The 144,179-nt window shown below is 49.8% G+C and overlaps 1 protein-coding gene and 1 non-coding gene across 2 annotated transcripts; one reads left to right on the forward strand and one right to left on the reverse strand.

Moving 5' to 3' along the window:
• The first annotated feature begins 26,497 nt into the window (after positions 1–26,497).
• LOC149349116 (soma ferritin-like) lies at positions 26,498–57,232 on the forward strand. The gene is made up of 4 exons (XM_089578070.1): positions 26,498–26,641; positions 26,702–26,979; positions 27,038–27,166; positions 57,040–57,232. Exons 1-4 carry the CDS (start codon positions 26,596–26,598, stop codon positions 57,181–57,183), a joined length of 597 nt encoding a protein of 198 aa, XP_089434196.1. The 5' UTR covers positions 26,498–26,595; the 3' UTR covers positions 57,184–57,232.
• Positions 41,564–41,637, reverse strand: TRNAI-GAU (transfer RNA isoleucine (anticodon GAU)). Its single transcript has one exon. It is a non-coding gene; the product is annotated as a tRNA-Ile (tRNA).
• Positions 57,233–144,179: the final 86,947 nt, after the last annotated feature.

The following is a 144,179-nucleotide window of genomic DNA, read 5'->3' on the forward strand; positions in this document are numbered from 1 at the left end:
TAGTGGCAGCCATGTACAGGGGAGCGGCGATGCCGTTTCGCTCTTTAGCGCCAGCCACTAGCGGCAGCCTTGGGCAGGGAGACGGGGCGGTGCTGTTTCGCTCTTTTGTGCCCGCCGCTAGCGTCAGCCATGTGCAGGGAGAGGGGGTGGTGCTGTTTCGCTCCTTTGTAGCAGTCGCTAGTGGCAGCCATGTACAGGGGAGCGGCGATGCCGTTTCGCTCTTTAGCGCCAGCCACTAGCGGCAGCCTTGGGCAGGGAGACGGGGCGGTGCCGTTTCGCTCTTTTGTGCCCGCCGCTAGCGTCAGCCATGTGCAGGGAGAGGGGGTGGTGCTGTTTCGCTCCTTTGTAGCAGTCGCTAGTGGCAGCCATGTACAGGGGAGCGGCGATGCCGTTTCGCTCTTTAGCGCCAGCCACTAGCGGCAGCATTGGGCAGGGAGACGGGGCGGTGCTGTTTCGCTCCTTGGTGGCAGCCGCTAGCGGCAGCCATGTGCAGGGGAGGGGGTGGTGCTGTTTCGCTCTTTAGTACCAGCTGCTGGTGGCCGCCATGTGCAGGGAGAGGGGGCGGTGCTGTTTCGCTGCCTAGTAGCAGCCGCTACTGGCAGCCATGTGCAGGCAGTGGAGGCAGTGCTGTTTCGCTCCTTAGTGGCAGCCGCTACCGGCAGCCAAGCGCAGGGAGAACGGGCGGTGCCACTTCGCTCTTTAGTGCCAGCCGCTGGCGTCAGTCATGTGCAGGGAGAGGGGGTGGTGCTCTTTCGCTCGTTTGTGGCCCACTTGTGGCAGCCATGTGCAGGGAAATGGGCGGTGCCGTTTCGCTCTTTAGTGCCAGCCAATAGCGGCAGCCTTGTGCAGGGAGATGGGGCGGTGCTGTTTTGCTCCTTGATGGCAGCCGCTTGCGGCAGCCATGTGCAGGGAGAGGGGACGGTGCTGTTCCGCTCCTTGGTGGTAGCCGCTAGGGGAAGCCATATTCAGGGAGTGGGGGTGGTGCTGTTTCGCTCTTTAGTGGCAGCCACTACCGGCAGCCATGCGCAGGGAGAGGGGGCGGTGCTCTTTTGTTGTTTGGTGGCAGCCTCTAGCAGCAGCCATGCGCAGGGAGAGGGGGTGGTGCCGTTTCGCTCTTATGTGGCAGCCGCTACCAGCAGTCATGTGTATGGAGAGGGGCGGTGCCGTTTCGCTCTTTAGTAGCAGCTGTAGGGAGCGAAACTAAGGAGCGAAACAGCACCGCCCCTGTCCCTGCGCATGCCTGCCGCTAGCGACTGCCACTATAAGGAGCGAAACAGCACCGCCCCTCTCCCTGCACAAGGCTATCAGAAGCGGTTGCTACTAAAGAGCACCGCACCGCCCCCTCGCCCTGCACATGGCTGCCACTAGCGGCTCGCACTAAAGAGCGAAACGGCACCGCCTCCTTTCCCTTCGCGAGGCTGCCACTAACAGAGCGAAACGGCACTGCCCCCTATTCCTGCGCGTGGCTGCGGCTAGCCGCTGACACTAAAGAGCGAAACGGCACCGCCCCCTCTCCCTGTGTATGGATGCCGGTAGCGGCTGCCAATTAGAAGAGAAACTGGCCAGCCCCCTGTCCCTGCACATGGCTGCCAGTAGCGGCTGCCACTAAGAAGCGAGACAGCACCGCCCCCTCTCCCTACACATGGCTGCCGCTAGCGGCTGCCACCAAGGAGCGAAATAGCATTGCCCCCTATCCCTGCGCATTGGTGCCGGTAGCGGCTGCTACCAAGCAGGGAAACAGCACCACCCTCTAGCAGAACTTTTTGCTGGGCTAGTTGGTTCATTCTGACATTGGTGAAAACAGCGCGAAAGAAGAAGCCCGAAGGCGAAACGAGGAAGTGACAGGAAAGAGCGCTCTTTCCTGTCACTTCCTCGTTTCGCCTTCGGGCTTCTTCTTTCGCGCTGTTTTCACCAATGTCAGCACCACCCTCTCTCCCTGCACATGGCTGCCACTAGCAGCTGGTGCTAAAGAGCGAAACGGCACCGCCCCCACTGCCTGCACATGGCTGCCGCTAGCGGCTGTTTAGGGGGCGGTGCCGTTTCTCTCTTTAGTGCCAGCCATTAGCGGCAGCATTGTGCAAGGAGACGGGGCGGTGCTGTTTCGCCTCTTGGTGGCAGCCGCTAGCGGCAGCCATGCACAGTCAGAGGGGGCGGTGCTGTTTCGCTCCCGCACTTCAATAAAGCAGTTGTTGAAAGTTAGCGCTTGTCCCGCCCACGTCTCCACTTTGTTTTTTTTGCGCTCTAACTTCCTCATCATGAACTACCAACAGGCCCAAATTACTACTCTGCTGTTTCGCTCCTTTGTGGCAGCCAGTAGCTGCAGTCATGTGCCGGAAGAGGGGGCGGTGCTGTTTCGCTCCTTGTTGGCAGCCGCTAGCACCAGCCATGTGCAGGGAGAGGGGGCGGTGCCGTTTCGCTCTTTAGTGCCAGCTGTTACCAGCAGCCATGCGCAGAGAGAGGGGGCGGTGCCGTTTCACTTTTTAGTAACAGCCGCTACCGGCAGCCGCGCGCAGGGAGAGGGGGTGGTGCCGTTTCGCTCATTAGTGGCAGCCGCGCGCAAGGAGAGGGGGCGGTGCCGTTTCGCTCTTTAGTGGCAGCCGCTACCGGCAGCCATGTGCATGGAGAGGGGTCGGTGCCATTTCGCTTATAGCGTGCCATCGTAGTCCGGCCGCAGAAGACGACGACAGTTCCAGTACGCCTGCCAAGCACGCACAGACTGGATTTCGTGGCTGCTTAACTGGAAGGCCGGCGGCGCGCTGCTCCGTTCCCGCCTGGCTGAGCGCGTCCAGCCGGATATATTTGTGGAGACTCGACGACGACTGGTGTCTACGATTCATCTCCACAAATTTGGTGACTCCGGACTCCGCATCTTCGTTCTCTGCTCCTGCCCTGCGCTTGCTTCAGCCGCTTCGCTACGACTGCCCGGAGCTCGAGACCCCGCCTACCTTCCATCGTGTAAGCCCTGGCCATGGATCCCTCCACTCCTGTACCGTCTCCGTCCCCTCTCACGCTACCACCTCATGCGTCCGCTGTCTCCGCCCTCAAGCTCCCCGACTTCTGTTCATCGGACTCGGAACTTTGGTTCCTCACCATCGAGGCCTTGTTCCGCCGGCACCGCATCACGTCACAGGGGACCATGTTCGACCATGTCATTGGTGCGCTCACGCCTGCTACTGCTGCGGTTGTGCGCGACGCCCAGCGCTCTCCGCCTGCCGATCGCTCTTACGATCATCTTAAAGCGATGCTCATCCAGAGAACTGCTCAAACGGAGCCGCGTCGCCTGCAGCAGCTGCTTACCTCAGAAGAGCTCGGAGATCGCAAACCTACGAAGCTGTTGCGTCGCATGACCGCCGTGGCTGGAGACTTGGCTCCTTCACACGACAGCGCGCTCCTGCGGGAACTCTTCCTGCAGCGCCTGCCTCCGCAGGTGCGCATGATCCTGAGATGTGTCTTCGTCTCAGACCCTGGAATCCCTGGCTACGCTGGCGGATAAGATCATGGACGTCGGCTTTCCCTCCGTTGCAACACTTCATCGCCCTCCTGCCCCTCAGCTATCGAGCTCAGCTCCTGACGATTGCTATACCCGTCTCACTGCTACTCATGAGGAGCTAGCCCGGCAGGTGGCGCAGCTTACAGCTGAAGTTGCAGCCCTTCGTGCTCGCCGGCCGCATTCGTCGTCTCCAACCCGCCGTACCAGCACCAGTGCTTCTGGCAATCGTTCTCCGCCCTCGACGACCCTTTGCTGGTTCCACCGCCGATACGGCTCTCGCGCACGCCACTGCCGCCAGCCCTGCTCCTTCGCGGGAAACGGTCCGGCGGAACACTGAAGGCGACCGGTGTTCTCGGCCCGCGGTCCAGTCGCCTTTTCCACGTCACTGACCGTGTAACCAAAGTCCACTACCTCATCGACACTGGTGCCGTGATTTGTGTTCTTCCGCATACGTTGGCTGAGCGGCGCCGTCCATTAGATTCTCCTCCTGTACCGCAGTCAACGGATCCACCATACGGACATACGGCCAGAAGTCGATAACTCTTGACCTCGGACTCCGCCGTACCCTTCGCTGGGTATTTGTCATCGCGGACGTGCGCTCGCCAATCATCGGCTTCGATTTTCTATGGCACTACAGGCTCCTAGTTGACGTGCTGCAAAACCGCATACTGGATTCAGAAACAAGCCTAGTCGTCCAACGCGTGTCTTGCCGCTCTCCACCACTCCGGCTCCTCAAGGCGCACAGCACCGCTTCCGACCCTTGGTCCAGCATACTTGCCGAGTATCCAGATCTCTTCCGACCCCCGTCCCTCCAAGCTGTCGCTCACAACGTGACTCATCATATTGTGACGACTAGGCCTCCCGTGTTTGCTCGCTCTCGTCGCCTCCAACCGGATCACCTCGCGGTCGCCAAACAGGAATTTGAGCATATGCTAGAGCTTGGCTTCATCCGTCCCTCCTCCGGTCCTTGGGCGTCGCCCCTCCACATGGTGCCCAAAAAGACCGGCGACTGGCGGCCGTGCGGCGGTTACTGGGCCCTCAACAAGGCCACAGTCCCTGAACGCTACCCGATTCCCCATATCCAACATTTTACATCGGTTTTACATGGCTGCACAATCTTCAGCAAAGTCGATCTTGTGAAGGCATATCATCAGATTCCTGTGGAGCCATCGGATATCCCGAAGACCGCCATTATTACACCTTTTGGCATGTTTGAATATCTGAGGATGCCTTTCGATCTTCGAAATGCGGCCCAGACTTTTCAGCATTTCGTTGACCTAGTCCTACGCAGCTTGACGTGCTGCTTTGCCTATCTTGACGACATTCTCGTCTTCAGCCCTACGGCAGAGGCCCACAATCTCCACGTGCGTCAAGTGCTCGCAAGACTCAGCCGCTTTGGTCTTGTGGTCAACGGACCGAAAAGCGAGTTCGGCGTTGCAGAATTGGACTTTCTCGGCCATCGCGTTAACGCCCATGGCTTCGCCCCTTACCGGCCCGTCTCACGGCCATCAGTCAGTTACCCCGGCCCACCACCAACCGACAACTGCGCGAATTTCTTGGCCTCGCCAACTATTATCGGCGCTTCATTCCTCGCTGCGCTGCAATACTACAGCCTCTCCACGGCCTTCTCTTGGGTCACAGCAAGCCCACCGCTCTTGTTGCTTGGACCGATGCCGCTGACCGCGCATTCAGCGGCATCAAAGCAGCCATTGCCGGCGCGATGCTCCTGGTTCATCCTAAATGTGACGCGCCCACGTCCGTCATGGTTGACGCATCGGACACTGCTGTCGGCGCGGTCTTGCAACAGTTCGTCGCTGGTGTTTGGCAACCAATTGCCTTCTTTTCCAAGAAGCTTGCGCCCCCTGAACGCCGCTACAGCACCTTCGGCCGAGAGCTGCTAGCAATATATTCAGCCGTGAAGCACTTCCGACATTTTCTCGAGGGACGCACCTCTCATATCCTCACTGACCACAAACCTCATGTCCGCGGTGGCATCCAGCAGCACCTCCTACGCTGCTCGCGAAATCAGGCAGCTCGCCTACATTTCCGAATTTACCTGCGACATTCGTCATGTGAGCCGCAAGTCGAACATAGTTGCCGACGCTCTTTCTCGTGCTGAAGTCAATGTGACGGACAATGGACGGCCAATCATCGACTTCACGGCTATGGCTGCTGCTCAACGAGCCGATGCCGAGTTGCAACGGTTTCGCACGCGCGACATCTGTCTGGTGTTGGAGGACGTCTCGCTCCCTGTCTGCGCCATTCCCCTCGTTTGTGATACAACAACCAGTCGCCCTCGCCCCTACGTGACTCCACCATACCGACGAACCGTCTTTGATGCCCTCCATTCATTTCCCATCCTGGCATTCGCGCAACACAGCGCCTTGTCACGGCTCGCTATGTCTGGCCTCGCATCAACGTCGACGTTGGCCGTTGGTCGCGCACGTGCCTGAGCTGTCAGCAAAGCGAAGTGCATCGACACGCTGCGACGCCGCTTGGCACGTTCCCGTCTCCGGATGCCCGCTTCAGCCATCTGCACGTCGACGTTGTCGGGCCCCTTCCTCCCTGCTGGAACCACCGCTACCTGTTAACCTCCATTGACAGGTTCACGAGATGGCCTGAAGCGATGCCCCTTCTGGACATAACGGCGGAGTCGATCGCAAGAGCACTCATCAGACTGTGGATCAGCCGCTACGGTGTGCCTTGCGCCTTTACGACTGATCGTGGTCGTCAATTTGACTCCACCTTATTTGCCAACCTATCTCGGCTCCTCGGCGTCAATCACATTAAGACGACCTTTACCACCCGATTTTCAGAGGTGTGATTGAGCGTTTTCACCGGCAGTTGAAAGCTTCACTTATGGCGTCCGCTTTTCTTTCGCCATGGATTGAGCGCCTACCCTTCGTCCTGCTTGGTCTCCGCACTGCACTTCGCAGTGACTCTTCTACCTGTGCAGCAGAGCTAACGTTTGTCACTACTCTCCAAGTCTCTGGCGATTTCTTTGAGCCCTCGCCACCCACACCCGCTGACGTCTCAGATTACCCCTACCGCCTGCGTAGCGCTATGAGCACTGTCGTTCCACCACGTCTGCGCCAGTATTCTCGTCGTGTCCACGTCACCTCCGACTGTCAGCGGTGCACTCACGTCTTTGTTCGCCACGACGCTGTACGCCCGCCCTTAAAGCCACCATACGAGGGTCCCCACCAAATGCTCCGGCGTGACCCTAAGCACTTTCTCGCGCTCATCAACGGCTGGCAGGACAGAATCTCAGTTGACCGACTTAAACCTGCTCATCTTGACACCGACGTCATCGCAAACTGTGCCGCTGCATTCCCTCCCGACAGTGCCAGCCCTCGTCGCGTACGATTTGCGCCAAGGATATCCGCTTTTCGCCATTCACCCCTCGGTCATGGCTTCATTGCTAGAGGGGGAGGGCTATAGCGTGCCATCGTGGTCCGGCCGCAGAAGACGACAACAGTCCCAGTACCCCTGCCAAGCACGCGCAGACTGGATTTCATGGCTGCTTAACTGCAAGGCCGGCGGCGCGCTGCTCCGTTCCCGCCTGGCTGAGCGCGTCCAGCCGAATATATTTGTGGAGACCCGACGACGACTGGTGTCAACGATTCGTCTCCACACGCTGTATGGTGACAGCCGCTAGCGGCAGCCATGTGCAGGGAGAGGGGGCGGTGCTGTTTTGCTCTTTAGTGCCAGCCGCTAGTGGCAGCCATGTGCTGGGGAGGGGGTGGTGCTGTTTTGCTCTTTAGTGCCAGCCGCTAGTGGCAGCCATGTGACGGGGAGGGGGTGGTGCTGTTTTGCTCTTTAGTGGCAGCCGCTACTGGCAGCCATGTGCAGGGGAGGGGGTGGCGCTGTTTTGCTCTTTAGTGCCAGTCGCTAGTGGCAGCCATGTGCAGGGGAGGGGGTGGTGCTGTTTTGCTCTTTAGTGCCAGTCGTTAGTGGCAGCCATGTGCAGGGGAGGGGGTGGTGCTGTTTTGCTCTTTAGTGACAGCCGCTAGTGGCAGCCATGTGCAGGGGAGGGGTGGTGCTGTTGTGCTCTTTAGTGCCAGTCGGTAGTGGCAGCCATGTGCAGGGGAGGGGGTGGTGCTGTTTTGCTCTTTAGTGCCAGCCGCTAGTGGCCGCCATGTGCAGGGGAGGGGGTGGTGCTGTTTCGCTCTTTAGTGGCAGCCGCTACTGGCAGCCATGTGCAGGGGAGGGGGTGGTGCTGTTTTGCTCTTTAGTTCCAGTCGCTAGTGGCAGCCATGTGCAGGGGAGGGGGTGGTGCTGTTTTGCTCTTTAGTGCCAGTCGTTAGTGGCAGCCATGTGCAGGGGAGGGGGTGGTGCTGTCTTGCTCTTTAGTGGCAGCCGCTAGTGGCAGCCATGCAGCAGGGGAGGGGGTGGTGCTGTTTGGCTCTTTAGTGCCAGCCGCTAGTGGCAGCCATGTGCAGGGGAGGTGGTGGTGCTGTTTTGCTCTTTAGTTCCAGCCGCTAGTGGCAGCCATGTGCAGGGGAGGGGGTGGTGCTGTTTTGCTCTTTAGTGCCAGCCGCTAGTGGCAACCATGTGCACGGGGAGGGGGTGGTGCTATTTTGCTCTTTAGTGCCAGCCGCTAGTGGCAGCCATGTGCAGGGGAGGGGGTGGTGCTGTTTTGCTCTTTAGTGGCAACCGCTAGTGGCAGCCATGTGCAGGAGAAGGGAGGGTGCTGTTTTGCTCTTTAGTGCCAGCCAGTAGTGGCAGCCGTGTACAGGGGAGGGGGTGGTGCTGTCTTGCTCTTTAGTGTCAGCCGCTAGTGACAGCCATGTGCAGGGGAGGGGGTGGTGCTGTTTTGCTCTTTAGTGACAGCCATGTGCAGGGGAGGGTGTGGTGCTGTTTTGCTTTTTAGTGCCAGCCGCTAGTGGCAGCCATGTGGAGGGGAGGGGGTGGTGCTGTTTTGCTCTTTAGTGGCAGCCGCTAGTGGCAGCCATGTGCAGGGGAGGTGGTGGTGCTGTTTTGCTCCTTAGTGCTAGCCGCTAGTGGCAGCCATGTGCAGGGAGAGGGGGCTGTGCCGTTTCACTTTTTAGTGCCAGCCGTTAGTGGCAGCCATGTGCAGGGGTGGGGGCGCTGCTGTTTCGCTCTGTAGTGCTAGCCGCTACCGGCAGCCGTGCGGAGGGAGAAAGGGCGTGTGATATCGGATATCAGTTCGAGCACGTGCCTACGTAGGACCGTCTCGGCACATGCTATAATAGCAGAGGCGTTGTGGAATAAAACACATTCGTTCCTGCCCTCGTTCGTGCGTCGTGTCTTCTCTTGGCCACGTTAGAACAACTGGCGACGATGATGGGATGATGTCACGATTATGAAGCAAGCACCGGCGCAGCGCTGCAGCGAAACGGACGGCCAGCCCACGATAAGAAGGCAAGCGTTTCAAAATGGCAATCCCTGTAGCTTCGGAACGTTTAGGAAGCATGCCAGAGTTTAGCCCAAGAAGCGACGATATTAAGTCGTATTTCGAGAGGTTTGAGAATTTCGTGGCACTTAACGACATTCCGGAAAGAAGGAAGTTGAGCTTATTCTTGAACCTAGTAGGCAGTACAGTGTACGGGGAGCTCAAGAAATTCTAGTTCCTGACAGTCCTACTGACAAGACCTTCGCAGACATAAAGAAGGTACTTGAACAACACTTCAGTTCCGAGTACTCAGTAATAGCTGAACATTGCAAGTTCAACAAACGCACGTAGCAGGAAGGAGAATGAGTCAAGGAATTCATGAGGGAACTTAAACATCTGGCGCGTAATTGTGAGTTCAAGGCGTTTCTGAATGATGCTTTGAGGGATCGCCTGGTGGCAGGATTGCCCGACCAAGAGACTCAAAGGATATTGTTTGCAACGGAAGACTTAACCTTTGAAAAAGCTTGCAAGATTGAGCTCGAAAAAGAACTTGCTGCGAAGCAAACGAAGGAGCTGCATTGCCAGGCAGAATCGACGTAAATGTGGTTCGAGGAAGAGTGGAAACGAAAGCCAGGCTGTCAGGAAGAGGAAAAGGAAGGGTGCAAAATCGGGCAGTTTGTTATCGCTGTGGCAAAGGGCACGATTCAGACAAGTGCTGGTATCGCAACGCGAAGTGCCGCGCATGTGCAAAGACGGGACACCTTCAAACGATGTGCCAAGAGAGAAAAAGCCGTCCGGTGAACAACGCTGAAGCGACGGACGAAGAATGTGATGATTCTCAGGCATTTCACGTCGTGCTATGCGCGAATGATGGGAAGCGAGGCTACAAGGTTTCCGTGCAGATTGAAGGGAAGGCCATTCCTATGCTTTTGGATACGGGCGCAGCTGTCACGTTGATGCCTGAAAGAGTTTTCAAGCAATGGTTTCCGCAGATTAAATGCAAGCCAACCAAGGCAGTTTTAAAAACGTACAGAGGTGAGCCTGTAAAGCTGCGAGAAAAGGCGACCATGACCGTTGAGCATAACGGCTGCAAGGCTGAACTTCCACTGCATATAGTAGAGGACCAGGGCAAGGTTATGCCTACACTTCTAGGCCGTGATTGGCTTGAAAAGTTGCAACTTGACTGGAAAACCGTCAGTGCTGTCACAGAGAACACTGATGTCGATTTTCTGCGAAAGACATTTCCAGAAGTTTTTCGTACAACACCAGGAATAGTCCACAGTTTCGAAGCCAAAATAGCCATAGACCAGAATTGTACGCCTGTGTTCTGCAAAGCTCGGTCTGTGCCGTTCGCTACAAAAGAGGCAGTCAGCGAAGAACTTGGTAAGCTGGAAAGTCAAGGCATTTTAAGAAAAGTCGCCAGCAGCAAGTCGGCGACGCCCATTGTACTGGTTCCGAAGCGTGGTGGTGAAATCAGAATTTGCGGAGGCTACAAAGTAACAATCAATCCAGCACTCAAGACTGATTGTTACCCGCTCCCGCTTCCTGAGGATTTGTACTCAATGCTAGCCGGTGGTAAGGTGTTTTGTGTGCTGGACTTGTCCTCAGCGTGCAATCAAGTGCCTCTCAGTGAAGATTCCAAGCCACTGCTCACGATAAATGCACACCAGGGGTTGTACGAATTCCAATGGCTCCCATTTGGAATTAGGAGCGCACCAGCTTTATTTCAGGGCATGATGGATAAAGTACTAGAAGGAATTCCTAACGTCCGGTGCTATACAGACAACGTGATCATCACCGGCAACAGTACAGAAGATTGCTACACAACTGCCACAAAAGTTCTGAAAAGACTTAGCGACCACAACATAACGCTCGAAGTGGAAAAATGCAAGTTTTTTCGTGATTCAGTTGTCTACCTAGGGCACAAGGTTTCGAAGGAGGGCATCTATCTCACCGCTGAAAGATGAAAGCAGTACGAGACACCCCGGAGCCCAGCAACATCACAGGACTCAGGGCCTACTTGGGTCTTCTAAACTTCTATGGCAAGTTTTTGCCGAATTTGGCGACTGTGGTAGCTCCTCTTTATCAGCTTCTTCAAAACGACCACAAGTGGAAATGGACGGAACAGTGCAAGAAGACATTCGAAACAACTAAGAGAATGATTTTGAACAGTGAAGTGTTAGCCTTCTATGACGTCAAAGAGCCACTCGGACTTAGTTGCGATTCTTCCGCTTACGGCTTGGGAGCTGTGATTTTCCATGAAATGCCAGACAGAACGGAACGGCCTATCGCATTCGCGTCTCGCACTTTAACAAGCAGCGAGCGGAACTATGCTCAAGGGGAGAAAGAAGCGCTCGCGCTCATATTCGGTTTGCGACGGTTTCATCGTTACCTGTATGGGCGCAAGTTCAACTTATACACCGACCATCAGCCGCTTATTGGACTTCTTGGGCGTGATAAACCACTGCCGTCTTTAGCAGCTGCACGGATGCAGAGATGGGCACTGACGCTAACAGCATATCAGCACGATCTCAAGTTCAGGAACGGCAAGAAAATGGAAGTCGCTGATGCACTGTCACGGCTACCGCTGCCGACAGCCTCAGGCAACGATGAGCCGGAGTGTTTGGCTGTTTTTGACGCAACCCCGATGACAGCTAAAGAAGTCGTTCGGGAAACGAAGCGAGACCCCCTTCTAACACGCGTTTTAAGCTACGTTCTTTTGATTGGCCAGAGCGTTACTCTGAAGAGCTGCAACCGTTTTTCACACAGAAAGATGAACTGTCTGCTGAACAAGGGTGCGTAACTTGGAGCAATCGAGTGATTTTCCCGAAAACCCTGCAGGGACATGTGCTCTCTTTGCTGCACGAAGGACATCTAGGGATGACTCGTATGAAGATGTTGGCACGGGCATACGTGTGGTGGCCTTTCCTCGACAAAGACATAGAAGAAACCGTTCGGAATTGTCAAGTTTGTCAAAGCACTCGGCCAGCAAAGGCGGCCGGGCCTCTGCAACCATGGAGGTATCCAACAAAAGTTTGGGAAAGGATTCACGCTGACTACGCTATAAAAGACGGCGTCAATCTGCTAGTAGTGGTCGACGTATATTCTAAATGGATTGAGTGTTCGGCATGACATCGACGACTACCGCTAGAACATTGGAAAAACTGGACACTCTCTTCGCGGCCTACGGCTACCCCTAAGAAGTTGTTACCGACAACGGCCCGCAATTCACTTCGGATGAATTTCAAGAGTTCATGAGGCACAGGGGTATCAAACACACGAGGGCACCTCCGTATCATGCAGCTTCAAATGGAGCCGCAGAGAGACTCGTAAGAACGACGAAGGAAACGCTCCTAAAACAGGTTCTGCACGATGAAAATGAAAGAGTAAAGAGTACAGTACAAGACCGCCTGAATAAATTTCTTTTTTGTTATCGAAACACCCCACACTCGATGACTATGCGGACGCCTGCTGAAGTTTTCCTCAAGCGTCTGCCCCGAATTACTTTGTCTCTTCTCAAACCAAGTTTTGTAGGGGACATGGCGGAGCGTCAGAGACGAGACACGGAACAACGTAACCACCAAAGAGGATGCGCTGAATCCTTCTCCGTGAGCGATGCAGTCTACGTGAAAACTACACGTGGTGAGCCTGTATCGTGGCATGAAGGTACTCTTGAACAAGTTGTCAGCCCAGTCACGTACATGATTAGGGTTCAAGGCCGACTACAGTTCACTCACGTTGATCACCTGCGGACCAGAAAGACCAGCGTATGGACTGAAGCCACCAATCATACGACAGCACTAACCGGTCAGGAGAAAGATGGGGCGATTGGTCTAGTAGGTTCAGAGCCGCGATGGGTTTCCCAAGATTTGTCTTCTCAAGAGGTCTTTTCCAGGTCCCCGGATCGGGCAATCGAAGTGCAGAGCCAACCTTCTCCAAGGAAAGATCCAACTCGGGTGACCTCTTCAGAGCCAAGGGTGTCCGCCGACCAGCAGACCCCTCGGGCCCTGCTACCAAGACCACCACAGGACCCACAAGCAGTGGCAGGAGGAGGGCGTCCAGAGCGCGGCGAGACCAGATCTAACAGCACAGCACATGAGGAGCCTACCCCTACAGGAAATCAGTCATCAGCAGTAGCATTGCGACGAAGCGCACGTGCGCGAAACCCTCCCGAGAGGTACACTACAGAAGACTTCAGGAAGAAGAGATAGTAGTAATTCAAATGAATTTTGTTTCACTAAGAAGGGAAGAATGTGATATCGGTTATCAGTTCAAACACGTGCCTATGACGTAGAACCGTCTCGGCACATGCTATAAAAGCAGAGGCGTTGTGGAATAAAACACATTCGTTCCTGCCCTCGTTCGTGCGTCGTGTCTTCTCTTGGCCACGATAGAACAGGGCGGTGCTGTTTCGCTCATCAGTGGCAGCCTCTGTGCGCAGCCGTGCGCAGGCATAGGGGAGTGACGTTTCACTCCTGAGTGGCAGCCGCTATCAGCAGCCGTGCGCAGGCATAGGGGAGTGACGTTTAACTCCTGAGTGGCAGCCGCTATCAGCAGCCGTGCGCAGGAAAAGGGAGGGGGTGCTGTTTCTCTCCATAGTGGCTGCCGCACACAGGGAGAGGGGGCGGTGACGTTTTTGAAGCGAAAAGCTTCACTAGGCTCGTCAACACGGCGCTTCGCGTGGGCCACCCCTGGGTGCCGCCGCGGCGCGCCCTTCCTCCTTCTCGCCACCTCCTCCCTTCTCTTCCTCGCCACCTGTTTACCCTTCACCTTCTTGTCTCATAAGGCTCATTCTCCTTCACTGCCAGAACAAATTTCGATGATGTATTACGCAAGGGCGGTGCACCATACAGAACTCTGGGACCTGTCCAGGCTACTATCACCGACTGTCTGGCAGGGCTATCCAAGCCCCAGGCAGGACAGCGAAACCTGCTTTGCCACCTCCAATGGAAGGAGCGCTGGTCCATGGATCGGCATCCCGCAGGACTTCCCCTCATCGGTAGAGGTCTGAAACCCACACAGCCGCGAGTTCTCCACAGTACTCCATCGCCTCTGGCGAGGTGATGGAAGTAACCGCCAGCCCGCACGATTTGTAGTGGCGGAACAGCTCTCTTGAGCGCAAAAAAGACAGAGCCCTGAAAACGAGCCCAGACCATAAGCAAACCCCCTTACAGTGACATTGCACATATTTTAGGGTGAATGTGACCTGTAGCTTTATCTCTTCAGAAAACCAATCGTGATCCACAACACGTGAATATCCTGAAATATTATAAAACTTTAGACGCGATCGCGAGCAGACAAAGAGGCATCGCAATTGTCATTCAAAGCGGCGTCGCTCCTCGAGAAATCGAGTTCAAAACAAAACTTGAGGCGGTTCCCGTCAGCACCTCCACCTTCAAAACAGTTACAATCTGTTCTGCGTACCTTTCTCCACATTAAGCACTAACAGTTCATGATCTACTAGAATTGATAAATGAACTTCTAGCCATATCTGGTAGTTGGGTATTTTGACGCTCACTCCCCTTTTGGGGAAGTGAGCGCTGTGGCTCTAGCGGCCAAATAATTGAAGATTTTATCCTCACAAAAGAACGTACGCCTTTTAAATACGCAGAAAGGCCTCATACTGCTCCCCAACCTCAGGGAAAATGTGCTGTTGAGATTTGTCTTTTAGTTCACCGAATGTTTTTGCTAATTTTAATCGGATGACATCGACAGCCCATATGGCCGCGATCACTTCCCTGTACTAATCAGTTTAACATCTGTACTGGTAATCATCCCATCAAAACCGCGATGTTGGAAGCTTCAGTTTTCAGACTGGCAACTTCTTAGAGCAAAAGCCACATTAGAAAAAATGGCTGAGGCTTAGCTAAGGTTAAGCCTAGTCAGATGCGAAGCATATTGATGGCTAGGCTTGGTAATACATGGCTTTCCTTGGTTGACGTTCATCCCGCTCTTCATCGGTCTCTGTGGCACGCTGAAGCTTTCGCTTCTCGTTCAAATCAGCCCTGCTTCTAGGCGGCATCCCAACACCTGGCCGCCTCGTAAGTGCCCGGAGAGCGAGGCAAGCTCAGCTTTATACCGCTGCTGTAGCGTCACGTGGTCAGCTGCAGCGCCTCTGATGTGGAGCCTCCACCGCCGCGGCCGACCGCGCGAGCCGGCAGCCCAATCTCTCCTCTGCTGTGACGTCATGTTGTCACGTGGTCAGCCGCCGCGCCTCTGATGTGGAGCCTCCACCGCCGCGGCCGACCGCGCGAGCCGGCAGCCCATCTCTCCTCTGCTGTGACGTCATGTTGTCACGTGGTCAGCCGCCGCGCCTCTGATGTGGAGCCTCCACCGCCGCGGCCGACCGCGCGAGCCGGCAGCCCATCTCTCCTCTGCTGTGACGTCATGTTGTCACGTGGTGTCACGTGGTCACGCTAAAGGTCAATGGTAGCTCCACCGGCGCGCTCGACGGGCTGTAGTGTAGCTCTAGTAATATGCTTCGCATAAAAATAGTTTTAGAAAATCTTAGCATCGATCAGATAAATGAAAAGTTCACGAATTGTAACATAACTGCCGCACACTCAGCTGTTCCTCAGTGAGCTCAGCGCACACTCAGCTGTTCCTCCAAACCACAAAGTGTGGTGGACACAAGACCGCAAGGAAGCAAGAAAAAACAACAACAAAATAAAGCTTTGGGTAAATTCGCAAGTACCCGACACAGGAAACCTCGTCGTACATCGTAGGAGAAGCTCGGTACATCTGTTACAGCGCCGAGGAAGCCTCATGGCAGAGTTATGTTTCATCTATAAACAGTAAAATCACATCGCCATGTTACGTCATCTGTGTAGCCATAGAAGAAATAGTAGGTGAGAACAGCGCAAACAGTATTAGTTGCACAGCCTCGCCAAGTGTGCTTACAGCCCTTCACTCTGGAAAGGCAATCACTCCGCTGCTTGGCAACGTCATACACAACATAGTGCTCATTTTGACGCGAGATGTCGTCTAATAATGTATAATGTTGTTTCTTTTCGTCGTTCATTTTTTCGGTATTGTGTGCTGAGTTGCGTGTACCTCAAGGAGGTTTTCTTTTTGTCAAAGTGTATTTTACACCCACTCCTGCTTAAGGCTTTGCAATAAAGCCAGCAGTCTTCTGTAAATAAATAAATAAAAAATAACAGCCACAGCTCAAGGACAAAACATAACACTCTGCTGGATACCAAGTCCAGTCCGCATAAAAGGCAACGAAAGAGTAGATTTGTGCGCAGCTCAAACTCGTGGCAAGCAACTTAAAAATGTAAATATGCCCTACGAAGAGTGCATGAAATTAGTGCTTCTTAAAGAAGAAAAAATGGCATTCCACTTGTAACAACGAAATAAAGAACAAACTACACTTGATGAGGCCAGTTTTAGTTGAATGGAGGTCATGTGACCACCAGGAACGTTTGAAGGAAGTCATTATCTCCAGTCTCCGAATAAGCCCGGCTGCACACATCTTACACACAACTTTCTGTTGACGAAACAAGACAAACCAGTTTTCACATGTGGAAATGAACCTATAGTAACTCACATTTTATTTTCATGCTCGAAACTGGAAAGGCTCAGGAAAAAAGTGCTTTCCTCCGTTTTATAATCAATGCATCCCTTTTCATCCAGCGCTGCTTTTAGGTGATAATGAAATTGTGGACATGTCATGTGGTTTTAGATTTGTAACAGAAGCAGGTTTTCTTCAAAAAATGTAAATTATGACACAGTGTTTCGCCTGATGCACCGCAACCACTTTCTGATTTCTGAGAAAAAGGCTAAGGTTTTTATTTGGTTGGAAGCCTCGAGATCCTTGCCCAGGCAAGGATAGCCGCTGAGGCTACCTGACCTTCTTTAAAGCTTTGATCATTAACCATTTCTAAATTTCTTTTCCTCTGTTATTACTAATTAGTGCAAACTTTTTAGGTCCTCTACACTACCGATAACCTTACACATTTGAATGAAGTAGTAGTAGTAGAGCCCAAAATTACAAACCCGTCAGTCGAGCAGTGGGAGGAGCTTCTGTCCAGCTCCGACCCGCAAGATCAGCTTGCGCTGGTTGAGCGGGCCGAGGAGGCAGCAAGAACCAATGGGATAGGAACACCACCTGCTGCTCAAGACCCCAACCCTTAAACCCCGTCCCATTTTGCGGAATAAAGTTTTATACTACTACTACTGCACATCTGAATGAAATTCCGCAGAAAACTTTCTCTATGCCTTGCGCATGGCGCATGATGGACTTAGCTGCCTAAGTGCCATTAAACCAACATAACCCAACACACTGGTAGGAGCCGCCGCGGTGGCTCAGCGGTTATGGTGCTCGGCTGCTGACCCAAAAGACGCGGGTTCGATCCCGGCCGCGGCGGCTAGAATTTCTTTGGAGGAGAAATTCTAGAGGCCCGTGTACTGTGCGATGTCAGTGCACGTTAAAGAACCCCAGGTGGTCGAAATTTCCGGAGCCCTTCACTACGGCGTCTCTCATAGCCTCAGTCGCTTTGGGAGGTTAAACCCCATAAACCAAACCAAACCAAACACTGGTAGGGCCACGAGAATCGGCCGACGCCATTGGCTGGAAGGTGGTCCTTTGACGGGGAAAAGCCGCTGTGTTCTTAAGTTGTATCGGATTATAGTATTTTTCACCACGAAAGACGCGACAGAGCCGCAGCGGTGGCGGCGTCGACGAAAGGCTCACAAATGCAGACGGCCTTGACTCCATCCTACTTTACATGCAAGCGAAATGCTAGCGATTCCTGCCGCCACGGCGCAAAAACCTGTTTGGACGAGGTTCCAATAAGACGAAAAATTTTGCAGCGTAAGCTACACTACGCGGCTTGGAAGGAGCTTCGCGTGCCCTCTGCGTCGACCATACTGCGCATGCGCGGCAGCCGCGTGACGTCACGAGAGGCGCATCTGCGTCGCCCTCGCCGCTGCCGCGGCGCGCGCGCTTCTCTCCGACGCTCCGCCGGTCGGCGCATTCCAGAGGCGTGACGTCACAGTCTAGGCAGACGCGCCGGAGCCGCGTGCGCCTGCCGCTGTGTTTACGACTGCCGCGCGCTACTGCACATGCGCGAGGAGGGCGCACCGTGAGTATATAATGCCCGGGACATGCGGTTGATTCAGTGCGGAGCGCGGCTTCGGCCGCTTATCTGCTTTTTGAGCAGCGTCCGCTCCGGCGGACGCAGTTGTTGCTGCGACGCGCGTCTTTTCTTTCCTTTTTCTCTTTCCTCTGCTCTTTTAACTCTCCTCTATCTGCACGTGGCAGCGGTGGTGGCTTGGCTCGAGCCAGTAGCAGGCCCGTGCAATTTCCTTTTCATCCTTCTCTCAGTCACAACAACAACAACATTCAGTGCGTGTGTGGGTATCTGTTCTCGCTTCGGCGAGCGCGGCTTCGGCCGCTTATCTGTTTTTTGAGCCGCGTCCGTTCCGGCGGACGCAGTTGTTGCTGCGACGCGCGTCTTTTCTTTCCTTTTGTCTTTCCTCTGATCTTTTGACTCTCCTCTATCTGCACGAGGCAGCGGTGGTGGCTTGGCTCGAGCCAGTAGCAGGCCCGTGCAATTTCCTTTTCATCCTTCTCTCAGTCACAACAACAAAAACAACAACATTCAGTGCGCTCTACATGGAGGTTGAAGAGAGTCGAGCCGCTGCCAGTCGGCGGAGAAGACTGGAAAACCTCAATTCCTCAGGCCCCGAGGTTGTCGCTTGGCAGTTAGCCGCTTGCGCTACATATATCCTGGGATAGCAGAGCTAAGCCACTGCCAATTTTTTTTTTCGTTGCGACGCGCTGCTCAATCGCTCAACACTGTCCAAGGTAGATATACCATGGTAGCGAAGGCTCCATAGACGCCCATTGGTCCAAAAAATGGCGGCTCATGGGGCACCTCAGCGCCCCCATTTTGGGGGGCAACCTACGTATGAGTGACGTTGAATGACGTCACTCATACGTATGCTTTTGGCGCGAATTATAAAGTAGTCTTTTTATAGAACCCGCATTTTCGAACCGGCATCTCCTGAAGGTTGCCTTTCAGCGCGCACCAACCTTTACCAGTCAAATGTGCTCGAGTTCCTGCTAGTTATGGCCTTGTTAATGTGCAATTGGGAACCCAATGAATGTGACTGGCAAAGAAGGCAGCATAGAAAGGCAGCAACACTTCCAGACGTTAGCTAAGCATGCATGGTTCATAGTGGAAACCTTGGTGAAAATACTGGTGCTAGTACTTTTGAGTACAGCAAGGTATGATGCACAAAGCACAGGCTCAAGTGCACAGTTTGCAATACAGTGTACGGCAAATATGCTTTTCATATTCATGGTTTATTACAGCAACCAAACAAATACAGTGATAAAGCACACCAACAAAAAAATGCACGTCACCGGCCGCTCAAGCATTAGTTTTTTCAAGCTGGCTATTCATCTCAATGGTCACAGTGCAGACAGGAAAAAGCGCTGAAGTTCCACGAACGTTGCCAGGTAGGAAATTGAAAACTATAGAAAACAATGCTACGACAGCTTCCATTGAGGCAAAGATGACACGACATAAGTAGGCGCATCAACACATAGACCATGCAGCACACTGGCACTACCCTTCACATTTCATTTCTTCAACTGAAAAAATGTAGCAGCTATGTTTACACCTGCATGACAATATTAAAACAAGTTTTAGCAGCAACAAATCTGCTCAACGCTAGAGCATTGCACCGTATACATAGGGCCTGCGCACAGCCTCGAGAGCTCCTTCTTGTCGCTAGCCGAGGTAATTTGAAGCAATTCTAATAAAACTAAAATATACATGAAGGGCAGTTTAAAGTGAAGTGCAAGGACATTCAATACAGCCACTCCTTCCTCGAGTAGGCACAGCATCGAGACGCAGCCTTCCTGGCCGCAGGCACACAAACAGTTCGATGTGCTTGGAAGAAACCCTCAGGTCTCGCAGCTGGCACGGCGTCTTCTCCCGGCGGTTGCGGCAGAACTGCACCCACGTTTTGCACCTGGACATGATGCAGCTTCCACGTTATACAACTGAACCCAAATGAGCACCATACGAGGTCTGTTAGAAAAGTATCCGACTTTATTTCTTTTTGCGAACACCTGATGGATATGAAACAAGCACGCTTGCATCAGGCTGCCTTGAACCTTCATGCGCATGCACGAATTTTTTCCCGCCTGCCGATAGCGTCAGTCGCTGGGACGCAGCATTTGAGTGAGGCAGTGCGTAGTGCTCTCGTCGGTTTTTTATTTCAAGGAAAATGGCGCAGTGAAAGGAGCAGCGCTACTGCATCAAATTTTGCCATAAACTGGGCGACAGCCAAGTGGAAACCATTCGAAATATTAAGACGGCTTTCGGTGACGATGCTATGAGCAGAACACAGATTAAGCAGTGGTACAATTGATTTAAAGATGGCCGCACATCGGTGGAGAACGAGCCACGCTCCAATCGGCCATCAACACGCCGAAATGACCAGGTCATTGCCGAACATAACGCTATGGTGATGCGGGATCGTCGCGTGACTATCCGAGAAATTGAGGAAGAGGTGGACATGAGCAATTTCTCCGCACATTCCATTATCACTGAAGATTTGGCCATGAAGAGAGTTGCGGCGAAATTCGTGCCGAAGCTGCTCACGGTGGAGCAAAAGCAGCTTCGTGTTGAAGTCTCACAGGACATGCTGGATTCTGCAAACAGTGACCCCGACTTCATCAACATCATAATCACTGGTGACGAGTCTTGGGTGTACAGGTACGACCCGGAAACCAGATCCCAGTCGTCACAGGGGAAGAATTCCACGTCACCAAGACTTTAGAAGGCCCGCCAAGTGCGCAGCAATGTGAAAGTGATGCTGACTGCTTTCTTTGACACCCTCTGTGTGGCAGACCACGAGTACGCACTCCACAGGGTCAAACAATGACCAAAGAGTACTACAGGGATGTCCTCTGTTGCCTACGTGATGCTGTGCGGCGCAAGAACCCGGAGCTGAGGTCAACAGGAAATTGGCGCACCCATCGCGACAATGCTCGTGCACATTCCTCTCACTTGATTCAGATTTTTTGGCGAAAAACCAGACTCCTGTAGTTCAACAGACTCCTTACTGTCCTGATATGGCCCCTGCGATTTCTGGCTGGTTCCCAAAATCAAAAGGCCATTGAAAGGAGCGCGATTTCAGACAAGGAAGAACATTATGGCTGCAACGACAGCTGAGCTAAACTCCATTCCGAAAGGGGCCTTTTCGGAGTACTTCCCACAATGGCAGCACCGCTGGGAGAAGTGTGTGGAGTCCCAAGTAGAGTACTTTGAAGGTGACTAGGTTTGAAACGCTCCAATTATGCAAGTTTTTTTTCTACGGCCAAAGGTCGGATACTTTTCTAACAGACCTCGTATACTGCAAACGTCAATACGCCAAGATTCCTTTCACCTAAATGCAGTACGGTATAACTATGGCAGAAAATGCTCGCGCCAAGCCTCCGCGCCTCAGAGTGCGGTTACGCTGGCCTGATACCACGCGGCTAGCTGCTTTTCTATACTCAAAGAGTGACGAGAGCGATGCAGCAAAATGAGCTTAAAACTACATTGACGGTCATGTATACGTAGAACGGCAATAACTACTGCTGGGCGAATTCATTAAGGCACACTCAATGCGGCGCACATACACATGGTTGAGTTTTGATACTGTCAGTTGCGAGGGGATCCTCAAATTGGCTTCACAGTGCTGCAAAACCCATTAATGTCATGCTCAGAGCTGTTAGGCAGCGCAGTTGGTTTTAAATTGACCATGCGGCAAGTAGAGGGCACGTGGTTGCTCATGAGAGCCCGGTATGAATTTCACGTTGGTGACAGTCGGCTGCGCGAAACTAGCTATAAATAAGACAAATGATTTGTGTCTTTTGCACATCTTATGACTGCAAGTGCGTGCCCTGCAACTTATCAAAATATCCCGATAACATGAAGCCAAGTGCCTATGAAACGGTTACAGCTACGATAGGCGCGGAAAGCCCGACAAAAGCATATCTAGAGCAGGCGACAACGGCAAGAGCTCACCTGCGAAAGTCCAGAGGGAAGCGGTGTAGTCTTGGTAAGGCACCCACGGTACAACCCACGCTGTCAGAATGTGCCACGGAGCAAGGTTTCTTCACAAGCCGCAACCTCATCTTGGAATGCAGAGCTATGCGCTTGAAACGATGAGCGCGAAGCCTCGGGAAAAGGTTTCGCACTGGCCGTACACCGAAGGAAACGCTGCAGCGGTGCAGCGGGGTGCAGATCTTGCCAAACGGTGACAGAGAGGCGACGGGCAAGGATAACAAAAACTTCTTCAAGGGGCCATTTCGAGACCGGCGAGCTTAATTTGCACGCTTTCCAAGGCGCGCCATAGCAGGCAGCTGGAGATAAGATATCGCTTCGTAAGCTCCCGCAGCCACTGTGGCCGGGTACCGAAACGAGGCCTGCAAAGTCGCGCTGCAAATTCACCGCACACTCATCAGCAGAGGGCGCAACAAGAGCATTGCAAAAATTACAAAATTTGGCGTAATGTTTTACTGAAATAGTTTACCTATTTTATAAAACGTGGCATTAAAATATTCATTTCTTTTTGTTGTTTTATAGCATTTTTATTTGTGCTTTTCAATTTCAATATATAAGTGTTTCGGCCGCCCAAAGTGGCTGTGCTGCAGTCGCCCTGAACCGTTTTTGGGCCCAGCATAGGCCCAGCCTTCGCCACCATTCTACATCCACCTTGCACTGTCTGTCGCTTCTGGCTGTGAGCTAGCCTTTCTGCACCTGTCGGCGGACTGCTGGCCTGCACGTCTGCTTGGGTGCCATGCGAGAGCGTGCTGGTAGCGCCATTTTGCGGATCGAGTGCGAACTATAAGGCCCTGGCGTGATTCCCGCGGTCAGTCTTTGCCAAGTGTCCACTCTTTATCAAAAACAGTTCTGATAAGGCAGTTGGCACGGATACTCATTGGCACGGATACAAAGGAAAGCTGTCAGCTTCCACAGAAACTTAGGAATTAAAAAAATCGCCCTGGTCCGGGATTCGAAGAAATCTACGTATTATTACAACTTACCTGTGACAAATCTGCTTCACCGGGGACGATTTCCCTATGTATCTGACCAAAATTATTTTTTTATGGATGCGAACAGCGTTCCGGGGACAGGTGACCACCCCTTCTAGCAGGAGTCGACACATGGTAGAAAGTATGCGCCACCAGCATTTCTTGCGGCCGCTCGCACATACTGTTCGTTTCGTGCAGTGCATACAATTCCAGTGGTGTTTTTCTTTCATCATCCTAACTTTTTCTGGTGCATAATTGTACACATCTTTCATGTTGCCCAACCTGAACTACATGTGTCTGTTATCTGAATTACGCTTTTGCCTTTGTGTACGCCTGAGTGGTTGTGGTGCCCGGCTGCTGGCCCGAAAGACCGTGTTCGATCCGGACCGCGACGGTCGAATTTGGATGGAGGCGAAATGCTTGATGCCCGTGTACTGTGCCATATCAGTGCGCATTAAAGAACACCAGGTGTTCGAAATTACTGGAGCCCTTCACTGCGATATCCCTCCTAGCCTTAGTCGCTTCGGGACTTTAAGCCACGTAAACCATTTCTATTTCCGAGAACCGTGTCTTGAAAATCTGTTTTGCGTCATCCTCCGCATTAGGACACACACTCCGTCGAAAGGGCTTTTTGTCCGCGCACCTCACGGGGTTTGAATAAGCTGATTTGGTAATGCACGCCGACCATTCCTGGGAACGCCTGTGCTTCATTGATAAAGGCATCTCATAGGAGCACGCTGATGAATATCTACAGACGTAGCTATTGCACTTTGTGGGTTTCTACGTGGACACAGGCCACCACCCACCGCGGGTTCGAGCTTCGCGCGAGCCAAGGGCCCCGATCAGCCGTCACCACACACACACTGGGACACCGATGCGGTGCACTCAACCTCCGCTGGGAGGAGAGCGATTCGCCGCAAAGAAATAGGCCTCAAAGTTCACCAAGGAGACGTTTATTCACGACGTCCTCCAGCTGATACACACACACTCAATAGTCACTCCGTCCCGGGGGCGCGCGAGGAGCAAGGCTCCGCTGCGCGCACGAAGCGACTCGAGTAATGCGCGCCGCTAGCACGCCGCTGCAGGAGAATGTCCCCGCGGCAGTGCGGTGATGTCTCTCTCGTGTCGACCGTTGGGCCGGTTGCGAGAGAGAGTGGGCAATCAACGCAAGGGACGCCTATCGGAGGTCGCTGGACCCCGCTGGACAGGCTCGAGCCGCTGCAGGTCAGAGGACGCGTGCGGGCGAGCTCGAGTATGCACTGGTCCGAACGGCAAAGGCCGGCACGGACAAAACAGTAGCGTACGCACCTTACGCTGTCTCGGAAGCATCTCTCTCCCTGTGCCCCGCTCGGACGGTCGCGCGGTGCGCGGCCGCCCCAAGCGGGTCCAGAATTCCCGCCAAAAGGCACCAATGGCAAAGGCCGTTGGGGAGCCGGGGCGGAGCTGTGGCCAAATGACAGTGATTAGTCACCCAGCCGCCTCTCCACCGCCTGAGGCGGGAGCAAGGGAAAGAGGAGAAAGAGGAGAAAAAAATTGTAATATATGCAGACGACACCACCTTGCTTTTTTCCGGGTCATGCGCCTCATCTATGATTGCAAAAGCAAACACAACGCTTACTCAACTTGAAAAGTGGACAAGATTTAATGCCCTCAAGATTAATACCTCAAAAACTAAAGCTATTATTTTCCGCCCCAAGAACAAGAACATCCAAAATAATGATGGTATATTTCTTGATAATTTTAAAATAGATGTTGTTAGCTCTTTCAAAATACTAGGTGTATTTTTCAATGAGAAAATGACTTGGGACGAGCACATAAATTACATAGCATCTAAACTATCCCGTGTCATAGGAACAATTTACGCTCACAAAAACATTCTCCCTGTAAATGTGAAAATGCTTTTGTATAAGTCATTGTTCTGCTCGCATCTTAATTACTGTCACTTGGTATGGGGAAATACATCTTTCACAAACCTCCGAAAATTACTTACCCAACAAAAAAGAATTCTTAGAATAGTATATAATGTAGCATATGACCACCCATCCAAACCACTTTTCGAGAAAGGGGACATAATGCCAATTAATGATTTATATGCATACTACTTACTCTTTAAATACAAAACCGAAAATAAAAACAATACTCCTTTCATTGCCACACTGGCTTCATTATGCAAAAAACACGCATCGTACAAAACAAGAAACAACGAAATATGGCACATTTATGCATACAGAACAGGGTATGGCAAACAGATGCTTAGGTATAGTCTACCGCACTATCTCAACCTCTGCCATAGTCACAACATGACTGTTGAGCACTCGAAAAAAAAAGAGTTGCAAAACTTTGTTTCAAGTATATGTAACCGGGTGTAACTTTGAATTGTAATTTCTTTAATTTTGTATAATTTTTGTGGTTGTTATTTTGTAACTTCTAAATTGTAATTCCTGTAATTGTGTTTAAATTTATGTTATTACAATTTTGCAATTTGTAATTTTTGTGTAATTTTGCCTTTACGTTTGATTTTTACGCGTTACAAAGTGTTACAGTTGTGTCAGAAAATAGGTTCTGTTCATGCTTCCTTTATTTCGTTAGTATTACTGCCACGTTTTTCTTTTTTTCTTTTTTTTTCTTTCTTTTTTTAAGTTTTGCCGGTATGCTGTTATGTTGTCTGCATATTTTCCCTGTACAAGTTATATCTATTTTTGGGGAGGCGAGAGCTCGTCAAGCTACACCCCTAGCTTTTTCTCTCTGCCTCCCTCATCCTTGTGATGAAAAATAAAGGCATTATTATTATTACAACGCGGGAAGCCGGCACAGCCGCGCAAAGGCAACGGCGGAAAGCCAGGATTCCCACAACTTTGGCAACTTTTGTAAATTAGATTAGTCTCGAACAGTCTTGAAGATGGAGATGGAAGCATGCTGAATAAAATGAATAGTTGAGCTAATTACTCGCATAACCGTGACAGCTGTCCCGTTATCTTGTGTCCGCCGAGCCCAACACACTGAAGGCAGCATCCAAGGCTTTAAAGAAGTCGCCATATTATATTGCCTGTGTTCTTTGGTTTAGCGCCTGTTCCTTAGCTGGACGGTCTAGATGGGCCGAGAAAAGATACCACTGATTAGCCTCTCGCCCAGCTTTTGCTGCTGCAAAACCGAATCTGTAAGAGGCGTGCTTATCACTCAGTCATTTCGCATCCCAAGCCCAACTGGCGCTCTCCCTGCTGGTCGTGCGATTTTTAAGAAGCGCACAGACCATGCCGCCTGCACATCCGCCCTTGATTTATTCCGTTTTGAAAATCGTCACCCTGCTAGTGACCGCAGGAATGGATGGGTGCCTTCCAAGGCGTGTGCCGAAATACAGCGTGCCCAAATGACAGTTCGTCTTTCCTTTGAGACACAGCTAGCCTCTGCGCAAAACAGACACCAACTTGTTCAATTTGTCGCGGCTTGAGGTTTTTCGCTGTCAACGTATTGCTTTTATTTTTCTCCACCTCTTTGCGTCCGAATTCATAGCGTTTTATTTCTTCGCGGTTGCACATATAGCGCCTTAATTTAGTTTACTGTACTTGGTACCTCTCGGAGTTGCTTCACGGAGCCCGCGCGGAGCCAAGGCGATCGCTTCTTCTTCCCAATCTCGAGCCCCTTGTAGATACGCCGATAGCAGGCCCTCGAGAGCGGTCACCTTGGAGTCAGTGCTCCTCTGGGCTCAGCATGCTGCGGTTGCTCGTGGTCGCGTCTGCTCTGGCCGCCTTCGCAGGTATGGGTGGGCCGCCGGCCTGGGCCTGCCGCTGAGCCTGCAGCAGCGTGCCTTTCGCAGGCGGCAGCAGCAGCAACAACCTGGACGAGCAGGCCAGCCAGAACAAGTACTTCCTGCACGACCGCTGCCGACTGGGCCTGCAGGAGCAGGTCAACCTCGAGCTGCACGCCAGCCTGGTGTACACGCAGATGGCCGCCTACCTGGCCAACAACAAGGTGGCCCGCGCCGGTTTCGCCCACTTCTTCCGCCACCAGTCCGACGAGGAGCGCGAGCACGCGCACAAGCTCATCGACTACGTCAACCTGCGCGGGGGAACCGTCTCCACCGTGAACGTGCAAGTGAGTAGTACACCTCGGCCCTCGGCTTCGCGGCGCTCACTCGCTTGCCCCGCTGCAGATGCCGACCGCCGCGACGTGGATGGGCGTGCTGGACGTGCTGCAGAGAGCGCTGGCCCTCGAGCACGACGTCACCAACCGGCTGCACGAGCTGCACCGGCTGGCCGACGACCACTGCCGCGACCCGCAGGTAGCTGTTTCCTGACTGCTCTTGCGAACACTTTAGCTCTTAATATACCGCCTGCAAATGAGCCCATAATGGATAAAATCCTTGTCACAGCAGTGATAAAAGTGTTTCTTTTTTCAGGGAGTATAGAATTTTAAATAAAAGTGAGCATACTTTCTGTTTATTTTAACCCTACTTGCGGCTATAGGGGGGGTTATGGCGGGCACCGGGTATGAGGCAGATTGCTTTAGTTAGTTCGCTAGGTAGCAAAACACGTCACTCACCTTCCCCTATCTTAATTTTGCATATTTCAGAATTGGAGCTCGTCCTCAAAGCAGCCTAGCCAAGAGAAAAAAAAGTCGCCTTGGTAGGCGACGTCACATCGTAGCACAGTGGCGGCGCCTGAGGTCGATCGCTCCACTCTGCTGACGTCACCTGAGGCCAGTTTCGCGCAGTTTGCCCAGCCCATTGCGGCTGCAATCTGGCCTCCCGCGTTGTCGTTTGTGGAGGCGGCAGAAAGAAAGGCCCATTGACAGTGTAAGGAAGGTTACCGCTGTGTCAACCGCAGGACGCGAAATTCGGAGGACGGTTTCGACGGAGCGACTCTGGCAGCCTCAGGCGACGTCAGCAGGGTGGAACGAAGGACGTCAGACGCTGCTGATGTGTGACGGTCTGAAATCGCCTACCAGGGTGTGCTGCAGATTTGCCGATGAAATCTGTGTTCCTTGGCTAGACTGCTTGGAGGACGAGCTCCAATTCTGTAAATACTTAAAAGTGAAGATTGGGAAAGCTTTGTAATTTAGCGAACTACCTGCCTCTTACCTGCTGTAGCGCCCTGAATATAGCCGCAGCTAGGGGTAAACTGAGTCTAATATAAGTTACCTTAAAGGCCCTCTAAAAAACTGGAGGACACGTAAGCTCCGGGTATGGCCGATATCTGTAGAATTGGCCATTCTCTGCATAATACTTCGCTGGGAGTCCTCATGCGGCTCTCGATGCGCCTCTGCCCTCCAATGCTACCGGCTTCTGAGACCCAGCTTGCTCTTTCTCTCGGGACTAATCATTAATTTATCTGTCACGGTGGGCAAGATCACTTTACCTAGGTGGCTTCTCCGGGGATTTTTTCGTGGAACTTTCGGACCCCGGCTCCTCCTTAGCGCTATAGCGTTGAGAAGAAAGGGGACACCGTAGAAACGAAAGGGGCTGCTTTTTTTTGCAGCCTGTCTTGGGTAGGATCACTGCTGTAATTTCATTTTTATTTTATTTCGATATAGGGTCAACCCCAACCGGGGCTTTTACAGGGGTGGTGCACTTAAAAAAAAACAAATTGCACGTAATCATTTTTAGATTGGTAAGCAGTTATACCACGAAAGTAATGGGTCTAGCTGAAGCAAAGACAAGAACAAGGAATTCGAGAGGTATCCAGTTTATACAATACCAAGTATTTATCATCAGAGTTTTAACGCAATTTCGTCACCTTTAAGGCCGTGTACTCAGCTCGGCAAGCTCCAAAATTCAGGACCGTCGGCTGCATAACAACTGAAGCGTCAAGTGGATTCCATTCACGCACTGCTTCCGGAAAAAAAGGAAAAGTGAAAAGTGTTATTGCTGGGAGAAAAAAATTCCTGAAGTGTGAGAGGGTGTTTGTGGCGGGGATTCTAGAATGGCTTATATTGACAAAGTCTTCGGAGTTGATCTTAAGTGAATGTGCAGGAATAAGTATAGGAATTTCAAGCGGTACAGTTTCGATCGGATAGATAAAGGGTGAAGCCCTGCGTGGTGCAAAATTTCAGTAGGTGAATCTGTGTGCCTGTACCGGTTATAGATAAATCGCGCGGCTTTTCGCTGCGCATTTTCGTGTGCGGCTACGTTGGGATTTGCGCATGGGAACCACGCAATTTTACCATATTCTAATGATCGAATTTAACAGCACGCTATATTGGGCGAGTTGGAAGTAGTTCATCAGGAAGACCCGTGATAGACAGACAAAGGACCAGCGAAAGAGAAGACGCCCCCTCTTCTGTTGGTCTGGCCTTCAAGATGATGCCAGATGCTCAACTGCGGGAGGCGAGTTATTCAAGGCAGCACTGCTTTGTTTGCACGTGCGCTATCCAGTGTAGCTCGGGTTAGATACCCAAATACCGGTACTCCGTAACAGTTCGCAGCGCAGTGCTGTCAGAACCATACGTGAACTCAAGCGGAATTTTTTTTCTTTGTGACGGACATAGAAACAGTCTTTTCTTTGTTAATGAAGATGCTCCAATCGCGACACCACTGAAGAGAGATTGGTCGATAATTATTCGGTGATTATTTCTCACCTGATTTGTGCACAGGAATTACTTTTGGCAATTTTACACTCAGACAGAATGCGACATTCGCGAGTTGATATATGGAAAAGGAGACAAAGATATTTACCACGAGGCGCAGCATAACGTTTCAGAAAACCATTAGGAATATCATCCGGGCGGCTAGTTTTCTTTTCATATAGCTATAAGAGCAAGGAGTACGCCTACAATTTCGCCGGCCTCCGAAATTGTGGGCCAACCAGCGAGTTTCTCTTGATCATGTTGCTGTGGGGCAATCTGGCTAACGTGGTCTTTATCATCAGTGAAGAGTGGCTGCAAGTATTTGTTGAAAGAATCTGCTTTAAGTATGCCGTCCAGAGATGACATCGGAAGGCTTGCCTTTTGCTTTGCGATAAAGTAACGCCCAAGTTTGCTCATTGCAGTTTTAATAAAGTTTTCGGCCGTACAATGTTGCGCATATATTATTTTATACTTGGAGTTGAATTTTTAGGTTGCCTATTTGATGAATTTAAGCGAGAGCGGTAGTCAAGGATAGCACGAAATTTGTTACTCTGTTTGAGTCTTTTGATCTTTTGTTTAATATGAATTATTTCACGTGTGGTCCAGGGATTCTCGTTATTGACAACTTTTCGAACAATAGGGATGAAACTTTCCATGCAATGCATAACAAGATTAAAAAAAAAAGCAGCCAGATGCTGTCAATACCTGAGTGCTTATCAAGACATAAATGCGAGAAGTTCTCGTGTTTATGAATAAGTCATAACAGCATCATCATTGCCTCTATTAAATTCAGACTGTTTTTAGTAAAATCCGGGCTATCAAGATTAGTTATAGGCAATTTACACAATACTAATCTGTGATCTGATAACCCTTGCTGTGTTTGTATTGTTATGGCACTCCTTGGAAAGTAGTCTCTAAGATGAATACGTCTAAAATGGAACTGGTTTGCTGATGAAGACGAGTCGGTGTGTCAACAATCTGCATAAGGGGTTGAATGTGAACAAGAAGTCTATCATCGGGTTATTTGTTGCAGTTCCTTGCTTAAGGGATTTCCAGGTAACATCTGGATAACATCAGTTAACATCAGGTGGTGACCGCTGATCCGGATCATAAGAGGGAAATAACTAGAAGAATAAGAATAGGGTGGAGCGCATATGGCAGGTTCTCTCAGATCATGAATGGAAGTTTACCGATATCCCTCAAGAGAAATGCATATAAGAGCTGTATCTTACTGGCACTCACCTATGGGGCAGAAACGTGGAGGCTAACAAAGAGGGTTCAGCCTAAGTTAAGGACAACGCAACAAACTATGGAACGAAAAATGATAGGTGTAACATTCAGAGATCGGAAGCGGGCGTAGTGGGTGAGGGAACAAACGTAGGTTAATGACATCCTAGTCGAAATCAAGAGGAAGAAATGGGCTTGGGCAGGGCATGTAATGCGAAGGAAAGATAACTGCTGGTCCTTAAGGGTAACGGACTGGATTCCAAGAGATCGCAAGCGTAGCAGGGGGCGGCCGAAAGTTAGGTTGACGAATGAGATCAATTACTTTGCGGGCATAGGGTGGCCGCAACTGGCGAAGGACAGGGTTAATTGGAGAGACGTAGGAGAGGCCTTTGCCCTGCAGTGGGCGTAGCAAGGCGGAGGGTAGTTACGATGATCAGATGAAAGTCCCCAGCCATGACAATCTTACCGCCGGAGCTATGTCTAAGGGGAGCCGGAAAAAATGTCCCCAGAAAAAACGTCCCCGGAAGATACGTCCCCGGAAAAAATGTCCCCGGAAAAAACGTCCCCATTTGTGAAGTAGGAAAAAATGTCCCCAAACGGGTGACATCAAACGTATCGTAAGCCGCCGTAATTTGAGCATCCGGCCGCCTCGCATGTGTACATGCATGCAACTCACATGCAAGTACGGCTCGCATGAGGCGGATACAAGTTGTTTGCCGGTGGAACGAGTCACTGACACGTAAACGCAACGGCATGGTCAGAGCAACGCAAATGTGGCAGTGGTTTATCGCTCAACGCTTGGAAGGTTTGCAAGAAAACACATGGTGAGAAGGACTCGATACACAAACTAAATGCGCCGCAGCAGTGGCTCAGTGGTGATGGCATTCGGCTGCTGACCCGAAAGACGCGGGTTCGGCCCCGGCCGCGGCGGTCGAGTTTTAAACCGATGGAGGCGAAATTCCAGAGGTCCGTCTGCTGTGCGATGTCAGTGCACGTTAAAGAACCCCAGGTGGTCGAAGTTTCCGGAGCCCTTCACTACAGCGTCCCTCATAGCCTCAGTCACTCTGGGACGTTACACCCCGTAAACCAACCAAACCAACCACAAACTAAATACAAGCTAAATTGTATTCGTTTTCACCAAGCAACTCGTTTCCCTCTACTGTCGTCGCATTTCACTGATTTTATGTTACATCATCATTTTCACTGTGATCCCTTAGCGAAAAGAGGATGTGCTAAAAATGCATTTCAAACGTATTGTATTAATTTCATATTTATTTCGCATTTTTTTGTCCCTATGCTTAAACTGCAATACGAATGCTTTCTAAGTATACTAGGAATAATATTTTAAACGTTCTTAAAAATACGTGAAAAGTACATTTTTGCCCGCTTAGCATATTTATAATGCATTAAAAATATAATAAAAATATACATTAGAAATATACTAAAAATATACATTTAATACATTAAAAATGTGTTTACTCGGGCTTAAAAAAAAGTCTACTGGGCGGCTCCATGGAATGACACGGGTTAGTTCATCAACTGGAGAACAAATCGTACACGGGTATTTATCATTAATCAACAGGAGTCTGATATTATAAGGTCACGTGATTGAATGGGAACGGCAGATACCTACATACAGCATACCAAGACGACAGCGACACAGCAAACAACAAATCCTACGACAAGCGCTATACTTGGCTTGCCGTATATATACCCAGCGAAAGCGACGCACTATTTTGCACGGTGATACCTTTTTTTGTGCAAATACTGTGGGCTTCCAAATTATCGCAGAAGTACCCTACTGGTCGCGTTCGAATCTGGGATTAATTGAGAACGGAATTGCTAGTTGAAACTTGCGTCAGGCACAGGTCAGGAGTCGAACTGTCAACCAACAGATACATGGGCGTGTAAGGGAGCCGGTCTGCCCTGCCACACGGGGTCCTTTCCGCTGGATTATTCGGACCCAGAAGTACCCAAGGCGCTTTTGGTGGTATAATGCTATCACGTTCTCACACGGAAATGTTCGAATGACATTGAGTGGAATGGCATTCGAGAATAGGAATGACATTCGGACTCGATGGACTGCCGCGGTGCTGCACGACACTTTCGAAACGCATTCGAAAGCCTCAGCTCGTTTTCAGTGTACAGCGACGACGACGACGGCGGTCACACTAGTCCGACAACGACAGTATATATCACGCTGAACAACAGGATGTAATTATAGTGAAATATCTAGTTTACTATAATATGATTCTAGAGGGACACGTTTTTCAGGCCAACGACACCGACGAATCCGGTCGGCGGACGGTCAGCCTTGTCGGCGGCTGAGCGAGAGCACGGTGATGAGGCGGCGGTGTGTGCATGCTCGCGCTTCTAAATGAGCGAAACGAACGGCTATATTTCACGTGTGCATACCTGAACACTCACCAGCGATAAGCGCTTGCCAAATCAGTTTCAATCGACGACGGCTCTGTTCCCTTCCGCGACGACTAGGCCCAGCGAGTTCGCAGGGTTGGATCTGTGATTTCGGCGGTTGTGAAGAGCGAATCACAAGCTTTAGCGAATGCAAATGGTCACCAGGTGTAGTTTTGGCAACAGTGACCTGAAATCAACTATTGCTTACATCGCAGGGCACGCGTACGATGAACGGGAATCGCCGGTGTGACCCAGACTGCCGAGCCGTGCTTTACGGCCAGCAGCAGTCGTCGCCGTCGTTAGCTTGTGGATAACAAGTTAGGCCGTTTCAGTTAAAGCGAACAGTCGCCATACATACTTCTGGATAAAGTAGTTTAAAAAAAAGTACTGGTCACGTCGGAGAAAGCCGGGACAAGAAGCGAGAAGCGCCAGTCCTGCGCGATGCCAACAACCCGGCTTTCTCAGGCGTGCGATCGCATCATCGCTTCCCACACATTGTAGCACTGCGTAAACAATCACGAGTACAACCAGTAAAAAAGAAAACAGATTGTTTATTAGAACCAAAGCGCAGATTGCGTTTTATGTTATGTAAACAAGCGATGTAAACAACAGTATGAGTGCAGTCGTCCTCATCGGCGCACTCCCGGGGAAATTTCATGCTGACGCGGTTAATATTCATTGGCGTAATATTATCTTCAAGCACTCCCTTAGACAGAACACATGTAGCATCGTTAGATGACATTCGGCTGGAAGGCATTCGAAGCGCCCGTGTAGCAGGGGTATAAGTGGTGATCACCTTCCTGCTAGAAGTTACCATAAACGAAAGGATGACAAGAAAGGGAAAGTTTTCACTCTTCGCTGAAACGTCATTTCGAGCCCTAGATTGTTCCACGGTAGCTTGAAGTGTAATGCAAATATGTTTACGCGGAAAACCCATTTGTTAGAATTTAAATATACTTCAGACGGATTAATTGCGTATTTACGAAAGTACACTTTAAATAGATGGCCAGCACCAAAATGCGATGTCCCGAAACTCGATTTTGAGCATTAGATTGTTCAACGACAGCTTGTAGTGCGCTGCAAATATGCTAATGCGGACTGCCAATTTGCTAGAATTTCAGTGTTCTTTGGACGAATTAATTACGTATTTACGGAAGTACATTTCAAATACATTGACGACACGCAAATGCCATTTCCCGAAACACGATTTCGAGCACTCGACTGTTCATGGCAGCTAGAAGTGTGCAAAGACGTTTAAAAGGACTGCCCGTTTGTTAGGATTGAAATATATTTCGGATGAATTAATTTCATATTTACGAAAGTTCACTTTTAATACATTGACAAGATGCTAAAACTGCATACATATACGTTTACAAGGGCTGCCCGTTTTCTAGAATTGAAGTATACTTTCGATGAATTAATTTCATATTTCCGAAAATACACTTTTAATACACTCACAAGATGCTAAAACTGCATGCATAATTTTTCATGTATTTGAAAAGTGCTCGAAGTATGCTTTAAGTGAGGTATTTTTGGCACATTTTAAAAATATATTTAGAATACCAAGCATGAAATTTCAGAAACGTATTTCCTACATATTTTTAGTGCATTCATGAATACAAAATATGTTTAAAATACATTTTAAATAGACCTCCGTATATTCCAAACGTATTAGTTTTTGCTAAGGGATATCAAGGCTTGAACTGCGTTTCTTCTTGGCAAGCTGTAACATTGCAAGCTACAAGGATTACATATGTTGGCTCAGAAGCGACTAAACAACGAACAGATACGGGGGCCGTCCATGACGAAAAATGATGGCGGCGAAAGGGAAGTGGTCCAGAGCAAGTGTGTCTCTGGATCGTTCGGCGCTTCTGCGAAGTCACCTGCAGAAGTGCTTTTCCTTTACATGACCTGGACTGCATGACCATGGCACGGTCTTGTACTACAAAATACTTCATGCTTACATCTATTCTGAAATACAAAGAAGAGTAATACAGAGGGCAATTTTCTGTCAAGTGGGTTCCGGAAGAAATTTTTTTCTTCACTTGGGGACGTTTTTTCCTAGACGGCGCATCCTCAGGGGACGTTTTTTTCAGGGACCTTTTTTCCGGGGATGTATGTTTCGGGGACGTTTTTTTCGGGGACGTTTCTTCCTACACCCATGTCTAAGTAAGTAGCCGAACAATGGTTATAGATACATTGCGGCGGCATTCGGAGGCCTGTAGAGAGCTGCAACGTGAACATTGCCATAGTTTAAATGAATCTTGCGCCATACAGCCTCAACACCTGTCACTTCCGGCATGACGGAGTATACTATTGCTTGTTTAAAGGGCCCCTGCCCACCCCATGGTCGCAAACACTCTCTACCTCACTTTGAGCGAGCCTCCTCTCCTTCCATTCCCTCCTCGAAATTTTTCTCTCCCGCTCCTCGTCGAGTAGGCTCGGCAAGGCAAAATCACCCCTTCCTTCTCCGATGTAAGCCGGCGGCGTGGTGTCTGTGGAGTGCGTCACAGGGCTACGTCATGGCCCCGCCTTCAATAGAATTCTTTTCTTGGTTTTTGCTGCTGGGTCGGTTCGAGGGGAGGGGGGGGGGCGCTGCGGGCGCCCACACTGAACGATCGACCACCTAGACTTGTTAGCGAGCGCATCCTTTCATACATCTGTTTGTCATTCCCAGTTAGCGAGCCACCTTTTCATTTTTTTTAGGCCTCCCCACCGCTTCACGAGCGGAGGGGCGGAAGTCGGTTCTGTTCGAAACACACGGCGAAGTGCGGGCCCGGCAACCGCCAGTTTGCTTTTCTTCATGTGTGTTTGTGTTCTGTGTGTTTGTGTCTTTTCTCCGCTCCGAAGCCCATGTCGTTCATTGGAGTCAAGGCGTACGCAAGATGCATGAAGGATAAGCGGTGTCTGTGCGTAGCGGTCAAGTGGGCGAGCGAGGGAAAGGCTCTGCTGCACTACTAATTAAAACCTTGTTTTGGGGGGCTTGCATAGAAGAAAAAAAACTGAGAAGGGAGCGCGCACGCAGAGCGTCTCGTGACGTGATCACGGCGGGGGGGCGAACCAACTCCCTCAGTTTTACTATTTTTTTACTTTTTGTGGCTAGGGTTCAAGGCTGTCGCCGCACGCTCCTTCCGCAGTTTTTTTTTTGTTCCTTCATGCGGGTTTGTAGGCATGAGCCAGAACAGAAGGCGCTGCGGAAAGCGTTGTGCAGACGACGCGACGCCAAGGCTACGCCCAACCTTCTCCCGTCAGTCAGAACGATGCACCAATGGAGTGCCTTTAGCGAAAGTAACCCCCCATGACGTCAACGGGGTTCAGAGTAGTGGGGCGGGCCGTTTTTGTTGAAGGAAAGAACGAACGGGCTTTGATTTGAATTTTCGCTGCTTTTCGGGGCGCGCATGGCTCTAGTATTTTGCAGAGGTTATCTTCGATGCCTCATCTACGCAGTGGGCTTGTTTTTCAAAAATGTCCGGACCCTGGGCAGTGGCCCTTTAAGAAGAACTGCACGCGCCCACTTCTAGATTGTCTATTTCTGCGAATGACTCTATATCAAACTGAGACCATTTCCCGGTCTGATATGCCAGAATGCAACCATGTCTCAGTCAACATCAGGCTCATAAGCCAGCAAGGTAGCCTCGAGTTCAGGTATTTTAAGCATGAAATGCTTTTAGCTCCCGTTGTCGGCAGTGTGGTGACGTCACGCCGAGACCGAGAGCCAACATCCGGGCACTGAATTTCGCTCATCTGAGCACTGAAACGAGAACATCCGGGCACCGTACGAGAATTAACGAGACTCTCTAAGCCCTCCTACAGGACCGGCATACAAGCGCCGGTAGCTTCGCGCTGAACGGTTGGTGGCGTTCCTCCCTTCCTGTACAGTGCGTTTCGGGTGTCCACCGAGGTGACACAGAATTACTGCGCCAATTCGTTTCCTCAAAAAGCGTTGCGTTCAAAGGGCAAGGCATCGTGCCGAACGGGTGGTGGCGTTCCTCCCTTCCTGTACGGTGCGGTTCGGGTGTCCACCGATATGGCATACAATTACTGCGCAATTTCCTTTCCTCAAAAAGCGTCGCATTCAAAAGGCAAGGCATCGTGCCGAACGGGTGGTGGCGTTCCGTGGACTGCCTGGCAGCGCTACAACACGCTGTCGCGTTCCACTCTTAAAGGCGAAGCTTAAGCGTCATTAATTAGCAGTTAATTGGTGTTTAGTCATTAGTTAGGAATTAGTCACTAATTAGTAATTTGTCATTACTTCGTCATCAATTATGTGGGATGTAATCCAGTGGTGACGTCACCAGTGTCACATAGGCAAAGTGGTGCTGAAAACTCTTTCGCCTCTACGCACTTTAGACAGTTTCGAACGCGCTGCATATACATTCTTGTCAGGCCTGCGTCTCGTCGTGTCCGCGTACGCGTCTGCATCGTCCTGCATTTCAATGCCGCCACCGTCACAGCTGCTTAAGCCAAGCAATGGAGCCTGACAGAAACCGGATACAACTGACGAGGCAGGGCGGAAGAGATTCCCGAGGCACTCACAGGAAACGATTGCGTCCACGTGGACCAGTGCACAGTATGTGTGGTGTGTTGAACACTACACCCATTTCAAGATTCTGACTATAGTAGGATACAACTTAAAAAACAGCAGTTGCTAACACTGGGCCGAAGTCCGCGGCGTATTGTATTACTCCGCTGGCCAATCGCAACTGTAAACGAAATCAGCTTTTTAATGTTTGACTATATCAGACAGTCCATGTATCAAAGCTCTAGAGATCATAGTTTTTTTTCTTGTGATAAAACTTCTTTTTACGCAACAAAAATCGTTTAAGCAGCGGACTACGTTTTTGTCATGGAGGAATTTTGTGCGCGGAGGCTGAATGTGGGCGGAGCTTCACTGCAGACTTAAGTTGTATCCGACTATAGTGCAATCTACCACCAATGGACTTCTTCGATTATCCGCCTCTGGCAGCCCGCGGGTTGCTTGCGGGCTGCCCGAGCGCGCTCGGTTTTCTCGGGTTGCTCCGCCCACTTCCGGTGGCTGCCCGGAACGCGTTCGTTTTTCTCTGGCTGGGCGGTTTAGGGCTGCCAGCCGGCTGCCAGACTCGCCAGGACGATTTTGTGCTGGCAGCGCTCGGGCAGCTAGCAGACGACAGAGAGGTGTATGGTAGCGGGAAGCTCGCGCGGCCATTTTTATAAGGACTAGAAGGACCGCGGTTCTTCTTGCGATGTTTTGCGCGATGCAGGCGCTTGTTTCGACTAGGCCGCGGTGCATATTGACTGTGTCGCCTGCAATGGCACCTTTTGCGGTAGTTCTCGCTGTTTATTGGTATGTTTTGCGTGCGTATGCGCGATCATATTTCGATCGTCTCACCACCTCGCAAGCACAATTGCTCGCTTCATATTACGATCGCATACTTCTGATTCACAAAATATTTCGGCTGTTAATTTCGTGCGCCCGGCGGATATTGCGATGGTGTTCGAGGCCTTTCACGAGAGCAGCCGGATGCCAGTTCCGAGTACGCGTTCAGACGCGCGCATATATGCATGTGCTGAACGTGTTTTACGAAGTGTTGGTTGAGCGCGATACGGGAGCGTATGGTATTCATTGCGTTTGGCGCAGTGCAAAAGTGGATATGCTTTGAAAAACGCTTGACTGAAACATGTCCTTTATTAAAAGCCCTCACAAGCACACTGCTCGAGACATCTCTGCGGGCATATATGTGGCCACACAGAATTGTCGCGCCGACCAAGTGCTGATTCTGTCGTCGCCAACTGTTGTACAGCTTCATGCTCGGGCCTTCTGCCACATATACTTAAAATATCTGAGAAGTACCGCAGACATGCACCTCCTCGCGTTTGGCTCATTAAAAAACAAAAGAGATAAAAATGAGCTCTAGCGCTGATCGTCATGCAAACACACGCGGAACGTGAGGCGCCGACACGCAGGGCTTATCGTAGCGCCTTTCATTCCAGTGCCAGTTCTCTGCTATAAAGCTGTATTATTACAGAAACGATACGCAGCTAAATTTATACAGTGCACCCGCTTGCTCTAGGTGGACGTTCAACAAGCTGATATGTGCTTTTGCCGAGATTATGCGTTCCTTGCCCGCAGCAAAAGCCGGCGGCCAACAGACTACAGTTGAACGAACGTATCCCGATTCTTTTCTGCTTACAGCTTACAGGAAGCGGGTTACGAGCGTAGAAATCGCAACGATCACAGCAGAGTCCACTAGGGCCGATCGTCGCGGTCATACCAGTCATAATACTTACTGCGTAGTAAGCAAACACGCAATAATCCGAGAGTACGCCTTGTCGTTTTATAAAGAACGCACGGGCAGTTTTTCCGTACTATGTGGTGTCGACTGAAACACGTTAGATTGCGATTGCTCATCGCATGCTTTTGAGGATTTCTTGAAGCTTACACAGTGCACCGAAGGCACACGCTCGCGTTGTCGTTGCCGATGTATACGAGTGCAAGCTTGATCAGCTGCATGTTCTGCAGTCTGCGGCACTCAGCCCTCAATAACTGCAATCGTTGTTTTCGATACCAAGCAGCCTATTTCTACCGTACGCGTGCGTAGCAATGAGACGCAGAACGCGAAGCTAGAGAAAGCATCTGCCCTCCGTGATCCGCTACTTGCTTGCCGCCGTGATTGCCGGTTAGCTGGTTCCGGTGGCCGCCAGCCCACGTGACCATGATGCGTTTTCTCTTGGAGGAAGGAAAATTCCTCCATGCGTTTTCCTGTCAGAGACGAACTTGCGGGCCGCCAGCGGGCTGCCCGAGCGCGGTTAATCGAAGAGATCGCATAAGATCGCTTAGTTTCCGTGGCAGGAAAACTACAGGAAAAGTTAAAATCAAAGGGAAAAAGTGATTGTACGAAAGAGACGAAGAAAAGGAAGATTGTTGTGTTGCCATATTTTCACAAAGTGTCGCACAATCTAAAAAGAATCGGAAAACATGCAGGCGTTTATGTCGTCTTTTCGGCGCCCAAACGACTGTCTAGCCTGATTAAGAATGTAAATTCAGAGATTAAAGAACCGTGCAAATGCCCGATAAAGCACGCAAAACAATTTGTGCCTTGCCAGGAAGGGGTGGTATATTCGCTGCCACTATCTTGTGGTAAGCGATACATCGGCCAAACCGGCCGATGTTTAAACGAAAGACTCAAAGAGCTTGGGTATAATGTCTCCCGTGTCGCTATCTCTGGTACGTGGCGAAACATTGCAAGCACTGCAAAGGCAATGAAGATGACGATGATACCTACGTCTGTGCGCCAAACTATCAGGAAAGGGCAGTGTTAGGAAAGAATCGTGACTCGTTAGCAAGGGAGATCATAGAAGCTCACTTAATAGGTAGGCTCTCGGAAGAATGCGTCAGTGCTTCATCTGTCGCGTTGTCAGAAAAAGAAAGACGATACCTTGATTGCGAATATTGACAAGTGCATGCTCACTGATTATATTGTATTCTCGCGCATGTGATTTTCTTGGTGGCTTTTAGGGGAATCCCCCAAGGTGGAGTAAATTTGTAATAAGGGAGTAATTACTCATTGGCATCCACCCAAGCGCAGCCATACGGCTACAAAGGAAAGCTATACAGCTTTCTCAGAAACTTCGTAGTTAAGAAAAAATTTGTCATGGTCCAGGGTTCGAACCCGGGACCACCGCTTCACCTTAGCAGTCACTCTACCAACTGAGCTAACCGGGACGGCAAGCTTATGGTAGGGCGAGAGCGAATTGAACAATAACTCGAAGTGGGAACAGTTGGTCAAATGTTTTACGGGAATCCCCCAAGGTGGAGTAAATTTTGTAATAAGAGAGTAATTACTCATTGGCATCCACCCAAGCGCAGCCATACGGCTACAAAGGAAAGCTATGCAGCTTTCTCAGAAACTTCGTAGTGAAAGAAAAATTCGTCCTGGTCCGGGGTTCGAACCCGGGACCACCGCTTCACCGGAGCAGTCACTCTACCAACTGAGCTAACCGGGACGGCAAGCTTATGGTAGGGCGAGTGAGAATTGGTCAATAACTCGAAGTTGGAACAGTGTTGGTCAAATGTTTTAGGGGAATCCCTCAAGGTGGAGTAAATTTGTAATAAGGGAGTAATTACTCATTGGCATCCACCCAAGCGCAGCCATACGGCTACAGAGGAAAGCTATACAGCTTTCTCAGAAACTTCGTAGTTAAAGAAAAATTCGTCCTGGTCCGGGGTTCGAACCCGGGACAACCGCTTCACCGGAGCAGTCGCTCTACCAACTGAGCTAACCGGGACGGCAAGCTTATGGTAGGGCGAGTGAGAATTGGTCAATAACTCGAAGTGGGAACACTGTTGGTCAAATGTTTTAGGGGAATCCGCCAAGGTGGAGTAAATTTGTAATAAGGGAGTAATTACTCATTGTCATCCACCCAAGCGCAGCCATACGGCTACAAAGGAAAGCTATACAGCTTTCTCAGAAACTTCGTAGTAAAAGAAAACTTCGTCCTGGTCCGGGGTTCAAACCCGGGACCACCGCTTCATCGGAGCAGTCGCTCTACCAACTGAGCTAACCGGGACGGCAAGCTTATGGTAGGGCGAGAGCGAATTGATCAATAACTCGAAGTGGGAACAGTGTTGGTCAAATATTTTAGGGGAATCCCGCAAGGTGGAGTAAATTTGTAATAAGGGAGTAATTACTCATTGGCATCCACCCAAGCGCAGCCATACGGCTACAAAGGAAAGCTATACAGCTTTCTCAGAAACTTCGTAGTAAAAGAAAAATTCGTCTTGGTCCGGCGTTCGAACCCGGGACCACCGCTTCACCGGAGCAGTCGCTCTACCAACTGAGCTAACGGGACGGCAAGCTTATGGTAGGGCGAGAGCGAATTGATCAATAATTCGAAGTGGGAACAGTGTTGGTCAAATGTTTTAGGGGAATCCCCCAAGGTGGAGTAAATTTGTAATAAGGGAGTAATTACTCATTGGCATCCACCCAAGCGCAGCCATACGGCTACAAAGGAAAGCTATACACCTTTCTCAGAAACTTCGTAGTTAAAGAAAAATTCGTCCTGGTCCGGGGTTCGAACCCGGGTACCACCGCTTCACCGGAGGAGTCGCTCTACCAACTGAGCTAACCGGGACGGCAAGCTTATGGTAGGGCGAGAACGAATTGATCAATAACTCGAAGTGGGAACAGTGTTGGTCAAATGTTTTAGGGGAATCCCCCAAGGTGGAGTAAATTTGTAGCGGGATTGCCCTAAAACATTTGACCAACACTGTTCCCACTTCGAGTTATTGATCAATTCGCTCTCGCTCTACCATAAGCTTGCCGTCCCGGTTAGCTCAGTTGGTAGAGCGACTGATCCGGTGAAGCGGTGGTCCCGGGTTCGAACCCCGGACCAGGACGAATTTTTCTTTAACTACGAAGTTTCTGAGAAAGCTGTATAGCTTTCCTTTGTAGCCGTATGGCTGCGCTTGGGTGGATGCCAATGAGTATCTACTCCCTTATTACAAATTTACTCCACCTTGGGGGATTCCCCTAAAACATTTGACCAACACTGTTCCCACTTCGAGTTATTGATCAATTCGCTCTCGCCCTACCACAAGCTTGCTGTCCCGGTTAGCTCAGTTGGTAGAGCGACTGCTCCGGTGAAGCGGTGGTCCCGGGTTCGAACCCCGGACCAGGACGAATTTTTGTTTAACTACGAAGTTTCTGAGAAAGCTGTATAGCTTTCCTTTGTAGCCGTATGGCGGCGCTTGGGTGGATGCCAATGAGTATCTACTCCCTTATTACAAATTTACTCCACCTTGGGGGATTCCCCTAAAACATTTGACCAACACTGTTCCCACTTCGAGTTATTGATCAATTCGCTCTCGCCCTACCACAAGCTTGCTGTCCCGGTTAGCTCAGTTGGTAGAGCGACTGCTCCGGTGAAGCGGTGGTCCCGGGTTCGAACCCCGGACCAGGACGAATTTTTCTTTAACTACGAAGTTTCTGAGAAAGCTGTACAGCTTTCCTTTGTAGCCCTATGGCTGCGCTTGGGTGGATGCCAATGAGTAATTACTCCCTTATTACAAATTTACTCCACCTTGGGGGATTCCCGTAAAACATTTGACCAACACCGTACGTAGCGTGCAAAGTGGGTACAGTGTACAAGGTCCCCCTGTCGTGCAGAAAAGTGTACGTAGGCTAGAGTGGTCGATGTTTGAATGTGCGGTTGATGGAACATGCCGGGGATATGGAAAAAGGTGACACTTCAAACAATATGGTTCTGCATTGTCGAAGCTGCAGCAAGAACAAGAAGAAATGTTCTCCCATTTTTTCCAAAACGGGTGTTCTTTTTCGTCACCGAGATCGTGGAACGCGGGAGATAGTTTAAGCCTATCATATCGCGGAAATGGGGCATACAGGTGTTAGTGACCCGTCGGTTGGCTTGTCTAGCAGAGAGATAGGTTTTTTGAAAGAGCGATTGAAAACAGCGAGGTAATCTTTTCTTGCACATCAGTCGTCATGTGGCCTGTGATTACTCTGGGTTTTGTTTTTGGTTTTTGATGTATATATAGAAGCTTCCGAATAAACATTCTTGTAGTTGCGAGTAAGGGCTGTGTCCCCTCTGTGTCGTTTTTTGTTAGCGCCTGGATTTTTCACAATGAACGTATGCCAACTAGCTCATCTTTCTGCCTTGTTGCGTGTCTCCGTGCCTGACAGCCTTCCATAATGAAATTTTATCGCTGACTTTATGGAGGACTATGGCAGCTGTGCAGTCGTTATAGATATCTTCCAATATTCGCACATACGAGGGGGTACCCAAAAGAAACCGGACTAAAGTTTTTGGTCGGCAATGCTTCTGCGGTACCGCGTTTTTCCACTAGGAACGCATAGAACGAACTTTCCTGAGTCAGTAAGCCGAGTGCCGTCGTTGAAGGAGGTCAGACTAGTTTAGGCAGAGTTTTAGAGTGACGACTGTTTTGTGTGAACGGCGTTTTTGCAATGGCTGATGTTCGTGAACAGCGTGCGCCGGTGAAATTCTGATTTTTGCTCGGAAAAAGTTGAATGGAAACTCTTGAAATATTAAGAAAGACGTACAAGGACGATGCTATGGGGACAACTCAAGTGTTCCTGAATCGAATCCTGAATCAAAGCAACAATCATGCCAATGGAAAACTTCAAATTCACCTCGCCTCAAGAAAGCTCGTCAGGTGAAACCAAACCTCAAAACTATGCTGAATTGTTTTTTCGACGCGAGAGGAGTCGTGCATTGAGAATTTGTTCCGCAGGGTCAGACAGTTAGCCAGGCTTTCTACTTGGATGTTTTGAAAAGATTGGGCAACAGTGTGCGGTGGAAGCGCCCAGATTTGTGGCGGTCGGGTGACTGGTTTTTCCATCATGGCAATGCCCCTGATCACACAGCTCTGTCTCTACGACAATTTTGGACCAAAAATGGCATGACCCCTATTCCTCAACCCTCATACTCTCCCGACCTTGCCCCGTGCTACTTTCTTTGTTTCCTAGAATGAAAAAAATAGGTAAATGGAAAGCGTTTCGCTGATGTTGCAGAGGTGAAGAAAAAAACGACGGAGGCACTGTCAAGCATCACAAAAGATGAATTTAAGCAATGTTTTGAAAAATGGAATGAAAGATTCGACAAGCGTATCATTGCAAGTGGGGAATACTTTGAAGGAGATTGAAGGTCTGTGCTTAAAATGTGAACAAATAAGTTCAAACAAAAATAAGTCCGGTTTCTTTTGGGTACCCCCTCGTAATATTCTTCTACACCGTGATTACGCAATGCCTACATAACTGCTGAGGCTTCCACAGAGTGAAATGCTTTCACGTAATCAATGAACGCAATATATAGAGATTGGTTATATTCTGCGCATTTGTCTATCACCTGATTGATAGTGTGAATATGGTCTATTGTAGAGTATCCTTTATGAAAGCCTGCCTGGTCATTTGGCTGATTGAAGTCTAGGGTTGTCCTGATTGTATTTGCGATTACCTTAGTAAATACCTTGTCGGCAACGGACAGTAAGCTGATCGGTCTGTAATTTTTGAGGTCCTTGTCGTCTCCTCACCAGCTGCTTTCGCCCTTTCCACTGCTCCCAAGGCTTTCTTTACTTCCTCTTTCGGTACTGGCGGGATGTCCCATTGATGTGCGCTATTGTCTCTTTCATTAATGTTCTGAGTGCATTGGCTACTGTATAGATTTGTGTAGAACTACGCTTTGTTGTCGTTTGTGCTCCTCGTTCTCGTGTCGTGTCCCATTCGCACTGCGCTAACCTTTTTTCTGCAATGAACCAACTAACCCGCAAGAACGTTCAACTTTGTTTAGAGCTCTTAGGCTATTTGAACTATCTTATCCATACTGCTAATGTCATTGCCTTTTTTGTCTCTTAACGCCTACATCTGTTTTTTGCCTACGCCTAATATCATCTTCACAGTTTTTTAGGCTGCTTCCGTTCTTTAGAGCATGCTGGATTATTTCCATATTAAACTTCCTTATGTCGGCTACCTTGCACTTATTAACTACGATAGCTCTTCTAGTTCTATTCTACCTGTAGAGTTAGACGACCTCATGCTTTAACGTTTTTCTATGAGATATTTCATCTGCTGAGTTAGCTTGCCGGTACCCTGTCGAACCTTCCTACCGCCTACTTCTACGGCGCACCCCGTAACGATAGCTCTGAGATTATCATTCATTGATTCAACATTATGGTCCCTTTCCTCAGGTAAAACGGAATATCTATTCTGCAGCGAAATTCTGAATTCGTCTACTTTCCCTCTTACCGCTAACTCGTTGATTGGCTTCCGATTCACTAGATTGCTCTGTTCCCTCTTTAAATATAAGCTAATGCTAGACGTTACCACTCCGTGGTGGCTACAACAACCTTTCCGTTGCATGGATAGGTAAGCAGCGTCTCTTCTTTTGCAACCATATCTGCATACGCCGTGAGCTGACGACAGGCAGATGACGAGGCACGGAGGACGGAGGAACACTCTCCTGATCGGCTGTGGACATCTCCAGCTTCCATAGTGCTGCAACCGGCTTATGATTATAGTGAGGCGAACAGGAATGGCCTTTACGGGCCAGCGGAATCCTCTGCTTCCCTCGGCAGTGACTCCCCTCCGCTGTGTTCAGATTCAGATTCAGATTCAGATTTATTTCAACAACACTTGGTTGCCGAGGAGGCGAACAAAAAGGCAATCAAAAGTTGCCTGACGAAGCGTCCGCCCCCTTTACGCATTGAGAACTCTCACAGCATGCTAAGCGCATGCCGTGAGAGTTCTCATTGCGCGTTTCTGGTGACATGGCATTGCACGGGGCACGCAGTCCAGAAACGGTCAAGCGCATGCTTTGGCTTTTGCGTTTGTTGCGATTATTTAGGCGATTTAAAAAGTAACCAGATTTGTCAGACAAAAACATCTTAGTATGTTTATTTTTTTTCCGAATTTTTCTCCTTGGTCGTAAGGACGATAAAATCGATGACGATGCAATCACCTGGACATACGCGGTACATACCACAACCTGGGGAGGGTACTCAAAGCTGGTGTCGCTCATGAGATAATAAAATTGCTAAAGGAAGTACACCGAGATAGCAAAGTTGAAATACTATGGGTTGGGATAAGAAATGTTTCAACTGTCGAGGTACACAAAAGAATAAATAGGGTTGTCCCTTATCACCACTGCTGTTCATGATTTATGGAAAGAAGGCTACAAGAGAGCAATCTATAGGTTGGAATATATCATGCAAATTAGGCGGAATTTTGTAGAGCAGAGGCTCCCGGGTTTAACGGCAACATCATCATCATCATTGTATATTTGACTCTTGTCCGTACTTGTGGCGAAGAAGGAGATGCTCTGGGCTTGATTTTAGTGCCATTTAATCAGGTTTGATGAAATTCAACGATTCCACAGATCGGATAGTTATAATACAAGGCTATGAGATACCTGGGCTGGCAGAATACGAATACATCTGGGCGTGTACTACAAACGAAGAAGTTATTCGTTTCCGGACATTGTTAGCCTTTCCGGGCTGTTGCAGGGTAGGGAGGGTGCATCCAATGAGTGCATGGAAATACATGGAGATGTTCATGGAAAACCACGAAAACACTACTAGCGCGAAAGGACGAGCAGATGCCGCGATTGTGAAGCATAGAGCACCAGGGGGTACAACACTGACAGATATTTGGAAGGAAATAATTCTCCCAGGGCTTATTGTTTGCCTAGGGGCAGAAGTTAGCATGTGGGCTCACACTTCGTGAGCGCTTGGCGACGACAAGCTGAATTCACTCACACCGATGGCCTTTAAATTCATTGTTGCCCTGCTACGGGGGTTCAACTCTACCGCTGTTCCGCCTGGCTTGCTCCATTCATTTATTTATTTATTAAAATACCTCAAGGGCCCTCGGGTGAGGGCTTTACATGAGGGGTCAGATGGCGCTGGTGGTGCCTAACGTCACTTGAGTGGGAGAAGTTTCTCTTCGCCACCTCGACGCTCATTGGCTGCTGTTGGTCACGTGGTTATTTTGTTGCATGAATGTCCAGGCTGTGTGCACTGGCCGCAGCTGCTTCTAACCGCGCGTTGCTGTTTAGTTCTTGCATTTCGCCGACGTGTTGCAAAGTTCGTGTGCCCTCTACACCTAAGGTAGTACGTGAGACAAGGATGCTTGGGGTTGAGCATTTGGGTGCAGATCTCAGCCGAAACTTAGAGGCCTCTTTTCCGCGGTTCCACGCGGTGAAATGGGCGCTTGCCTCTCCGTAGTTTGACTTGATGAAATTCCTCATAAGGACAATACGCGGCAGCGACACACACACACAAAAAAAAAGAAATTACAGATACATCCACTACGTTGGCCGTGTTGACTGTTATTAACGCGAAAGCATTTCTAGGCTGTGTGGGCGGTGTCCGCAAAGCGTGTCACCAAAACGTGTCTGCAGCAGTTGTGACGCTCTCACAAGAGAGAGCGTCAAACGAGTGGTTGTAATCGATAGAGGATGATGTGCGAATGGTGCCGAAAACAATTATGTGAGTAGAGTGATGGGTTGATTAATTAGAGCCAATGATGTAAAAAACGACGAAATAGCGCGGACGTCGATTAGTGAGTGGATGGGAAAACAGCAGTGGACGGTAAAATAGTAGAAAACTGTGCAAAAGAGCGAAATGAAATTTCGAAATGAATTCAAAAGTGTTTGATGAATGTAAAGTAATCAATTAAAAAAGTTTGATTGACGTGGAGCAAATAGGGAATTAATTATAAGCAAAAGTGAATGGATGGTTGAAAAGGCTGGACGGGTATATAGTAAGTGCGCGGGAACGAATCGTGGCGCCAATTTGAAAACTCAAAATGGGCGATTGAGATGAAAAAGATGGTATAGTGAGAATAAGTCTATAATAATCAATAATTAAGCAATTATTTAATGATGGTCAATGAAAACAATGAACAATAAGTAATTAAGTAATTTTGTTGCGAAAGCAACACTACGCGAGTCACCGAGCCATTTCGCCGAGCCGATGAAAGGCCACACTGCGCATGTGCGAGGAGCAGTGGCTGGCGCGCCGCCGCCGTCGCTGCGCGGGTGAAGGCTGAACTCCGTGTACGCGAACGCGAACACGGCAAGCGACGAGCGACGCCATCGCGCGAAGCGAAATGCCCGTGTCGCTTGTCGTGTCGCTCGGATCTGCAGTGATAGAAAATTTCGCTCGTCGCCCGGAAGTTGCTTACGCGATTAGCCAATAGCAGCTAATCCGGCAGCATACGTCACTACCGGGCCTCTTGCCGGGCCTCTTGCTTCACCACCCATTCGTCGTTGTCGCTACGCTGTGCCCCACGTTCACGGCAAACTAAATGCGCACGAAGCTTTCGCCTTGTCTGAACTTTCCTCAACCACAAAATTTTAGCGATAAAACTCCCCAGATTTTCATATTGCTTCTGTGTTTACAGTGCTGCTAGGCTTAACGAGTATGCGTCGTTTGAAGTCAGAGAGCGAGCGAGGTTCAAACAGGCGTGTGCCCCACGTTCAGGCAACATGGCGGCGCCCGTCACAATGACATGCAATGACAAAGCTGTAAACACATTTTATTAGGCATTTTTCTGCCAAAAATTTTAATCCTTGCAAAAAATGTGACTCTTGTTATAGGCGCAAACACCTTTGCGGTGTTTTATGCCAGCAACACTGATCGTCGTCTCCATTTCGCGTTCGCGTTGTCGCAACGTATGGAGCTTGTCCGGTGGGCGTCGAAGCGACAACCAGCCGTCGTCGCCGCGCCGCCTCGTCGCGTCGCTTACTTTTGAAACGAAAAGCTTCACTAGGCTCGTCAACGACGCGCTTCGCGTGAGCCACCCTTTGGCGCCGCCGCGGCGCGCCCTTCCTCCTTCTCGCCACCGGTTTACCCTTCGCCGCGGCTAGCTGTTCTTATCGCGTTCTTATCGCGTTATCGCAAGGCGTTGCGACAACGCCCGAGCGGCGGCGGCGGACATAAGAGGCCGCGCGCCGTGGCGCGCGCTCTGTCGTTACTTCTCCTCGCCATCGGTTAACCGCTTGACGGTTGGGACGGCGGTCTCCGTCCCAAGAGAAGGTTCTTTCCCAAAGCGTTGCGAAAATGCACACGTGAGCGGCGGCGGCGGCCGTAGAAGAGGCGCAGACATTCGCCATGGAAGGAAGAAAAGAAGACCCAGAAGTGGTAGCGAGGGAGTTGGCTCAAAATCTACACCGCTACCGTGGTGCTCCTAGTGCATTGTGCGCGAACTGCGACAGCCATGACGTCAAACAAAGCATAACTGCAGCTTTTCGCTTGTATATCCAGGCTTAACCAGAGCTAAGCCACTGCCAATTTTTTTCGCGTACATGGAGCTCAGTCTTGACTCAGAGGGGCCGCCGCCGCGCTAGCCAGTTGCGCATGCGCAGTAGCGGCTCACGGCTAGCGTGCCGGGGCCGCCGTTGCCGCGCGCTCTCCGTCGCCTCTCTCTCTCTCTCTCTTCGTGGCTTTCGCAATCCTCCAGGTTTGACCAGAGCTAAAATGACTGACATTTTAAGCATGAAATGCTTTTAGCTCCCGTTGTCGGCAGTGTGGTGACGTCACGCCGAGACCGAAAGCCAACATCCGGGCACTGAATTCCACTCATCCGGGCACTGAATTCCATTCATCCGGGCACTGAAACGAGAACATCCGGGCACCGTACGAGATTTAACGAGAAAAGACGAGAGCAAGAGGGGAGTTCCAGGGCGATAAAGGTATAGAGAAGGTCTTAGCGCTTTTGGCTGAAAAACTGCTTTCGCGCCATCCCAAGGATGGCGCTGCGGTCCCACACTCACGCATGTAAAAGACCAGCCTTCAGACGCGCTGCATATACATTCTTGTCAGGCCTGCGTCTCATCGTGTCCGCGTACGCTTCTGCATCGTCCTGCATTCCAATACCACCACCGTCACAGCTGCTTGCTTAAGCCGAGCAATGGAGCCTGATGAAAGGAGAGGTAGGAAACGTGTTGCGGAAAGCGATCGCTTTGCGAGTGATACGCCACAGCAGAAGACTGCTCGCCCCTGCCGACAACGCCATGATTATGCGGCCGCACCCGAAAGCGACAAGGCCGCCACGGTTCACGGCTGCCTACCTAAACCCGCTCTATTGCAGGTGATCGCTTCGACGCAACAAGAACAGTGTGGTGTGGTGTGTTGAACACTGGACCCATTTCAAGATTTTGACTAGTACCATCTACAAGCAATGTGTTATGCCCGTAAACATTTCATGCTTACTCTACTGTCGGTTACGGGAGAGGCAGAGATTTTTTTTTAAAGCGAAAGCTTTGCTACTTGCACTTTCAGCCTTTGCCGTGGCGCGGCGGTGCCACCACCGGCGCCTAACGCCTGCGCTCTCCGCTAGGAGCGCAACAGGTGCTTTGTGACGTCACGCCGAAGAGAAGGGCGACCGACTCGCGCCGTCGCAAGCCGCGGCGGTGCCACCACGGCGTGGCCTCCGTGATCGAAGCGCGCTTTTGAGCAGCGGCGCGCGCCGCCGCTGGAGCAGATCGCGGCGGCCACGACCACGGGGCAGTTCCAATTGAAAGGAAAGCTGGTCAAACATATGTCGGTGAAGCGGACGCAGTTTCCACTAATACCTGCCAGTGCAATGACCATACACAAGTCGCAAGGTGGAACCTTCGATGCAGTCCTCTACGAGTATGCATCCAACCACCCCCACAAATTGGTGTATGTAGCCTTGCGTCGTGCTACGAGTTTACAAGGCTTATATCTTAGAAACAAGGATGGATGCCGACAGTTCACCCATAAGGGGCCTAATCCCGACAAGTTTCTCGTGGCAGAATTTGAAAGGCTAGAAAACCATAGGTTGGTCACTGCGTTCAGTCGTTGTGAAGACTTAATCGCCAACAGTGAGGTCACGGTTGTCACATTGAACGTGAGATCCCTTGCTGCGCATCAACACGACATAGCCACAGATACACTCTTAATGTCAGCTCATGTGCTAGTATTCACTGAGACAGGGTGCTCTGGGGATACTCCCATCTGCATACCTGGGTTCAACTTTGTCGGGGGGGGGGGGGGGCTAGGCGCGATAACCAAAGTAGAAACGCAGGGGTATGCATATACGTAAGGCAACCCTTGGAAGCAACCGTAGCGAAACCCCCAGTGCCTACCGAAGATGGGGAAGCAGTGTGTGTTGAAGTGAATGCTTTGGACTTAGTTGTGGCTGGTGTCTACATCTCACCGCAAACAGGAGACGATGCTGTATCAAAACCCTCGCAAACGGCCTGCCGAAGCGCAGCGATAAAACAATGCTCATAAGCACTGGTGATTTCAACAAGGACCCAAGAAGAGACCCCAAATTCATCGAGGCCTTGCACGAAAAATACTACCTCCAGCTATGCCCTCAGCAGCCAAGATCAACACTCAATGGGGGAGCAGTTTGGACTTGGTCGGCTACAGAAACGCAGACCGGTATTCAATAAGAGAGGTACAGGTGCGGCCAGAATAATACGGAGCACGCGAAAGGCGGCCAGGCTAGCAGAAACAGCATCTAAGCGCCACCTATCAGCACAACAAAGACACCCCTGGCTATCCGCGCGCAGCGAGAGTGCCTGCTGCCGAGCCCCCCTCTTTGCTGCAACCCTGCCGTTATCACTGTTCGAAAGATGCTGAGCTGGTTCGGGCAACACCGCCAGGTGCTGCCTTCATCCAAGCGTGCTCACTTCAGCCTCGGTGGCCACGCGGACATAAGGGCCGAGATAACGCGTAATGCCAAAACGGCCGTCTTGCGCTCATTTACAGCGCGCGCCGCTCCTCGATGCGAGAAACGGGGAAACGAAGCGCATGGCGCTGTCAGCAGAGTGTCAGTCGCTCATAGAGCAAGGGATTGCATGCTTTTATGCTGTGATGTTGATAGGCCTGCGGAAAAAGTGGGTCCGTGCTACCGGCGCCATCTCGCTGCGTCCAAATTAAGATAGTTCCTGTCGCCACTGCTAGGCAGCGCGCATAAGCATGTTTCCGCTGCTCCGCGACCATTCCTGTGCTCCGTATTATTCTGGCCGCACCTGTACAAGTGAAGAGTCACTTCTTCACGGACCACCGAAGTGTGTTTATTGGCTTGAATAAAACCGATTAACCACTGTAACAATGTGTCTTCTTGTGTGACTAGTGTGTACCTTGGATTTACCAAGACACTTACCATGACTGCCAAGCATGCCGTTGTGGCCAGTGCAGGAACAGCAGTTCTACAGTCTGCATTAACATCACCAGCAACCATGTATATCCTCACAGCCGCAACTATTATAGTTTCACTAATAGTTGTACATAGAATAGCCAAGTGATCACCACAGCAGCACCAAGGTATACAACAAGTTTCACACAAGCACCACAACAGCACGACTATCATGTGAGCGAGGGCGTAGCCATGGGTATTGCTTTCGCGATTTCCCGGCTTAACCAAGTTGAGCCACAGCCATTTTTTCCACTTGGTTTCGAAGCCGCAGTTTAGGACACTAAATTTCGCCAAGTGCCTATGTGGCCCTCTTGGAGCACCAACTGCAGCAGAAAGGTGCTGTATAAATTGGGTCTTCCTTTTGATTCATTTCACGGGGGTGCGAATAAAACAAGCTCCCATTTGCTTCGCATCGTAACCTCGTTGAATAGAGAATCTGACTCGCAGAACTGCGATAAAGTCCGACGTCGGTTCTGCTTATCGTTGTTGGGTTCAAGACACACCACGGTGAGAGTGACTCGAGCGCCATGTCAACAAGGTTGCCTATCATATAACGGGTCAGCCATTTCTAGAAACGAGTTTGCCATCTTCTGCGGGAAGAGGAGCCGACATCGCGGAGTTGTCGACCCGTTCCAACAGTGGCAGGTTACCAGGGACTTCCCAACGGTCGACATTTTCTTCCATACCATTTTTTAAACCAATTTTTAAGCGAAAAGCTTCTCTAGGCTCGTCAACAACGCGCTTCGCGTGAGCCACCCCTTGGCGCCGCCGCGGCGCGCCCTTCCTCCTCCTCGCCACCGGTTTACCCTTCGCCGCTGCTAGCGGTTCTTATCGCGTTATCGCAAGGCGTGCGATAACGCCCGAGCGGCGGCGGCGGACATAAGAGGCCGCGCGCCGCGGCGCGCGCTCTGTCGTTACTTCTCCTCCTCGCCATCGGTTAACCGCTTGGGACGGTTGGGACGGCGGTCTCCGTCCCAAGAGAAGGTTCTTTCCCAAGGCGTTGCGAAAACGCACACGTGAGCGGCGGCGGCGGCCGTAGAAGAGGCGCAGACATTCGCCATGGAAGGAAGAAAAGAAGACCCAGAAGTGGTAATGAGGGAGTTGGCTTAAAATCTACACCGCTACCGTGGTGCTCCCAGTGCATTGTGCGCGAACTGCGACAGCCATGACGTCAAACAAAGCATAACTGCAGCTTTTCGCTTGTATATCCAGGCTTAACCAGAGCTAAGCCACTGCCAATTTTTTTTGTGAACTAATCGTCTGCGATCCGCAAAACATGAAAATAATCCATTTAAAGTTGCTCTTAATTGCCCCTGTGATTACTGCGTGCTACTCAGACACTCACAACATACTAGGCTAAACAAAAACTGCAAACACAAAGCGCTTTATTTATACGGGTGTCTTTTTGTCCCGTGCGTCGTATGTGTCCGAGTAGTGCGCACTAATCATGATGCAGGAACAATTGGTCCCTGCCTCAACACTCCTGAAATGCAACGTCTCTATCTTTCATGCCACCTGCATGTTGCGGAAAGTGAATTGGTAGCTGAACGCCAAAGTATGGCAAGCGCATTGTTCTGTATCCCGAGGTATAATCTGCACTGCTACCTAGTTAGGGATAGAGCAACGGCCTGCTTTATTTCTTTTAAAATCCGCGTCAAACTACTGAAGCGGCCAGCGAACTATTCGATATACCTTCGATGGAGCGAATATGATAGCCGTGCCGGAGCTCCTCTCACGGTCGCGGGTGCTTCTGCCGTTCCATTAACTGCTCGTCCGATGGTGCTTTCTTCTTTCTGGCTGATGAATGCTGATGAGCACGACGATCCCCAGAGAGGATACATATAACACGAGGGGGCACCCAACACAATCATCACCACCAGCCTGACTACACCCAAACGACTCTCCTATGTCTCTCCAAGTGTCTTTTGCCAGCTGCGGCCACCCTATCCCTCCACGTAACTGCCACGCTTGCCTTAATAATAATAATAATAATAATAATAATAATAATGATTTATTTCCATCACCATACAGTGTTGGAGGGGATGGGAATAAAAGCGGTTATCGCTTGACAAGGTTCCCACCCCCTGTACAGCAAGTAGGCAGTGGCATGCGACGGCACTTCTGAGAAAATAAAAGAGAGAGAGAGAGAGAGAAAAAAAGACAACAGACAGATACACAATCACCAGCGTGTGCAGAAAATTAATGCGGCTTTAAGAAATAACAACAAAAGCAACAACAATAACAATAAAAAACCTGTTATAAAGATTATAACAGCAACCAATACATCAAATACAAATTCAAAGTGTGAAAGCTAGAAAAATGTGGCTTCGGAAATAAAGTAGTTGAGAAGGTCAGAGCAGCTAATGTTTCCTATGTCAATGTTTGCAGTAATTAATCTATTGAGGAGTGAGGGAAGTTGGAATGTTACCATTTGGCGTCCATAGTTTGTTCTGACTAAAGGAACTACACAGTGTGGTTTGCGACGGCGTGGGTATGCGCACTGAAATAACTGAATTGGGGCTAAGTCAGATATGTTTGTAATGCATCGCCTTTGTTCTATTTTATAGGTGCGCAATAGTTTATATGCATAAAGGTTGAAAACGTTAATAATCTTGTGCTTGGAAAATAAGTTTTTAGTTGAGTATCTATATGGCAGGTTATGAACAATTCTGAGGGCCCTATTTTCAAGAACGGCAAGTTTTTTCAGACTGGTTTTTGTAGCAGTGCCCCATACTAATGAACAGTAGTTTAGATGTGAGCGAAATAATGCACGATATAACAGAATATTCTCTTGGAATCCACTCCGTTACCCTCCTTACCTTCGCATTACCCGGCTTGCCCATTTCTTTCTCTTGATTTTGACCAGGATGTCACTAACCCGCGTTTTTTTCCTCACCCACTCCGCCCGCTTCCGGTCTCTTAATGTTACACCTATCACTTTTCTTTCCATAGCTCGCTGCGTTGTCCTTAACTTAAGCTGAACCCTCTTTGTTAGCTTCCACGCTTCTGCCCCATGAGTACCGGTAAGATACAGCTGTTATATACCTTTTTTAAGGAATATTCCATTCATGATCGGTGAGAACCTTCCAAATGCGCTAAACGCCAATCTTATTCTTCTAGTTATTTCACTCTCGTGATCCGGATCCGCGGTCAGTACCTGCACTAAGTAGACGTATCCCCTTACCACTTCCAGCACCTCGCTACCGATTTTAAATTACGCTTTGCCTTCTGAGACTGTTGAACATTATATTGGTTTTCTGCATGTTAAATTTAAGGCCTACCGTTCTGCTCTGCCTGTCTAACTCATGGATCATGCTTTGCAGTTCACGTCCTGAGCACCCTAGCGAGGCAATGTCATCAGCGAACCACATATTGCTTAGGCGTTCTCCGTTAACTCTTATCCCCAACTATTCCCAATCTGGGCCTCTGAACTGCTCCTGTAAACAGGCGATGAACAGCACTGGCGAAATCATATCTCTCTGCTTGACACCCTTCCTTAATAAAATTTTATTGCTGACTTTATGGAGGACTATGATAGCTGTGGAGTCGTTATAGATATCTTCCAATATTTTCACGTAATGCTCTTCTATACATTGATTCCACAATATCTGCACGGCTTCTGAGGTTTCCACTACGTGAAATGCTTTCTCGTAATCAATAAATGCTATATCTCAGGTTTTTTAGGGAAGACCTTCCGCAATTCTCAGATAGGTTTTTTTGAGGTAAACATATCGCTTTTTCAGCATAGTATTGCCAGCGTTGGTGGGCACCAGAAAACCGTTGAATCGTCTCAAGTAGGAAGCTGGTTAAGTAATTTTTAATAATCAACTTTTTAATTAGAACAGTTAGGCGCATAGTTGCATTCAGAGATTTGTAGGCAGTCGTTAGTAATAGCCATATAAGTTTTTAAGATTTCGAAAACGCAATTACGCTTGGCGCTGTGGCTCGACAAATTTGGCTTTTTTCAAGAGTTACGTGCACTTGAAAGGTTGCTTTGCGCTTGCTTTTCAAAACCGCATATATTTTGGCACGTTGCAGCCAAATTTTGTCGAGCCACACCGCCGAGGATGTTCGCGCCCTTTTGCTGACAGCCGGTGTGGCGATGCCAGCAAAATCGTTCGAGAAGAAAAAGGCCCCTGCGAATCTGGCATTAAAGCACACTGCTAACGTGCAGCTATGACGTGAGTTGATGTAAACGAGCCACAGAAAAGTGGGAAAAGAAGAGGCGCCATCCTGCTTAACAGGTCCCTTGGTGTTGTCGCAGATGGCCGACTTTCTGGAGCAGGAGTTCCTGGCGGAGCAGATGCGCTCCATCGACCAGCTGCAGCGGCTCATCACGCAGCTGCAGAACATGGACACCGGCCTGGGAGAGTTCTTGCTGGACCGCGAGCAGCTGCGCTCCCCGTGAGCCCTGCAGTTTGTAAAATGTCGGAAATAAACTAGGTGTAGGTGTCGGAGTTTGACCCTTGTGGTGCTGACCCGAAAGACGCGGGTCCGATCCCGGCGGCCGAATTTCGATGGAGGCGAATATCTAGAGGCTGTGCGATGTCAGTGCACATCAAAGAACCCCAGGTGGCCGAAATTTCTGGAGCTCTTCATTACGGCGTCCCTCATAGCTTGAGTCGTTTAGGGACAGTAAACCCTCATAAACCTTTTATGACACAATAATTTTGAAAAATGCTAGGACGCAGTCTTCCCACAGAAGACTGCGTCCCACTACTCCCGCAGAAGTTGGCATTATAGCAGAGCTCGAAAATAATCGCTGCGTTGGTTTTGATGGCATCAAGGCAGTAACAGTCGAAGACGTCGCTGACGTCATAATTAGCAGTCTTTGCGATCTATTATCATCCTGGCAAAAGGTGTGTTCCCGAAAAAACAAAGTAGCTATAGCTGCTGTCTTGTTCAGAGGCGGTGTTGCTGATTTCATTACGAAGTATTCAGTAGCTGATTTAATAATAAATTTTCAAAATATTCAGTTATAAACGCTTAACAGTATTACATGGTTTACGCAAAAAGCGTACTGGCGCTAAAAGACGGAGACAACACACCCAAGACAGGACAGGCGCACACATCCATCTAAGTTTATTCATGAAAAAGAAACCTAATAACCACACGACCAGGCAAAAAGATAAAAGAAAATCAGAAAAGAAAAAACAGATACGTCAGGCTGACCTGACGTATCTCCCGTGATGATACCGAGTGGCAAGGCTGAAGCAAATATGCATAATAGAAACAGGGCTGCCTGTGATAACACAAAACAGTGAGAACAAGGTAGGGGGGGGGGGGGGGGGGCTCAGGGAGCTTAGCCAACGATTAGACATGAAGTCTTCCTTTGCGCAAAGCGTGCAAAATTCGCGGCGACAAGTGCGGACGCACTCCGAATAAGGAGTTCCGTGACAAGAGGAAGCTACGATGTGGGAAAGGTGGTGAGATAGAGAACGCGAACATGATATATCTTGCCCAGGCATAGGGCTGCATCGGGATCGGGAGCAGTGGTAAGAGCAATTCGGGGTGAATTGACGTATCTCCCGTGATGATACCGAGTGGCTGCGGCGGGAGGAGGGGTAAGAGCAATTCGTGCTCACTTGACGTATTTCCTATGATAATACCGAGTGGCATGGCACAAGCAAATATGGGTAATAGAAACAGGGCTTCCTTGGACACAGCTGTAAGAAGGCAGGGGGGGGGGCACAGGGTGCTGAGCTAACGATTAGACATGAGGTCTTCCATTGCGCAAAGTGTGCAAAATTCGCGGGGATAGGTGCGGACGCACTCCACGTAAGGAGTCCCGTGACAAGAAGAAGCTGGGATGAAGGAAAGGTGGTGTGATGAAGAACGTGAACATTATAGTAGTAGTGTAGTAGTAGAAGACCTTTATTCGGCCAAAATTCACAGGCCGAGCATGTCGAGCGCCTGGGCGACCAGAAGTCGCTGTTCTTCCTCCCCTTCAGCGCCAAGCCAGTCGAGCCAGGTGGTGGTGGATAAAGAAGGTGGGGGGTAGGAACCCGACTGCTGAGCAGCCAGGCAGTAGAAGAGGAAGTGGGCAAGGTCCGCATAGATACAGGGCCAGTTGGGACAGGAACGGTCCGATCGATAGCGATAGAGAAAGAGGCGAGATGGTGTGATGACTGCATTCATTTGAACGTGCCGAAGAAGGCGAACCTCCGCCACCGTGAGTATATCTGGTCCAGGCATAGGGCTGCATCGGGAGGAGTGTTAAGAGCGATTCGCGCTGACGTGACGTATATGCCGTGATGATACCGAGCGGTAAGGCACAAGCAAAAATGGATAACATAAACAGGGCTGCCTGTGATAACACAAAACGGTGAGTACAAGGGGGGGGGGGGGGGCTCAGGGTGCTTAGCCAACGACTACACATGAAGTCTTCCATTAAGCAAAGCGTGCAAAATTCGCGGCGACAAGTGCGGACGCACTCCGAGTAAGGAGTCCTGTGACAAAAGGAAGGTGCGATTTCGGAAAGGTGGTGAGATAGAGAACCAGAACATGATATATCTTGCCCAGCCATAGGGCTGCATCGGGATCGGGAGGAGTAGTAAGAGCAATTCGGGCTGACCTGACGTATCTCCCGTTATGATACCGAGCGGCAAGGCAGAAGCAAATATGCATAATGGAAACAGGGCTGCCTGTGATAACACAAAACGGTGAGAAGAACGTAGGGGGAGGGGCTCAGGGTGCTTAGCCAACGATTAGACCTGAAGTCTTCCTTTGCGCAAAGCGTGCAAAATTCGCGGCGTCAAGTGCGGAAGCACTGCGAATAAGGAGTCCCGTGACAAGAGGAATCTACGATGTGGGAAAGGTGGTGAGATAGAGAACAAGAACATGATATATCTTGTCCAGGCATAGGGCTGCATCAATATCGGGAGGAGTAGTAAGAGCAATTCGGGCTGACCTGACATATCTCCCGTGATGATACCGAGTGGCAAAGCAGAAGCAAATATGCATAATGGAAACAGGGCTGCCTGTGATAACACAAAACAGTGAGAACAAGGTAGGGGGAGGGGCTCAGGGTGCTTAGCCAACGATTAAACATAAATTCTTTCTTTGCGCAAAGCGTGCAAAATTCGCGGCGACAAGTGCGGACGCACTTCGAGTAAGGAGTCCCGTGACAAGAGGAAGCTACGATGTGGGAAAGGTGGTGAGATAGACAACAAGAACATGATATATCTTGCCCAGGCATAGGGCTGCATCGGGATCGGGAGGAGTAGTAACAGCAATTCGGGCTGACCTGACGTATCTCCCGTGATGATACCGAGTGGCAAGGCAGAAGCAAATATGCATAATGGAAACAGGGCTGCCTGTGATAACACAAAACAGTGAGAACAAGGTAGGGGGAGGGGCTCAGGGTGCTTAGCCAACAATTAAACATAAATTCTTTCTTTGCGCAAAGCGTGCAAAATTCGCGGCGACAAGTGCGGACGCACTCCGAGTAAGGAGTCCTGTGACAAGAGGAAGGTACGATGTGGGAAAGGTGGTGAGATAGAGAACAAGAACATGATATATCTTGCCCAGGCATAGGGCTGCATCGGGATCGGGAGGAGTAGTAACAGCAATTCGGGCTGACCTGACGTATCTCCCGTTATGATACCGAGTGGCAAGGCAGAAGCAAATATGCATAATGGAAACAGGGCTGCCTGTGATAACACAAAACGGCGAGAAGAACGTAGGGGGAGGGGCTCAGGGTGCTTAGCCAACGATTAAACATAAATTCTTTCTTTGCGCAAAGCGTGCAAAATTCGCGTCGACAAGTGCGGACGCACTTCGAGTAAGGAGTCCCGTGACAAGAGGAAGCTACGATGTGGGAAAGGTGGTGAGATGAAGAACAAGAACACGATATATCTTGCCCAGGCATAGGGCTGCATCGGAATCGGGAGGAGTGGTAAGAGCAATTCGGGCTGACCTGACGTCTCTCCTGTGATAATACAGTGAGAACAAGGTAAGGGCGGGGGGGGGGGGGGGAAGTTGGCTCAGGGTGCTTAGACAACGATTGGACATGAAGTCTTCCGTTGCGGAAAGTGTGGAAAATTCGCTGCGACAAGTGCAGGCGCACTCCAAGCAAGGAGTCCTGTGACAAGAGGAAGCTGCGATTTCGGAAAGGTGGTGAGATGAAGAACGTGAAAATGATATATCTTGTCCAGGCATAGGGCTACAGGGGGAGGCGTGGTAAGATCAATTCGGGCTGACGTGACGTATATGCCGTGCTGATACCGAGTGGCAAAGCAGAAGCAACTATGGATAACATAAACAGGGCGGCTGCCTGTGATAACACAGAACAATGAGAACAAGGTGGGGGGGGGGGTCTCAGGGTGCTTAGCTAACGATTAGACATGAACTCTTCTTTTGCGCAAAGCGTGCAAAATTCACAGCGACAAGTGCGGACGCACTCCGAGTAAGGAGTCCCGTGAGAACAGGACGCTGCGATTTGCGAAAGGTGGTGAGATGGAGAACAAGAACTTGGTATATCTTGTCCAGGCATTAGGCTGCGGCGGTAGGCGTGGTAAGAGCAATTCGGGCTGATCTGAGGTATCTCCCGTGATGATACCGAGTGCCAAGGCAGAAGCAAATATAGATAATAGAAACAGGGCTGCCTGTGATAACACAAACCAGGGAAAACAAGGTAGTGTGGGGCGCAGAGTGCTTAGCCAACGATTAGACATGAAGTCTTCCTTTGCGCAAAGCGTGCAAAATTCGCGGCGACAAGTGCGGACGCTCTCCGAGCAAGGAGTCCAGTGACAAGACGATGATGCGATTTCCGAAAGGTGGTGAGATGAAGAACGTGAGCATGATATATCTTGTCCAGGCATAGGGCTGCAGCGGGAGGCGTGGTAAGAGCAATTCGGGCTGACCTGACGTATATGCCATGATGATATCGAGTGCCAAGGCAAAAGCAAATATGGATAACACAAACAGTGCTGCCTGTTATAACACAGAACAGAGAGAACAAGGCAGGGGGGGGGGGCTCAAGGTGCTTAGCTAATGATTAGACATAAAGCCATCCTCTGCGCAAAGCTTGCAAAATGCGCGGCGACAAGTCCGGACACACTCCGAGTAAGGAGTCCTGTGACAAGAGGAAGCTGCCATTTCGGAAAGGTGGTGAGCTGAAGATTGTGAACATGATATATTTCTCTAGGCATAGGGCTCCAGCAGGAGGCGTGGTAAGGGCAATTCGTGCTGACCTTACGTATGTGCCATGATGATACGGAGTGCCAATGCAAAAGCAAATATGGATAAAATAAACAGGGCTGCCTGTTATAACACAGAACAGAGAGAACAAGGCAGGGGGGGGGGCTCAGGGTGCTTAGCTAATGATTAGACATGAAGCCATCCTCTGCGCAAAGCGTGCAAAATGCGCGGCGACAAGTCCGGACACACTCCGAGTAAGGAGTCCTGTGACAAGAGGAAGCTGACATTTCGGAAAGGTGGTGAGATGAAGATTGTGAACATGATATATCTTGTCTAGGCATAGGGCTGCAGCAGGAGGCGTGGTAAGAGCAATTCGGGCTGACCTTACGTATGTGCCATGATGATACGGAGTGCCAATGCAAAAGCAAATATGGATAACATAAACAGTGCTGCCTGTTATAACACAGAACAGAGAGAACAAGGCAGGGGGGGGGGGGGGGCTCAGGGTGCTTAGCTAATGATTAGACATGAAGCCATCCTCTGCGCAAAGCGTGCAAAATGCGCGGCGACAAGTCCGGACACACTCCGAGTAAGGAGTCCTGTGACAACAGGAAGCTGCCATTTCGGAAAGGTGGTGAGATGAAGATTGTGAACATGATATATCTTGTCTAGGCATAGGGCTGCAGCGGGAGCCGTGGTAAGAGCAATTCGGGCTGACCTTACGTATGTGTCATGATCATACGGAGTGCCAATGCAAAAGCAAATATGGATAACATAAACAGGGCTGCCTGTTATAACACAGAACAGAGAGAACAAGGCAGGGGGGGGGGGGGGCTGAGGGTGCTTAGCTAACGATTAGAGATGAAGTCTTCGTTTGCGCAAAGCGCGCAAAATTCGCAGCGACAAGTGCGCACGCATTCCGAGTAAGGAGGCGTGTGACAAGAAGGTGCGATTTCAGAAAGGTGGTGAGATGAAGAACGTGAACATGATATATCTTGTCCAGGCATAGGGCTGAAGCGGGAGGCGTGGTAAGAGCAATTCGGGCTGACCTCACGTATATGCCGTGATGATACCGAGTCGCAAGGGAGATGCAAATATGGATAACATAAAGAGGGCTGCCTGTGATAACACAGTACAGTGAGAACAAGGTAGGGGGGGGGGCTCAGGGTGCTTTGCTAACGATCAGACATGAAGTCTTCCTTTGCGCAAAGCGTGCAAAATTCGCGGCGACAAGTGCGGACGCGCTCCGAGTAAGGAGCCTTGTGACAAGAGGAAGCTGCAATGAAGGACAGGTGGTGAGATGGAGAACAAGAACATGGTATATCTTGTCCAGGCATTAGGCTGCGGCGGGAGGCGTGGTAAGAGCAATTCGGGCTGATCTGAGGTATCTCCCGTGATGATACCGAGTGTCAAGGCAGAAGCAAATATAGATAATAGAAACAGGGCTTCCTGTGATAACACAAACCAGGGAAAACAAGGTAGTGGGGGGGCGCAGAGTGCTTAGCCAACGATTAGACATGAAGTCTTCCTTTGCGCAAAGCGTGCAAAATTCGCGGCGACAAGTGCGGACGCTCTCCGAGCAAGGAATCCAGTGACAAGACGATGATGCGATTTCGGAAAGGTGGTGAGATGAAGAACGTGAACATGGTATATCTTGTCCAGGCATTAGGCTGCGGCGGGAGGCGTGGTAAGAGCAATTCGAGCGGACCTGACGTATATGCCATGCTGATACCGAGTGCCAAGGCAGAAGCAAATATGGATAACATAAACAGGTCTGCCTGTCATAACACAGAACAGTGAGAACAAAATAGGGGGGAGGGGCTCAGGGTACTTAGCTAGCGATTAGACATGAAGTCTTCGTTTGCGCAAAGCGTGCAAAATTCGCGGCGACAAGAGTGGACGTATTCCGAGTAAGGAGTTCTCTGACAAGAGGATGCTGCGATTTAACAAAGGTGGTGAGATGAAGAACGTGAACATGATATATCCTGTCCAGGCATAGGGTTGCAGCGGGAGGCGTGGTAAGAGCAATTCGAGCGGACCTGACGTATATGCCATGCTGATACCGAGTGCCAAGGCAGAAGCTAATATGGATAACATAAACAGGTCTGCCTGTCATAACACAGAACAGTGAGAACAAGGTAGAAGGGAGGTGCTCAGGGTACTTAGCTAACGATTAGACATGAAGTCTTCGTTTGCGCAAAGCGTGCAAAATTCGCGGCGACAAGTGCGGGCGCATTCCGAGTAAGGAGTCCTCTGACAAGAGGAAGCTGCGATTTCGGAAAGGTGGTGAGATGAAGAACGTGAACATGATATATCTTGTCCAGGCATAGGGCTGCAGCAGGAGGCGTGGTAAGAGCAATTCGGGCTGACCTTACGTATGTGCCATGATGATACGGAGTGCCAATGCAAAAGCAAATATGGATAACATAAACAGAGTGGTTTCTTGGGCGAGTTGGTTTACCATATTGAATTATACCTGAAGACCGCGCCTGAGCTGCTGTCCCTTGTGCGCCAAGTTGCAAGGTTCGCTCCAACGTCCGAGAGTGAACGATGCATATCAGAGGGAGTGGACGTTCTTTCAAGATGTAAGCCTGCGAAAACGAGTCTTCCAATAGGGCGGGTTATTTCAGTGCTGCGGGATGACTCTTTATGTTTACTTACTGCGGACAAGGACGGTGGTTTCGTTGTTTTAACGAAAGAGATGTTTGGTAAAAAAGCTTTGGAGGCTGTGAATTCAGTTTTTGAGAAACTTCCCCGTAATTCCTTACGCAGCTTGAAAGCAAAGGGGAGGAAACTATGTGAAAAACTGGAATTAACTAGACTCGTTTCAAGTATAGACAAGAGTGAAATCAATAGTCTAAAATTTATGTTTACGGCTAAGACCCACAAGCCTGGTTGTCCCCTAAGGGTTATCGTATCTGAGTCGGGAACATGGCAAAAGTCAATTGCTGAATTTCTTAAAGGCAAGCTCAACCTACTGAGCATCGATGATCCGTTTTTGGTAAAGGATTCCCAACAGATTATAACTTTTCTGGATAATCGCAAAGACAGTCGGTTCATGGCGTGCTCGTTCGATATAAAGGATCTATATTATTCCTTGCCACATCAGGAGTTGCTTCAATGCGTGGCTGATTGCATTGATCAGTTTGGAAGTGTAGCATTCCAAAATGAAACGGGAATGTGCGTGAGCAATTTTCTGGAAATGTTGTCCTTCTATTTGGCTGCCACGTGTGTCACTTGGAATGATGTGGTTTATCGGCAGAAGAGGGGAGTTTGCATCGGGTCGTGTATCGCGCCAGTTCTAAGTAACATTTTCCTTGCCCAATGTGACAGAAAGTTGGCTATCCTGTTGCGAGATCAAAACAAAGTTGGTGTTAAAGTGTTCCGGTTTGTGGATGGCTTTTTAGTGGTCTTTAATCACCTTGACGGTATTTACGACTCTGCTGTGCAAGAGCTACTTGCTGTTTTTAGTAAAACCCTTAACCCACTATTAATCACATATGAAGAAATGAACGAAGGCACGATACGCTTCCTCGATATCAAGCTGTCACTGGCGCCTGATGGGACATTTTGGATGTACCAGCCTAGAGGTAACAAAGGTTTGCTTCCGTTCAGCTCTGCACATTCAAAATTAGTGAAGAGGGCAATCGTGAGGTTATGTTTTCAAAATGCGTTGAAGAAATCTTGCCCGGAATTAGTCAAAGAAAGTTTTGAGCAGCAGGTGGTGAGGCTAAAGGAAGCAGGTTATCCGGATCAGGTTTTGGTGTCGGTGGCAAAAGGCATGCTCAAGAAATTTGGCAAAAAGGGTACGGTGCCTAGCAAGGGGGGAGCAAAACAAAAGGAGAAAACGGTGGTGATTCCGTACATTCATGGGGTGTCCCATAATCTTAAAAGAATTGCTTCGAAGGTAAAAACTAGGGTCGTTTTTTCAGCCCCGGACAAATTGGAAAACTTATGCAAAATAGTAACGTACCCAGAAAGAAAAGCTAAGGGGTGTAAAAAGAAACACCAAGTCCCCATGGTCGCATGCGCAGAAGGTGTGGTATACAGGTTGCCGCTTACATGTGGCAAAGCATATGTAGGCCAAACGGGGCGATGTTTGAACGAGCGGCTCCGTGAACATCGGAAGAACATGGAACGGAAGGGCGATGGGAATTTGGTTGTTCATTGTCAAGAGTGTAAATGTGTACCTTCCTATAACGAGACGAAGATAGTAAGCAGGAACCGTGACCAAACGGCGCGTGAAATAATTGAAGCCATGAGCATAGCGGACAGTGGGGTTGCATGTGTGAGTAGCACGTCCCTTTCACTACTATCAAAGGAAAGAGCATTTTTACAAAAGGGAAGGTAGGACTGGACATGTGACGAGACACTTGTCAATTTTTTATCATCCGGGTGTTACCATCTTCCATTTTTATCAGCTGCTGGTGTGCATAAAGAGCAGTGTTTCCCGAATAAAAATTCAGTTGTAAGTCCAACGCGTTGTGTGTGTGTCTCGTTCTTTCAGTCCGTGTCTTTTAAGCGCAGGTATAATTCAACATAAACAGGGCTGCCTGTTATAACACAGAACAGAGAGAACAAGGCAGGGGGGGGGGGGGGCTGAGGGTGCTTAGCTAATGATTAGACATGAAGTCATCCTCTGCGCAAAACTTGCAAAATGCGCGGCGACAAGTCCGGACACACTCCTAGTAAGGAGTCCTGTGACAAGACGAAGCTGCCATTTCGGAAAGGTGATGAGATGAACAACGTGAACATGACATATCTTGTCCAGGCATAGGGATGCAGCGGGAGGCGTGGTAAGAGCAATTCAGGCTGACCTGACGTATATGCCATGATGATATCGAGTGCCAAGGCAAAAGCAAATATGGATAACACAAACAGTGCTGCCTGTTATAACACAGAACAGAGAGAACAAGGCCGGGGGGGGGGGGGGGGGCTCAGGGTGCTTAGCTAATGATTAGACATGAAGCCATCCTATGCGCAAAGCGTGCAAAATGCGCGGCGACAAGTCCGGACACACTCCGAGTAAGGAGTCCTGTGACAAGGGGAAGCTGCCATTTCGGAAAGGTGGTGAGATGAAGATTGTGAACATGATATATCCTGTCTAGGCATAGGGCTGCAGCGGGAGCCGTGGTAAGAGCAATTCGGGCTGATCTTACGTATGTGCCATGATGATACGGAGTGCCAATGCAAAAGCAAATATGGATAACATAAACAGGGCTGCCTGTTATAACACAGAACAGCGAGAACAAGGCAGGGGGGGGGGGGGGCTGAGGGTGCTTAGCTAATGATTAGACATGAAGTCATCCTCTGCGCAAAACTTGCAAAATGCGCGGCGACAAGTCCGGACACACTCCTAGTAAGGAGTCCTGTGACAAGACGAAGCTGCCATTTCGGAAAAGTGGTGAGATGAACAACGTGAACATGATATATCTTGTCCAGGAATAGGGCTGCAGCGGGAGGCGTGGTAAGAGCAATTCAGGCGGACCTGACGTATATGCCATGATGATATCGAGTGCCAAGGCAAAAGCAAATATGGATAACACAAACAGTGCTGCCTGTTATAACACAGAACAGAGAGAACAAGGCAGGGGGGGGGGGCTCAGGGTGCTTAGCTAATGATTAGACATGAAGCCATCCTCTGCGCAAAGCGTGCAAAATGCGCGGCGACAAGTCCGGACACACTCCGAGTAAGGAGTCCTGTGACAAGAGGAAGCTGCCATTTCGGAAAGGTGGTGAGATGAAGATTGTGAACATAATATATCTTGTCTAGGCATGGGGCTGCAGCGGCAGCCGTGGTAAGAGCAATTCGGGCTGACCTCACATGTGTGCCGTGATGATACCGAGTCCCAAGGCAGAAGCAAATATGGACAACATAAATAGGGCTGCCTCTGATAACACAGAACAGTAAGAACAAGGTAGGGGGGGGGGGGGGGGTGGCTCAGGGTGCTTAGCTAACGATTAGAGATGAAGTCTTCGTTTGCGCAAAGCGCGCAAAATTCGCAGCGACAAGTGCGCACGCATTCCGAGTAAGGAGGCGTGTGACAAGAAGGTGCGATTTCAGAAAGGTGGTGAGATGAAGAACATGAACATGATATATCTTGTCCAGGCATAGGGCTGAAGCGGTAGGCGTGGTAAGAGCAATTCGGGCTGACCTCACGTATATGCCGTGATGATACCGAGTCGCAAGGGAGATGCAAATATGGATAACATAAAGAGGGCTGCCTGTGATAACACAGTACAGTGAGAACAAGGTAGGGGGGGGGGGGCTCAGGGTGCTTTGCTAACGATAAGACATGAAGTCTTCCTTTGCGCAAAGCGTGCAAAATTCGCGGCGACAAGTGCGGACGCGCTCCGAGTAAGGAGCCTTGTGACAAGAGGAAGCTGCAATGAAGGAAAGGTGGTGAGATGGAGAACAAGAACATGGTATATCTTGTCCAGGCATTAGGCTGCAGCGGCAGGCGTTGTAAGAGCAATTCGGGCTGACCTGACGTATATGCCATGATGATACCGAGTGCCAAGGCAAATACGGATAACATAAACAGGGCTGCCTGTTATAACACAGAACAGAGAGAACAAGGCAGGGGGGGGGGGCTCAGGGTGCTTAGCTAATGATTAGACATGAAGTCATCCTCTGCGCAAAGCGTGCAAAATACGCGGCAACAAGTCCGGACACACTCCGAGTAAGGAGTCCTGTGACAAGAGGAAGCTGCCATTTCGGAAAGGTGGTGAGATGAAGATTGTGAACATGATATATCTTGTCTAGGCATAGGGCTGCAGCGGGAGGCGTGGTAAGAGCAATTCGGGCAGACCTGACGTATATGCTATGATGATGCCGAGTGCCAAGGCAAAAGCAAATATGGTTAACATAAACAGGGCTGCCTGTTATAACACAGAACAGAGAGAACAAGGCAGGGGGGGGCGCTCAGTGTGCTTAGCTAATGATTAGACATGGTCATCCTCTGCGCAAAGCGTCCAAAATGCGCGGCGACAAGTCCGGACACACTCTGAGTAAGGAGACCTGTGACAAGAGGAAGCTGCCATTTCGGAAAGGTGGAGAGATGAAGAACGTGAACATGATATATCTTGTCCAGGCATAGGGCTGATGCGGGAGGCGTGGTAAGAGCAATTCGGGCTGACCTCACGTGTGTGCCGTGATGATACCGAGTGCCAAGGCAGAAGCAAATATGGATAACATAAACAGGGCGGCTGCCTGTGATAACACAGAACAATGAGAACAAGGTGGGGGGGGGGGTCTCAGGGTGCTTAGCTAACGATTAGACACGAAGTCCTCTTTTGCGCAAAGCGTGCAAAATTCACAGCGACAAGTGCGGACGCACTCCGAGTAAGGAGTGCTGTGAGAACAGGACGCTGCGATTTCGGAAAGGTGGTGAGATGGAGAACGTGAACATGATATATCTTGTCCAGGCATAGGGCTCCAGCGGGAGGCGTGGTAAGAGCAATTCGGGCTGATCTGACGTATCTCTCGTGATGATACCGAGTGCCAAGGCAGAAGCAAATATAGATAATAGAAACAGGGCTGCCTGTGATAACACAAACCAGGGAAAACAAGGTAGTGGGGGGCGCAGAGTGCTTAGCCAACGATTAGACATGAAGTCATCCTCTGCGCCATGTGTACAAAATGCGCGGCGACAAGTCCGGACACACTCCGAGTAAGGAGTCCTGTGACAAGTGGAAGCTGCCATTTCGGAAAGGTGGCGAGATGAAGAACGTGAACATGATATATCTTGTCCAGGCATAGGGCTCCAGCGGGAGCCGTGGTAAGAGCAATTCGGGCTGACCTCACGTGTGTGCCGTGATGATACCGAGTGCCAAGGCAGAAGCAAATATGGACAACATAAATAGGGCTGCCTCTGATAACACAGAACAGTAAGAACAAGGTAGGGGGGGGTTGGCTCAGGGTGCTTAGCTAACGATTAGAGATGAAGTCTTCGTTTGCGCAAAGCGCGCAAAATGCGCAGCGACTAGTGCGCACACATTCCGAGTAAGGAGGCCTGTGACAAGAAGAACCTGCGATTTCAGAAAGGTGGTGAGATGAAGATTGTGAACATGATATATCTTGTCCAGGCATAGGGCTGCAGCGGGAGGCGTGGTAAGAGCAATTCGGGCTGACCTGACGTATATGCCATGACGATACCGAGTGCCAAGGCAGAAGCATCTATGGATAACATAAACAGGGCGGCTGCCTGTGATAACACAGAACAATGAGAACAAGGGGGGGGGGGTCTCAGGGTGCTTAGCCAGATTAGACATGAAGTCTTCTTTTGCGCAAAGCGTGCAAGATTCACAGCGACAAATGCGGACGCACTCCGAGTAAGGAGTCCTGTGAGAACAGGACGCTGCGATTTCGGAAAGGTGGTGAGATGAAGATTGTGAACATGATATATCTTGTCTAGGTATAGGGCTGCAGCGGGAGGCGTGGTAAGAGCAATTCGGGCTGACCTCACGTATATGCCGTGATGATACCGAGTGGCAAGGGAGATGCAAATATGGATAACATAAACAGGGCTGCCTGTGATAACACAGTACAGTGAGAACAAGGTAGGGGGGTGGCTCAGGGTGCTTTGCAAACGATCAGACATGAAGTCTTCCTTTGCGCAAAGCGTGCAAAATTCGCGGCGACAAGTGCGGACGCGCTCCGAGTAAGGAGGCTTGTGACAAGAGGAAGCTGCAATGAAGGAAAGGTGGTGAGATGGAGAACAAGAACATGGTATATCTTGTCCAAGCATTAGGCTGCGGCGGGAGGCGTGGTAAGAGCAATTCGGGCTGCTCTTAGGTATCTGCCGAGATGACACCGAGTGCCAAGGCAGAAGCAAATATAGATAATAGAAACAGGGCTGCCTGTGATAACATAAACCAGGGAGAACAAGGTAGTGGGGGGCGCAGAGTGCTTAGCTAATGATTAGACACGAAGTCTTCGTTTGCGCAAAGCGTGCAAAATTCGCGGCGACAAGTGCGGACGCTCTCCGAGCAAGGAGTCCAGTGACAAGAGGAAGCTGCCATTTCGGAAAGTTGGAGAGATGAACAACGTGAACATGATATATCTTGTCCAGGCATAGGGCTGCAGCGGGAGGCGTGGTAAGAGCAATTCAGGCTGACCTGACATATATGCCATGATGATATCGAGTGCCAAGGCAAAAGCAAATATGGATAACATAAACAGGGCTGCCTGTTATAACACAGAACAGAGAGAACAAGGCAGGGGGGGGCTCAGGTTGCTTAGCTAATGATTAGACATGAAGCCATCCTCTGCGCAAAGCGTGCAAAATGCGCGGCGACAAGTCCGGACACACTCCAAGTAAGGAGTCCTGTGACAAGAGGAAGCTGCCATTTCGGAAAGGTGGTGAGATGAAGAACGTGAACATGATATATCTTGTCCAGGCATAGGGCTGCAGCCGGAGGCGTGGCAAGAGCAATTCGGGCTGACCTGACGTATATGCCACGATGATACCGAGTGCCAAGGCAAATATGGATAACATAAACAGGGCTGCCTGTTATAACACAGAACAGAGAGAACAAGGCAGGGGGAGCTCAGGGTGCTTAGCTAATGATTAGACATGAAGTCATCCTCTGCGCAAAGCGTGCAAAATACGCGGCGACAAGTCCGGACACACTCCGAGTAAGGAGTCCTGTGACAAGACGAAGCTGCCATTTCGGAAAGGTGGTGAGATGAAGAACGTGAACATGATATATCTTGTCCAGGCATAGGGCTGACGCGGGAGGCGTGGTAAGAGCAATTCGGGCTGACCTGACGTATATGCCATGATACAGAGTGCCAAGGCAAAAGCAAATATGGATAACATAAACAGGGCTGCCTGTTATAACACAGAACAGAGAGAAGAACGCAGGGGGAGGGGTGCTCAGAGTGCTTAGCTAATGATTAGACATGAAGTCATCCTCTGCGCAAAGCGTGCAAAATGCGCGGCGACGAGTCCGGACACACTCCGAGTAAGGAGTCCTGTGACAAGAGGAAGCTGCCATTTCGGAAAGGTGGTGAGATGAAGATTGTGAACATGATATATCTTGTCCAGGCTTAGGGCTGCGGCAGGAGGCGTGGTAAGAGCAATTCGGGCTGACCTGACGTATATGCCATGACGATACCGAGTGCCAAGTCAGAAGCAACTATGGATAACATAAACAGGGCTGCCTGTTAAAACTCAGAACAGAAAGAACAAGGCAGGGGGGGGGGGGCTCAGGGTGCTTAGCTAATGAATAGACATGAAGTCATCCTCTGCTCAAAGCGTGCAAAATGCGCGGCGACGAGTCCGGACACACTCCGAGTAAGGAGTCCTGTGACAAGAGGAAGCTGCTATTTCGGAAAGGTGGTGAGATGAAGAACGTGAACATGATATATCTTGTCCAGGCATAGGGCTGACGCGGGAGGCGTGGTAAGAGCAATTCGGGCTGACCTGACGTATATGCCATGATACAGAGTGCCAAGGCAAAAGCAAATATGGATAACATAAACAGGGCTGCCTGTTATAACACAGAACAGAGAGAAGAAGGCAGGGGGGGGGGGGCTCAGAGTGCTTAGCTAATGATTAGAGTTGAAGTCATCCTCTGCGCAAATCGTGCAAAATGCGCGGCGACGAGTCCGGAAACACTCCGAGTAAGCAGTCCTGTGACAAGAGGAAGCTGCCATTTCGGAAAGGTGGTGAGATGAAGATTGTGAACATGATATATCTTGTCCAGGCTTAGGGCTGCAGCAGGAGGCGTGGTAAGAGCAATTCGGGCTGACCTGACGTATATGCCATGACGATACCGAGTGCCAAGTCAGAAGCAACTATGGATAACATAAACAGGGCTGCCTGTTATAACACAGAACAGAGAGAACAAGGCAGGGGGGGGGGAGCTCAGGGTGCTTAGCTAATGAATAGACATGAAGTCATCCTCCGCGCAAAGCGTGCAAAATGCGCGGCGACGAGTCCGGACACACTCCGAGTAAGGAGTCCTGTGACAAGAGGAAGCTGCCATTTCGGAAAGGTGGTGAGATGAAGATTGTGAACATGATATATCTTGTCTAGGCATAGGGCTGCAGCAGGAGGCGTGGTAAGAGCAATTCGGCTTGACCTTACGTATATGCCATGATGATACGGAGTGCCAATGCAAAAGCAAATATGGATAACATAAACAGGGCTGCCTGTTATAACACAGAACAGAGAGAACAAGGCAGGGGGGGGGGGGGCTCAGGGTGCTTAGCTAATGATTAGACATGATGTCATCCTCAGCGCAAAGAGTGCAAAATGCGCGGCGACAAGTCCGGATACACTCCTAGTAAGGAGTCCTGTGACAAGACGAAGCTGCCATTTCGGAAAGGTGGTGAGATGAACAACGTGAACATGATATATCTTGTCCAGGCGTACGGCTGCAGCAGGAGGCGTGGTAAGAGCAATTCGGGCTGACCTGACATATATGCCATGAAGATACCGAGTGTCAAGGCAAAAGCAAATATGGATAACATAAACAGGGCTGCCTGTTATAACACAGAACAGTGAGAACAAGGCAGGGGGGGGGCTCAGGGTGCTTAGCTAATGATTAGACATGAAGTCATCCTCTGCGCAAAGTGTGCAAAATTCGCGGCGACAAGTCTGGACACACTCCGAGTAAGGAGTCCTGTGACAAGAGGAAGCTGCCATTTCGGAAAGATGGCGAGATGAAGAACGTGAATATGATATATCTTGTCCAGGCATAGGGCTGCAGCGGGAGGCGTGGTAAGAGCAATTCGGGCTGACCTGAGGTATATGCCATGACGATACCGAGTGCCAAGGCAGAAGCAACTATGGATAACATAAACAGGGCGGCTGCCTGTGATAACACAGAACAATGAGAACAAGGTGGGAGGGTCTCAGCGTGCTTAGCTAACGATTAGACATGAAGTCTTCTTTTGCGCAAAGCGCGCAAAATTCGCAGCGACAAGTGCGCACGCATTCCGAGTAAGGAGTCCTGTGACAAGAGGAAGCTGCCATTTCGGAAAGATGGCGAGATGAAGAACGTGAATATGATATATCTTGTCCAGGCATAGGGCTGCAGCGGGAGGCGTGGTAAGAGCAATTCGGGCTGACCTCACGTGTGTGCCGTGATGATACCGAGTGCCAAGGGAGAAGCACATATGGACAACATAAACAGGGCGGCTGCCTGTGATAACACAGAACAATGAGAACAAGGTGGGGGGGTCTTAGGGTGCTTAGCTAACGATTAGATATGAAGTCTTCTTTTGCGCAAAGCGTGCAAAATTCACAGCGACAAATGCGTACGCACTCCGAGTAAGGAGTCTTTTAGAACAGGACGCTGCGATTTCGGAAAGGTGGTGAGATGAAGAACGTGAACATGATATATCTTGTCCAGGCATAGGGCTGCAGCGGGAGGCGTGGTAAGAGCAATTCGGGCTGACCAGACATATATGCCATGATGATATCGAGTGCCAAGGCAAAAGCAAATATGGATAACATAAACAGGGCTGCCTGTTATAACACAGAACAGAGAACAAGGCAGGGGGGGGGGGGGCTCAGGGTGCTTAGCTAATGATTAGACATGAAGCCATCCTCTGCGCAAAGCGTGCAAAATGCGCGGCGACAAGTCCGGACACACTCCAAGTAAGGAGTCCTGTGACAAGAGGAAGCTGCCATTTCGGAAAGGTGGTGAGATGAAGAACGTGAACATGATATATCTTGTCCAGGCATAGGGCTGCAGCAGGAGGCGTGGTAAGAGCAATTCGGGCTGACCAGACATATATGCCATGATGATATCGAGTGCCAAGGCAAAAGCAAATATGGATAACATAAACAGGGCTGCCTGTTATAACACAGAACAGAGAGAACAAGGCAGGGGGGGGGGGCTCAGGGTGCTTAGCTAATGAATAGGCATGAAGTCATCCTCTGCGCAAAGCTTGCAAAATGCGCGGCGACCAGTCCGCACACACTCCGAGTAAGGAGTCCTGTGACAAGAGGAAGCTGCCATTTCGGAAAGGTGGTGAGATGAAGAACGTGAATATGATATATCTTGTCCAGGCATAGGGCTGCAGCGGGAGGCGTGGTAAGAGCAATTCGGGCTGACCTCACGTGTGTGCCGTGATGATACCGAGTGCCAAGGCAGAAGCAAATATGGACAACATAAACAGGGCGGCTGCCTGTGATAACACAGAACAATGAGAACAAGGTGGGGGGGTCTCAGGGTGCTTAGCTAACGATTAGACATGAAGTCTTCTTTTGCGCAAAGCGTGCAAAATTCACAGCGACAAATGCGTACGCACTCCGAGTAAGGAGTCCTGTTAGAACAGGACGCTGCGATTTCGGAAAGGTGGTGAGATGAAGAACGTGAACATGATATATCCTGTCCAGGCATAGGGCTGCAGCGGGAGGCGTGAAGAGAGAAATTCCAGCTGACCTGACGTATATGCCATGATGATACCGAGTGTTAAAGCAGAAGCAAATATGGATAACATAAACAGGTCTGCCGGTCATAACACACAACAGTGAGAACAAGGTAGGGGGGAGGGGCTCAGCGTGCTTAGCTAACGATTAGATATGAAGTCTTCTTTTGCGCAAAGCGTGCAAAATTCACAGCGACAAATGCGTACGCACTCCGAGTAAGGAGTCTTTTAGAACAGGACGCTGCGATTTCGGAAAGGTGGTGAGATGAAGAACGTGAACATGATATATCTTGTCCAGGCATAGGGCTGCAGCGGGAGGCGTGGTAAGAGCAATTCAGGCTGACCAGACATATATGCCATGATGATATCGAGTGCCAAGGCAAAAGCAAATATGGATAACATAAACAGGGCTGCCTGTTATAACACAGAACAGAGAGAACAAGGCAGGGGGGGGGGGGCTCAGTGTGCTTAGCTAATGATTAGACATGGTCATCCTCTGCGCAAAGCGTCCAAAATGCGCGGCGACAAGTCCGGACACACTCCGAGTAAGGAGTCCTGTGACAAGAGGAAGCTGCCATTTCGGAAAGGTGGTGAGATGAAGATTGTGAACATGATATATCTTGTCTAGGCATAGGGCTGCAGCGGGAGGCGTGGTAAGAGCAATTCGGGCTGACCTGACGTATATGCCATGATGATACCGAGTGCCAAGGGAAAAGCAAATATGGATAACATAAACAGGGCTGCCTGTTATAACACAGACAGAGAGAACAAGGCAGGGGGGGGGGTCAGTGTGCTTAGCTAATGATTAGACATGGTCATCCTCTGCGCAAAGCGTCCAAAATGCGCGGCGACAAGTCCGGACACACTCCGACTAAGGAGTCCTGTGACAAGAGGAAGCTGCCATTTCGGAAAGGTGGTGAGATGAACAACGTGAACATGATATATCTTGTCCAGTCATAGGGCTGCAGCGGGAGTCGTGGTAAGAGAAATTCGGGCTGACCTGACGTATATGCCATGATGATACCGAGTGCCAAGGCAAAAGCAAATATGGATAACATAAACAGGGCTGCCTGTTATAACACAGAACAGAGAGAACAAGGTAGGGGGGAGGGTGGCTAAGGGTGCTTAGCTAACGATTAGAGATGAAGTCTTCGTTTTCACAAAGCGCGCAAAATTCGCAGCGACAATTGCGCACGCATTCCGAGTAAGGAGGCCTGTGACAAGAAGAACATGCGATTTCAGAAAGGTGGTGAGATGAAGATTGTGAACATGATATATCTTGTCCAGGCATAGGGCTGCAGCGGGAGGCGTGAAGAGAGAAATTCCAGCTGACCTGACGTATATGCCATGATGATACCGAGTGTTAAAGCAGAAGCAAATATGGATAACATAAACAGGTCTGCCTGCAATAACAAAGAACAGTGAGAACAAGGTAGGGGGCGGGGCTCAGGGTACTTAGCTAGCGATTAGACATGAAGTCTTCGTTTTGCGCAAAGCGTGCAAAATTCGCGGCGACAAGTGCGGACGCATTCCGAGTAAGGAGTCCTCTGACAAGAGGAAGCTACGATTTCGGAAAGGTGGTGAGATGAAGAACGTGAATATGATATATCTTGTCCAGGCATAGGGCTGCAGCGGGAGGCGTGGTAAGAGCAATTCGGGCTGACCTGACGTATATGCCATGATGATACCGAGTGCCAAGGCAGAAGCAAATATGGATAACATAAACAGGTCTGCCTGTCAGAACACAGAACAGTGAGAACAAGGTAGGGGGGAGGTGCTCAGGGTACTTAGCTAACGATTAGACATGAAGTCTCCGTTTGCGCAAAGCGTGCAAAATTCGCGGCGACAAGAGTGGACGCATTCCGAGTAAGGAGTTCTGTGACAAGAGGATGCTGCGATTTAACAAAGTTGGTGAGATGAAGTACGTGAACATGATATATCCTGTCCAGGCATAGGGCTGCAGCGGGAGGCGTGAAGAGAGAAATTCCAGCTGACCTGACGTATATTCCATGATGATACCGAGTGTTAAAGCAGAAGCAGATATGGATAACATAAACAGGTCTGCCTGTGATAACAAAAAACAGTGAGAACAAGGTAGGGGGGAGGGGCTCAGGGTACTTAGCTAGCGATTAGACATGAAGTCTTCGTTTGCGCAAAGCGTGCAAAATTCGCGGCGACAAGTGCGGGCGCATTCCGAGTAAGGAGTCCTCTGACAAGAGGAAGCTGCGATTTCGGAAAGGTGGTGAGATGAAGAACGTGAATATGATATATCTTGTCCAGGCATAGGGCTGCAGCGGGAGGCGTGGTAAGAGCAATTCGGGCTGACCTGACGTATATGCCATGATGATACCGAGTGCCAAGGCAGAAGCAAATATGGATAACATAAACAGGTCTGCCTGTGATAACAAAGAACAGTGAGAACAAGGTAGGGGGGAGGGGCTCAGGGTACTTAGCTAGCGATTAGACATGAAGTCTTCGTTTGCGCAAAGCGTGCAAAATTCGCGGCGACAAGTGCGGACGCATTCCGAGTAAGGAGTCCTCTGACAAGAGGAAGCTGCGATTTCGGAAAGGTGGTGAGATGAAGAACGTGAACATGATATATATCCTGTCCAGGCATAGGGCTGCAGCGGGAGGCGTGAAGAGAGAAATTCCAGCTGACCTGACGTATATTCCATGATGATACCGAGTGTTAAAGCAGAAGCAAATATGGATAACATAAACAGGTCTGCCTGTGATAACAAAGAACAGTGAGAACAAGGTAGGGGGGAGGGGCTCAGGGTACTTAGCTAGCGATTAGACATGTAGTCTTCGTTTGCGCAAAGCGTGCAAAATTCGCGGCGACAAGTGCGGACGCATTCCGAGTAAGGAGTCCTCTGACAAGAGGAAGCTGCGATTTCGGAAAGGTGGTGAGATGAAGAACGTGAACATGATATATCTTGTCCAGGCATAGGGCTGCAGCGGGAGGGGGGGTTAGAGCAATTCCAGCTGACCTGACGTATATGCCATGATGATACCGAGTGCCAATGCAGAAGCAAATATGGATAACATAAGCAGGTCTGCCTGTGATAACACAGAACAGTGAGAACAAGGTGGGGTGGGGGTCTCAGGGTGCTTAGCTAACGATTAGACATGAAGTCTTCGTTTGCGCAAAGCGTGCAAAATTCGCGGCGACAAGTGCGGACGCATTCCGAGTAAGGAGTCCTGTGACAAGAGGATGCTGCGATTTAAGAAAGGTGGTGAGATGAAGAACGTGAACATGATATATCTTGTCCAGGCATAGGGCTGCAGCGGGAGGCGTGGTTAGAGCAATTCCAGCTGACCTGACGTATATGCCATGATGATACCGAGTGCCAAGGAAGAAGCAAATATGGATAACATAAACAGGTCTTTCTGTGATAACACAGAACAGTTAGAACAAGGTGGGATGGGGGTCTCAGGGTGCTTAGCTAACGATTAGACATGAAGTCTTCGTTTGCGCAAAGCGTGCAAAATTCGCGGCGACAAGTGCGGACGCATTCCGAGTAAAGAGTCCTCTGACAACAGGAAGCTGCGATTTCGAAAAGGTGGTGAGATGAAGAACGTGAACATAATATGTCTTGTCCAGGCATAGGGCTGGAGCGGGAGGCATGGTAAGAGCAATTCGAGCGGACCTGACGTATATGCCATGATGATACCGAGTGCCAAGGCAGAAGCAAATATGGATAACATAAACAGGTCTTTCTGTGATAACACAGAACAGTTAGAACAAGGTGGGGTGGGGGTCGGAGGGTGCTTAGCTAACAATTAGACATGAAGTCTTCGTTTGCGCAAAGCGTGCAAAATTCGCGGCGACAAGTGGGGACGCATTCCGAGTAAGGAGTCCTCTGACAAGAGGAAGCTGCGATTTCGGAAAGGTGGTGAGATGAAGAACGTGAACATGATATATCCTGTCCAGGCATAGGGCTGCAGCGGGAGGCATGAAAAGAGCAATTCCAGCTGACCTGAGGTATATGCCATGATGATACCGAGTGTTAAAGCAGAAGCAAATACGGATAACATAAACAGGTCTGCCTGTCATAACACACAACAGTGAGAACAAGGTAGGGGGAGGGGCTCAGAGTGCTTAGCTAACGATTAGACATGATAGTCTTCGTTTGCGCAAAGCGTGCAAAATTCGCGGCGTCAAGTGCGGACGCATTCACAGTAAGGAGTCCTGTGACAAGAGGATGCTGCGATTTAACAAAGGTGCTGAGATGAAGAACGTGAACATGATATATCTTGTCCAGGCATAGGGCTGCAGCGGGAGGCGTGGTAAGAGCAATTCGAGCGGACCTGACGTATATGCCAAGCTGATACCGAGTGCCAAGGCAGAAGCAAATATGGATAACATAAACAGGTCTGCCTGTCATAACACAGAACAGTGAGAACAAGGTAGGGGGGAGGGGCTCAGCGTGCTTAGCTAACGATTAGACATGAAGTCTTCGTTTGCGCAAAGCGTGCAAAATTCGCGGCGAAGAGTGCGGACGCATTCCGAGTAAGGAGTCCTGTGACAAGAGGATGCTGCGATTTAAGAAAGGAGCTGAGATGAAGAACGTGAACATGATATATCTTGTCCAGGCATAGGGCTGCAGCGGGAGGCGCGGTAAGAGCAATTCGAGCGGACCTGACGTATATGCCATGATGATACCGAGTGGCAGGGCAGAAGCAAATATGGATAACATAAACAGGTCTGCCTGTCAGAACACAGAACAGTTAGAACAAGGTAGGGGGGAGGTGCTCAGGGTACTTAGCTAACGATTAGACATGAAGTCTTCGTTTGCGCAAAGCCTGCAAAATTCGCGGCGACAAGAGTGGACGCATTCCGAGTAAGGAGTTCTGTGACAAGATGATGCTGCGATTTAACAAAGGTGGTGAGATGAAGAACTTGAACATGATATATCTTGTCCAGGCATAGGGCTGCAGCGGGAAGCGTGGTAAGAACAATTCGGGCTGACCTCATGTATATGCCGTGATGATACCAAGTATGAAGGCAGAAGCAAATATGGATAACATAAACAGGGCTGCCTGTGATAACACAGAACAGTGAGAACAAGGTGGGGTGGGGGTCTCACGGTGCTTAGCTAACGATTAGACATGAAGTCTTCCTTTGCGCAAAGCGTGCAAAATTCACGGCGACAAGTGCGGACGCACTCCGAGGAAGGAGTCCTGTGAGAAGAGGAAGCTGCGATTTCGGAAAGGTGGTGAGATGAAGAACGTGAACATAATATATATCCTGTCCAGGCATTGGGCTGCAGCGGGAGGCGTGGTAAGAGCAATTCGAGCGGACCTGACGTATATGCCATGCTGATACCGAGTGCCAAGGCAGAAGCAAATATGGATAACATAAACAGGTCTGCCTGTCATAACACAGAATAGTGAGAACAAGGTAGGGGGGAGGGGCTCAGGGTACTTAGCTAGCGATTAGACATGAAGTCTTAGTTTGCGCAAAGCGTGCAAAATTCGCGGCGACAAGAGTGGACGCATTCCGAGTAAGGAGTTCTGTGACAAGAGGATGCTGCGATTTAACAAAGGTGGTGAGATGAAGAACGTGAACATGATATATCCTGTCCAGGCATAGGGCTGCAGCGGGAGGCGTGGTAAGAGCAATTCGAGCGGACCTGACGTATATGCCATGCTGATACCGAGTGCCAAGGCAGAAGCAAATATGGATAACATAAACAGGTCTGCCTGTCATAACACAGAACAGTGAGAACAAGGTAGGGGGGAGGGGCTCAGGTACTTAGCTAGCGATTAGACATGAAGTCTTCGTTTGCGCAAAGCGTGCAAAATTCGCGGCGACAAGAGTGGACGCATTCCGAGTAAGGAGTTCTCTGACAAGAGGATGCTGCGATTTAACAAAGGTGGTGAGATGAAGAACGTGAACATGATATATCCTGTCCAGGCATAGGGCTGCAGCCGGAGGCGTGGTAAGAGCAATTCGAGCGGACCTGACGTATATGCCATGCTGATACCGAGTGCCAAGGCAGAAGGTAATATGGATAACATAAACAGGTCTGCCTTTCATAACACAGAACAGTGAGGACAAGGTAGAAGGGAGGTGCTCAGGGTACTTAGCTAACGATTAGACATGAAGTCTTCGTTTGCGCAAAGCGTGCAAAATTCGCGGCGACAAGAGTGGACGCATTCCGAGTAAGGAGTCCTGTGAGAAGAGGAAGCTGCGATTTTGGAAAGGTGGTGAGATGAAGAACGTGAACATGATATATCCTGTCCAGGCATAGGGCTGCAGCGGGAGGCGTGAAAAGAGCAATTCCAGCTGACCTGACGTATATGCCATGATGATACCGAGTGTTAAAGCAGAAGCAAATATGGAAAACATAAACAGGTCTGCCTGTCATAACACGGAACAGTGAGAACAAGGTAGGGGGGAGGTGCTCAGGGTACTTAGCTAACGATTAGACATGAAGTCTTCGTTTGCGCAAAGCCTGCAAAATTCGCGGCGACAAGAGTGGACGCATTCCGAGTAAGGAGTTCTGTGACAAGATGATGCTGCGATTTAACAAAGGTGGTGAGATGAAGAACGTGAACATGATATATCTTGTCCAGGCATAGGGCTGCAGCGGGAAGCGTGGTAAGAACAATTCGGGCTGACCTCATGTATATGCCGTGATGATACCAAGTGTGAAGGCAGAAACAAATATGGATAACATAAACAGGGCTGCCTGTGATAACACAGAACAGTGAGAACAAGGTGGGGTGGGGGTCTCAGGGTGCTTAGCTAACGATTAGACATGAAGTCTTCCTTTGCGCAAAGCGTGCAAAATTCACGGCGACAAGTGCGGACGCACTCCGAGGAAGGAGTCATGTGAGAAGAGGAAGCTGCGATTTAACAAAGTTGGTGAGATGAAGAACGTGAACATGATATATCCTGTCCAGGCATAGGGCTGCAGCGGGAGGCGTGAAAAGAGCAATTCCAGCTGACCTGACGTATATGCCATGATGATACCGAGTGTTAAAGCAGAAGCAAATATGGAAAACATAAACAGGTCTGCCTTTCGTAACACAGAAATGTGAGAACAAGGTAGAAGGGAGGTGCTCAGGGTACTTAGCTAACGATTAGACATGAAGTCTCCGTTTGCGCAAAGCGTGCAAAATTCGCGGCGAGAAGTGCGGACGCATTCGGAGTAAGGAGTCCTCTGACAAGAGGAAGCTGCGATTTCGGAAAGGTGGTGAGATGAAAAACGTGAACATGATATATCCTGTCCAGGCATAGGGCTGCAGCGGGAGGCGTGGTTAGAGCAATTCCAGCTGACCTGACGTATATGCCATGATGATACCGAGTGTTAAAGCAGAAGCAAATATGGATAACATAAACAGGTCTGCCTGTCATAACACACAACAGTGAGAGCAAGGTAGGGGGGAGGGGCTCAGCGTGCTTAGCTAACGATTAGACATGAAGTCTTCGTTTGCGCAAAGCGTGCAAAATTCGCGGCGACAAGTGCGGACGCATTCCGAGTAAGGAGTTCTGTGACAAGAGGATGCTGCGATTTAAGAAAGGTGCTGAGATGAAGAACGTGAACATGATATATCTTGTCCAGGCATAGGGCTGCAGCGGGAGGCGTGGTTAGAGCAATTCCAGCTGACCTGACGTATATGCCATGATGATACCGAGTGTTAAAGCAGAAGCAAATATGGATAACATAAACAGGTCTTTCTGTGATAACACAGAACAGTTAGAACAAGGTGGGGTGGGGGTCTCAGGGTGCTTAGCTAACAATTAGACATGAAGTCTTCGTTTGCGCAAAGCGTGCAAAACTCGCGGCGACAAGTGCGGACGCATTCCGAGTAAGGAGTCCTCTGACAAGAGGATGCTGCGATTTAAGAAAGGTGGTGAGATGAAGAACGTGAACATGATATATCTTGTCCAGGCATAGGGCTGCAGCGGGAGGCGCGGTAAGAGCAATTCGAGCGGACCTGACGTATATGCCATGATGATACCGAGTGGCAGGGCAGAAGCAAATATGGATAACATAAACAGGTCTGCCTGTCAGAACACAGAACAGTTAGAACAAGGTAGGGGGGAGGTGCTCAGGGTACTTAGCTAACGATTAGACATGAAGTCTTCGTTTGCGCAAAGCCTGCAAAATTCGCGGCGACAAGAGTGGACGCATTCCGAGTAAGGAGTTCTGTGACAAGATGATGCTGCGATTTAACAAAGGTGGTGAGATGAAGAACTTGAACATGATATATCTTGTCCAGGCATAGGGCTGCAGCGGGAAGCGTGGTAAGAACAATTCGGGCTGACCTCATGTATATGCCGTGATGATACCAAGTATGAAGGCAGAAGCAAATATGGATAACATAAACAGGGCTGCCTGTGATAACACAGAACAGTGAGAACAAGGTGGGGTGGGGGTCTCACGGTGCTTAGCTAACGATTAGACATGAAGTCTTCCTTTGCGCAAAGCGTGCAAAATTCACGGCGACAAGTGCGGACGCACTCCGAGGAAGGAGTCCTGTGAGAAGAGGAAGCTGCGATTTCGGAAAGGTGGTGAGATGAAGAACGTGAACATAATATATATCCTGTCCAGGCATTGGGCTGCAGCGGGAGGCGTGGTAAGAGCAATTCGAGCGGACCTGACGTATATGCCATGCTGATACCGAGTGCCAAGGCAGAAGCAAATATGGATAACATAAACAGGTCTGCCTGTCATAACACAGAATAGTGAGAACAAGGTAGGGGGGAGGGGCTCAGGGTACTTAGCTAGCGATTAGACATGAAGTCTTAGTTTGCGCAAAGCGTGCAAAATTCGCGGCGACAAGAGTGGACGCATTCCGAGTAAGGAGTTCTGTGACAAGAGGATGCTGCGATTTAACAAAGGTGGTGAGATGAAGAACGTGAACATGATATATCCTGTCCAGGCATAGGGCTGCAGCGGGAGGCGTGGTAAGAGCAATTCGAGCGGACCTGACGTATATGCCATGCTGATACCGAGTGCCAAGGCAGAAGCAAATATGGATAACATAAACAGGTCTGCCTGTCATAACACAGAACAGTGAGAACAAGGTAGGGGGGAGGGGCTCAGGTACTTAGCTAGCGATTAGACATGAAGTCTTCGTTTGCGCAAAGCGTGCAAAATTCGCGGCGACAAGAGTGGACGCATTCCGAGTAAGGAGTTCTCTGACAAGAGGATGCTGCGATTTAACAAAGGTGGTGAGATGAAGAACGTGAACATGATATATCCTGTCCAGGCATAGGGCTGCAGCCGGAGGCGTGGTAAGAGCAATTCGAGCGGACCTGACGTATATGCCATGCTGATACCGAGTGCCAAGGCAGAAGGTAATATGGATAACATAAACAGGTCTGCCTTTCATAACACAGAACAGTGAGGACAAGGTAGAAGGGAGGTGCTCAGGGTACTTAGCTAACGATTAGACATGAAGTCTTCGTTTGCGCAAAGCGTGCAAAATTCGCGGCGACAAGAGTGGACGCATTCCGAGTAAGGAGTCCTGTGAGAAGAGGAAGCTGCGATTTTGGAAAGGTGGTGAGATGAAGAACGTGAACATGATATATCCTGTCCAGGCATAGGGCTGCAGCGGGAGGCGTGAAAAGAGCAATTCCAGCTGACCTGACGTATATGCCATGATGATACCGAGTGTTAAAGCAGAAGCAAATATGGAAAACATAAACAGGTCTGCCTGTCATAACACGGAACAGTGAGAACAAGGTAGGGGGGAGGTGCTCAGGGTACTTAGCTAACGATTAGACATGAAGTCTTCGTTTGCGCAAAGCCTGCAAAATTCGCGGCGACAAGAGTGGACGCATTCCGAGTAAGGAGTTCTGTGACAAGATGATGCTGCGATTTAACAAAGGTGGTGAGATGAAGAACGTGAACATGATATATCTTGTCCAGGCATAGGGCTGCAGCGGGAAGCGTGGTAAGAACAATTCGGGCTGACCTCATGTATATGCCGTGATGATACCAAGTGTGAAGGCAGAAACAAATATGGATAACATAAACAGGGCTGCCTGTGATAACACAGAACAGTGAGAACAAGGTGGGGTGGGGGTCTCAGGGTGCTTAGCTAACGATTAGACATGAAGTCTTCCTTTGCGCAAAGCGTGCAAAATTCACGGCGACAAGTGCGGACGCACTCCGAGGAAGGAGTCATGTGAGAAGAGGAAGCTGCGATTTAACAAAGTTGGTGAGATGAAGAACGTGAACATGATATATCCTGTCCAGGCATAGGGCTGCAGCGGGAGGCGTGAAAAGAGCAATTCCAGCTGACCTGACGTATATGCCATGATGATACCGAGTGTTAAAGCAGAAGCAAATATGGAAAACATAAACAGGTCTGCCTTTCGTAACACAGAAATGTGAGAACAAGGTAGAAGGGAGGTGCTCAGGGTACTTAGCTAACGATTAGACATGAAGTCTTCGTTTGCGCAAAGCGTGCAAAATTCGCGGCGACAAGAGTGGACGCATTCCCAGTAAGGAGTCCTGTGAGAAGAGGAAGCTGCGATTTTGGAAAGGTGGTGAGATGAAGAACGTGAACATGATATATCCTGTCCAGGCATAGGGCTGCAGCGGGAGGCGTGGTAAGAGCAATTCGAGCGGACCTGACGTATATGCCATGCTGATACCGAGTGCCAAGGCAGAAGCAAATATGGATAACATAAACAGGTCTGCCTGTCATAACACAGAACAGTGAGAACAAGGTAGGGGGGAGGGGCTCAGGGTACTTAGCTAGCGATTAGACATGAAGTCTTCGTTTGCGCAAAGCGTGGAAAATTCGCGGCGACAAAAGTGGGCGCATTCCGAGTAAGGAGTTCTGTGACAAGAGGATGCTGCGATTTAACAAAGGTGGTGAGATGAAGAACGTGAACATGATATATCCTGTCCAGGCATAGGGCTGCAGCGGAAGGCGTGGTAAGAGCAATTCGAGCGGACCTGACGTATATGCCATGCTGATACCGAGTGCCAAGGCAGAATCTAATATGGATAACATAAACAGGTCTGCCTGTCATAACACAGAACAGTGAGAACAAGGTAGAAGGGAGGTGCTCAGGGTACTTAGCTAACGATTAGACATGAAGTCTTCGTTTGCGCAAAGCGTGCAAAATTCGCGGCGACAAGAGGGGACGCATTCCGAGTAAGGAGTTCTGTGACAAGAGGATGCTGCGATTTAACAAAGGTGGTGAGATGAAGAACGTGAACATGATATATCTTGTCCAGGCATAGGGCCGCAGCGGGAGGCGTGGTAAGAGCAATTCGAGCGGACCTGACGTATATGCCATGCTGATACCGAGTGCCAAGGCAGAAGCTAATATGGATAACATAAACAGGTCTGCCTGTCATAACACAGAACAGTGAGAACAAGGTAGGGGGGAGGTGCTCAGGGTACTTAGCTAACGATTAGACATGAAGTCTTCGTTTGCGCAAAGCGTGCAAAATTCGCGGCGACAAGTGCGGACGCATTCCGAGTAAGGAGTCCTGTGACAAGAGGATGCTGCGATTTATGAAAGGTGGTGAGATGAAGAACGTGAACATGATATATCTTGTCCAGGCATAGGGCTGCAGCGGGAGGCGTGGTTAGAGCAATTCCAGCTGTCCTGACGTATATGCCATAATGATACCGAGTGCCAAGGCAGAAGCAAATATGGATAACATAAACAGGTCTTTCTGTGATAACACAGAACAGTTAGAACAAGGTGGGGTGGGGGTCTCAGGGTGCTTAGCTAACAATTAGACATGAAGTCTTCGTTTGCGCAAAGCGTGCAAAATTCGCGGCGAGAAGTGCGGACGCATTCGGAGTAAGGAGTCCTCTGACAAGAGGAAGCTGCGATTTCGGAAAGGTGGTGAGATGAAAAACGTGAACATGATATATCCTGTCCAGGCATAGGGCTGCAGCGGGAGGCGTGGTTAGAGCAATTCCAGCTGACCTGACGTATATGCCATGATGATACCGAGTGTTAAAGCAGAAGCAAATATGGATAACATAAACAGGTCTGCCTGTCATAACACACAACAGTGAGAGCAAGGTAGGGGGGAGGGGCTCAGCGTGCTTAGCTAACGATTAGACATGAAGTCTTCGTTTGCGCAAAGCGTGCAAAATTCGCGGCGACAAGTGCGGACGCATTCCGAGTAAGGAGTTCTGTGACAAGAGGATGCTGCGATTTAAGAAAGGTGCTGAGATGAAGAACGTGAACATGATATATCTTGTCCAGGCATAGGGCTGCAGCGGGAGGCGTGGTTAGAGCAATTCCAGCTGACCTGACGTATATGCCATGATGATACCGAGTGTTAAAGCAGAAGCAAATATGGATAACATAAACAGGTCTTTCTGTGATAACACAGAACAGTTAGAACAAGGTGGGGTGGGGGTCTCAGGGTGCTTAGCTAACAATTAGACATGAAGTCTTCGTTTGCGCAAAGCGTGCAAAACTCGCGGCGACAAGTGCGGACGCATTCCGAGTAATGAGTCCTCTGACAAGAGGATGCTGCGATTTAAGAAAGGTGGTGAGATGAAGAACGTGAACATGATATATCTTGTCCAGGCATAGGGCTGCAACGGGAGGCGTGGTTAGAGCAATTCCAGCTGACCTGACGTATATGCCATGATGATACCGAGTGCCAAGGCAGAAGCAAATATGGATAACATAAACAGGTCTGCCTGTCATAACACAGAACAAAGAGAACAAGGTAGGGGGTAGGGGCTCAGGGTACTTAGCTAGCGATTAGACATGAAGTCTTCGTTTGCGCAAAGCGTGCAAAATTCGCGGCGACAAGAGTGGACGCATTCCGAGTAAGGAGTTCTGTGACAAGAGGATGCTGCGATTTAAGAAAGGTGGTGAGATGAAGAACGTGAACATGATATATCCTGTCCAGGCATAAGGCTGCAGCGGGAGGCGTGAAAAGAGCAATTCCAGCTGACCTGACGTATATGCCATGATGATACCGAGTGTTAAAGCAGAAGCAAATATGGATAACATAAACAGGTCTGCCTGTGATAACAAAGAACAGTGAGAACAAGGTAGGGGGGAGGGGCTCAGAGTACTTAGCTAGCGATTAGACATGAAGTCTTCGTTTGCGCAAAGCGTGCAAAATTCTAGGCGACAACAGTGGACGCATTCCGAGTAAGGAGTTCTGTGACAAGAGGATGCTGCGATTTAACAAAGGTGGTGAGATGAAGAACGTGAACATGATATATCCTGTCCAGGCATAGGCTGCAGCGGGAGGCGTGGTAAGAGCAATTCGAGCGGACCTGACGTATATGCCATGCTGATACCGAGTGCCAAGGCAGAAGCTAATATGGATAACATAAACAGGTCTGCCTGTCATAACACAGAACAGTGAGAACAAGGTAGAAGGGAGGTGCTCAGGGTACTTAGCTAACGATTAGACATGAAGTCTTCGTTTGCGCAAAGCGTGCAAAATTCGCGGCGACAAGTGCGGACGCATTCCGAGTAAGGAGTCCTGTGACAAGAGGATGCTGCGATTTATGAAAGGTGGTGAGATGAAGAACGTGAACATGATATATCTTGTCCAGGCATAGGGCTGCAGCGGGAGGCGTGGTTAGAGCAATTCCAGCTGACCTGACGTATATGCCATAATGATACCGAGTGCCAAGGCAGAAGCAAATATGGATAACATAAACAGGTCTTTCTGTGATAACACAGAACAGTTAGAACAAGGTGGGGTGGGGGTCTCAGGGTGCTTAGCTAACAATTAGACATGAAGTCTTCGTTTGCGCAAAGCGTGGAAAATTCGCGGCGAGAAGTGCGGACGCATTCCGAGTAAGGAGTTCTGTGACAAGAGGATGCTGCGATTTAAGAAAGGTGGTGAGATGAAGAACGTGAACATGATATATCCTGTCCAGGCATAAGGCTGCAGCGGGAGGCGTGAAAAGAGCAATTCCAGCTGACCTGACGTATATGCCATGATGATACCGAGTGTTAAAGCAGAAGCAAATATGGATAACATAAACAGGTCTGCCTGTGATAACAAAGAACAGTGAGAACAAGGTAGGGGGGAGGGGCTCAGAGTACTTAGCTAGCGATTAGACATGAAGTCTTCGTTTGCGCAAAGCGTGCAAAATTCTAGGCGACAACAGTGGACGCATTCCGAGTAAGGAGTTCTGTGACAAGAGGATGCTGCGATTTAACAAAGGTGGTGAGATGAAGAACGTGAACATGATATATCCTGTCCAGGCATAGGCTGCAGCGGGAGGCGTGGTAAGAGCAATTCGAGCGGACCTGACGTATATGCCATGCTGATACCGAGTGCCAAGGCAGAAGCTAATATGGATAACATAAACAGGTCTGCCTGTCATAACACAGAACAGTGAGAACAAGGTAGAAGGTAGGTGCTCAGGGTACTTAGCTAACGATTAGACATGAAGTCTTCGTTTGCGCAAAGCGTGCAAAATTCGCGGCGACAAGAGTGGACGCATTCCGAGTAAGGAGTTCTGTGACAAGAGGATGCTGCGATTTAACAAAGGTGGTGAGATGAAGAACGTGAACATGATATATCTTGTCCAGGCATAGGGCTGCAGCGGGAGGCGTGGTTAGAGCAATTCCAGCTGACCTGACGTATATGCCATGATGATACCGAGTGTTAAAGCAGAAGCAAATATGGATAACATAAACAGGTCTGCCTGTCATAACACACAACAGTGAGAGCAAGGTAGGGGGGAGGGGCTCAGCGTGCTTAGCTAACGATTAGACATGAAGTCTTCGTTTGCGCAAAGCGTGCAAAATTCGCGGCGACAAGTGCGGACGCATTCCGAGTAAGGAGTTCTGTGACAAGAGGATGCTGCGATTTAAGAAAGGTGCTGAGATGAAGAACGTGAACATGATATATCTTGTCCAGGCATAGGGCTGCAGCGGGAGGCGTGGTTAGAGCAATTCCAGCTTACCTGACGTATATGCCATGATGATACCGAGTGTTAAAGCAGAAGCAAATATGGATAACATAAACAGGTCTTTCTGTGATAACACAGAACAGTTAGAACAAGGTGGGGTGGGGGTCTCAGGGTGCTTAGCTAACAATTAGACATGAAGTCTTCGTTTGCGCAAAGCGTGCAAAATTCGCGGCGACAAGTGCGGACGCATTCCGAGTAAGGAGTCCTCTGACAAGAGGATGCTGCGATTTAAGAAAGGTGGTGAGATGAAGAACGTGAACATGATATATCTTGTCCAGGCATATTGCTGCAACGGGAGGCGTGGTTAGAGCAATTCCAGCTGACCTGACGTATATGCCATGATGATACCGAGTGTTAAAGTAGAAGCAAATATGGATAACATAAACAGGTCTGCCTGTGAAAACAAAGAACAGTGAGAACAAGGTAGGGGGGAGGGGCTCAGAGTACTTAGCTAGCGATTAGACATGAAGTCTTCGTTTGCGCAAAGCGTGCAAAATTCTAGGCGACAACAGTGGACGCATTCCGAGTAAGGAGTTCTGTGACGAGAGGATGCTGCGATTTAACAAAGGTGGTGAGATGAAGAACGCGAACATGATATATCCTGTCCAGGCATAGGCTGCAGCGGGAGGCGTGGTAAGAGCAATTCGAGCGGACCTGACGTATATGCCATGCTGATACCGAGTGCCAAGGCAGAATCTAATATGGATAACATAAACAGGTCTGCCTGTCATAACACAGAACAGTGAGAACAAGGTAGAAGGGAGGTGCTCAGGGTACTTAGCTAACGATTAGACATGAAGTCTTCGTTTGCGCAAAGCGTGCAAAATTCGCGGCGACAAGAGTGGACGCATTCCGAGTAAGGAGTTCTGTGACAAGAGGATGCTGCGATTTAACAAAGGTGGTGAGATGAAGAACGTGAACATGATATATCCTGTCCAGGCATAGGGCTGCAGCGGGAGGCGTGGTAAGAGCAATTCGAGCGGACCTGACGTATATGCCATGCTGATACCGAGTGCCAGGGCAGAAGCTAATATGGATAACATAAACAGGTCTGCCTGTCATAACACAGGACAGTGAGAACAAGGTAGGGGGGAGGGGCTCAGGGTACTTAGCTAGCGATTAGACATGAAGTCTTCGTTTGCGCAAAGCGTGCAAAATTCGCGCCGACAAGAGTGGACGCATTCCGAGTAAGGAGTCCTCTGACAAGAGGAAGCTGCGATTTCGGAAAGGTGGTGAGATGAAAAACGTGAACATGATATATCCTGTCCAGGCATAGGGCTGCAGCGGGAGGCGTGAAAAGAGCAATTCCAGCTGACCTGACGTATATGCCATGATGATACCGAGTGTTAAAGCAGAAGCAAATATGGATAACATAAACAGGTCTGCCTGTCATAACACACAACAGTGAGAACAAGGTAGGGGGGAGGGGCTCAGCGTGCTAAGCTAACGATTAGACATGAAGTCTTCGTTTGCGCAAAGCGTGCAAAATTCGCGGCGACAAGTGCGGACGCATTCCGAGTAAGGAGTTCTGTGACCAGAGGATGCTGCGATTTAACAAAGGTGGTGAGATGAAGAACGTGAACATGATATATCTTGTCCAGGCATAGGGCCGCAGCGGGAGGCGTGGTAAGAGCAATTCGAGCGGACCTGACGCATATGCCATACTGATACCGAGTGCCAAGGCAGAAGCTAATATGGATAACATAAACAGGTCTGCCTGTCATAACACAGAACAGTGAGAACAAGGTAGGGGGGAGGGGCTCAGGGTACTTAGCTAGCGATTAGACATGAAGTCTTCGTTTGCGCAAAGCGTGCAAAATTCGCGGCGACAAGAGTGGACGCATTCCGAGTAAGGAGTTCTGTGACAAGAGGATGCTGCGATTTCGGAAAGGTGGTGAGATGAAGAACGTGAACGTGATATATCCTGTCCAGGCATAGGGCTGCAGCGGGAGGCGTGAAAAGAGCAATTGCAGCTGACCTGACGTATATTCCATGATGATACCGAGTGTTAAAGCAGAAGCAAATATGGAAAACATAAACAGGTCTGCCTGTCATAACACGGAACAGTGAGAACAAGGTAGGGGGGAGGGGCTCAGGGTACTTAGCTAGCGATTAGACATGAAGTCTTCGTTTGCGCAAAGCGTGCAAAATTCGCGGCGACAAGAGTGGACGCATTCCGAGTAAGGAGTTCTGTGACAAGAGGATGCTGCGATTTAACAAAGGTGGTGAGATGAAGAACGTGAACATGATATATCCTGTCCAGGCATAGGGCTGCAGCGGGAGGCGTGGTAAGAGCAATTCGAGCGGACCTGACGTATATGCCATGCTGATACCGAGTGCCAAGGCAGAAGCAAATATGGATAACATAAACAGGTCTGCCTGTCATAACACAGAACAGTGAGAACAAGGTAGGGGGGAGGGGCTCAGGGTACTTAGCTAGCGATTAGACATGAAGTCTTCGTTTGCGCAAAGCGTGCAAAATTCGCGGCGACAAGAGTGGACGCATTCCGAGTAAGGAGTTCTGTGACAAGAGGATGCTGCGATTTAACAAAGGTGGTGAGATGAAGAACGTGAACATGATATATCCTGTCCAAGCATAGGGCTGCAGCGGGAGGCGGGGTAAGAGCAATTCGAGCGGACCTGACGTATATGCCATGCTGATACCGAGTGCCAAGGCAGAAGCTAATATGGATAACATAAACAGGTCTGCCTGTCATAACACAGAACAGTGAGAACAAGGTAGTAGGGAGGTGCTCAGGGTACTTAGCTAACGATTAGACATGAAGTCTTCGTTTGCGCAAAGCGTGCAAAATTCGCGGCGACAAGAGTGGACGCATTCCGAGTAAGGAGTTCTGTGACAAGAGGATGCTGCGATTTAACAAAGGTGGTGAGATGAAGAACGTGAACATGATATATCCTGTCCAGGCATAAGGCTGCAGCGGGAGGCGTGAAAAGAGCAATTCCAGCTGACCTGACGTATATGCCATGATGATACCGAGTGTTAAAGCAGAAGCAAATATGGATAACATAAACAGGTCTGCCTGTGATAACAAAGAACAGTGAGAACAAGGTAGGGGGGAGGGGCTCAGAGTACTTAGCTAGCGATTAGACATGAAGTCTTCGTTTGCGCAAAGCGTGCAAAATTCTAGGCGACAACAGTGGACGCATTCCGAGTAAGGAGTTCTGTGACAAGAGGATGCTGCGATTTAACAAAGGTGGTGAGATGAAGAACGTGAACATGATATATCCTGTCCAGGCATAGGCTGCAGCGGGAGGCGTGGTAAGAGCAATTCGAGCGGACCTGACGTATATGCCATGCTGATACCGAGTGCCAAGGCAGAAGCTAATATGGATAACATAAACAGGTCTGCCTGTCATAACACAGAACAGTGAGAACAAGGTAGAAGGTACCGAGTGTTAAAGCAGAAGCAAATATGGATAACATAAACAGGTCTTTCTGTGATAACACAGAACAGTTAGAACAAGGTGGGGTGGGGGTCTCAGGGTGCTTAGCTAACAATTAGACATGAAGTCTTCGTTTGCGCAAAGCGTGCAAAATTCGCGGCGACAAGTGCGGACGCATTCCGAGTAAGGAGTCCTCTGACAAGAGGATGCTGCGATTTAAGAAAGGTGCTGAGATGAAGAACGTGAACATGATATATCTTGTCCAGGCATAGCGCTGCAGCGGGAGGCGTGGTTAGAGCAATTCCAGCTGACCTGACGTATATGCCTTGATGATTCCGAGTGTTAAAGCAGAAGCAAATATGGATAACATAAACAGGTCTTTCTGTGATAACACAGAACAGTTAGAACAAGGTGGGGTGGGGGTCTCGGGGTGCTTAGCTAACAATTAGACATGAAGTCTTCGTTTGCGCAAAGCGTGCAAAATTCGCGGCGACAAGAGTGGACGCATTCCGAGTAAGGAGTTCTGTGACAAGAGGATGCTGCGATTTAAGAAAGGTGCTGAGATGAAGAACGTGAACATGATATATCTTGTCCAGGCATAGGGCTGCAGCGGGAGGCGTGGTAAGAGCAATTCGAGCGGACCTGACGTATATGCCATGATGATATCGAGTGCCAAGGCAAAAGCAAATATGGATAACACAAACAGTGCTGCCTGTTATAACACAGAACAGAGAGAACAAGGCCGGGGGGGGGGGGGGGGCTCAGGGTGCTTAGCTAATGATTAGACATGAAGCCATCCTCTGCGCAAAGCGTGCAAAATGCGCGGCGACAAGTCCGGACACACTCCGAGTAAGGAGTCCTGTGACAAGAGGAAGCTGCCATTTCGGAAAGGTGGTGAGATGAAGATTGTGAACATGATATATCCTGTCTAGGCATAGGGCTGCAGCGGGAGCCGTGGTAAGAGCAATTCGGGCTGATCTTACGTATGTGCCATGATGATACGGAGTGCCAATGCAAAAGCAAATATGGATAACATAAACAGGGCTGCCTGTTATAACACAGAACAGCGAGAACAAGGCAGGGGGGGGGGGGGGGCTGAGGGTGCTTAGCTAATGATTAGACATGAAGTCATCCTCTGCGCAAAACTTGCAAAATGCGCGGCGACAAGTCCGGACACACTCCTAGTAAGGAGTCCTGTGACAAGACGAAGCTGCCATTTCGGAAAGGTGGTGAGATGAACAACGTGAACATGATATATCTTGTCCAGGCATAGGGCTGCAGCGGGAGGCGTGGTAAGAGCAATTCAGGCGGACCTGACGTATATGCCATGATGATATCGAGTGCCAAGGCAAAAGCAAATATGGATAACACAAACAGTGCTGCCTGTTATAACACAGAACAGAGAGAACAAGGCAGGGGGGGGGGCTCAGGGTGCTTAGCTAATGATTAGACATGAAGCCATCCTCTGCGCAAAGCGTGCAAAATGCGCGGCGACAAGTCCGGACACACTCCGAGTAAGGAGTCCTGTGACAAGAGGAAGCTGCCATTTCGGAAAGGTGGTGAGATGAAGATTGTGAACATAATATATCTTGTCTAGGCATAGGGCTGCAGCGGGAGGCGTGGTAAGAGCAATTCGGGCAGACCTGACGTATATGCTATGATGATGCCGAGTGCCAAGGCGAAAGCAAATATGGTTAACATAAACAGGGCTGCCTGTTATAACACAGAACAGAGAGAACAAGGCAGGGGGGGGGCGCTCAGTGTGCTTAGCTAATGATTAGACATGGTCATCCTCTGCGCAAAGCGTCCAAAATGCGCGGCGACAAGTCCGGACACACTCTGAGTAAGGAGACCTGTGACAAGAGGAAGCTGCCATTTCGGAAAGGTGGAGAGATGAAGAACGTGAACATGATATATCTTGTCCAGGCATAGGGCTGATGCGGGAGGCGTGGTAAGAGCAATTCGGGCTGACCTCACGTGTGTGCCGTGATGATACCGAGTGCCAAGGCAGAAGCAAATATGGATAACATAAACAGGGCGGCTGCCTGTGATAACACAGAACAATGAGAACAAGGTGGGGGGGGGGGGTCTCAGGGTGCTTAGCTAACGATTAGACATGAAGTCCTCTTTTGCGCAAAGCGTGCAAAATTCACAGCGACAAGTGCGGACGCACTCCGAGTAAGGAGTGCTGTGAGAACAGGACGCTGCGATTTCGGAAAGGTGGTGAGATGGAGAACAAGAACATGGTATATCTTGTCCAGGCATAGGGCTGCAGCCGGAGGCGTGGTAAGAGCAATTCGGGCTGATCTGACGTATCTCTCGTGATGATACCGAGTGCCAAGGCAGAAGCAAATATAGATAATAGAAACAGGGCTGCCTGTGATAACACAAACCAGGGAAAACAAGGTAGTGGGGGGCGCAGAGTGCTTAGCCAACGATTAGACATGAAGTCTTCCTCTGCGCAAAGCGTGCAAAATGCGCTGCGACAAATCCGGATACACTACGAGAAAGGAGTCCTGTGACAAGTGGAAGCTGCCATTTCGGAAAGGTGGTGAGATGAAGAACGTGAACATGATATATCTTGTCCAGGCATAGGGCTGCAGCGGGAGGCGTGGTAAGAGCAATTCGGGCTGACCTGACGTATATGCCATGATGATACCGAGTGCCAAGGCAAAAGCAAATAGGTTAACATAAACAGGGCTGCCTGTTATAACACAGAACAGAGAGAACAAGGCAGGGGGGGGGGCTCAGGGTGCTTAGCTAATGATTAGACATGATCATCCTCTGCGCAAAGCGTCCAAAATCCGCGGCGACAAGTCCGGACACACTCCGAGTAAGGATTCCTGTGACAGGAGGAAGCTGCCATTTCGGAAAGGTGGTGAGATGAAGATTGTGAACATGATCTATCTTGTCTAGGCATAGGGCTGCAGCCGGAGGCGTGGTAAGAGCAATTCGGGCTGACCTTATGTATACGCCATGATGATACGGAGTGCCAATGAAAAAGCAAATATGGATAACATAAACAGGGCTGCCTGTTATAACACAGAACAGAGAGAACAAGGCAGGGGGGATGCTCAGGGTGCTTAGCTAGTGATTACACATGAAGTCATCCTCTGCGCCATGTGTACAAAATGCGCGGCGACAAGTCCGGACACACTCCTAGTAAGGTGTCCTGTGACAAGAGGAAGCTGCCATTTCGGAAAGATGGCGAGATGAAGAACGTGAATATTATATATCTTGTCCAGGCATAGGGCTCCAGCGGGAGCCGTGGTAAGAGCAATTCGGGCTGCCCTCACGTGTGTGCCGTGATGATACCGAGTGCCAAGGCAGAAGCAAATATGAACAACATAAATAGGGCTGCCTCTGATAACACAGAACAGTAAGAACAAGGTAGGGGGGGTTGGCTCAGGGTGCTTAGCTAACGATTAGAGATGAAGTCTTCGTTTGCGCAAAGCGCGCAAAATTCGCAGCGACTAGTGCGCACACATTCCGAGTAAGGAGGCCTGTGACAAGAAGAACCTGCGATTTCAGAAAGGTGGTGAGATGAAGATTGTGAACATGATATATCTTGTCCAGGCATAGGGCTGCAGCGGGAGGCGTGGTAAGAGCAATTCGGGCTGACCTGACGTATATGCCATGACGATACCGAGTGCCAAGGCAGAAGCATCTATGGATAACATAAACAGGGCGGCTGCCTGTGATAACACAGAACAATGAGAACAAGGGGGGGGGGGTCTCAGGGTGCTTAGCCAGATTAGACATGAAGTCTTCTTTTGCGCAAAGCGTGCAAAATTCACAGCGACAAATGCGGACGCACTCCGAGTAAGGAGTCCTGTGAGAACAGGACGCTGCGATTTCGGAAAGGTGGTGAGATGAAGATTGTGAACATGATATATCTTGTCTAGGCATAGGGCTGCAGCGGGAGGCGTGGTAAGAGCAATTCGGGCTGACCTCACGTATATGCCGTGATGATACCGAGTGGCAAGGGAGATGCAAATATGGATAACATAAACAGGGCTGCCTGTGATAACACAGTACAGTGAGAACAAGGTAGGGGGGGGGGGCTCATGGTGCTTTGCAAACGATCAGACATGAAGTCTTCCTTTGCGCAAAGCGTGCAAAATTCGCGGCGACAAGTGCGGACGCGCTCCGAGTAAGGAGGCTTGTGACAAGAGGAAGCTGCAATGAAGGAAAGGTGGTGAGATGGAGAACAAGAACATGGTTGTTGTGTCCCCTTATTGCTTTTGTGTGTGTGCGCCCCCTCCTAACGACCACTCGCATTCCCCTCCTAACGACAGTTCGCATCCTCCTCCTAACGACCACTCAATCCTCCTCCTAACGACCACTCGCATCCCCTCCTAACGACCGCTTGCCCCTCGTCGCACGCTGTCGCCGGATGCCCCCCCACGGTGCGCCCCCGCACCCTCCTCCTGTTCTGGGAAGCCACTCCCTGCCGTGGACGCTTCTCCACTCCCTCCTTTCTTCGGGCGGCCAGTTCGGCTCCTGCCTCGGTCGACGCTGGTCGCACCCTCATCGGCTTTAAATAAACGAAGTCTAAAAGTACCGTGTGCGTCTTTCGCTGCATTCAACACAGCGACCGGACACGACAGTGGCGACGAGAAAGTGGATTCGACCCGCGCTACGCAACGCTATTGACAAGCCATGGCTACGCGAGGGTTTCCCAATCAGATACCAGAGTTCAACGGCTCATCGTGGTCATCGTGGGTTGGACGCCTTCAGTTCTACTTTGAAGCTAACAACATCACAGACCCAGCCTTGAAGAGGGCCAACCTGCTGACGCTGTGCGGGGAGCAGACCTACGATACTGTCTGCGCCCTTATTCAGCCAAGCACACCAGCGGCAGTGTCTTACGACGACATCGTAAAAGCGCTGCAAAAGCACTACGACCCAAGGCCATCCGAGGTCTACAGCCGGGCTCGCTTCCAACGACGAGATCAACTGGAAGGAGAAACTGTGAGCGCCTACGTAGCCGCGCTCAAGAAGATCGCTGCCGACTGCAATTTTGGAACGCTGTCGACAACAGCTACCGGGCAGGAGGGAGACGCAGCTTCTTCTGCTAACACCACCATGCTTCCCTTGGACGTGATGTTACGCGACAGATTTGTGTGCGGACTGAGTGACGAGTCACTGCAGCAGCGCCTGTTCGCTGAGAAGGACCTCACATTCAGCAAAGCTTACGACATCGCCGTTCGAGCGGAGAGCGCCGGTCACCAGCAGAGAGGGATTCGCCGGAACACCGAGCCGGTACACCAGACAAGCAACCAGGTGCGCAAGCCTTCTGTTGTTGTAAAATCGGTCAAAAAGGCACAACGCTGCTGGCGGTGTGACGACCAACACAACCCCCAGGGATGTCGATTCCAGTCAGCCACGTGTAATTTTTGCCACAAGCGAGGGCATATCGAAAGAGCATGCATTACGAAACGGAGACTTGCCAAGATAAAGTCACCTTCCCAGCCTAATCACAGCGTCAACGCCTCAGAGAATACGCCGCTATCTGATCTCCATGGAACAACATCAGCAACACCATCTGTGTTGTACGACCTGAACACCATGAATCTCGGCACGCGACCGAAGATTTTTACAGAAGTAAGCGTACATCACCAGCTGATTAAGTTCGAGGTGGACTCCGGCGCAGCCTGTACTCTGATCAGTGAGGACACGTTCCGAACTTCATGGCCATCTGACGCACCCGCCCTGCAACAAGACGACACGCACCTGCGAACGTGGTCAGGACAGAATCTGCCACTATTGGGCTCTGCCAACGTGCAGGTTAACTACAACGGCCAGACCCATACGCTACCTCTGCTTGTTGTGAAGGGCACAGGATCAAGCCTTCTAGGGAGAAACTGGTTTTCTCCACTAGGCGTGATGATATGCGGCAAACATCAAAACGCCGATGCGCTAAGCCGTCTGCCACTAGACGCAACTGTTGACGAACCATTTCCACCAAGAGACGTTCTGATGTTCGAAGCACTGCCAGAACCACCGCTTACAGCAGGCACAGTTGCAGCATCTACGCAGAAGTGCGCAGCTCTCCGGCTAGTTTACACAGCTGTTCAACAAGGCAACGTGCATAAACTCAAAGGGGACAACTTCGACGCTTACCGCAGGCGAGCTACAGAGTTGAGCACCCATCGCGGCTGCATCATATTTGGGTCCCGAGTTGTGATGCCGAGAGAACTACGCGCACAAGCTATGTCTCTCATCCACGCCGGACATCGGGGCATCGTTGCAATGAAAAAGTGTGCCAGAAGCTACATGTGGTGGCCTGGCATTGACAACGACATCGAAACAGTGGTGCGAGAATGCAAGCCTTGCCAGAGCAGCCGGAGCGCCCCGCCGAAAGCTCCTGTCCCAGAATGGGAAAAGCCAGACACACCATGGCACACACTGCACATTGATTTTGCAGGACCAATTGAGGGCTGCACTTTCCTTGTGGTCGTAGATGCCTACACAAAGTGGCTTGAGATAAGGCAAATGGGACAGACGACTTCGGCAGCAGTCATTGACAACCTCCGATCACTATTTGCAACGTTCGGCCTGCCGCGCAAGGTAGTGTCGGACAACGGAACACCGTTTGTGTCTGCGGAGATCCTCAAGTTTTATCGCGACAACGGGATCTCATCAGTTACATCGGCCCCCTACCACCCAGCGACAGACGGACAAGCCGAGCGCTACGTAGCCGAGCTAAAACGCGCCCTTGAAAGAGATCAGACAGGCTCGCTGCAGCGCCGCCTTGCGCGCTTTCTCTTCAAGCAGCACACGACGGTTCAGAGCACAACAGGCGAGACCCCCTCGAAAATGATGTTCGAGCGTGAAATGCGAACCCAGCTCACAGCCATCCTCCCCGAGCCAAAGGCAGAGACGTTCCGGGAAGAAAAAGCAATTCCGCGCTGCGGCACGCTTAATGAGGGGCAGCGCGTCCTCGCCCGACAGTTTCTGAAAAAGCCACGCTGGGAGGAAGCTACAATTGTCAGACGCATAGGCCTGCGCTCTTGGCTCGTCAACATACATGGCACAGTAGCACGCCGACATCTCAACCAGCTGCGTAGATTTACGACGCCGTCTGAGAGCTGTCCGCCAGCGAAGAGAGCACGTGCACCATCTTCCCACATAGCCTGGCACCCCTTCCCGGAAGAAGAGACTTCGCCCAGGACAGACCTAGGAGACACAGCGAACAACAGCCAGCCTACAAGTGTTTCTCCCCCGAGCGCACAAAGCCAGCGCGCCTCCACGCGTGAGCGCCGACCCCCTGCACGATACCAGGCAACTTTCTAAGGGGGAAGGAAGTGTTGTGTCCCCTTATTGCTTTTGTGTGTGTGCGCCCCCTCCTAACGACCACTCGCATTCCCCTCCTAACGACAGTTCGCATCCTCCTCCTAACGACCACTCAATCCTCCTCCTAACGACCACTCGCATCCCCTCCTAACGACCGCTTGCCCCTCGTCGCACGCTGTCGCCGGATGCCCCCCCACGGTGCGCCCCCGCACCCTCCTCCTGTTCTGGGAAGCCACTCCCTGCCGTGGACGCTTCTCCACTCCCTCCTTTCTTCGGGCGGCCAGTTCGGCTCCTGCCTCGGTCGACGCTGGTCGTACCCTCATCGGCTTTAAATAAACGAAGTCTAAAAGTACCGTGTGCGTCTTTCGCTGCATTCAACACAGCGACCGGACACGACAATGGTATATCTTGTCCAGGCATTAGGCTGCGGCGGGAGGCGTGGTAAGAGCAATTCGGGCTGCTCTTAGGTATCTGCCGAGATGACACCGAGTGGCAAGGGAGATGCAAATATGGATAACATAAACAGGGCTGCCTGTGATAACACAGTACAGTGAGAACAAGGTAGGGGGGGGGGGGCTCATGGTGCTTTGCAAACGATCAGACATGAAGTCTTCGTTTGCGCAAAGCGTGCAAAATTCGCGGCGACAAGTGCGGACGCTCTCCGAGCAAGGAGTCCAGTGACAAGAGGAAGCTGCCATTTCGGAAAGGTGGTGAGATGAACAACGTGAACATGATATATCTTGTCCAGGCATAGGGCTGCAGCGGGAGGCGTGGTAAGAGCAATTCAGGCTGACCTGACATATATGCCATGATGATATCGAGTGCCAAGGCAAAAGCAAATATGGATAACCTAAACAGGGCTGCCTGTTATAACACAGAACAGAGAGAACAAGGCAGGGGGGGGGCTCAGGTTGCTTAGCTAATGATTAGACATGAAGCCATCCTCTGCGCAAAGCGTGCAAAATGCGCGGCGACAAGTCCGGACACACTCCAAGTAAGGAGTCCTGTGACAAGAGGAAGCTGCCATTTCGGAAAGGTGGTGAGATGAAGAACGTGAACATGATATATCTTGTCCAGGCATAGGGCTGCAGCCGGAGGCGTGGCAAGAGCAATTCGGGCTGACCTGACGTATATGCCATGATGATACCGAGTGCCAAGGCAAATATGGATAACATAAACAGGGCTGCCTGTTATAACACAGAACAGAGAGAACAAGGCAGGGGGAGCTCAGGGTGCTTAGCTAATGATTAGACATGAAGTCATCCTCTGCGCAAAGCGTGCAAAATACGCGGCGACAAGTCCGGACACACTCCTAGTAAGGAGTCCTGTGACAAGACCAAGCTGCCATTTCGGAAAGGTGGTGAGATGAAGAACGTGAACATGATATATCTTGTCCAGGCATAGGGCTGACGCGGGAGGCGTGGTAAGAGCAATTCGGGCTGACCTGACGTATATGCCATGATACAGAGTGCCAAGGCAAAAGCAAATATGGATAACATAAACAGGGCTGCCTGTTATAACACAGAACAGAGAGAAGAACGCAGGGGGAGGGGTGCTCAGAGTGCTTAGCTAATGATTAGACATAAAGTCATCCTCTGCGCAAAGCGTGCAAAATGCGCGGCGACGAGTCCGGACACACTCCGAGTAAGGAGTCCTGTGACAAGAGGAAGCTGCCATTTCGGAAAGGTGGTGAGATGAAGATTGTGAACATGATATATCTTGTCCAGGCTTAGGGCTGCGGCAGGAGGCGTGGTAAGAGCAATTCAGGCTGACCTGACGTATATGCCATGACGATACCGAGTGCCAAGTCAGAAGCAACTATGGATAACATAAACAGGGCTGCCTGTTAAAACTCAGAACAGAAAGAACAAGGCAGGGGGGGGGGGGGGGGCTCAGGGTGCTTAGCTAATGAATAGACATGAAGTCATCCTCTGCTCAAAGCGTGCAAAATGCGCGGCGACGAGTCCGGACACACTCCGAGTAAGGAGTCCTGTGACAAGAGGAAGCTGCCATTTCGGAAAGGTGGTGAGATGAAGAACGTGAACATGATATATCTTGTCCAGTCATAGGGCTGACGCGGGAGGCGTGCTAAGAGCAATTCGGGCTGACCTGACGTATATGCCATGATACAGAGTGCCAAGGCAAAAGCAAATATGGATAACATAAACAGGGCTGCCTGTTATAACACAGAACAGAGAGAAGAAGGCAGGGGGGGGGGGGCTCAGAGTGCTTAGCTAATGATTAGACTTGAAGTCATCCTCTGCGCAAAGCGTGCAAAATGCGCGGCGACGAGTCCGGAAACACTCCGAGTAAGCAGTCCTGTGACAAGAGGAAGCTGCCATTTCGGAAAGGTGGTGAGATGAAGATTGTGAACATGATATATCTTGTCCAGGCATAGGGCTGCAGCAGGAGGCGTGGTAAGAGCAATTCGGGCTGACCTGACGTATATGCCATGACGATACCGAGTGCCAAGTCAGAAGCAACTATGGATAACATAAACAGGGCTGCCTGTTATAACACAGAACAGAGAGAACAAGGCAGGGGGGGGGGGGAGCTCAGGGTGCTTAGCTAATGAATAGACATGAAGTCATCCTCTGCGCAAAGCGTGCAAAATGCGCGGCGACGAGTCCGGACACACTCCGAGTAAGGAGTCCTGTGACAAGAGGAAGCTGCCATTTCGGAAAGGTGGTGAGATGAAGATTGTGAACATGATATATCTTGTCTAGGCATAGGGCTGCAGCAGGAGGCGTGGTAAGAGCAATTCGGCTTGACCTTACGTATATGCCATGATGATACGGAGTGCCAATGCAAAAGCAAATATGGATAACATAAACAGGGCTGCCTGTTATAACACAGAACAGAGAGAACAAGGCAGGGGGGGGGGGCTCAGGGTGCTTAGCTAATGATTAGATATGATGTCATCCTCTGCGCAAAGAGTGCAAAATGCGCGGCGACAAGTCCGGATACACTCCTAGTAAGGAGTCCTGTGACAAGACGAAGCTGCCATTTCGGAAAGGTGGTGAGATGAACAACGTGAACATGATATATCTTGTCCAGGCGTAGGGCTGCAGCAGGAGGCGTGGTAAGAGCAATTCGGGCTGACCTGACATATATGCCATGAAGATACCGAGTGTCAAGGCAAAAGCAAATATGGATAACATAAACAGGGCTGCCTGTTATAACACAGAACAGTGAGAATAAGGCAGGGGGGGGCTCAGGGTGCTTAGCTAATGATTAGACATGAAGTCATCCTCTGCGCAAAGTGTGCAAAATTCGCGGCGACAAGTCTGGACACACTCCGAATAAGGAGTCCTGTGACAAGAGGAAGCTGCCATTTCGGAAAGATGGCGAGATGAAGAACGTGAATATGATATATCTTGTCCAGGCATAGGGCTGCAGCGGGAGGCGTGGTAAGAGCAATTCGGGCTGACCTGAGGTATATGCCATGACGATACCGAGTGCCAAGGCAGAAGCAACTATGGATGACATAAACAGGGCGGCTGCCTGTGATAACACAGAACAATGAGAACAAGGTGGGAGGGTCTCAGCGTGCTTAGCTAACGATTAGACATGAACTCTTCTTTTGCGCAAAGCGCGCAAAATTCGCAGCGACAAGTGCGCACGCATTCCGAGTAAGGAGTCCTGTGACAAGAGGAAGCTGCCATTTCGGAAAGATGGCGAGATGAAGAACGTGAATATGATATATCTTGTCCAGGCATAGGGCTGCAGCGGGAGGCGTGGTAAGAGCAATTCGGGCTGACCTCACGTGTGTGCCGTGATGATACCGAGTGCCAAGGCAGAAGCAAATATGGACAACATAAACAGGGCGGCTGCCTGTGATAACACAGAACAATGAGAACAAGGTGGGGGGGTCTTAGGGTGCTTAGCTAACGATTAGATATGAAGTCTTCTTTTGCGCAAAGCGTGCAAAATTCACAGCGACAAATGCGTACGCACTCCGAGTAAGGAGTCTTTTAGAACAGGACGCTGCGATTTCGGAAAGGTGGTGAGATGAAGAACGTGAACATGATGTATCTTGTCCAGGCATAGGGCTGCAGCGGGAGGCGTGGTAAGAGCAATTCAGGCTGACCTGACATATATGCCATGATGATATCGAGTGCCAAGGCAAAAGCAAATATGGATAACATAAACAGGGCTGCCTGTTATAACACAGAACAGAGAGAACAAGGCAGGGGGGGGGGGCTCAGGGTGCTTAGCTAATGATTAGACATGAAGCCATCCTCTGCGCAAAGCGTGCAAAATGCGCGGCGACAAGTCCGGACACACTCCAAGTAAGGAGTCCTGTGACAAGAGGAAGCTGCCATTTCGGAAAGTGGTGAGATGAAGAACATGAACATGATATATCTTGTCCAGGCATAGGGGCGTGGTAAGAGCCGGAGGCGTGGTAAGAGCAATTCGGGCTGACCTGACGTATATGCCATGATGATACCGAGTGCCAAGGCAAGTATGGATAACATAAACAGGGCTGCCTGTTATAACACAGAACCGAGAGAACAAGGCAGGGGGGGGGGGCTCAGTGTGCTTAGCTAATGGTTAGACATGGTCATCCTCTGCACAAAGCGTCCAAAATGCGTGGCGACGAGTCCGGAAACACTCCGAGTAAGGAGTCCTGTGACAAGAGGAAGCTGCCATTTCGGAAAGGTGGTGAGATGAAGATTGTGAACATGATATATCTTGTCCAGGCATAGGGCTGCAGCACGAGGCGTGGTAAGAGCAATTCGGGCTGACCTGACGTATATGCCATGACGATACCGAGTGCCAAGTCAGAAGCAACTATGGATAACATAAACAGGGCTGCCTGTTATAACACAGAACAGAGAGAACAAGGCAGGGGGGGGGGGCTCAGGGTGCTTAGCTAATGAATAGACATGAAGTCATCCTCTGCGCAAAGCTTGCAAAATGCGCGGCGACCAGTCCGGACACACTCCGAGTAAGGAGTCCTGTGACAAGAGGAAGCTGCCATTTCGGAAAGGTGGTGAGATGAAGAACGTGAATATGATATATCTTGTCCAGGCATAGGGCTGCAGCGGGAGGCGTGGTAAGAGCAATTCGGGCTGACCTCACGTGTGTGCCGTGATGATACCGAGTGCCAAGGCAGAAGCAAATATGGACAACATAAACAGGGCGGCTGCCTGTGATAACACAGAACAATGAGAACAAGGTGGGGGGGTCTCAGGGTGCTTAGCTAACGATAAGACATGAAGTCTTCTTTTGCGCAAAGCGTGCAAAATTCACAGCGACAAATGCGTACGCACTCCGAGTAAGGAGTCCTGTTAGAACAGGACGCTGCGATTTCGGAAAGGTGGTGAGATGAAGAACGTGAACATGATATATCCTGTCCAGGCATAGGGCTGCAGCGGGAGGCGTGAAGAGAGAAATTCCAGCTGACCTGACGTATATGCCATGATGATACCGAGTGTTAAAGCAGAAGCAAATATGGATAACATACACAGGTCTGCCTGTGATAACAACGAACAGTGAGAACAAGGTAGGGGGAGGGGCTCAGGGTACTTAGCTAACGATTAGACATGAAGTCTTCGTTTGCGCAAAGCGCGCAAAATTCGCAGCGACAAGTGCGCACGCATTCCGAGTAAGGAGGCCTGTGACAAGAAGAAGCGGCGATTTCAGAAAGGTGGTGAGATGAAGATTGTGAACATGATATATCTTGTCCAGGCATAGGGCTGCAGCGGGAGGCGTGGTAAGAGCAATTCGGGCTGACCTGACGTATATGCCATGACGATACTGAGTGCCAAGGCAGAAGCAACTGTGGATAACATAAACAGGGCGGCTGCCTGTGATAACACAGAACAATGAGAACAAGGTGGGGGGGTCTCAGGATGCTTAGCTAACGATTAGACATGAAGTCTTCTTTTGCGCAAAGCGCGCAAAATTCGCAGCGACAAGTGCGCACGCATTCCGAGTAAGGAGTCCTGTGACAAGAGGAAGCTGCCATTTCGGAAAGATGGCGAGATGAAGAACGTGAATATGATATATCTTGTCCAGGCATAGGGCTGCAGCGGGGGGCGTGGTAAGAGCAATTCGGGCTGACCTCACGTGTGTGCCGTGATGATACCGAGTGCCAAGGCAGAAGCAAATATGGACAACATAAACAGGGCGGCTGCCTGTGATAACACAGAACAATGAGAACAAGGGGGGGGTCTCAGGGTGCTTAGCTAACGATTAGACATGAAGTCTTCTTTTGCGCAAAGCGTGCAAAATTCACAGCGACAAATGCGTACGCACTCCGAGTAAGGAGTCCTGTTAGAACAGGACGCTGCGATTTCGGAAAGGTGGTGAGATGAAGAACGTGAACATGATATATCTTGTCCAGGCATAGGGCTGCAGCGGGAGGCGTGGTAAGAGCAATTCGGGCTGACCTCACGGATATGCCGTGATGATACCGAGTGGCAAGGGAGATGCAAATATGGATAACATAAACAGGGCTGCCTGTGATAACACAGTACAGTGAGAACAAGGTAGGGGGGGGGGGGCTCATTGTGCTTTGCTAACGATCAGACATGAAGTCTTCCTTTGCGCAAAGCGTGAAAATTCGCGGCGACAAGTGCGGACGCGCTCCGAGTAAGGAGCCATGTGACAAGAGGAAGCTGGAATGAAGGAAAGGTGGTGAGATGGAGAACAAGAACATGGTATATCTTGTCCAGGCATTAGGCTGCGGCGGGAGGCGGGTAAGAGCAATTCGGGCTGATCTGAGGTACCTCCCGTGATGACACCGAGTGCCAAGGCAGAAGCAAATATAGATAATAGAAACAGGGCTGCCTGTGATAACATAAACCAGGGAGAACAAGGTAGTGGGGGGCGCAGAGTGCTTAGCCAACGATTAGACACGAAGTCTTCCTTTGCGCAAAGCGTGCAAAATTCGCGGCGACAAGTGCGGACGCTCTCCGAGCAAGGAGTCCAGTGACAACACGATGATGCGATTTCGGAAAGGTGGTGAGATGAAGAACGTGAACATGATATATCTTGTCCAGGCATAGGGCTGCAGCGGGAGGCGTGGTAAGAGCAATTCAGGCTGACCTGACATATATGCCATGATGATATCGAGTGCCAAGGCAAAAGCAAATATGGATAACATAAACAGGGCTGCCTGTTAAAACACAGAATAGAGAGAACAAGGCAGGGGGGGGGGGGGGGCTCAGGGTGCTTAGCTAATGATGAGACATGAAGCCATCCTCTGCGCAAAGCGTGCAAAATGCGCGGCGACAAGTCCGGACACACTCCAAGTAAGGAGTCCTGTGACAAGAGGAAGCTGCCATTTCGGAAAGGTGGTGAGATGAAGAATGTGAACATGATATATCTTGTCCAGGCATAGGGCTGCAGCCGGAGGCGTGGTAAGAGCAATTCGGGCTGACCTGACGTATATGCCATGATGATACCGAGTGCCAAGGCAAGTATGGATAACATAAACAGGGCTGCCTGTTATAACACAGAACCGAGAGAACAAGGCAGGGGGGGGGGGGCTCAGTGTGCTTAGCTAATGGTTAGACATGGTCATCCTCTGCACAAAGCGTCCAAAATGCGCGGCGACGAGTCCGGAAACACTCCGAGTAAGGAGTCCTGTGACAAGAGGAAGCTGCCATTTCGGAAAGGTGGTGAGATGAAGATTGTGAACATGATATATCTTGTCCAGGCATAGGGCTGCAGCACGAGGCGTGGTAAGAGCAATTCGGGCTGACCTGACGTATATGCCATGACGATACCGAGTGCCAAGTCAGAAGCAACTATGGATAACATAAACAGGGCTGCCTGTTATAACACAGAACAGAGAGAACAAGGCAGGGGGGGGGGGCTCAGGGTGCTTAGCTAATGAATAGACATGAAGTCATCCTCTGCGCAAAGCTTGCAAAATGCGCGGCGACCAGTCCGGACACACTCCGAGTAAGGAGTCCTGTGACAAGAGGAAGCTGCCATTTCGGAAAGGTGGTGAGATGAAGAACGTGAATATGATATATCTTGTCCAGGCATAGGGCTGCAGCGGGAGGTGTGGTAAGAGCAATTCGGGCTGACCTCACGTGTGTGCCGTGATGATACCGAGTGCCAAGGCAGAAGCAAATATGGACAACATAAACAGGGCGGCTGCCTGTGATAACACAGAACAATGAGAACAAGGTGGGGGGGTCTCAGGGTGCTTAGCTAACGATTAGACATGAAGTCTTCTTTTGCGCAAAGCGTGCAAAATTCACAGCGACAAATGCGTACGCACTCCGAGTAAGGAGTCCTGTTAGAACAGGACGCTGCGATTTCGGAAAGGTGGTGAGATGAAGAACGTGAACATGATATATCCTGTCCAGGCATAGGGCTGCAGCGGGAGGCGTGAAGAGAGAAATTCCAGCTGACCTGACGTATATGCCATGATGATACCGAGTGTTAAAGCAGAAGCAAATATGGATAACATACACAGGTCTGCCTGTGATAACAACGAACAGTGAGAACAAGGTAGGGGGAGGGGCTCAGGGTACTTAGCTAACGATTAGACATGAAGTCTTCGTTTGCGCAAAGCGCGCAAAATTCGCAGCGACAAGTGCGCACGCATTCCGAGTAAGGAGGCCTGTGACAAGAAGAAGCTGCGATTTCAGAAAGGTGGTGAGATGAAGATTGTGAACATGATATATCTTGTCCAGGCATAGGGCTGCAGCGGGAGGCGTGGTAAGAGCAATTCGGGCTGACCTGACGTATATGCCATGACGATACTGAGTGCCAAGGCAGAAGCAACTGTGGATAACATAAACAGGGCGGCTGCCTGTGATAACACAGAACAATGAGAACAAGGTGGGGGGGTCTCAGGATGCTTAGCTAACGATTAGACATGAAGTCTTCTTTTGCGCAAAGCGCGCAAAATTCGCAGCGACAAGTGCGCACGCATTCCGAGTAAGGAGTCCTGTGACAAGAGGAAGCTGCCATTTCGGAAAGATGGCGAGATGAAGAACGTGAATATGATATATCTTGTCCAGGCATAGGGCTGCAGCGGGGGGCGTGGTAAGAGCAATTCGGGCTGACCTCACGTGTGTGCCGTGATGATACCGAGTGCCAAGGCAGAAGCAAATATGGACAACATAAACAGGGCGGCTGCCTGTGATAACACAGAACAATGAGAACAAGGGGGGGGGGTCTCAGGGTGCTTAGCTAACGATTAGACATGAAGTCTTCTTTTGCGCAAAGCGTGCAAAATTCACAGCGACAAATGCGTACGCACTCCGAGTAAGGAGTCCTGTTAGAACAGGACGCTGCGATTTCGGAAAGGTGGTGAGATGAAGAACGTGAACATGATATATCTTGTCCAGGCATAGGGCTGCAGCGGGAGGCGTGGTAAGAGCAATTCGGGCTGACCTCACGGATATGCCGTGATGATACCGAGTGGCAAGGGAGATGCAAATATGGATAACATAAACAGGGCTGCCTGTGATAACACAGTACAGTGAGAACAAGGTAGGGGGGGGGGCTCATTGTGCTTTGCTAACGATCAGACATGAAGTGTTCCTTTGCGCAAAGCGTGAAAATTCGCGGCGACAAGTGCGGACGCGCTCCGAGTAAGGAGCCTTGTGACAAGAGGAAGCTGGAATGAAGGAAAGGTGGTGAGATGGAGAACAAGAACATGGTATATCTTGTCCAGGCATTAGGCTGCGGCGGGAGGCGGGTAAGAGCAATTCGGGCTGATCTGAGGTACCTCCCGTGATGACACCGAGTGCCAAGGCAGAAGCAAATATAGATAATAGAAACAGGGCTGCCTGTGATAACATAAACCAGGGAGAACAAGGTAGTGGGGGGCGCAGAGTGCTTAGCCAACGATTAGACACGAAGTCTTCCTTTGCGCAAAGCGTGCAAAATTCGCGGCGACAAGTGCGGACGCTCTCCGAGCAAGGAGTCCAGTGACAAGACGATGATGCGATTTCGGAAAGGTGGTGAGATGAAGAACGTGAACATGATATATCTTGTCCAGGCATAGGGCTGCAGCGGGAGGCGTGGTAAGAGCAATTCAGGCTGACCTGACATATATGCCATGATGATATCGAGTGCCAAGGCAAAAGCAAATATGGATAACATAAACAGGGCTGGCTGTTAAAACACAGAACAGAGAGAACAAGGCAGGGGGGGGGGGGGCTCAGGGTGCTTAGCTAATGATGAGACATGAAGCCATCCTCTGCGCAAAGCGTGCAAAATGCGCGGCGACAAGTCCGGACACACTCCAAGTAAGGAGTCCTGTGACAAGAGGAAGCTGCCATTTCGGAAAGGTGGTGAGATGAAGAATGTGAACATGATATATCTTGTCCAGGCATAGGGCTGCAGCCGGAGGCGTGGTAAGAGCAATTCGGGCTGACCTGACGTATATGCCATGATGATACCGAGTGCCAAGGCAAGTATGGATAACATAAACAGGGCTGCCTGTTATAACACAGAACCGAGAGAACAAGGCAGGGGGGGGGCTCAGTGTGCTTAGCTAATGATTAGACATGGTCATCCTCTGCGCAAAGCGTCCAAAATGCGCGGCGACAAGTCCGGACACACTCCGAGTAAGGAGTCCTGTGACAAGAGGAAGCTGCCATTTCGGAAAGGTGGTGAGATGAAGATTGTGAACATGATATATCTTGTCTAGGCATAGGGCTGCAGCGGGAGGCGTGGTAAGAGCAATTCGGGCTGACCTGACGTATATGCCATGATGATACCGAGTGCCAAGGGAAAAGCAAATATGGATAACATAAACAGGGCTGCCTGTTATAACACAGACAGAGAGAACAAGGCAGGGGGGGGGGGCTCAGTGTGCTTAGCTAATGATTAGACATGGTCATCCTCTGCGCAAAGCGTCCAAAATGCGCGGCGACAAGTCCGGACACACTCCGACTAAGGAGTCCTGTGACAAGAGGAAGCTGCCATTTCGGAAAGGTGGTGAGATGAACAACGTGAACATGATATATCTTGTCCAGTCATAGGGCTGCAGCGGGAGGCGTGGTAAGAGAAATTCGGGCTGACCTGACGTATATGCCATGATGATACCGAGTGCCAAGGCAAAAGCAAATATGGATAACATAAACAGGGCTGCCTGTTATAACACAGAACAGAGAGAACAAGGTAGGGGGGAGGGTGGCTAAGGGTGCTTAGCTAACGATAAGAGATGAAGTCTTCGTTTTCACAAAGCGCGCAAAATTCGCAGCGACAATTGCGCACGCATTCCGAGTAAGGAGTCCTGTGAGAAGAGGAAGCTGCAATTTCGGAAAGGTGGTGAGATGAAGAACGTGAACATGATATATCCTGTCCAGGCATAGGGCTGCAACGGCAGGCGCGAAAAGAGCAATTCCAGCTGACCTGACGTATATGCCATGATGATACCGAGTGTTAAAGCAGAAGCAAATATGGAAAACATAAACAGGTCTGCCTGTCATAACACGGAACAGTGAGAACAAGGTAGGGGGGAGGGGCTCAGGGTACTTAGCTAGCGATTAGACATGAAGTCTTCGTTTGCGCAAAGCGTGCAAAATTCGCGGCGACAAGAGTGGACGCATTCCGAGTAAGGAGTTCTGTGACAAGAGGATGCTGCGATTTAACAAAGGTGGTGAGATGAAGAACGTGAACATGATATATCCTGTCCAGGCATAGGGCTGCAGCGGGAGGCGGGGTAGAGCAATTCGAGCGGACCTGACGTATATGCCATGCTGATACCGAGTGCCAAGGCAGAAGCTAATATGGATAACATAAACAGGTCTGCCTGTCATAACACAGAACAGTGAGAACAAGGTAGAAGGCAGGTGCTCAGGGTACTTAGCTAACGATTAGACATGAAGTCTTCGTTTGCGCAAAGCGTGCAAAATTCGCGGCGACAAGAGTGTACGCATTCCGAGTAAGGAGTTCTGTGACAAGAGGATGCTGCGATTTAACAAAGGTGGTGAGATGAAGAACGTGAACATGATATATCCTGTCCAGGCATAGGGCTGCAGCGGGAGGCGTGGTAAGAGCAATTCGAGCGGACCTGACGTATATGCCATGCTGATACCGAGTGCCAGGGCAGAAGCTAATATGGATAACATAAACAGGTCTGCCTGTCATAACACAGGACAGTGAGAACAAGGTAGGGGGGAGGGGCTCAGGGTACTTAGCTAGCGATTAGACATGAAGTCTTCGTTTGCGCAAAGCGTGCAAAATTCGCGGCGACAAGAGTGGACGCATTCCGAGTAAGGAGTTCTGTGACAAGAGGATGCTGCGATTTAAGAAAGGTGCTGAGATGAAGAACGTGAACATGATATATCTTGTCCAGGCATAGGGCTGCAGCGGGAGGTGTGGTAAGAGCAATTCGGGCTGACCTCACGTGTGTGCCGTGATGATACCGAGTGCCAAGGCAGAAGCAAATATGGACAACATAAACAGGGCGGCTGCCTGTGATAACACAGAACAATGAGAACAAGGTGGGGGGGTCTCAGGGTGCTTAGCTAACGATTAGACATGAAGTCTTCTTTTGCGCAAAGCGTGCAAAATTCACAGCGACAAATGCGTACGCACTCCGAGTAAGGAGTCCTGTTAGAACAGGACGCTGCGATTTCGGAAAGGTGGTGAGATGAAGAACGTGAACATGATATATCCTGTCCAGGCATAGGGCTGCAGCGGGAGGCGTGAAGAGAGAAATTCCAGCTGACCTGACGTATATGCCATGATGATACCGAGTGTTAAAGCAGAAGCAAATATGGATAACATACACAGGTCTGCCTGTGATAACAACGAACAGTGAGAACAAGGTAGGGGGAGGGGCTCAGGGTACTTAGCTAACGATTAGACATGAAGTCTTCGTTTGCGCAAAGCGCGCAAAATTCGCAGCGACAAGTGCGCACGCATTCCGAGTAAGGAGGCCTGTGACAAGAAGAAGCTGCGATTTCAGAAAGGTGGTGAGATGAAGATTGTGAACATGATATATCTTGTCCAGGCATAGGGCTGCAGCGGGAGGCGTGGTAAGAGCAATTCGGGCTGACCTGACGTATATGCCATGACGATACTGAGTGCCAAGGCAGAAGCAACTGTGGATAACATAAACAGGGCGGCTGCCTGTGATAACACAGAACAATGAGAACAAGGTGGGGGGGTCTCAGGATGCTTAGCTAACGATTAGACATGAAGTCTTCTTTTGCGCAAAGCGCGCAAAATTCGCAGCGACAAGTGCGCACGCATTCCGAGTAAGGAGTCCTGTGACAAGAGGAAGCTGCCATTTCGGAAAGATGGCGAGATGAAGAACGTGAATATGATATATCTTGTCCAGGCATAGGGCTGCAGCGGGGGGCGTGGTAAGAGCAATTCGGGCTGACCTCACGTGTGTGCCGTGATGATACCGAGTGCCAAGGCAGAAGCAAATATGGACAACATAAACAGGGCGGCTGCCTGTGATAACACAGAACAATGAGAACAAGGGGGGGGGGTCTCAGGGTGCTTAGCTAACGATTAGACATGAAGTCTTCTTTTGCGCAAAGCGTGCAAAATTCACAGCGACAAATGCGTACGCACTCCGAGTAAGGAGTCCTGTTAGAACAGGACGCTGCGATTTCGGAAAGGTGGTGAGATGAAGAACGTGAACATGATATATCTTGTCCAGGCATAGGGCTGCAGCGGGAGGCGTGGTAAGAGCAATTCGGGCTGACCTCACGGATATGCCGTGATGATACCGAGTGGCAAGGGAGATGCAAATATGGATAACATAAACAGGGCTGCCTGTGATAACACAGTACAGTGAGAACAAGGTAGGGGGGGGGGCTCATTGTGCTTTGCTAACGATCAGACATGAAGTGTTCCTTTGCGCAAAGCGTGAAAATTCGCGGCGACAAGTGCGGACGCGCTCCGAGTAAGGAGCCTTGTGACAAGAGGAAGCTGGAATGAAGGAAAGGTGGTGAGATGGAGAACAAGAACATGGTATATCTTGTCCAGGCATTAGGCTGCGGCGGGAGGCGGGTAAGAGCAATTCGGGCTGATCTGAGGTACCTCCCGTGATGACACCGAGTGCCAAGGCAGAAGCAAATATAGATAATAGAAACAGGGCTGCCTGTGATAACATAAACCAGGGAGAACAAGGTAGTGGGGGGCGCAGAGTGCTTAGCCAACGATTAGACACGAAGTCTTCCTTTGCGCAAAGCGTGCAAAATTCGCGGCGACAAGTGCGGACGCTCTCCGAGCAAGGAGTCCAGTGACAAGACGATGATGCGATTTCGGAAAGGTGGTGAGATGAAGAACGTGAACATGATATATCTTGTCCAGGCATAGGGCTGCAGCGGGAGGCGTGGTAAGAGCAATTCAGGCTGACCTGACATATATGCCATGATGATATCGAGTGCCAAGGCAAAAGCAAATATGGATAACATAAACAGGGCTGGCTGTTAAAACACAGAACAGAGAGAACAAGGCAGGGGGGGGGCTCAGGGTGCTTAGCTAATGATGAGACATGAAGCCATCCTCTGCGCAAAGCGTGCAAAATGCGCGGCGACAAGTCCGGACACACTCCAAGTAAGGAGTCCTGTGACAAGAGGAAGCTGCCATTTCGGAAAGGTGGTGAGATGAAGAATGTGAACATGATATATCTTGTCCAGGCATAGGGCTGCAGCCGGAGGCGTGGTAAGAGCAATTCGGGCTGACCTGACGTATATGCCATGATGATACCGAGTGCCAAGGCAAGTATGGATAACATAAACAGGGCTGCCTGTTATAACACAGAACCGAGAGAACAAGGCAGGGGGGGGGCTCAGTGTGCTTAGCTAATGATTAGACATGGTCATCCTCTGCGCAAAGCGTCCAAAATGCGCGGCGACAAGTCCGGACACACTCCGAGTAAGGAGTCCTGTGACAAGAGGAAGCTGCCATTTCGGAAAGGTGGTGAGATGAAGATTGTGAACATGATATATCTTGTCTAGGCATAGGGCTGCAGCGGGAGGCGTGGTAAGAGCAATTCGGGCTGACCTGACGTATATGCCATGATGATACCGAGTGCCAAGGGAAAAGCAAATATGGATAACATAAACAGGGCTGCCTGTTATAACACAGACAGAGAGAACAAGGCAGGGGGGGGGGGGCTCAGTGTGCTTAGCTAATGATTAGACATGGTCATCCTCTGCGCAAAGCGTCCAAAATGCGCGGCGACAAGTCCGGACACACTCCGACTAAGGAGTCCTGTGACAAGAGGAAGCTGCCATTTCGGAAAGGTGGTGAGATGAACAACGTGAACATGATATATCTTGTCCAGTCATAGGGCTGCAGCGGGAGGCGTGGTAAGAGAAATTCGGGCTGACCTGACGTACATGCCATGATGATACCGAGTGCCAAGGCAAAAGCAAATATGGATAACATAAACAGGGCTGCCTGTTATAACACAGAACAGAGAGAACAAGGTAGGGGGGAGGGTGGCTAAGGGTGCTTAGCTAACGATAAGAGATGAAGTCTTCGTTTTCACAAAGCGCGCAAAATTCGCAGCGACAATTGCGCACGCATTCCGAGTAAGGAGTCCTGTGAGAAGAGGAAGCTGCAATTTCGGAAAGGTGGTGAGATGAAGAACGTGAACATGATATATCCTGTCCAGGCATAGGGCTGCAACGGCAGGCGCGAAAAGAGCAATTCCAGCTGACCTGACGTATATGCCATGATGATACCGAGTGTTAAAGCAGAAGCAAATATGGAAAACATAAACAGGTCTGCCTGTCATAACACGGAACAGTGAGAACAAGGTAGGGGGGAGGGGCTCAGGGTACTTAGCTAGCGATTAGACATGAAGTCTTCGTTTGCGCAAAGCGTGCAAAATTCGCGGCGACAAGAGTGGACGCATTCCGAGTAAGGAGTTCTGTGACAAGAGGATGCTGCGATTTAACAAAGGTGGTGAGATGAAGAACGTGAACATGATATATCCTGTCCAGGCATAGGGCTGCAGCGGGAGGCGGGGTAGAGCAATTCGAGCGGACCTGACGTATATGCCATGCTGATACCGAGTGCCAAGGCAGAAGCTAATATGGATAACATAAACAGGTCTGCCTGTCATAACACAGAACAGTGAGAACAAGGTAGAAGGCAGGTGCTCAGGGTACTTAGCTAACGATTAGACATGAAGTCTTCGTTTGCGCAAAGCGTGCAAAATTCGCGGCGACAAGAGTGTACGCATTCCGAGTAAGGAGTTCTGTGACAAGAGGATGCTGCGATTTAACAAAGGTGGTGAGATGAAGAACGTGAACATGATATATCCTGTCCAGGCATAGGGCTGCAGCGGGAGGCGTGGTAAGAGCAATTCGAGCGGACCTGACGTATATGCCATGCTGATACCGAGTGCCAGGGCAGAAGCTAATATGGATAACATAAACAGGTCTGCCTGTCATAACACAGGACAGTGAGAACAAGGTAGGGGGGAGGGGCTCAGGGTACTTAGCTAGCGATTAGACATGAAGTCTTCGTTTGCGCAAAGCGTGCAAAATTCGCGGCGACAAGAGTGGACGCATTCCGAGTAAGGAGTTCTGTGACAAGAGGATGCTGCGATTTAAGAAAGGTGCTGAGATGAAGAACGTGAACATGATATATCTTGTCCAGGCATAGGGCTGCAGCGGGAGGCGTGGTAAGAGCAATTCGAGCGGACCTGACGTATATGCCATGATGATACCGAGTGGCAAGGCAGAAGCAAATATGGATAACATAAACAGGTCTGCCTGTCAGAACACAGAACAGTGAGAACAAGGTAGGGGGGAGGTGCTCAGGGTACTTAGCTAACGATTAGACCTGAAGTCTTCGTTTGCGCAAAGCGTGCAAAATTCGCGGCGACAAGAGTGGACGCATTCCGAGTAAGGAGTTCTGTGACAAGATGATGCTGCGATTTAACAAATGTGGTGAGATGAAGAACGTGAACATGATATATCTTGTCCAGGCATAGGGCTGCAGCGGGAAGCATGGTAAGAACAATTCGGGCTGACCTCATATATATGCCGTGATGATACCAAGTGTGAAGGCAGAAACAAATATGGATAACATAAACAGGGCTGCTTGTGATAACACAGAACAGTGAGAACAAGGTGGGGTGGGGGTCTCAGGGTGCTTAGCTAACGATTAGCCATGAAGTCTTCCTTTGCGCAAAGCGTGCAAAATTCACGGCGACAAGTGCGGACGCACTCCGAGGAAGGAGTCCTGTGAGAAGAGGAAGCTGCGATTTCGGAAAGGTGGTGAGATGAAGAACGTGAACATAATATATATCCTGTCCAGGCATAGGGCTGCAGCGGGAGGCGTGGTAAGAGCAATTCGAGCGGACCTGACGTATATGCCATGCTGATACAGAGTGCCAAGGCAGAAGCAAATATGGATAACATAAACAGGTCTGCCTGTCATAACACAGAACAGTGAGAACAAGGTAGGGGGGAGGGGATCAGGGTACTTAGCTAGCGATTAGACATGAAGTCTTCGTTTGCGCAAAGCGTGCAAAATTCGCGGCGACAAGAGTGGACGCATTCCGAGTAAGGAGTTCTCTGACAAGAGGATGCTGCGATTTAACAAAGGTGGTGAGATGAAGAACGTGAACATGATATATCCTGTCCAGGCATAGGGCTGCAGCGGGAGGCGTGGTAAGAGCAATTCGAGCGGACCTGACGTATATGCCATGCTGATACAGAGTGCCAAGGCAGAAGCTAATATGGATAACATAAACAGGTCTGCCTGTCATAACACAGAACAGTGAGAACAAGGTAGAAGGGAGGTGCTCAGGGTACTTAGCTAACGATTAGACATGAAGTCTTCGTTTGCGCAAAGCGTGCAAAATTCGCGGCGACAAGAGAGGACGCATTCCGAGTAAGGAGTCCTGTGAGAAGAGGAAGCTGCAATTTCGGAAAGGTGGTGAGATGAAGAACGTGAACATGATACATCCTGTCCAGGCATAGGGCTGCAACGGCAGGCGCGAAAAGAGCAATTCCAGCTGACCTGACGTATATGCCATGATGATACCGAGTGTTAAAGCAGAAGCAAATATGGAAAACATAAACAGGTCTGCCTGTCATAACACGGAACAGTGAGAACAAGGTAGGGGGGAGGGGCTCAGGGTACTTAGCTAGCGATTAGACATGAAGTCTTCGTTTGCGCAAAGCGTGCAAAATTCGCGGCGACAAGAGTGTACGCATTCCGAGTAAGGAGTTCTGTGACAAGAGGATGCTGCGATTTAACAAAGGTGGTGGGATGAAGAACGTGAACATGATATATCCTGTCCAGGCATAGGGCTGCAGCGGGAGGCGTGGTAAGAGCAATTCGAGCGGACCTGACGTATATGCCATGCTGATACCGAGTGCCAGGGCAGAAGCTAATATGGATAACATAAACAGGTCTGCCTGTCATAACACAGGACAGTGAGAACAAGGTAGGGGGGAGGGGCTCAGGGTACTTAGCTAGCGATTAGACATGAAGTCTTCGTTTGCGCAAAGCGTGCAAAATTCGCGGCGACAAGAGTGGACGCATTCCGAGTAAGGAGTTCTGTGACAAGAGGATGCTGCGATTTAAGAAAGGTGCTGAGATGAAGAACGTGAACATGATATATCTTGTCCAGGCATAGGGCTGCAGCGGGAGGCGTGGTAAGAGCAATTCGAGCGGACCTGACGTATATGCCATGATGATACCGAGTGGCAAGGCAGAAGCAAATATGGATAACATAAACAGGTCTGCCTGTCATAACACAGGACAGTGAGAACAAGGTAGGGGGGAGGGGCTCAGGGTACTTAGCTAGCGATTAGACATGAAGTCTTCGTTTGCGCAAAGCGTGCAAAATTCGCGGCGACAAGAGTGGACGCATTCCGAGTAAGGAGTTCTGTGACAAGAGGATGCTGCGATTTAAGAAAGGTGCTGAGATGAAGAACGTGAACATGATATATCCTGTCCAGGCATAGGGCTGCAGCGGGAGGCGTGGTAAGAGCAATTCGAGCGGACCTGACGTATATGCCATGATGATACCGAGTGGCAAGGCAGAAGCAAATATGGATAACATAAACAGGTCTGCCTGTCAGAACACAGAACAGTGAGAACAAGGTAGGGGGGAGGTGCTCAGAGTACTTAGCTAACGATTAGACCTGAAGTCTTCGTTTGCGCAAAGCGTGCAAAATTCGCGGCGACAAGAGTGGACGCATTCCGAGTAAGGAGTTCTGTGACAAGATGATGCTGCGATTTAACAAATGTGGTGAGATGAAGAACGTGAACATGATATATCTTGTCCAGGCATAGGGCTGCAGCGGGAGGCGTGGTAAGAGCAATTCGAGCGGACCTGACGTATATGCCATGATGATACCGAGTGGCAAGGCAGAAGCAAATATGGATAACATAAACAGGTCTGCCTGTCAGAACACAGAACAGTGAGAACAAGGTAGGGGGGAGGTGCTCAGGGTACTTAGCTAACGATTAGACCTGAAGTCTTCGTTTGCGCAAAGCGTGCAAAATTCGCGGCGACAAGAGTGGACGCATTCCGAGTAAGGAGTTCTGTGACAAGATGATGCTGCGATTTAACAAATGTGGTGAGATGAAGAACGTGAACATGATATATCTTGTCCAGGCATAGGGCTGCAGCGGGAAGCATGGTAAGAACAATTCGGGCTGACCTCATATATATGCCGTGATGATACCAAGTGTGAAGGCAGAAACAAATATGGATAACATAAACAGGGCTGCTTGTGATAACACAGAACAGTGAGAACAAGGTGGGGTGGGGGTCTCAGGGTGCTTAGCTAACGATTAGCCATGAAGTCTTCCTTTGCGCAAAGCGTGCAAAATTCACGGCGACAAGTGCGGACGCACTCCGAGGAAGGAGTCCTGTGAGAAGAGGAAGCTGCGATTTCGGAAAGGTGGTGAGATGAAGAACGTGAACATGATACATCCTGTCCAGGCATAGGGCTGCAACGGCAGGCGCGAAAAGAGCAATTCCAGCTGACCTGACGTATATGCCATGATGATACCGAGTGTTAAAGCAGAAGCAAATATGGAAAACATAAACAGGTCTCCCTGTCATAACACGGAACAGTGAGAACAAGGTAGGGGGGAGGGGCTCAGGGTACTTAGCTAGCGATTAGACATGAAGTCTTCGTTTGCGCAAAGCGTGCAAAATTCGCGGCGACAAGAGTGGACGCATTCCGAGTAAGGAGTTCTGTGACAAGAGGATGCTGCGATTTAACAAAGGTGGTGAGATGAAGAACGTGAACATGATATATCCTGTCCAGGCATAGGGCTGCAGCGGGAGGCGGGGTAAGAGCAATTCGAGCGGACCTGACGTATATGCCATGCTGATACCGAGTGCCAAGGCAGAAGCTAATATGGATAACATAAACAGGTCTGCCTGTCATAACACAGAACAGTGAGAACAAGGTAGAAGGCAGGTGCTCAGGGTACTTAGCTAACGATTAGACATGAAGTCTTCGTTTGCGCAAAGCGTGCAAAATTCGCGGCGACAAGAGTGGACGCATTCCGAGTAAGGAGTTCTGTGACAAGAGGATGCTGCGATTTAACAAAGGTGGTGAGATGAAGAACGTGAACATGATATATCCTGTCCAGGCATAGGGCTGCAGCGGGAGGCGTGGTAAGAGCAATTCGAGCGGACCTGACGTATATGCCATGCTGATACCGAGTGCCAGGGCAGAAGCTAATATGGATAACATAAACAGGTCTGCCTGTCCTAACACAGGACAGTGAGAACAAGGTAGGGGGGAGGGGCTCAGGGTATTTAGCTAGCGATTAGACATGAAGTCTTCGTTTGCGCAAAGCGTGCAAAATTCGCGCCGACAAGAGTGGACGCATTCCGAGTAAGGAGTCCTCTGACAAGAGGAAGCTGCGATTTCGGAAAGGTGGTGAGATGAAAAACGTGAACATGATATATCCTGTCCAGGCATAGGGCTGCAGCGGGAGGCGTGAAAAGAGCAATTCCAGCTGACCTGACGTATATGCCATGATGATACCGAGTGTTAAAGCAGATGCAAATATGGATAACATAAACAGGTCTGCCTGTCATAACACACAACAGTGAGAACAAGGTAGGGGGGAGGGGCTCAGCGTGCTTAGCTAACGATTAGACATGAAGTCTTCGTTTGCGCAAAGCGTGCAAAATTCGCGGCGACAAGTGCGGACGCATTCCGAGTAAGGAGTTCTGTGACCAGAGGATGCTGCGATTTAACAAAGGTGGTGAGATGAAGAACGTGAACATGATATATCTTGTCCAGGCATAGGGCCGCAGCGGGAGGCGTGGTAAGAGCAATTCGAGCGGACCTGACGCATATGCCATACTGATACCGAGTGCCAAGGCAGAAGCTAATATGGATAACATAAACAGGTCTGCCTGTCATAACACAGAACAGTGAGAACAAGGTAGAAGGGAGGTGCTCAGGGTACTTAGCTAACGATTAGACATGAAGTCTTCGTTTGCGCAAAGCGTGCAAAATTCGCGGCGACAAGAGTGGACGCATTCCGAGTAAGGAGTCCTGTGAGAAGAGGAAGCTGCGATTTCGGAAAGGTGGTGAGATGAAGAACGTGAACATGATATATCCTGTCCAGGCATAGGCTGCAGCGGGAGGCGTGGTAAGAGCAATTCGAGCGGACCTGACGTATATGCCATGCTGATACCGAGTGCCAAGGCAGAAGCTAATATGGATAACATAAACAGGTCTGCCTGTCATAACACAGAACAGTGAGAACAAGGTAGAAGGGAGGTGCTCAGGGTACTTAGCTAACGATTAGACATGAAGTCTTCGTTTGCGCAAAGCGTGCAAAATTCGCGGCGACAAGAGTGTACGCATTCCGAGTAAGGAGTTCTGTGACAAGAGGATGGTGCGATTTAACAAAGGTGGTGAGATGAAGAACGTGAACATGATATATCCTGTCCAGGCATAGGGCTGCAGCGGGAGGCGTGGTAAGAGCAATTCGAGCGGACCTGACGTATATGCCATGCTGATACCGAGTGCCAGGGCAGAAGCTAATATGGATAACATAAACAGGTCTGCCTGTCATAACACAGGACAGTGAGAACAAGGTAGGGGGGAGGGGCTCAGGGTACTTAGCTAGCGATTAGACATGAAGTCTTCGTTTGCGCAAAGCGTGCAAAATTCGCGGCGACAAGAGTGGACGCATTCCGAGTAAGGAGTCCTGTGAGAAGAGGAAGCTGCGATTTCGGAAAGGTGGTGAGATGAAGAACGTGAACATGATATATCCTGTCCAGGCATAGGGCTGCAGCGGGAGGCGTGAAAAGAGCAATTCCAGCTGACCTGACGTATATTCCATGATGATACCGAGTGTTAAAGCAGAAGCAAATATGGAAAACATAAACAGGTCTGCCTGTCATAACACGGAACAGTGAGAACAAGGTAGGGGGGAGGGGCTCAGGGTACTTAGCTAGCGATTAGACATGAAGTCTTCGTTTGCGCAAAGCGTGCAAAATTCGCGGCGACAAGAGTGGACGCATTCCGAGTAAGGAGTTCTGTGACAAGAGGATGCTGCGATTTAACAAAGGTGGTGACATGAAGAACGTGAACATGATATATCCCGTCCAGGCATAGGGCTGCAGCGGGAGGCGTGGTAAGAGCAATTCGAGCGGACCTGACGTATATGCCATGCTGATACCGAGTGCCAAGGCAGAAGCAAATATGGATAACATAAACAGGTCTGCCTGTCATAACACAGAACAGTGAGAACAAGGTAGGGGGGAGGGGCTCAGGGTACTTAGCTAGCGATTAGACATGAAGTCTTCGTTTGCGCAAAGCGTGCAAAATTCGCGGCGACAAGAGTGGACGCATTCCGAGTAAGGAGTTCTGTGACAAGAGGATGCTGCGATTTAACAAAGGTGGTGAGATGAAGAACGTGAACATGATATATCCTGTCCAGGCATAGGGCTGCAGCGGGAGGCGTGGTAAGAGCAATTCGAGCGGACCTGACGTATATGCCATGCTGATACCGAGTGCCAGGGCAGAAGCTAATATGGATAACATAAACAGGTCTGCCTGTCATAACACAGGACAGTGAGAACAAGGTAGGGGGAAGGGCTCAGGGTACTTAGCTAGCGATTAGACATGAAGTCTTCGTTTGCGCAAAGCGTGCAAAATTCGCGCCGACAAGAGTGGACGTATTCCGAGTAAGGAGTCCTCTGACAAGAGGAAGCTGCGATTTCGGAAAGGTGGTGAGATGAAAAACGTGAACATGATATATCCTGTCCAGGCATAGGGCTGCAGCGGGAGGCGTGAAAAGAGCAATTCCAGCTGACCTGACGTATATGCCATGATTATACCGAGTGTTAAAGCAGAAGCAAATATGGATAACATAAACAGGTCTGCCTGTCATAACACAGAACAGTGAGAACAAGGTAGGGGGGAGGGGCTCAGGGTACTTAGCTAGCGATTAGACATGAAGTCTTCGTTTGCGCAAAGCGTGCAAAATTCGCGGCGACAATAGTGGACGCATTCCGAGTAAGGAGTTCTGTGACAAGAGGATGCTGCGATTTAACAAAGGTGGTGAGATGAAGAACGTGAACATGATATATCTTGTCCAGGCATAGGGCTGCAGCGGGAAGCGTGGTAAGAACAATTCGGGCTGACCTCATATATATGCCGTGATGATACCAAGTGTGAAGGCAGAAACAAATATGGATAACATAAACAGGGCTGCCTGTGATAACACAGAACAGTGAGAACAAGGTGGGGTGGGGGTCTCAGGGTGCTTAGCTAACGATTAGCCATGAAGTCTTTTTTTGCGCAAAGCGTGCAAAATTCACGGCGACAAGTGCGGACGCACTCCGAGGAAGGAGTCCTGTGAGAAGAGGAAGCTGCGATTTCGGAAAGGTGGTGAGATGAAGAACGTGAACATAATATATATCCTGTCCAGGCATAGGGCTGCAGCGGGAGGCGTGGTAAGAGCAATTCGAGCGGACCTGACGTATATGCCATGCTGATACCGAGTGCCAAGGCAGAAGCAAATATGGATAACATAAACAGGTCTGCATGTCATAACACAGAACAGTGAGAACAAGGTAGGGGGGAGGGGCTCAGGGTACTTAGCTAGCGATTAGACATGAAGTCTTCGTTTGCGCAAAGCGTGCAAAATTCGCGGCGACAAGAGTGGACGCATTCCGAGTAAGGAGTTCTCTGACAAGAGGATGCTGCGATTTAACAAAGGTGGTGAGATGAAGAACGTGAACATGATATATCCTGTCCAGGCATAGGGCTGCAGCGGGAGGCGTGGTAAGAGCAATTCAAGCGGACCTGACGTATATGCCATGCTGATACCGAGTGCCAAGGCAGAAGCTAATATGGATAACATAAACAGGTCTGCCTGTCATAACACAGAACAGTGAGAACAAGGTAGAAGGGAGGTGCTCAGGGTACTTAGCTAACGATTAGACATGAAGTCTTCGTTTGCGCAAAGCGTGCAAAATTCGCGGCGACAAGAGAGGACGCATTCCGAGTAAGGAGTCCTGTGAGAAGAGGAAGCTGCAATTTCGGAAAGGTGGTGAGATGAAGAACGTGAACATGATATATCCTGTCCAGGCATAGGGCTGCAGCGGCAGGCGCGAAAAGAGCAATTCCAGCTGACCTGACGTATATGCCATGATGATACCGAGTGTTAAAGCAGAAGCAAATATGGAAAACATAAACAGGTCTGCCTGTCATAACACGGAACAGTGAGAACAAGGTAGGGGGGAGGGGCTCAGGGTACTTAGCTAGCGATTAGACATGAAGTCTTCGTTTCCGCAAAGCGTGCAAAATTCGCGGCGACAAGAGTGGACGCATTCCGAGTAAGGAGTTCTGTGACAAGAGGATGCTGCGATTTAACAAAGGTGGTGAGATGAAGAACGTGAACATGATATATCCTGTCCAGGCATAGGGCTGCAGCGGGAGGCGTGAAAAGAGCAATTCCAGCTGACCTGACGTATATGCCATGATGATACCGAGTGTTAAAGCAGAAGCAAATATGGATAACATAAACAGGTCTGCCTGTCATAACACACAACAGTTAGAACAAGGTAGGGGGGAGGGGCTCAGCGTGCTTAGCTAACGATTAGACATGAAGTCTTCGTTTGCGCAAAGCGTGCAAAATTCGCGGCGACAAGTGCGGACGCATTCCGAGTAAGGAGTTCTGTGACCAGAGGATGCTGCGATTTAACAAAGGTGGTGAGATGAAGAACGTGAACATGATATATCTTGTCCAGGCATAGGGCCGCAGCGGGAGGCGTGGTAAGAGCAATTCGAGCGGACCTGACGCATATGCCATACTGATACCGAGTGCCAAGGCAGAAGCTAATATGGATAACATAAACAGGTCTGCCTGTCATAACACAGAACAGTGAGAACAAGGTAGAAGGGAGGTGCTCAGGGTACTTAGCTAACGATTAGACATGAAGTCTTCGTTTGCGCAAAGCGTGCAAAATTCGCGGCGACAAGAGTGGACGCATTCCGAGTAAGGAGTCCTCTGACAAGAGGAAGCTGCGATTTCGGAAAGGTGGTGAGATGAAGAACGTGAACATGATATATCCTGTCCAGGCATAGGGCTGCAGCGGGAGGCGTGAAAAGAGCAATTCCAGCGGACCTGACGTATATTCCATGATGATACCGAGTGTTAATGCAGAAGCAAATATGGAAAACATAAACAGGTCTGCCTGTCATAACACGGAACAGTGAGAACAAGGTAGGGAGGGGCTAAGGGTACTTAGCTAGCGATTAGACATGAAGTCTTCGTTTGCGCAAAGCGTGCAAAATTCGCGGCGACAAGAGTGGACGCATTCCGAGTAAGGAGTTCTGTGACAAGAGGATGCTGCGATTTAACAAAGGTGGTGAGATGAAGAACGTGAACATGATATATCCTGTCCAGGCATAGGGCTGCAGCGGGAGGCGTGGTAAGAGCAATTCGAGCGGACCTGACGTATATGCCATGCTGATACCGAGTGCCAAGGCAGAAGCAAATATGGATAACATAAACAGGTCTGCCTGTCATAACACAGAACAGTGAGAACAAGGTAGGGGGGAGGGGCTCAGGGTACTTAGCTAGCGATTAGACATGAAGTCTTCGTTTGCGCAAAGCGTGCAAAATTCGCGCCGACAAGAGTGGACGCATTCCGAGTAAGGAGTCCTCTGACAAGAGGAAGCTGCGATTTCGGAAAGGTGGTGAGATGAAAAACGTGAACATGATATATCCTGTCCAGGCATAGGGCTGCAGCGGGAGGCGTGAAAAGAGCAATTCCAGCTGACCTGACGTATATGCCATGATGATACCGAGTGTTAAAGCAGAAGCAAATATGGATAACATAAACAGGTCTGCCTGTCATAACACACAACAGTGAGAACAAGGTAGGGGGGAGGGGCTCAGCGTGCTTAGCTAACGATTAGACATGAAGTCTTCGTTTGCGCAAAGCGTGCAAAATTCGCGGCGACAAGTGCGGACGCATTCCGAGTAAGGAGTTCTGTGACCAGAGGATGCTGCGATTTAACAATGGTGGTGAGATGAAGAACGTGAACATGATATATCTTGTCCAGGCATAGGGCCGCAGCGGGAGGCGTGGTAAGAGCAATTCGAGCGGACCTGACGCATATGAAATACTGATACCGAGTGCCAAGGCAGAAGCTAATATGGATAACATAAACAGGTCTGCCTGTCATAACACAGAACAGTGAGAACAAGGTAGAAGGGAGGTGCTCAGGGTACTTAGCTAACGATTAGACATGAAGTCTTCGTTTGCGCAAAGCGTGCAAAATTCGCGGCGACAAGAGTGGACGCATTCCGAGTAAGGAGTCCTGTGAGAAGAGGAAGCTGCGATTTCGGAAAGGTGGTGAGATGAAGAACGTGAACATGATATATCCTGTCCAGGCATAGGGCTGCAGCGGGAGGCGTGAAAAGAGCAATTCCAGCTGACCTGACGTATATTCCATGATGATACCGAGTGTTAAAGCAGAAGCAAATATGGAAAACATAAACAGGTCTGCCTGTCATAACACGAAACAGTGAGAACAAGGTAGGGGGGAGGGGCTCAGGGTACTTAGCTAGCGATTAGACATGAAGTCTTCGTTTGCGCAAAGCGTGCAAAATTCGCGGCGACAAGAGTGGACGCATTCCGAGTAAGGAGTTCTGTGACAAGAGGATGCTGCGATTTAACAAAGGTGGTGAGATGAAGAACGTGAACATGATATATCCTGTCCAGGCATAGGGCTGCAGCGGGAGGCGTGGTAAGAGCAATTCGAGCGGACCTGACGTATATGCCATGCTGATACCGAGTGCCAAGGCAGAAGCAAATATGGATAACATAAACAGGTCTGCCTGTCATAACAAAGAACAGTGGGAACAAGGTAGGGGGGAGGGGCTCAGCGTACTTAGCTAGCGATTAGACATGAAGTCTTCGTTTGCGCAAAGCGTGCAAAATTCGCGGCGAGAAGAGTGGACGCATTCCGAGTAAGGAGTTCTGTGACAAGAGGATGCTGCGATTTAACAAAGGTGGTGAGATGAAGAACGTGAACATGATATATCCTGTCCAGGCATAGGGCTGCAGCGGGAGGCGGGGTAAGAGCAATTCGAGCGGACCTGACGTATATGCCATGCTGATACCGAGTGCCAAGGCAGAAGCTAATATGGATAACATAAACAGGTCTGCCTGTCATAACACAGAACAGTGAGAACAAGGTAGAAGGGAGGTGCTCAGGGTACTTAGCTAACGATTAGACATGAAGTCTTCGTTTGCGCAAAGCGTGCAAAATTCGCGGCGACAAGAGGGGTCGCATTCCGAGTAAGGAGTTCTGTGACAAGAGGATGCTGCGATTTAACAAAGGTGGTGAGATGAAGAACGTGAACATGATATATCTTGTCCAGGCATAGGGCCGCAGCGGGAGGCGTGGTAAGAGCAATTCGAGCGGACCTGACGTATATGCCATGCTGATACCGAGTGCCAAGGCAGAAGCTAATATGGATAACATAAACAGGTCTGCCTGTCATAACACAGAACAGTGAGAACAAGGTAGGGGGGAGGTACTCAGGGTACTTAGCTAACGATTAGACATGAAGTCTTCGTTTGCGCAAAGCGTGCAAAATTCGCGGCGACAAGTGCGGACGCATTCCGAGTAAGGAGTCCTGTGACAAGAGGATGCTGCGATTTAAGAAAGGTGGTGAGATGAAGAACGTGAACATGATATATCTTGTCCAGGCATAGGGCTGCAGCGGGAGGCGTGGTTAGAACAATTCCAGCTGACCTGACGTATATGCCATGATGATACCGAGTGCCAAGGCAGAAGCAAATATGGATAACATAAACAGGTCTTTCTGTGATAACACAGAACAGTTAGAACAAGGTGGGGTGGGGGTCTCAGGGTGCTTAGCTAACAATTAGACATGAAGTCTTCGTTTGCGCAAAGCGTGCAAAATTCGCGGCGACAAGTGCGGACGCATTCCGAGTAAGGAGTCCTCTGACAAGAGGAAGCTGCGATTTCGGAATGGTGGTGACATGAAAAACGTGAACATGATATATCCTGTCCAGCCATAGGGCTGCAGCGGGAGGCGTGAAAAGAGCAATTCCAGCTGACCTGACTTATATTCCGTGATGATACCGAGTGTTAAAGCAGAAGCAAATATGGATAACATAAACAGGTCTGCCTGTCATAACACACAACAGTGAGAACAAGGTAGGGGGGAGGGGCTCAGCGTGCTTGGCTAACGATTAGACATGAAGTCTTCGTTTGCGCAAAGCGTGCAAAATTCGCGGCGACAAGTGCGGACGCATTCCGAGTAAGGAGTTCTGTGACAAGAGGATGCTGCGATTTAAGAAAGGTGCTGAGATGAAGAACGTGAACATGATATATCTTGTCCAGGCATAGGGCTGCAGCGGGAGGCGTGGTTAGAGCAATTCCAGCTGACCTGACGTATATGCCTTGATGATTCCGAGTGTTAAAGCAGAAGCAAATATGGATAACATAAACAGGTCTGCCTGTCATAACACAGAACAGTGAGAACAAGGTAGGGGGGAGGTGCTCAGGGTACTTAGCTAACGATTAGACATGAAGTCTTCGTTTGCGCAAAGTGTGCAAAATTCGCGGCGACAAGTGCGGACGCATTCCGAGTAAGGAGTCCTCTGACAAGAGGAAGCTGCGATTTCGGAATGGTGGTGACATGAAAAACGTGAACATGATATATCCTGTCCAGGCATAGGGCTGCAGCGGGAGGCGTGAAAAGAGCAATTCCAGCTGAACTGACGTATATGCCATGATGATACCGAGTGTTAAAGCAGAAGCAAATATGGATAACATAAACAGGTCTGCCTGTCATAACACACAACAGTGAGAACAAGGTAGGGGGGAGGGGCTCAGCGTGCTTGGCTAACGATTAGACATGAAGTCTTCGTTTGCGCAAAACGTGCAAAATTCGCGGCGACAAGTGCGGAGGCATTCCGAGTAAGGAGTTCTGTGACAAGAGGATGCTGCGATTTAAGAAAGGTGCTGAGATGAAGAACGTGAACATGATATATCCTGTCCAGGCATAAGGCTGCAGCGAGAGGCGTGAAAAGAGCAATTCCAGCTGACCTGACGTATATGCCATGATGATACCGAGTGCTAAAGCAGAAGCAAATATGGATAACATAAACAGGTCTGCCTGTGATAACAAAGAACAGTGAGAACAAGGTAGGGGGGAGGGGCTCAGGGTACTTAGCTAGCGATTAGACATGTAGTCTTCGTTTGCGCAAAGCGTGCAAAATTCGCGGCGACAAGAGTGGACGCATTCCGTGTAAGGAGTTCTGTGACAAGAGGATGCTGCGATTTAACAAAGGTGGTGAGATGAAGAACGTGAACATGATATATCCTGTCCAGGCATAGGGCTGCAGCGGGAGGCGTGGTAACAGCAATTCGAGCGGACCTGACGTATATGCCATGCTGATATTGAGTGCCAAGGCAGAAGCTAATATGGATAACATAAACAGGTCTGCCTGTCATAACACAGAACAGTCAGAACAAGGTAGAAGGGAGGTGCTCAGGGTACTTAGCTAACGATTAGACATGAAGTCTTCGTTTGCGCAAAGCGTGCAAAATTCGCGGCGACAAGAGTGGGCGCATTCCGAGTAAGGAGTTCTGTGACAAGAGGATGCTGCGATTTAAGAAAGGTGCTGAGATGAAGAACGTGAACATGATATATCTTGTCCAGGCATAGGGCTGCAGCGGGAGGCGTGGTAAGAGCAATTCGAGCGGACCTGACGTATATGCCATGATGATACCGAGTGGCAAGGCAGAAGCAAATATGGATAACATAAACAGGTCTGCCTGTCAGAACACAGAACAGTGAGAACAAGGTAGGGGGGAGGTGCTCAGGGTACTTAGCTAACGATTAGACATGAAGTTTTCGTTTTCGTAAAGCGTGCAAAATTCGCGGCGACAAGAGTGGACGCATTCCGAGTAAGGAGTTCTGTGACAAGATGATGCTGCGATTTACCAAATGTGGTGAGATGAAGAACGTGAACATGATATATCTTGTCCAGGCATAGCGCTGCAGCGGGAAGCGTGGTAAGAACAATTCGGGCTGACCTCATATATATGCCGTGATGATACCAAGTGTGAAGGCAGAAACAAATATGGATAACATAAACAGGGCTGCCTGTGATAACACAGAACAGTGAGAACAAGGTGGGGTGTTGGTCTCAGCGTGCTTAGCTAACGATTAGCCATGAAGTCTTCCTTTGCGCAAAGCGTGCAAAATTCACGGCGACAAGTGCGGACGCACTCCGAGGAAGGAGTCCTGTGAGAAGAGGAAGCTGCGATTTCGGAAAGGTGGTGAGATGAAGAACGTGAACATAATATATATCCTGTCCAGGCATAGGGCTGCAGCGGGAGGCGTGGTAAGAGCAATTCGAGCGGACCTGACGTATATGCCATGCTGATACCGATTGCCAAGGCAGAAGCAAATATGGATAACATAAACAGGTCTGCCTGTCATAACACACAACAGTGAGAACAAGGTAGGGGGGAGGGGCTCAGCGTGCTTGGCTAACGATTAGACATGAAGTCTTCGTTTGCGCAAAGCGTGCAAAATTCGCGGCGACAAGTGCGGACGCATTCCGAGTAAGGAGTTCTGTGACAAGAGGATGCTGCGATTTAAGAAAGGTGCTGAGATGAAGAACGTGAACATGATATATCTTGTCCAGGCATAGGGCTGCAGCGGGAGGCGTGGTTAGAGCAATTCCAGCTGACCTGACGTATATGCCTTGATGATTCCGAGTGTTAAAGCAGAAGCAAATATGGATAACATAAACAGGTCTGCCTGTCATAACACAGAACAGTGAGAACAAGGTAGGGGGGAGGTGCTCAGGGTACTTAGCTAACGATTAGACATGAAGTCTTCGTTTGCGCAAAGTGTGCAAAATTCGCGGCGACAAGTGCGGACGCATTCCGAGTAAGGAGTCCTCTGACAAGAGGAAGCTGCGATTTCGGAATGGTGGTGACATGAAAAACGTGAACATGATATATCCTGTCCAGGCATAGGGCTGCAGCGGGAGGCGTGAAAAGAGCAATTCCAGCTGAACTGACGTATATGCCATGATGATACCGAGTGTTAAAGCAGAAGCAAATATGGATAACATAAACAGGTCTGCCTGTCATAACACACAACAGTGAGAACAAGGTAGGGGGGAGGGGCTCAGCGTGCTTGGCTAACGATTAGACATGAAGTCTTCGTTTGCGCAAAACGTGCAAAATTCGCGGCGACAAGTGCGGAGGCATTCCGAGTAAGGAGTTCTGTGACAAGAGGATGCTGCGATTTAAGAAAGGTGCTGAGATGAAGAACGTGAACATGATGTATCCTGTCCAGGCATAAGGCTGCAGCGGGAGGCGTGAAAAGAGCAATTCCAGCTGACCTGACGTATATGCCATGATGATACCGAGTGCTAAAGCAGAAGCAAATATGGATAACATAAACAGGTCTGCCTGTGATAACAAAGAACAGTGAGAACAAGGTAGGGGGGAGGGGCTCAGGGTACTTAGCTAGCGATTAGACATGTAGTCTTCGTTTGCGCAAAGCGTGCAAAATTCGCGGCGACAAGAGTGGACGCATTCCGAGTAAGGAGTTCTGTGACAAGAGGATGCTGCGATTTAACAAAGGTGGTGAGATGAAGAACGTGAACATGATATATCCTGTCCAGGCATAGGGCTGCAGCGGGAGGCGTGGTAACAGCAATTCGAGCGGACCTGACGTATATGCCATGCTGATACTGAGTGCCAAGGCAGAAGCTAATATGGATAACATAAACAGGTCTGCCTGTCATAACACAGAACAGTCAGAACAAGGTAGAAGGGAGGTGCTCAGGGTACTTAGCTAACGATTAGACATGAAGTCTTCGTTTGCGCAAAGCGTGCAAAATTCGCGGCGACAAGAGTGGGCGCATTCCGAGTAAGGAGTTCTGTGACAAGAGGATGCTGCGATTTAAGAAAGGTGCTGAGATGAAGAACGTGAACATGATATATCTTGTCCAGGCATAGGGCTGCAGCGGGAGGCGTGGTAAGAGCAATTCGAGCGGACCTGACGTATATGCCATGATGATACCGAGTGGCAAGGCAGAAGCAAATATGGATAACATAAACAGGTCTGCCTGTCAGAACACAGAACAGTGAGAACAAGGTAGGGGGGAGGTGCTCAGGGTACTTAGCTAACGATTAGACATGAAGTTTTCGTTTTCGTAAAGCGTGCAAAATTCGCGGCGACAAGAGTGGACGCATTCCGAGTAAGGAGTTCTGTGACAAGATGATGCTGCGATTTACCAAATGTGGTGAGATGAAGAACGTGAACATGATATATCTTGTCCAGGCATAGCGCTGCAGCGGGAAGCGTGGTAAGAACAATTCGGGCTGACCTCATATATATGCCGTGATGATACCAAGTGTGAAGGCAGAAACAAATATGGATAACATAAACAGGGCTGCCTGTGATAACACAGAACAGTGAGAACAAGGTGGGGTGTTGGTCTCAGCGTGCTTAGCTAACGATTAGCCATGAAGTCTTCCTTTGCGCAAAGCGTGCAAAATTCACGGCGACAAGTGCGGACGCACTCCGAGGAAGGAGTCCTGTGAGAAGAGGAAGCTGCGATTTCGGAAAGGTGGTGAGATGAAGAACGTGAACATAATATATATCCTGTCCAGGCATAGGGCTGCAGCGGGAGGCGTGGTAAGAGCAATTCGAGCGGACCTGACGTATATGCCATGCTGATACCGATTGCCAAGGCAGAAGCAAATATGGATAACATAAACAGGTCTGCCTGTCATAACACAGAACAGTGAGAACAAAATAGGGGGGAGGGGCTCAGGGTACTTAGCTAGCGATTAGACATGAAGTCTTCGTTTGCGCAAAGCGTGCAAAATTCGCGGCGACAAGAGTGGACGTATTCCGAGTAAGGAGTTCTCTGACAAGAGGATGCTGCGATTTAACAAAGGTGGTGAGATGAAGAACGTGAACATGATATATCCTGTCCAGGCATAGGGTTGCAGCGGGAGGCGTGGTAAGAGCAATTCGAGCGGACCTGACGTATATGCCATGCTGATACCGAGTGCCAAGGCAGAAGCTAATATGGATAACATAAACAGGTCTGCCTGTCATAACACAGAACAGTGAGAACAAGGTAGAAGGGAGGTGCTCAGGGTACTTAGCTAACGATTAGACATGAAGTCTTCGTTTGCGCAAAGCGTGCAAATTTCGCGGCGACAAGAGAGGACGCATTCCGAGTAAGGAGTCCTGTGAGAAGAGGAAGCTGCGATTTCGGAAAGGTGGTGAGATGAAGAACGTGAACATGATATATCCTGTCCAGGCATAGGGCTGCAGCGGGAGGCGCGAAAAGAGCAATTCCAGCTGACCTGACGTATATGCCATGATGATACCGAGTGTTAAAGCAGAAGCAAATATGGAAAACATAAACAGGTCTGCCTGTCATAACACGGAACAGTGAGAACAAGGTAGGGGGGAGGGGCTCAGGGTACTTAGCTAGCGATTAGACATGAAGTCTTCGTTTGCGCAAAGCGTGCAAAATTCGCGGCGACAAGAGTGGACGCATTCCGAGTAAGGAGTTCTGTGACAAGAGGATGCTGCGATTTAACAAAGGTGGTTAGATGAAGAACGTGAACATGATATATCCTGTCCAGGCATGGGGCTGCAGCGGGAGGCGTGGTAAGAGCAATTCGAGCGGACCTGACGTATATGCCACGCTGATACCGAGAGCCAAGGCAGAAGCTAATATGGATAACATAAACAGGTCTGCCTGTCATAACACAGGACAGTGAGAACAAGGTAGAAGGGAGGTGCTCAGGGTACTTAGCTAACGATTAGACATGAAGTCTTCGTTTGCGCAAAGCGTGCAAAATTCGCGGCGACAAGTGCGGACGCATTCCGAGTAAGGAGTCCTGTGACAAGAGGATGCTGCGATTTAAGAAAGGTGGTGAGATGAAGAACGTGAACATGATAAATCTTGTCCAGGCATAGGGCTGCGGCGGGAGGCGTGGTTATAGCAATTCCAGCTGACCTGACGTATATGCCATGATGATACCGAGTGCCAAGGCAGAAGCAAATATGGATAACATAAACAGGTCTTTCTGTGATAACACAGAACAGTTAGAACAAGGTGGGGTGGGGGTCTCAGGGTGCTTAGCTAACAATTAGACATGAAGTCTTCGTTTCCGCAAAGCGTGCAAAATTCGCGGCGACAAGTGCGGACGCATACCGAGTAAGGAGTCCTCTGACAAGAGGAAGCTGCGATTTCGGAAAGGTGGTGAGATGAAAAACGTGAACATGATATATCCTGTCCAGGCATAGGGCTGCAGCGGGAGGCGTGAAAAGAGCAATTCCAGCTGACCTGACGTATATGCCATGATGATACCGAGTGTTAAAGCAGAAGCAAATATGGATAACATAAACAGGTCTGCCTGTCATAACACACAACAGTGAGAACAAGGTAGGGTGGGGGTCTCAGGGTGCTTAGCTAACGATTAGACATGAAGTCTTCCTTTGCGCAAAGCGTGCAAAATTCTCGGCGACAAGTGCGGACGCACTCCGAGGAAGGAGTCCTGTGAGAAGAGGAAGCTGCGATTTCGGAAAGGTGGTGAGATGAAGAACGTGAACATAATATATATCCTGTCCAGGCATAGGGCTGCAGCGGGAGGCGTGGTAAGAGCAATTCGAGCGGACCTGACGTATATGCCATGCTGATACCGAGTGCCAAGGCAGAAGCAAATATGGATAACATAAACAGGTCTGCCTGTCATAACACAGAACAGTGAGAACAAGGTAGGGGGGAGGGGCTCAGGGTACTTAGCTAGCGATTAGACATGAAGTCTTCGTTTGCGCAAAGCGTGCAAAATTCGCGGCGACAAGAGTGGACGCATTCCGAGTAAGGAGTTCTGTCACAAGAGGATGCTGCGATTTAACAAAGGTGGTGAGATGAAGAACGTGAACATGATATATCCTGTCCAGGCATAGGGCTGCAGCGGGAGGCGTGGTAAGAGCAATTCGAGCGGACCTGACGTATATGCCATGATGATACCGAGTGGCAAGGCAGAAGCAAATATGGATAACATAAACAGGTCTGCCTGTCAGAACACAGAACAGTGAGAACAAGGTAGGGGGGAGGTGCTCAGGGTACTTAGCTAACGATTAGACATGAAGTTTTCGTTTTCGTAAAGCGTGCAAAATTCGCGGCGACAAGAGTGGACGCATTCCGAGTAAGGAGTTCTGTGACAAGATGATGCTGCGATTTACCAAATGTGGTGAGATGAAGAACGTGAACATGATATATCTTGTCCAGGCATAGCGCTGCAGCGGGAAGCGTGGTAAGAACAATTCGGGCTGACCTCATATATATGCCGTGATGATACCAAGTGTGAAGGCAGAAACAAATATGGATAACATAAACAGGGCTGCCTGTGATAACACAGAACAGTGAGAACAAGGTGGGGTGTTGGTCTCAGCGTGCTTAGCTAACGATTAGCCATGAAGTCTTCCTTTGCGCAAAGCGTGCAAAATTCACGGCGACAAGTGCGGACGCACTCCGAGGAAGGAGTCCTGTGAGAAGAGGAAGCTGCGATTTCGGAAAGGTGGTGAGATGAAGAACGTGAACATAATATATATCCTGTCCAGGCATAGGGCTGCAGCGGGAGGCGTGGTAAGAGCAATTCGAGCGGACCTGACGTATATGCCATGCTGATACCGATTGCCAAGGCAGAAGCAAATATGGATAACATAAACAGGTCTGCCTGTCATAACACAGAACAGTGAGAACAAAATAGGGGGGAGGGGCTCAGGGTACTTAGCTAGCGATTAGACATGAAGTCTTCGTTTGCGCAAAGCGTGCAAAATTCGCGGCGACAAGAGTGGACGTATTCCGAGTAAGGAGTTCTCTGACAAGAGGATGCTGCGATTTAACAAAGGTGGTGAGATGAAGAACGTGAACATGATATATCCTGTCCAGGCATAGGGTTGCAGCGGGAGGCGTGGTAAGAGCAATTCGAGCGGACCTGACGTATATGCCATGCTGATACCGAGTGCCAAGGCAGAAGCTAATATGGATAACATAAACAGGTCTGCCTGTCATAACACAGAACAGTGAGAACAAGGTAGAAGGGAGGTGCTCAGGGTACTTAGCTAACGATTAGACATGAAGTCTTCGTTTGCGCAAAGCGTGCAAATTTCGCGGCGACAAGAGAGGACGCATTCCGAGTAAGGAGTCCTGTGAGAAGAGGAAGCTGCGATTTCGGAAAGGTGGTGAGATGAAGAACGTGAACATGATATATCCTGTCCAGGCATAGGGCTGCAGCGGGAGGCGCGAAAAGAGCAATTCCAGCTGACCTGACGTATATGCCATGATGATACCGAGTGTTAAAGCAGAAGCAAATATGGAAAACATAAACAGGTCTGCCTGTCATAACACGGAACAGTGAGAACAAGGTAGGGGGGAGGGGCTCAGGGTACTTAGCTAGCGATTAGACATGAAGTCTTCGTTTGCGCAAAGCGTGCAAAATTCGCGGCGACAAGAGTGGACGCATTCCGAGTAAGGAGTTCTGTGACAAGAGGATGCTGCGATTTAACAAAGGTGGTTAGATGAAGAACGTGAACATGATATATCCTGTCCAGGCATGGGGCTGCAGCGGGAGGCGTGGTAAGAGCAATTCGAGCGGACCTGACGTATATGCCACGCTGATACCGAGAGCCAAGGCAGAAGCTAATATGGATAACATAAACAGGTCTGCCTGTCATAACACAGGACAGTGAGAACAAGGTAGAAGGGAGGTGCTCAGGGTACTTAGCTAACGATTAGACATGAAGTCTTCGTTTGCGCAAAGCGTGCAAAATTCGCGGCGACAAGTGCGGACGCATTCCGAGTAAGGAGTCCTGTGACAAGAGGATGCTGCGATTTAAGAAAGGTGGTGAGATGAAGAACGTGAACATGATAAATCTTGTCCAGGCATAGGGCTGCGGCGGGAGGCGTGGTTATAGCAATTCCAGCTGACCTGACGTATATGCCATGATGATACCGAGTGCCAAGGCAGAAGCAAATATGGATAACATAAACAGGTCTTTCTGTGATAACACAGAACAGTTAGAACAAGGTGGGGTGGGGGTCTCAGGGTGCTTAGCTAACAATTAGACATGAAGTCTTCGTTTCCGCAAAGCGTGCAAAATTCGCGGCGACAAGTGCGGACGCATACCGAGTAAGGAGTCCTCTGACAAGAGGAAGCTGCGATTTCGGAAAGGTGGTGAGATGAAAAACGTGAACATGATATATCCTGTCCAGGCATAGGGCTGCAGCGGGAGGCGTGAAAAGAGCAATTCCAGCTGACCTGACGTATATGCCATGATGATACCGAGTGTTAAAGCAGAAGCAAATATGGATAACATAAACAGGTCTGCCTGTCATAACACACAACAGTGAGAACAAGGTAGGGTGGGGGTCTCAGGGTGCTTAGCTAACGATTAGACATGAAGTCTTCCTTTGCGCAAAGCGTGCAAAATTCTCGGCGACAAGTGCGGACGCACTCCGAGGAAGGAGTCCTGTGAGAAGAGGAAGCTGCGATTTCGGAAAGGTGGTGAGATGAAGAACGTGAACATAATATATATCCTGTCCAGGCATAGGGCTGCAGCGGGAGGCGTGGTAAGAGCAATTCGAGCGGACCTGACGTATATGCCATGCTGATACCGAGTGCCAAGGCAGAAGCAAATATGGATAACATAAACAGGTCTGCCTGTCATAACACAGAACAGTGAGAACAAGGTAGGGGGGAGGGGCTCAGGGTACTTAGCTAGCGATTAGACATGAAGTCTTCGTTTGCGCAAAGCGTGCAAAATTCGCGGCGACAAGAGTGGACGCATTCCGAGTAAGGAGTTCTGTCACAAGAGGATGCTGCGATTTAACAAAGGTGGTGAGATGAAGAACGTGAACATGATATATCCTGTCCAGGCATAGGGCTGCAGCGGGAGGCGTGGTAAGAGCAATTCGAGCGGACCTGACGTATATGCCATGATGATACCGAGTGGCAAGGCAGAAGCAAATATGGATAACATAAACAGGTCTGCCTGTCAGAACACAGAACAGTGAGAACAAGGTAGGGGGGAGGTGCTCAGGGTACTTAGCTAACGATTAGACATGAAGTCTTCGTTTTCGTAAAGCGTGCAAAATTCGCGGCGACAAGAGTGGACGCATTCCGAGTAAGGAGTTCTGTGACAAGATGATGCTGCGATTTAACAAATGTGGTGAGATGAAGAACGTGAACATGATATATCTTGTCCAGGCATAGCGCTGCAGCGGGAAGCGTGGTAAGAACAATTCGGGCTGACCTCATATATATGCCGTGATGATACCAAGTGTGAAGGCAGAAACAAATATGGATAACATAAACAGGGCTGCCTGTGATAACACAGAACAGTGAGAACAAGGTGGGGTGTTGGTCTCAGCGTGCTTAGCTAACGATTAGCCATGAAGTCTTCCTTTGCGCAAAGCGTGCAAAATTCACGGCGACAAGTGCGGACGCACTCCGAGGAAGGAGTCCTGTGAGAAGAGGAAGCTGCGATTTCGGAAAGGTGGTGAGATGAAGAACGTGAACATAATATATATCCTGTCCAGGCATAGGGCTGCAGCGGGAGGCGTGGTAAGAGCAATTCGAGCGGACCTGACGTATATGCCATGCTGATACCGAGTGCCAAGGCAGAAGCAAATATGGATAACATAAACAGGTCTGCCTGTCATAACACAGAACAGTGAGAACAAGGTAGGGGGGAGGGGCTCAGGGTACTTAGCTAGCGATTAGACATGAAGTCTTCGTTTGCGCAAAGCGTGCAAAATTCGCGGCGGCAAGAGTGGACGCATTCCGAGTAAGGAGTTCTGTCACAAGAGGATGCTGCGATTTAACAAAGGTGGTGAGATGAAGAACGTGAACATGATATATCCTGTCCAGGCATAGGGCTGCAGCGGGAGGCGTGGTAAGAGCAATTCGAGCGGACCTGACGTATATGCCATGCTGATACCGAGTGCCAAGGCAGAAGCAAATATGGATAACATAAACAGGTCTGCCTGTCATAACACAGAACAGTGAGAACAAGGTAGGGGGGAGGGGCTCAGGGTACTTAGCTAGCGATTAGACATGAAGTCTTCGTTTGCGCAAAGCGTGCAAAATTCGCGGCGACAAGAGTGGACGCATTCCGAGTAAAGAGTTCTGTGACAAGGGGATGCTGCGGTTTAACAAAGGTGGTGAGATGAAGAACGTGAACATGATATATCCTGTCCAGGCATGGGGCTGCAGCGGGAGGCGTGGTAAGAGCAATTCGAGCGGACCTGACGTATATGCCATGCTGATACCGAGTGCCAAGGCAGAAGCTAATATGGATAACATAAACAGGTCTGCCTGTCATAACACAGAACAGTGAGAACAAGGTAGAAGGGAGGTGCTCAGGGTACTTAGCTAACGATTAGGCATGAAGTCTTCGTTTGCGCAAAGCGTGCAAAATTCGCGGCGACAAGAGTGGACGCATTCCGAGTAAGGAGTTCTCTGACAAGAGGATGCTGCGATTTAACAAAGGTGGTGAGATGAAGAACGTGAACATGATATATCCTGTCCAGGCATAGGGTTGCAGCGGGAGGCGTGGTAAGAGCAATTCGAGCGGACCTGACGTATATGCCATGCTGATACCGAGTGCCAAGGCAGAAGCTAATATGGATAACATAAACAGGTCTGCCTGTCATAACACAGAACAGTGAGAACAAGGTAGAAGGGAGGTGCTCAGGGTACTTAGCTAACGATTAGACATGAAGTCTTCGTTTGCGCAAAGCCTGCAAATTTCGCGGCGACAAGAGAGGACGCATTCCGAGTAAGGAGTCCTGTGAGAAGAGGAAGCTGCGATTTCGGAAAGGTGGTGAGATGAAGAACGTGAACATGATATATCCTGTCCAGGCATAGGGCTGCAGCGGGAGGCGCGAAAAGAGCAATTCCAGCTGACCTGACGTATATGCCATGATGATACCGAGTGTTAAAGCAGAAGCAAATATGGAAAACATAAACAGGTCTGCCTGTCATAACACGGAACAGTGAGAACAAGGTAGGGGGGAGGGGCTCAGGGTACTTAGCTAGCGATTAGACATGAAGTCTTCGTTTGCGCAAAGCGTGCAAAATTCGCGGCGACAAGAGTGGACGCATTCTGAGTAAGGAGTTCTGTGACAAGAGGATGCTGCGATTTAACAAAGGTGGTTAGATGAAGAACGTGAACATGATATATCCTGTCCAGGCATGGGGCTGCAGCAGGAGGCGTGGTAAGAGCAATTCGAGCGGACCTGACGTATATGCCATGCTGATACCGAGAGCCGAGGCAGAAGCTAATATGGATAACATAAACAGGTCTGCCTGTCATAACACAGGACAGTGAGAACAAGGTAGAAGGGAGGTGCTCAGGGTACTTAGCTAACGATTAGACATGAAGTCTTCGTTTGCGCAAAGCGTGCAAAATTCGCGGCTACAAGTGCGGACGCATTCCGAGTAAGGAGTCCTGTGACAAGAGGATGCTGCGATTTAAGAAAGGTGGTGAGATGAAGAACGTGAACATGATAAATCTTGTCCAGGCATAGGGCTGCGGCGGGAGGCGTGGTTAGAGCAATTCCAGCTGACCTGACGTATATGCCATGATGATACCGAGTGCCAAGGCAGAAGCAAATATGGATAACATAAACAGGTCTTTCTGTGATAGCACAGAACAGTTAGAACAAGGTGGGGTGGGGGTCTCAGGGTGCTTAGCTAACAATTAGACATGAAGTCTTCGTTTCCGCAAAGCGTGCAAAATTCGCGGCGACAAGTGCGGACGCATACCGAGTAAGGAGTCCTCTGACAAGAGGAAGCTGCGATTTCGGAAAGGTGGTGAGATGAAAAACGTGAACATGATATATCCTGTCCAGGCATAGGGCTGCAGCGGGAGGCGTGAAAAGAGCAATTCCAGCTGACCTGACGTATATGCCATGATGATACCGAGTGTTAAAGCAGAAGCAAATATGGATAACATAAACAGGTCTGCCTGTCATAACACACAACAGTGAGAACAAGGTAGGGTGGGGGTCTCAGGGTGCTTAGCTAACGATTAGACATGAAGTCTTCCTTTGCGCAAAGCGTGCAAAATTCTCGGCGACAAGTGCGGACGCACTCCGAGGAAGGAGTCCTGTGAGAAGAGGAAGCTGCGATTTCGGAAAGGTGGTGAGATGAAGAACGTGAACATAATATATATCCTGTCCAGGCATAGGGCTGCAGCGGGAGGCGTGGTAAGAGCAATTCGAGCGGACCTGACGTATATGCCATGCTGATACCGAGTGCCAAGGCAGAAGCAAATATGGATAACATAAACAGGTCTGCCTGTCATAACACAGAACAGTGAGAACAAGGTAGGGGGGAGGGGCTCAGGGTACTTAGCTAGCGATTAGACATGAAGTCTTCGTTTGCGCAAAGCGTGCAAAATTCGCGGCGACAAGAGTGGACGCATTCCAAGTAAGGAGTTCTGTCACAAGAGGATGCTGCGATTTAACAAAGGTGGTGAGATGAAGAACGTGAACATGATATATCCTGTCCAGGCATAGGGCTGCAGCGGGAGGCGTGGTAAGAGCAATTCGAGCGGACCTGACGTATATGCCATGCTGATACCGAGTGCCAAGGCAGAAGCAAATATGGATAACATAAACAGGTCTGCCTGTCATAACACAGAACAGTGAGAACAAGGTAGGGGGGAGGGGCTCAGGTACTTAGCTAGCGATTAGACATGAAGTCTTCGTTTGCGCAAAGCGTGCAAAATTCGCGGCGACAAGAGTGGACGCATTCCGAGTAAAGAGTTCTGTGACAAGGGGATGCTGCGGTTTAACAAAGGTGGTGAGATGAAGAACGTGAACATGATATATCCTGTCCAGGCATGGGGCTGCAGCGGGAGGCGTGGTAAGAGCAATTCGAGCGGACCTGACGTATATGCCATGCTGATACCGAGTGCCAAGGCAGAAGCTAATATGGATAATATAAACAGGTCTGCCTGTCATAACACAGGACAGTGAGAACAAGGTAGAAGGGAGGTGCTCTGGGTACTTAGCTAACGATTCGGCATGAAGTCTTCGTTTGCGCAAAGCGTGCAAAATTCGCGGCGACAAGAGTGGACGCATTCCGAGTAAGGAGTTCTCTGACAAGAGGATGCTGCGAGTTTACAAAGGTGGTGAGATGAAGAACGTGAACATGATATATCCTGTCCAGGCATAGGGCTGCAGCGGGAGGCGTGGTAAGAGCAATTCGAGCGGACCTGACGTATATGCCATGCTGATACCGAGTGCCAAGGCAGAAGCTAATATGGATAACATAAACAGGTCTGCCTGTCATAACACAGAACAGTGAGAACAAGGTAGAAGGGAGGTGCTCAGGGTACTTAGCTAACGATTAGACATGAAGTCTTCGTTTGCGCAAAGCGTGCAAAATTCGCGGCGACAAGAGTGGACGCATTACGAGTAAGGAGTCCTGTGAGAAGAGGAAGCTGCGATTTCGGAAAGGTGGTGAGATGAAGAACGTGAACATGATATATCCTGTCCAGGCATAGGGCTGCAGCGGGAGGCGTGAAAAGAGCAATTCCAGCTGACCTGACGTATATGCCATGATGATACCGAGTGCCAAGGCAGAAGCAAATATGGATAACATAAACAGGTCTTTCTGTGATAACACAGAACAGTTAGAACAAGGTGGGGTGGGGGTCTCAGGGTGCTTAGCTAACAATTAGACATGAAGTCTTCGTTTCCGCAAAGCGTGCAAAATTCGCGGCGA

This window comes from Amblyomma mixtum, chromosome 3, assembly GCF_055824585.1.
Source record: "Amblyomma mixtum isolate Tamu chromosome 3, ASM5582458v1, whole genome shotgun sequence".
Classification (NCBI taxonomy): domain Eukaryota; kingdom Metazoa; phylum Arthropoda; class Arachnida; order Ixodida; family Ixodidae; genus Amblyomma; species Amblyomma mixtum.

What these genes read in the sequence shown, in the direction of transcription:
- LOC149349116 (XM_089578070.1), top strand. Translation starts at nt 26,596, where the DNA reads ATGCTGCGGTTGCTCGTGGTCGCGTCTGCTCTGGCCGCCTTCGCAG. An exon ending in TGCTCTGGCCGCCTTCGCAG is followed by an intron (nt 26,642 to 26,701) that starts GTATGGGTGGGC and finishes TGCCTTTCGCAG; the next exon opens with GCGGCAGCAGCAGCAACAAC. An exon ending in ACCACTGCCGCGACCCGCAG is followed by an intron (nt 27,167 to 57,039) that starts GTAGCTGTTTCC and finishes GTGTTGTCGCAG; the next exon opens with ATGGCCGACTTTCTGGAGCA.